Source organism: Grampus griseus (genome assembly GCF_964374135.1).
Source record: "Grampus griseus genome assembly, chromosome: 7".
In the NCBI taxonomy this organism is placed as follows: Eukaryota; Metazoa; Chordata; class Mammalia; order Artiodactyla; family Delphinidae; genus Grampus; species Grampus griseus.
Window position 1 is genome coordinate 15,674,760 of NC_139001.1, and position 144,179 is coordinate 15,818,938.

The 144,179-nt window shown below is 41.6% G+C and overlaps 1 protein-coding gene across 3 annotated transcripts; it reads left to right on the forward strand.

The window, feature by feature from the left end:
* Positions 1-6,427: 6,427 nt before the first annotated feature.
* PAX3 (paired box 3) lies at positions 6,428-101,112 on the forward strand (the record flags this gene model as incomplete). Of its 3 annotated transcripts, XM_082658989.1 has the most annotated exons (10): positions 6,428-6,512; positions 7,747-7,982; positions 9,351-9,480; positions 10,672-10,806; positions 70,691-70,896; positions 80,946-81,111; positions 81,990-82,204; positions 99,933-100,179; positions 100,674-100,704; positions 100,864-101,112. In XM_082658989.1, 10 exons carry the CDS (start codon positions 6,428-6,430, stop codon positions 100,928-100,930), a joined length of 1,518 nt encoding a protein of 505 aa, XP_082515115.1. The 3 variants fall into 3 exon arrangements, with proteins under 3 accessions (XP_082515115.1, XP_082515116.1, XP_082515117.1); XM_082658990.1 differs by lacking the exon at positions 100,864-101,112 and having other exon boundaries at positions 9,354-9,480; positions 100,674-100,782; XM_082658991.1 differs by lacking the exons at positions 99,933-100,179; positions 100,864-101,112 and having other exon boundaries at positions 100,674-100,712.
* Positions 101,113-144,179: the final 43,067 nt, after the last annotated feature.

Below are 144,179 nucleotides of genomic sequence, written 5' to 3' on the forward strand. Positions count from 1 at the left end.
AGAAGAAGAAAGGCTTTCTGAAGCTCATTCCTCTCGGGGCTACTTGTCTTAACTCTTGGCCGGGGCTGGGCGTTGGGGGTCTGGGACCAGCATGCCTCTCGTGGGGTTTTCTGGGGGGGGGGGGAAAGAAAGGCCACGAGGGTGACCTGCACCTGGGACCACCGAGGGGACCCGGGACAGCTTTCTGTGGCAGGGCTCTGGGCAGCCGGTTAGGGCCGGGTCTGCACTTCTGTCCAACGCTCGCTCCAGCTCAGACTTCTCCTGGCTGCCCCTTCCCATCACTTTGAGTTCGAGATGGTCAGTTTTCATCGTTTCAGGGTTTTCCCCATAGGGTTCTCCTTACTCTAAACTTCTAAATCAAAAGTTTTCTTCCACTCCTCGTCCGCAAACCCAAGGTTGGATTAAAGGTTCATCCCCCAAAAGAGAAACTTTGTTTAGATGAGGAAATAGGTGTTTTCCTGGGAGAAGGGAGATGGAGAAAAAGTTTAAGACCTAGGAAGGAACTTAGTGTAAGTCCTATCTAGAGACTGGAAGGGCTGAGGCAGCCTATTTTGGTTGTGGTGACTTCTTTTCTTCTTTCCTTTCTTTCTTTCCCTTCCTTCCTCCTTTCTTTCTTTCTTTCTTTCTTTCTTCCTTCCTTCCCTCCTTTCTTTCTTTCTTTCTTTCTTTCCCTTCCTTCCTTTCTTCCTTCCTTCCTTTCTTTCTCCCTCCTCCTTTCCTCCTCCCCTCCACCTTTGAAAGGGTGGAGGGGGTCAGGAAATGACGTATCCCAGGGCAAGGGACCCCTCCTCTCCTCGTACCAGGTGAGCTCCCAGGGGCCGCCCCGAAGTGGGTGGGCGTGGCCGGGAGGCGGACTGCGCACAACACTTCCTAATCATCTTCTTCCGTCCCTGCCAGTCCTCCTTAGGCTTTAGCCAAATCGCGCCCGGACTCCGCTCACGGAAACCTGGTCTCTTCCAGCTCCCCGCACCTGTTGCGTTTACTCCTCCGAGTTGGCTGTGCAGTCCCCGCTCCCGACCCGCTTTTAAAACCTGGGAACCGCAGGTCAGGGACTCACTCACAGCTCTGCCGCCTTAGGCTCCCGGGACCTCACTGTGGCTCAGCTAGATACCCTGAGTTTGAACAGCCTCCCAGATCTTTCTTGCTCCTTGTGTCACCCGCCTCCCGTTTCTCCCTCTAAAATCCACCTGGCAGAGAAACTTGCTGCGGGGGTTGAAGGGATTCAGGCCGAGAGGCGATGGCGGCTCATGGCGCTGGCTCCGTCACCGGGGCCGCGGCGGAGTCCGAGAGAGACCTGGCCCGATCAAAGGGAAAGGCCTGTCAGTCCACCCCCTCCACTGCTTCCCCTTCCTCCCCCTCCACGTCTCTCCCGCCCCACACCAGCGGAACACACAGTACGGGCACTTCGTGTCCAGAAGCGCCCCCAGGCACCCTGGGGCAGGAGTTCCTGGCGTGGTCACTTGCTCTTCGTTCTGCTCCAGACGTCAAGGAAACCCAGGAGACCTCCCGCTTCCCCAGCCCTCACATCCACGTCCGCAGCTCTGCTTCCACCCCACTTCAGATCTGGCCTGTGCACTTCCTATCCTCCTCAAGGCCCAGACAGCCCCCAATGCCAGCCAGCACCCCCTTTCCAAGACCCCTAAATCTTTACCTCCCCTCTCCCACCCCAGGATCCCTTCAAACGCGGCCCTGTGTGCTGGCATCTCATACACACACCAGCAGAGCAGTTACCAAATTTCTCTTGTAAACTTCAACACCCACCCCCCAGCACACACACACACACACACACACACACACACACACACAAACACACACACTCTTTCCGAGTTGGGCAAAACACTTTTTGAAGGTTAGAGAGTATGTATTCTATTTTTTATGAGACACCTCTCCCCCTTCTCCCAGATTCTGGCATCTTGTCTTCCTTATTTGCATAAAAATAATTTTTGCAGAACCAAATGAACATCTTGTAGGAGACAAGCTGCTGTGAGATTCATTCTCTCCCTCCCTCACTGCCTTTCAAAAAATATATTTTTACACCTCACTTCTTCCTCTCCCTTCTGTTTCCTTTCCTCTTTTTCCTTCTTCCTTCTTTTCTCACAAACCGTATGTTCTTTATTGAGAACCCACTCACACGTTCTGGGGCCGCTTCCCTAGCTACAGGGGCACCGCGGGGACAAAACCACTGCGGCTGGCCCACACCACGTTTCAGTGCGATGCGCACATCCCCATCCAGTCCCTAAATCCGACCCCATCCCGACTAATTTTCCAGTGGGGGAGAATAGCGGCGCCAAAGCTTTTGACAAACAACAGCTGGGGGCCTGATCACGGTCGCTGAGCCAGGCGCTGTGATGGGCCACGGGTTTAACCCCAGCAATCACCAATCTGGTATCCGGCCAAGAAGCGCGTGGTCAGGGTCTGGCGTTTTGATTTCCTCCTGGTGAACGCGGGAAAACCTTTCCGCAGAATTGAGGGTTTCCCGTCGCGTTTGCTGGAACCTCGGACTCCATCCTGAGTGATGCCTGCAACCCTGGGACGCATCCCCGCGAGGCTACACCCTCCAGATAAGGCACCCCCGCCTCCAGTTCAGGGACATTATTTTACACAGCTCATAATTTCCTCCTAAGGCCTGTGTCCGGCTAGAATGAAGTGGTCTCTCTCCTCTCGGAGGCCCAAGAAGTCCGTGGGCCATGAAACTCTTGTGGCCTGGGGTCCACAAGTGCGGGGCTGTGGGCTGAAGGGTGTCACTTGGCCCAAAGCAGATTCCACTCAACCTGACTGGACTGCAGATCCACGCATCCAAGCTGGCCGGGACGGAGGGACTTCTGGTGAACCGGGCATTCTCGCCACAGGCTTGGAGGGGCGGCCGCTATCTATTTCACCTGAAGTGCCTCTGTAACTGGGGGCAGAGGAAGCAGCTGCAAGTTATTTTCCTTTTGGGGTCGAATTATCCTACTATTGTCCTCAGGGCTCCAGTTTCATTTTGCACGTGCACGTGCGGGTGGACACTACAGTTCCTTCACAGAACGGTGCTGGAGACCCTCCTGGCTGCTCTCTGGGTAATTTGTCAGTCTGAGGAAATGATACTGCCTCCCAAACCTGGGCTCAGGGCTGCAGGGCCAGGCGCCTGCCTTCCAAACCCCACTGCAGGGTTACTCCTTTGCCCGCGAGTGGAATGGGGACTCGGGGGCCCACAGGTTCGCGGCAGGGGAGGTGCCCTGGTGGAGATCTCCTTCCTGCTCCGGGGAGTCAGGTGTGGGTGTAGCTTCGGCTTCCAGAGAGACTTTGGAAAGAAGTAAGGGGAGGCCCAAGCTTCCGAGATAGGGAAGGAGTGGCTGGAGTGTAGAATCGGGTGCTTTCTTTAGAAACCAGTCTGGGAAACCGGGAACTACCCCGCCCTCCGGTGACCTGTTGGTCACCCCGCCTCCCCTCCCCGCCCCGCCTCCCCCTCCCCTCCCCGCCTGGTCTGGCCTGACTACGAGTGGGCACCACCGGCCGGGGAGTCTCAGCCAGCATCGCTGTCCTGGCCCTCCCAAGTCAGACCTCGGGGATACCAACCTCAGGGAATTTGGGGAATTCGGAAGCGACCCCGCGGCCCGACCGGCCCAGCTGCCAGGAGCCTGAGGATGCCCTCCCACCCGTCTCTGGGTCTCCCGGGTCCTCCGGCTGCTGCCAGGCTGAGGAAGAGCTGAGTTAATCTTCTGGCTACATATGTACAGAGCGGTCTGGCAGGGGAGAGGCCAGCAAAGAGACTCCCGGGCTGCAGGCCGCCAGTCCCTCTTCCCCGCCCCCCACCCCGTCTCCATTTGTACATTTTTATAGCAAGTGGTGGTCGGTTTAGGGATGCGCCTACTGGACGGGCACCTATGGGCCCTCGAAAGAAATCCATTTCAACCTGCAGCACCTCCATTCAAAGGTCCTCCCGGCTCTACAACTGGGAGGACGCGAAACCCGGGAGAGCGAGTCTGCGGCAAGCGCATCCCTTCCGGGATCCGCGGGCTCTCGAGAGAGAGAGAGAGAGAACGCCCCGCGGGAGAGCCCCGGGTCCACGGCGAGGGCTCGAAGATGTAGCCCTCGGCTTCCAAACAAATGAGACCCAGTCCTGGACGTTCTTTAAGCCCTCGTTGCCGCGGGTCCCAGGGTTCCTTTGAACTGTGAGTTGAGTCTGCGTTTGCCCTCTGGAAACGCACTTTCGGGTCTCCCTCCTCCAACACGGACGGGTGACCCTAGAAAGTGCTCTGGCCGCTCCACTCAACCTTTGGAGACAGAAAACTTGGAAAAAGTCTAGCTCGAGAAGTAGCTTAGGAAACAGGACACAGGCTTTTGTGGCCCCCAAGTGTGCAAAAAGGAACTGAGAAAGTTGTTCCGTTGACAAATTGAATCATTTTATGTAAAACCAGGTTAAACAGGGCTGCATTCTAAGCAGCGTCCCTCCTGTGTACTATGAATGCACGTGGGGCCCTCCCCACTTGGGTGGCTGAGGGCATGTCCAGACTTTTTCTGGTGTCTCCAGAGGCTGGTCTCCCCTTGCTCAGAGGGTCAACCAAACCTTTTGACTTTGGGCAGAGCCGAAAGCTGCCTGCTCTTCCCACTTGCGAGTGGATTTTTGAAGAGCCCACTCGCAGTCGGTTGAGCAGCTATACTCCCCCGTCCATCTTGCCTTCTTAGTTTGCCTTAATTAGGGGGTGGGGAGTTGGGTTTGGGGGCCCGAGTTCATGTAAAAACTGTCAAGTGAGTTAAGGGAAAGGGGAAGGAGAGAGAGGGTGGAGAACTCCAGTGCAGAAAAAATTCAAAAATCGTAAAAGGAAAAGGGGGAACTTGAAGCCCAGAAGTCATTGTTTCCTTTATTTCAAAGGGAAAAACCTGCCTGATTCTCATCCTTTTGATTGATTAAGGCCCTGAATACCTCGCAGGCCCCGAGTGACAGTCCTTGAATAGACTTGAGCGAATAAAGCGCGGTGCTGAGCGCGGGGCTGGCACTCGGGGGTGTAAAGGAGGCGAGTTCGCTGGCACTTACCAAGTTATAAATAAAAGACTATGCACAATAGCACCTTCTCTAAGGACAGACAGTCTTTACAACACTCCTGGCGTCATATCCTGCTGGGGACACTTCAGCTCCTAGCCAAGACTTTGCTCCTTTTATTTTTCCAGCACTTTAGTCTGAATACCATAATAAATTCCTGAGAACAAATGCAGCAGCCGGGCAAAACTTTAACATATAGATGCATCTCTGCCAAAGCATTGGGGAATCTATGCCTCCAGACTTAGAGCTGGGGCTTCCTAGAGACGGTTTTTTAATCAAGAAGAGGAGACCTTTTTCTTTCTCCTCCCTTCCCCAGCCTTCAACCAACCAGTACTGGGGCCTCCAGCCACTACCTAAGCTTCACACTATCCCTGCCCCCAGACTGTGAAGACAAAAGAACTTATCAGCACCCTCTGGACTCTTCCTGAGAGGAACCCCATAGGGAAGACCCTCATAATAAGCCTATGCCAAGGGGCATGGACCAGAGGAAGGAAGACTAAAGATGTCTGGGGGCTCCAATGCCTTCTTATTGTAATTGCACCCCCTTCGTTGGCAAGGAAGCCAAGAAAAGTGGGCGCGAGGCAGAGCCGCAGGGAGAAGAACAGAGACATAGAGACACACAGAGAGACAGAATGAGAGGAAGAGTCAGAGACAGAGAAAGACACACAGAGATACACACCGAGAGATAAGGAGACGGAGAAATAGAAAGTCAAGGAGAGAGAAACACATAGAATGACAGACAGACAGACGCGGACCCCTCTCCAGTCTCAGCAGGGACTGTCTCTCCCTGTTTCCGTGGGTGTACCCTTCTATTCCCGGGGAAGAGGCGCAGCGCAGGTTCCTCTCCGGGCCTGCCGAGGCTTCGGCGCCGCCGGGGATGGGAAGAGAAAGTGGCCGCTGTCGCCCAATCAGCGCGTGTCTCCGCCACCCGGGACGGTCTCCCCGTCGGCCAATCGCAGCTCAGGGCTCCTGACCAAGCTTTGGGTGAAAGAACTAATAAATGCTCCCGAGCCCGGATCCCCGCACTCGGTGTCACGACGGGAGGAGACTCAGGCCGGCCGCGCACCGCCCCCGGCCCCCCCCTCGGCTCGTCGCGGCGCTCAGAGCCCCCTCCCCAGCGCTCCCAGCCGCGGGGCCGCTCGCCCAGCTTCGCACCAAACTTTTCCGCCCTGGGCTCGGGATCCTGGACTCTGGGCCCTCCCTGCCCGCCCCTTTCCCCGGTTCCACCTCGAGCCTCTCTTTGGACTAGGAGCGAGCAACCCCCTCCCCGTGTCCCTCCTCTCGCTCCAGTCTTTTTGGGGAGGGGCTCTCCACGTTCGGGGGAGTTGCCGAGGGTCACCAGCGCCTCTCTCGTCCTTCTATTTCGCCTTCACCTGGATATAATTTCCAAGCGGCGCTGTCCCCAGGATGACCACACTGGCCGGAGCTGTGCCCAGGATGATGCGGCCGGGCCCGGGGCAGAACTACCCGCGCAGCGGGTTCCCGCTGGAAGGTAAGAAAGGGCCTCAGCGCCGCCCAAAACCCCGGGGCCGCGGCGGGGCTGCTCCACCCAGCCCCGGGTCTCCACAGGCGCGTCCAGGAGCCCATTCCCGGGGTACCCCCGCCCCAGGAGGGAACAGTCGGGCGAGACCCCGACTCGATTTTCTCTGGGCAAACGAAGCGCCCTTCTCTCAAGTCCTCGCGGAGCTTGGCCGTCAGGCCTGCTCCTGGGCCGTTGCGCTTTCCTCTGTTGTTTTGGAAATGCCGTGGTGGGGAGAGGATCAGCCGGCTTCTGAGCACCAGAAAGCGACTTCTCAGCATTTTGTCCACCCGAAGGATCTCAAAACTGTCCCGGCTGCTCCCGTGTTTGCTAAACTTTTGTTAATTCCGGAAGGAATTTCTTGCCGCGGCAAAGTTTGGAAAATTTAGTATTAATTGATTTATTAATTAGAATTCCATTCATCTCCAGCGGCATCTCGAAGTTTCCACAACCTGTTTGGGGAACTGCCTTTCAGTTAGCCTGAAGGTTCTGGAATCCCAGGGAGGCAAGAGGATTTGCAAGCCCGAAACTTTCTAGGCAATTTGCGAGGTTGAGGCGCCCGAGCCGGGATGCTGACCGGGTGGTGCCTAGCCTTGGCCCTCAGTCCAGAGTAGGATGTAATATCCAGGGCACCAGCGGAGGCGAGGGGACCTGCGAGCAGACCCGTCTGTCGCCTCTGTCCCGAGGTGTAACAGGTGACACGCACTGACACCTGCGGCTTGCTTTCAGGACCCTCTTTGACCTTTGGCTGCGGCCCTCTTAGCCAGAAACCTGAAGGTCTGTCAGCTTCTCCAAGTGCCTTAGAAAGAAAGCTGCCTCAGTTAGATAGGGTTTCGTGTGACTTCGAGAAGGCCTGGGTGAACACCTTTCTGTCAGGAGGCTGCTCCAGCCTCAGAGTCTCCCCCCACAAGTTGTCCCCTTTCCTGGGCCCAAAGGGAAGACAGTTTCACTGGAGCGAGTTAGTTTGCCCTGGTTGTTCCCTTCACACAAGATTATGTACCCCTGAATTGCTTAATAATTTGAACAAGTGTAGTTGAAACAGGGTCTGGGGCTGGGAGCCTGAATGGAGCAGTTTCAGTGTTGAGGCTGTATGTAACATGGCGATGGGCCAGAGAAGTGAGAAATTAGGTGGGTTCATCTTTTGGGCTGCTCTCTGGTCTCCCGAAGTGACGTTCTGTGTGTCTCTCTCTTCGCCTTCTGCTCTCAGTGTCCACCCCCCTCGGCCAGGGCCGGGTCAACCAACTTGGCGGTGTATTTATCAACGGCAGGCCACTACCCAACCACATCCGTCACAAGATCGTGGAGATGGCCCACCACGGCATCCGGCCCTGTGTCATCTCCCGCCAGCTGCGTGTGTCCCACGGCTGCGTCTCTAAGATCCTGTGCAGATATCAGGAGACGGGCTCCATCCGTCCCGGCGCCATCGGTGGCAGCAAGCCCAAGGTGAGCGTGTGGTCCTGGCCCTGGAGGCCTCCTGCCTGCAGTGTCCCGAGTTAGGGAAGAATGGGCAGGGGGCAAGGACTGCCATCTGGGGCTTTCTGAGGAGTTTTTCCAAATCTGAGAAGGGGTGTGTGCGTGTGTGCGTGTGCGTGTGCGTGTGCGTGTGTGTGTGTGTGTATTGGGGGTTGAAGGGAAGTGGCTAGAGTGCTGTCTTAGCTGGCGCTCCTTGATGAATGCTAAGGAAAAACTCCAGCCTTTCTGCAAAGGTGATAAGGCATTTGTTTTTTATGCCTCAGTGTCCTGGAATCCCCATCAAATTATTTCAATAGGCAAACACCCAAAGTGTGCAAGCTGTATGTGCCCACCTGTTGCTGGTTTATTCCCCAAGTATCGTCCCAGCTCCCAGCCACTGCACTGCCTTTTCCAAAACTAATCCAAGGAGCCACTTTTGGCTTTTAATGGTTTCTCTCCCAGCTCCCATCCCCAGTCGCCTCCAGTCCAAATTGTCTTCAAGGAGTCAAAAGCCAGGGTGATTTGTTTTCTTTGTAATGAGCCAATGACTTGGCTTTTAAAAGGTACTTTGGTGCTATCCTCAAATTATTTTGGTTCTCCTTAAAAAAGGAAAGAGAATCACACTGGCTACGGCCGAGTGGGAGGGGATTGTATACGGTCTGCCTTTTCTTCTGGATGTGGGGAAAATCCAATATAATTTTCTAGTTGCCACAGGGCAAAACCCAAAGGAGGGTTCTGGTAAACTGAAGACTTCCAGACAACCGCCTCTCCTCCTGCCATGCCAGCCCCCTTTGCAACCTCTCTAAGAATCTCTGGAAACTCTTTTTATTGGGAAAAAAAGAGTCAGTCTCTAAAATTATCCATATTTGCTATCCTCTCTAATTTTTAAAAAACCTGGCTACTCACCTTTTGGATTTCATTTTGGTCTTCACCTTAGCTAAAATCTTGTGCTCCTTTGGAAAGGCCCAAGTCGCAGATCTAACTTGAGTTTTCTGCTACTCTTTCCAGCATTCCTTTTTTAGTTTCGTTTTCGTGTTGATTCAGTGTAAGGGGTTGCCTTTCTTTATTTCCATGGATCAGAAAGTACACCCCTTCCCATATGTCATACCTCTTCTTATTTTAAGCCGATTGAGGGGCTGAGCTGGGGAGAAGAGTACACAGGCTGCTTCCGGGTGGGATGGTTTCCTCTCTGCCCCTTTCTAAAGTACACAGCCTCAGAGAGCAAGGGTCCTTTTGCTAAGCAGAGGGACCTTCCCAGGGGGCGCAAGAAGGAGCGTCCCTCCAGGCCCGAGGCGGTGCGGTCGCCACGTCTGGCCCAGAGGACTGGGTACCAACACCTGCCTGCCTGTTCTCTTAAAGCAGGTGACAACGCCTGACGTGGAGAAGAAAATTGAGGAATACAAAAGAGAGAACCCAGGCATGTTCAGCTGGGAAATTCGAGACAAATTACTCAAGGACGCGGTCTGTGACCGAAACACCGTACCCTCAGGTACCAGGCTCATTAACGTCTTCCTGGGGCGAGGCGTCAGTCGCTATTATCCGGGCAGGCCATCTGAACCATCATCACCCCAATGATCGATCTGGGCGATCGGAAGACGGCCCCTCCCAGGGCTCTGAAATATTTACGAGCTAGAAGTTTTTGGCGTTTTATGGAGGGAGTGATGAGCTGCTTGTCCTGGGGTTGAGAGACCGCCGCTGAGGGCTCCCCAAAGAGGATTTCTGTCGAAGAGGCAGGGCAGGAAACGCGAGGCGGAGGCCAAGCGTTTATTAATATTGATGTTCCCTTTTAAAGAGAAACAAATGTTTTGGTAATCCTAACCGAAGGGAGATGGGGCCGCGCCAACCGAGACTTCACCGTGCGCGCCAAGGAGGGGAGGCTTCGGCAACGGCCGGGATTTTTTCCCGAGAGTCCCAGGGCCCATCCGGCGCCCCCGGCGGCCAGGGGGAGGTGGAGGGAGAAGAGGGGCGAGCGCAGGCGAGGGCGAGGGCGCGCGGGTTTGTTTTTAATTAAAAGGAAACTCCCTTTTCCCCCCTGCGAGAACGAGATATTTCGGAGCATGGATTTGTTTACCAGACTGGAATCTGGAAAAAATAAATGGGAGAGAGTGCATTTTCTTTTGACTTTTACAATAGGAAACGATCCTGCAGTTGAAATTTAAACCCTTTATGGCCTCAAAAAAAAAAAAAAAAAAAGAAAAGAAAAGAAAAAAGAAAAACGTTGAATTGCAGGGGACGGGTCCGCTCTGGTTCTTCCTGCCTTTACCGCGAACCGCGGGGCGCAATGCCTTCAGGTTGAGGCGGTGCAGTGTGGCTGGCGGGAGAAATCTCTTAGATTGGAGATCTAGAGACCCGTCTGTGGAGTCTAGGGAGGGAAACTTCCTACTGGGGAGAGCGGACCGAGACCGCGGTTCCCGGCCCTAACCTGGAGGTGCGAGCTTTCCAGGCTCCCGGCTCGCTGTTCCTAGAGGCCGATTATGCGATGGGGGGTATGAGTGGGAGGGTGAGAGGGGGTGTAGAAGGACGGGGATGCCCAAAGACGCTGGAGGAGGCAGAAGCAAGCTGTTTAGGGCAGGCCTTCGAGGCCCCCCCACCCATACCCCGACTGGGGGCCGGGGGGCCCCTTGCAGCGCGGCCCTGCGCGTCTCAGTCGTAAGCGCCCCCTTCCTCCTTCCGCCCCCAGTGAGTTCCATCAGCCGCATCCTGAGGAGTAAATTCGGGAAAGGCGAGGAGGAGGAGGCCGACCTGGAAAGGAAGGAGGCGGAGGAGAGTGAGAAGAAGGCGAAACACAGCATCGACGGCATCCTGAGCGAACGAGGTAAGCGGCGGCGCGCTGGGCGGCGCCCTGGGGGCCGGCGCCTCCCCGGACTCCGCGCTCTGACGTTGGGGTCCTGAGGGCGGCGCGGCCCCGCTCGTGTCAAGGCCCCTTCTCGCTCATATCCCCTGCACCCGGGTAAGAGCGTTCAAGTGAAAGACCAGAGACGCACTTACAGTGAACACAAAAATCTTTTCTTTTCTTTTTTTTTTCTTCTATTTTTAAACCTTTCCTCCACACCACTCGCAGCCCCACGGAAGGCAGAACTGCAAATTGCAGTCTGGGTGCGGGGCCACCCAGCTGCCCTCTGGGGTACGGGACTGGGCGTCTCTGAGCTGTTGTGAGGCAGGGGGCAGTCCGTGAGCCTCCGGAGGTTAAAGGAACTTTTTCCGCCCTTAGGAAAGGCCCGGGTCTCCAAAGGGGTTTCCACATCAGAGGAGGGGGGCGCAGAGAGGGAGAGAGGGAGAGGGACGGGAACGAGGACAAGAGAGAGAGAGACTCAAAACTCTTTAAGGCAGTGGGGTCCCACCACACTGATTGCCTTATAAATGTATATCTGTAAGTTGGCTGTTTTTTTGTTTGTTTTAAATCGGTTTTCAAATGCGGTAGGGTTTGAGCTGTGCGTGTCTGGGAAGTAAAACAAGCCTAAGCTCTGGGTTACAAACCGAGGGGGTCTGGGTTCTTGGGCCTGCAGTGCCGGCACCCTTTCTCCGCCCAGGGGTGCGGACCATTGTCTTCTTGTTGGCTGCGATCTGTCAGCCTCAAGAGGGAATCTCCCCCGCGGAGTCATAAGTGCAGCCGGCGGGTTGTCTTCAGACTCTAAAGGTACGCCCACTCCCACAAAAGAAAGCCAACCCCGTAGGAGTTGAACCTGGAAGGGTTTACGGCAGCAGGAGAGTCTCAGCCGTTTTGCGTCTCAGCACTTTTGGCCTTGGGGATGGTTGCACCTCCTCCAAAGCGCAAAGGGCCGAGAGTTGCCCGGTGCCCCCCTCCCCCATGCGTGGCCTTCCCTCGCCCGGGGCCGGGACTTCGTTGGGCTGAGTTGACTTTTGAGCTGCCCTAGAAGGGCAGACGGCTCTCCAGGTGGGCTTGGAGCGATCACCCACTTCGACCGGCTGGGTCTGAGCCCTCAGCCGGTAGCATCCAGGGTAGGACTGTGGGTCAGGAAAGTGGTCGCTTCTTTTACCTCCATTGCTCAACTCCGGGGCGGACCGCTGGCCCTCCGGAGCGGCAGCTTTCCAAATCAATGCAAACTCTGTACACAACCTCGAAGGGACCCAGATTTCAATGTTATGTATCCGAACCACAGATTTCAGCGATAAACAGGTGCCTAGATGCCCCGGCACACACAGACAATCAAGAAAAGACACCAAAACCCACGGCGGGTTGGGCAGGGGAGATACATGTGCTGTTGCTGCCCTCCTTCTAAAGCAGGGGCCTCACATGGACTCGGTTTAAGCCCTTCCTTTTGGAGGGGTGCGTTTCTGCCCTGGTCTCTGAGAAGAGACCGCAGCTTTTATTCTAGGTCCAGATGCATCACGGAGGTGCTGGGGAGGGAGGAAGGCGAGAAACCAGCCAACCCCAAACCTAACGGGCCCCTGCAGGCAGCGGGGCAATGAGCCCAGAGGGTAGGAGAGGCTTGGGAAGGGGGGTGAAGGGTGGCAAGGCTTTGCTACTTGTTGCTGGTGGCGTCTGCTCCGCAGCTCGACAGCTCCCTCGCAGCACCGGCAACCGAGGCCCAGGAGACAAAACGCCCCAAATGAGCTGGTCAAACATTTGTACAACTTTTCCAGCTTTTACAAAGAAGGCCTTCTCTACACAATCTACACTTGGAGATGAACTTGGGAGACAAAGCCTGGAGAGTCCATTGAAACTCACACTTTAGCTCGGCCCAGACAAAGCTCCGGCCCGCAGCAGCTTGATGTGAACAAAGGAAGGCAACCTTTTTATAATTCAAGGAGAAAAGAAGAGAAAACAGCCCCACAAAGGCCCGAGAATAGACATTATGGGCTTGCAATGAGGGATGAATTATTCAATGAGCCCCAATAGCTGCTGCGCCAGGAAGTTTTATGGACTTTCCAGCGTGGAGAAAGTGGCCATTTCACCTACAAAATGTTTCTAGTCTTTTGGGCTGTCTAGCTGGGCCCGCTGCCATTCAAGGGCAATTGCTACCATTTTCAAAATCAGAGTATTCTCCCCAGAGGGGGCTGAACCGTTGAAAACACACACATACACACACCTCGGGGGCTGAAGTCTAATTTAATTTGGGGCTGTCAGGGAAGATGCAGCGTCAGTCACTTCAGTGCCTCTAGCTCCCTTTCCAGATGAGCCCTGGAGGACAAGAGGGGCCCAGAGAAAGGACAGAGTGGAGTGGAGTTTGAAGGGAAGTTTAGAAACCTCAAAAAAATAAAATAAAATTCCCTCTATCCTTTGGGCTGCAAAAGTCCCAGGCTGCCCCGATTGGAAAATAGACTGAATGTTGATAAATGGCTCTGGAGCTCCCAGGCCGGGCAGGAGGAGCCCGGCTGAGGAGGGACGTGTAGGTGTCATGATCAGGGCGGCTCGCTCTCTCTGGAGGTTCCAGCTTCCTTTCCGGCCTGCCGGATGTTTCTGAGACTGGCTTTCCCGAGTACCTCTCTCTACTTGTCAGAGACTGGGACACAGGGAAAGAGGTACCCTGAAAGAGGTCAGAACGGCCCTCGTTTTTCTCTCCAGGGTCTTGTCCTTTCTTCTGGATGGCCTCTTTCACCTTCCCAACTTTGCCGTGTCCCTCGCCCAGTGCAAGAGCAGCGCTTCGGGTCGACGCGGGGCGCTCAGGCCCGTGCGCCCTAGGCGCGCAGTAGACGCTGTGCGCCACTTCTGGATCCTTGCTTCCAGCTCTTTTGCCAGGGTGGAAGGAGAGGGTAGGGCAGCCAGGAACATCCCCCAGCACCCTCCTCATCTCCCCACACCCCCACCCCCCTCCCCACACACCATTCCTCTCCCCAAGAGTCGAGCAGGCGCAGCGGTAGGAACCTAGCCCCGGTCGCAGCAACTGGGGCTGTGGGCACTGCCCGCGCTGCGGCCACTCAATAGGCGTCTCTGTTCCTCCCCCGGCGCTGCGGAGCTGGCCCGCGGGCGCCGCCACAATGGGCCGGCCCCCACTCCTGCGCCCTGCGCCAAAGCGCCGCGCCGCCCCCTCCCCTGAGCTCCGGCCGGCTCGAAGCTTAGCTCGCCGGGCTGCAGCCGACTCAATTGCCTCCTTTATGTCCTTCTCACTTTCATCTAGACACAGCCCGCCTCCCCCGCCCTCTTCTTCTCCTCTTTTTTCCCCCTTCCTTGCCTGAGGCTCACATTAGTGAAATTTCTGCAACCTCCCCCATTTTTTTTCTTATTTTAAAGAAAGCCCTTAACACAAAAGCAGTGACTAATCAATAGAAACTGCTCCTTCATCAACTCCTCCTCCAGCGGCAGCAGCAGCAGGGTGACGCTTTTCCTGTTTGTGAGTTTTGGGAAACATTTTTGCTTTGTGCCGTAATGGAATTAGAGCACAGATGAGGACTGTAAATGGACACGCGACTGCAAGACTCTCGCTTAAATATTTAGATGCAAAGTTACAATTACTGACTTGTTGCTGCGGCTTTGAAGTGGCAGCTCGGGAGTGCAGGGGGAGAGAGGCCAGATTGCCAAATTGATGTTTTGATTGGGGCTGGAGATACACTTTCATAGGACTTTACCCCTTTTAAGAATCACCAGTGAGCGTGGGAGCTTTGCAACAATTTCAAAGATTGAGCCAAGAGACCCCAAGCATAGGTAGGTCGGAGCTTACCCTCCTTTTTTTTTTTTTTTAACGCTCCCTTTCAATTTGATGTTTTTGAAAAACAGTGCTTTTTTTCTTTTTTTAATTTGAGAAAGTAAAGGTGACAAAAGTTTTGCATGAGTTTGTAAACTTAGGAGCTTTTCTAAAATTAACGAGGACGACATCAACTTTTCAGCGGGACATAAGATAAAGCAATTAAAAACGTACAGAAGTTTTAAAAGTCCTGGAACTATTTCGTTTCCAGTGGAATCATGAAAAGAACATTTTATCATTAACTGGAGTGCTACTGACATCGAGGGGAGCGGAAGGCCGTTTCTTCCCTCACCCGCCCTCCCCCCCGGACCCCCCCAGCCTTCAAGTTAGCAGGGAAGGACGTTTTGGCGCGAGGCAAAGGGCGGGGGGGGGGGCGGGGGGGGAACAGGCGGGGGCGGGGGAGGGAGGAACTTTCCCACAGATTAAAATCACGGGCTATAAGATCTTAGGTTTGTGACATCGGAACCTTTATTAAAGTGGACGGCCCACTCTCCGAGTCCATTTGTCAGAATCACGAATTTGACCCCAATGTCGTCTCTGGTCTTTGGGGTAAATTTCATGTTATCTGAAGCCCTTACAATACTCAACAAGGAAATATCACCCGTTTAGAAATGTATTGGAAATATCAAAACTTGAATTAAATTAAAACACCTCGCTGTGTTCTTTTCAAGGAGATAACGATAACGACTTTCCTGTTGGCCCGATTTGAAAGGAAAGACCCGAGTTCGGATCGTGGTTTTATTTTTCGAGGGTTTGTTCTGTTTGGTTGACTGCTGTGGGCTCACTTTCTAGCCTTATTGAAAACATGCAGATTTTCTAACTAATGCTTGAAATTGTATGTTTATTTTGAAGTTTGATTTGCTTGTTGATAGCACCGGAGCGGGGACGTAGGGGCTTCACGTGGGTAATAATTACTGAAGGGTCATTTAAGAGTCCCCAGGGCTGTGCAGTAAAAGCCAGCGGCGCGGTGAGGTGGAACCAGCAAGTGCGCGTCAGTTCAGGGAGTGGAATATGCGGAAATTAATCAGGTGAATACGAGCGTTGCCACCGAACTCAGGTTCAACATTCATGAATACATATATTTTAAGGGGAAAAAAATTCCTTCCTAACTATGAGGTTATATGCTCACATTGTACGTACATAAGTAGCCAATGAATATTAAAAGCCTCAACAGCAGCAATAAACGGTGAGAGAGTTTGGCCAGGGCTGGGGCAGAGAAGGTTGGTTCAGTTCGGTGGAGTCCTATGGCAGGTAACTTATTTATGTGGGTAAATAAAGATTAAAGAACCATTAAGAATGTACATATATAACTAACAAGACAGTAAAAGGCAATTAAGCAGTCAGTTTAATGCCTTATCTCACTGGCTGCTCTGGGGTTGTTTTACAACTAGGAATTAAAATCTGAAAAGGAAGTTTTCAGCAGCTCTGGCCAAATATTGATTAAGTAGCTGTTTGTTGATACCATTGTTACGCATTAAAAGGCCGGGATCCTGGCCTCTCAGTGGCCATCTTCCATTGTGAGGGATTCTTAACCACTGAGATCAAAGCGGGATCATTTCAACTTATCTGTCTTGGAAAATCCTTCTTTTCCTCTGAAACCTCTAAGGAGGATTGACTGAATTCTCTTTAAGAAATAGGAACCGAAACCAGTTACGTGTCCTAAGTTTGCAGAGAAGAGATTCATGGGGTGTTTTTAATTATCCTATGGTGATTTCTTGTTTAGAACTTAGGCTAAGATGGTGAACTTATCATCAAATAAGTTCTCGTTTGGGGGAGGTGACGAGAGGCATGGAAGCTAAGATCCTGAATGTCACTAAATTTCTAAATATGGAAGTTTTACTGAAGTTACCTGCCAAGCTGGAATGACGTAAAGGCACGATGTCAGAGTTTTGTGTAAAACTAGCTGGAGAACAATTAAATACACAGGAAACTGGGAGTTAGACTGACTGCATTTCTCTCCATATGTTTTCACAATTTTTGTGTTTATGGATGGTTAGATGAGTCCCGTGTATATTTTTAAACCTCCTACAATGTAGGAGCAGATATGTGTTTGTGTGTATAGTTAAAGTTTATTTATAAGTCGGTCACTATGAGTTATGTTGGCAGTAAACTATACCCAGTTGCACACACACACACACACACACACACACACACACAAGGATTTATTTCTCCTGTAGGTTACACTTTCTAGAGTCATGAGAATTTGAGGTAGCAGCACAGCTTACCAATTCATATTCAACACTGCTGTTGAATGCTAGGAAAAATATTTCTTTGAATAATTTTATGACTTTTTTGGCTGTTGATTTTTCGATGAACTGTTAGGCTTTTTTTGTTTTGTTTTGTTTAAGAGTTCAATATATTTGGATAGATTTTTCTTTTATTATGAGAGCTAAAATGCATGCAAAGACTCTTTTGGAAATACCATCTCTGTGCTTAATTTGCAAATTCCAACAAGTCACTCTGAGGTTGTGAAATTTATGCCAGATTCAGTTTTGAATATTCAACTGAGCATCATAGATCTGCCTGTGTGCGGGATTTTCTGAATCCCTTTCTCTGTGTTCATTTCACTACTAAATAACTGTGCTTAGGGTTTTATTTTTATTTCATTTATTTTATTTTACTCTTATTCACTCTTTTTTATATAAATTTATTTATTTTATCTATTTATTTTTGGCTACATTGGGTCTTCTCTGCTGTGCACGGGCTTTCTCTAGTTGCGGCGAGCGGGGGCTACTCTTCCTCGCGGTGCGCGGGCTTCTCACTGCCGTGGCTTCTCTTGTTGCAGAGCACGGGCTCTAGGCACGCGGGCTTCAGTAGTTGCGGCACGTGGGCTCAGTAGTTGTGGCTCGCGGGCTCTAGAGCGCAGGCTCAGTAGTTGTGGCGCACGGGCTTAGTTGCTCCGCGGCATGTGGGATCTTCCCGGACCAGGGTTTGAACCCGTGTCCCCTGCATTGGCAGGCGGATTCTTAACCCCTGCGCCACAAGGCAAGTCCTCTTATTCACTCTTGAACAAGATGAATCTTGACATACAGAGTCAGAATCATTAGTGGGTATTTTCTAACATTTTGTATTATAATCTCCCAATTAGTTAATAATCTATCTGTGCTCAAATGTCCTTTGAAATAGTCCCAGTAATTGCAGTGTGGGACAACTGCCTGAAACAGATTAAACTGGAAGTGTGAGTCAGTGCAGATCTATTATGACTACCTTGCCCTGGGTCCAGATGCAGTGCTAGAGAGTTCTTTGCTGCATTTTCCATGTATATGTATATTTCATGTTTCATTTACATGTGGAGTTAAAGTGACTTTCCCCCCTTAGATATCAGGCTATGTATTCATATACTGCCAGGGGGACAGCAGAGTCATACTCTGAGTGGGGTCTGATGTCAGTACCAAGGCAGAATTACTGACTCAATAACGGGCTATGTCAATTATATCTCAGTAAGGCTGGAAAAAATAAATACTTGGTATTATTGTTAAAAAAAAAAAAAAGCACTGGCTGCCTCAGTGGGGAACTGTGATCAGAGAAAGTGAAAAGGAGTTTCAGAAGTTGCCACTCTCTTGGAAGATGCACACCAAAGTGAGAACAGGGGACCATCCTCTGCTCCGCTGGGAAAGGTTTTCTCGCCCCGTTCATGCCAGTCTTGGGTAGAGAGTGGCACAGCTCAGCTTTCAGCTCTATCTTGCAGTGTTGGGACAAATGCTGAGCTCCAACAGTGTTGAACTTTTGCTGAAATTGGGACGTCTCTCCTTTTAGAAAGCTTCCCCCGCATTTCTGTGATGGTCTCAAAGGAATAGAATATATGTACTTTCCAGTTTGTAACTGGAAAATGAGCAGTTATCGAAATGGCCGTTAACGTTATAAAACGTTTATTTAAGAGAGATGAGTTAGAAGCTTCACCATTGTCAAAGGGAGCTATGAAAACCATGGAAAATAGTTGCTGAAGACACTTGAGCAGTAAAAGGCCTTATGAATTCATATTTTCAATGTCTGTTTTCCTTCCTTCCTGATAAAAACTGAGAAGAGACTAACAGATAATTTCTGCCCTGGAAATGGCCACTTTTCTTTAAAGGAGTAGTTGTATTTTAATAAAGAACAATGGTGTAACATTTCAAATTTGATTTGGTGCACATTTCTCCTGGAAAAAAAAATCCTGAGAAAGAGTTTTACCTTGCACATTGCATATAACAAAGTTCGTAGCATTTAAATTTTAGCTGCAGGATTTTAAGTTGAAAAAATCCCAAACAACAAAGAACCCCTTCTCTTTGCAGTGAAGCAACTCAATCAAAGTAAGTAGTCTGAGTTTTTATGTCCGCCTTCTTACTGCAGTGATTGGGAAATGAATCTTCCCCAGTAATACAAACTAGGACTCATGACAGGCAATAACAAACTAGCCATATATTTGTCTCCTTAAACCCATTTAGTGATTTGATTTTTATGTACTTTTATTTGGCCAGCTTTACTGTATCTACAATAGCATATTAATATAAACTCTTGATTCGAGGAGCAATTTCCCACTCATTCCGGATCCGATTCCATTGGATTCTATTTTAAAATAGCTGATCAAAATGCTTTGTGACAAGGATGGGAGACTCTTCTTGGCTGACTAACATAGGATTGAGGGAGAGGAAATACCACTGATTTTTCAGCATTAAAAATTTCCAGGATCATATTGAGAATTCAAATAGTATAGTTTTAAGGAGGCTTAAATGTAAATTTTAAAAAAATTTATAATCAGATGGTAGGCATATTTCTGGAAAGAACTACAGAATTAAATGTACTTGGCTTTATGTCATTACATGCAAACAATAAGTAAGTTAGGGTAGAATAGCTAAGAAAAGAAAGTTAATGGCTGTGTGCAATTTACCTAGCAACATGGAGTTGGTTTTTGTATACTTTCATAGTCAATACTTGTATGGTCACATACAAATTTACATTTTTAACAGAAAGCCTACATTTGTAGGCTTGTGATTTTTATAGGTACACAGATAAACTAAGAGTACAGCCACTATACCCCTCATATCTTTTATCTTTTTTTTTTTGGCAAACCCTAATATAGGCATTAACTTACTTCAGCATTGTCTGGGGGTATTAACATCATTTTTGTTTCCTTTATAGGGTCTATCTTCTTTTTGAAAAAAATCTTGTTTTTAAACAATTATAGACTCATAGAGTCTGTCTTCAAACACATATTTTAAAATTCTTCCAGTATTCAAACATATTATCAAGATTAAGAAAATCTTGGCCACAGGGTAGGTGTGTGTGTGTGTGTGTGTGTGTGTGTGTGTGTGTGTGTGTGTGTGTCTCCCAATTACCATGGTTGAGCTTAACCTGAACTAAAGAAAATTAATTGGTCCAATTCATTTTATTATAAGAAAAGCAACAGGTTCCTTCTTTATGAATCCCCACTTGGCTGGTTTCCTGACTGAAGTTCACTAATACAAATGAATGTTTCTTGTCTGACTTAAACACACCCCAAAGTCCTTTTTCATGTCTTTGCTTGCCTTATAAGAGCATAGCACCCAAGGTAAAAGTAGTCTGTCTTGCATCACTGATTTTGCTCTAAAATTGAGAACAGCACATTTTGGGTGTGAGCCCCTTGAGTTCTGATGTCTGGTAAGATGGGAGCACATGATACCAATTTCCCAGGGTGATATGAGAATAAAATGAGAAGATGCAAGTTATGTGCCAGTTACACCTATCTCACAGGAAAACTCAAAATCTTGTGCGGAAAAAAGCCCTCTGAACATGCAGAAAGTGACTAGCCTACTGGCAGATGGGCTCTGCCCAAGGGCAAATAAAAGCTTAATTCAGGCTTAGGAGCAACAATGAAGACCAACACACATACATGCACACACTAAAAAATTCACTTTCACTGATTCCAGAAAATTGAGTTTATGAGAAACTCTTTAATGTAATAGACTATATTGATTTAATAGTTTGAAAAATAATAAAATTTGAAAACCATTTGCCGAGATGTCAAAAGATATTTCTTAATTACTTTTTCTCCTGTTCTGTAGTTTACTTTTCTCTCTTAGACTAACTTGGCTGTTTAAAACTCTTCCAAATCAAACTTTGTTTTGTTTGTGTATTTGCACAAGATTTTTTTCCTCCACTGGACTGACAAATAAGTTGCTTTTTGAAAATGGATCTCACACATGCGTTCTTATTCCTGAAATCCTGGTGCAATCCTTCATTTTGTGGAATTGTGTTTGTGTAATTTCTCATTGCGTCCCTTCTCCAGCCTGCTTCCTTGTTCTTAAATGTCTTTATGGCTCCGCACGTGATATCGTGTGCATTCTTCTTTCTTTCTGCATGATTCTTCTTAATCCCTCTCCTTTAAAATTGGAGTTCAGAAATATTAAGGAAACTTTCCAAAATAGCGTTTGTTAAGCTGGAGGATACATTTCAATGACCTCTCTATTCAGTTTCCCTCTCTATCCAGCCCCCAAAGCTTGGGACTTCTGTATGAGTAGGGTGCAATGCGAGGGTAAAAAAAAAGTAGCCTGGCTTGTAAGACTCGCGGGGGGCTGGAGAGCTCCTGCCCTGTGGATCTCCTGCTGGAGTGCAGCCACTGGAGAGAAGGAAGGTTGTTTTCTTATCCCTGCATGCACTGGGCTGACCTGTCTCTGAAATAGGTCAGGCTGGGGCACCGCCAGTTTACGCAGCTGTCACGGCTTAGGCGTCTCAGCGGGCAGCCCGGCTCCTTGGCCGGTCGACCCCCAGTGAATTGATAAAAATTCGCTGGTGAGCCCTGGGCCTTCCTTCTGGACTGTGCTAGCCCCCTGAAGGCTTTTAGAGGCAAGGGGACTCCTGGATTATGGGGGCCAACTCTTAGCCTAAAAAATGAAAGCGTTCTTTTATTCCGAGGATTGCCCTCCTGTCCACCCCCTCTAGTGAAAAATACATGTGTTGTCAGATTGTATTTTTAAATCGTATTTATTTTTGACCAGGTAAAACCTACACTCTGTGCATAATTCAAAATATAGAAAAGAGCGTACAGTGACAAGTCTTCTTCCCACTCAGGACCCTCAGTATCTTGGCTGTCTTTCTAGAAAGTCTGCATAAACAAGCAATTGTATTTCTCTCTTAAAAATATTCTCTCCTCTTTGTTTGCACAAATGGTAGCCCACTGTAGAAACTGTTCTGTGCTTTTTTTTTTTTTTTTCCACCTTAGAATATATCTCTGCAATCACTCCTCATCAGACTGAGGGTCTCCTCAGCCTGTTTATATAGCTGCATAGTATTCCATCCTACTGGCAAGCGATGATTTACTTAACAGCATTTAGAGTGTTTCCAATCCAACAGCACCATTTGGCACATGTGTGACTTTATTTGTAAAATAATTCCTCTGTGGTAGAGACAAAGGGAACGGCATTTGTGATTTTGATAGCTTTGGGGGAATTTGGGTTCTGCATTGAGAACAAATGGTGAAGGAATGCTCCCTAAACATGGAGTGTGTGTGTGTTTGCCTGTGGCCACTTGTACAAGAAAAAAGAGACACTTCCTTCTACCACTGTACGTAGGTAGGAGCATAGGTTTTGAAATTTCTGCTTAGGAAATTCCTCCAATATTTTGATATTTCTCCAGATGTAACATTCTCTAAATCCAAGGAAAGCTTTTTGCTTTGACTTATTGGTTCCCCTTTTTATTCTCTTTTTCTTATCTACTATTTACTTCACTTCGCCTCCATCAAAAATGGTACACTTATGTTAAGCATTCTTATTTTTCTTTCTGCGCTGGAAAAATTATGGATAGTTTGTAGAACAATTCAGAGACAACTTATTCTGATTGTTTAGTTACAAAAGAGAAACTGTCTTTCAGGGTTACCAAATTAGGTTTGAACTAGTAAGAAAGCAGATTATGTCTAATAAAACATGGTCTTGTATTTCTGATATTTGAAAAGTGCTGGCCTGATTCTCTAGGGGTTTCTTGAGTTTGGTAAAGGTTAGTTTTTGATTTTACGAACTTTTAAGGGGTATGTATCCATTCCCTTCTAGGCACAGAAGACTTTTTATGTCTTTGCACGTAGCTTGCCTCCCTCAGATCATTTCAGCCCATTTTCCTTAAATCTGGTGCTCAGGAATTTAGTTGTTGATGCTGCTGAGTACCTGGCTTCCCTAAGCTGGAAGTTCAAGTCTGTGGAATGAACCAGAAAGAACTGGGCTCCAACTAGATGAGAAAACAACACTCTCCAAAGCCTCCTGAGAAAACTGGAGATGTGAACACCAATACACACACACACACACACACACACACACACACATACATACATACATACATACATACATACATACATATATATATATATATATATTTTTTTTTTTTTGCGGTACGCGGGCCTCTCACTGTTGTGGCCTCTTCCGTTGTGGAGCACAGGCTCCGGACATGCAGGCTCAGCGGCCATGGCTCACGGGCCCAGCCGCTCCGCAGCATGTGGGATCCTCCCAGATCAGGGCATGAACCCGTGTCCCCTGCATCGGCAGACGGACTCTCAACCACTGCACCACCAGGGCAGCCCACCAATACATATTTTAAAGTCAGTATTTCAAGTCATTCCTTCTTAGGACTGGGCCTTTTGGAAACAGGAGAACAAGTTAGGGGCTAGGGATTTATTTTTGAAAATCAAAATCTTGATTCTTTTTTTTCAAAATAACAGGAAAACAAAAACAAGTCTTCTTTCTTGACTGTTCCTGCAGCCAGCCCCACAGCATGTAGCACTATTCAGCCAGACACAAGGCAGGAAGGTGTGTTTTCCTAATGCTAGAAGTTTTGTCTGTGCTTCGATAGAAACAGCCAGCTGGGAACCCTGGTTCTCTTTCTGTTTCCCCTCTGACTGCCTTACGGAACTCCAGAGGAGTCAGTGGGGATGTAAACAGGCCTGGCATTTAGAGCATCTGCAAAGAGCTGAGAAGAATGAAAAGCAGCTTTTTTTTTCCCCTCTCCTGGCTCTGTGCATAATTTGGATTGAATCAGGCCCATAATTTGTGACATCTGATTACTACCTGCAAAAGTATGCAGCTCTCCACGTAGGAAGGAGGGTCTTGGGAGGATTAATTCCAATGAGGAAGATTGTGATTTGTCAGGTTGCTGTGAGGTTCTCAACAGAAATTTCGACCACATAAAATCAGTGGTTTTCAGGTCCACATCAGCAGAACAACCACTCTTTAGATTCTCAACACATCCTCACATTGTTCTCATCACACAGGTGAAGGAGGAAGCAGGCTGAGGCGTTCTCTGGGGAACTGGCTCAGCGTCAGGGAGCAGGGGTTCCGGTGGGAGAGCTGCCCCTTCTCTTCTGATTTTTAGATTTGTAACTTTTTAAAATAAAAAGAGACCCATGAATTCATCTGGGGAAACACTTCAACTTTCCGTTGTATGATTCCCAAGTGAATGGGATCTCAGTGTCTGGAATTATTGGTTATATGTTGGAAATTTTTAAGACATAAAATCCTCTCAGACCATTTCTAAAGGGGGCTGGGAGTCCATTTCAGGAGGTCGAGCGAATAAACTGGGTCTCCTCACAGAGCATCCAGGGAACCTGCAATATGCCAGGGCAGAATATGATTTGGGAAGCTCTCCAGGGTGGAAACTTTCCAGGTGGTCGATTTGCTTGACTTTTACGCAGATGGGACACATCGGCACTTGTACGCATGCAACACACTTTTATCAGAGGGCAGTAGAAAGGCAACTTCTATAGCTTCTTCCCAGAAGCCAATGTCTGCTTGTGGTCACTGGCCCTGCCAAGCTCTGAATACTGCTGAATTTTTGTCTGAAAGAAGAAGGCAAACGGAGCACTAAATTCCCATTTAGCAACAGGTTAGAAACTACAAGGAGCCTGGCTTAAGAGTGCAGGGGCAAGAGGGGTGCCTGGGTCGTGGAATGTCCCCCATTCTACAGGGAATCAGCTCCAGGTAGAAGGCCAGGGTGCAAACTCAAGGCCTGGCTTGTTTTGAATTAGCTTCCGGGCTTTTGTCAGGGAACTTTTTGGGCCTCAACTTCTGTCTGTCTTCTTCCTGCCTGTGGAAAGTGTCAGCTAGGGTTTCTCGGGGCGTCCTGAGTACAAAGCCAGCTGGGGGCTGGGAAGGCCACCTCATCTCGTTTTCATCAGAGGCTCAAGAAGTGGGTGTGGAGACAAACAGATCTTGTGCAGGTCAAGTACTCATTCCTTGGCACAGCTCTGTGTCAAGTGGTTTGTCCTTTTTAGACAAATTGAAACCAATGGCCACTATACAGGCTTGCTTTCCCGGTGGAGTACTAGCACATACCTGGGGCAGATAAGGAGAGCAACACTCTCCTTACTACAAAATACAAATGACATAGAGAGCCGAATTTGGTCTGAATCTTTGCTGGCTGGCGAACTTTCATCGTTTTATTGAATTACTATAATTTAATGTTACTTGTTTAAAGTAATGATTTTTTCCCCTGAAATGAATCCTTTTTACTTATTTATTTTTAAAATTGAAAGCTCAAATTAAATTCATTAGGGAAGACAATGATTATCTTTCACATCGATATTTCTGGTACTTGGAAAATCCTTTTGGAAAAACTTTAGGAGACGGTCACTCAGACTGTAGTAGTTTATAGGAAATGATGTTACCGGAACAAGTTTGGGTTTTGTACAGGGATGTTTGATCATCTCCCTGCCCCCAATCTTCCGTTCCCAAACCCTGTGAAAATGTTTCTCTCACTTTCTTTTCACAAAGGACTCTATGGGCTGACCTTGGGTGAAAAGAGGGCAGTCTCAGCTGCTGTTCTCTCTTCTTTCCTGTCTCCCCAACCCCGTCCTGCTTCTACCTGGCTTACCCTCCCCTTGTGCACTCCAGCTCCACACACACATACCATTGCTTCCACCGAGCTCTACCTCATTCACATTGACTCGACCAATTGCCCTTCCTAAGGACGCAGTTTCCAAAAGGGCCCTGGGAGCAATTGCCTGGCACGGAGGAATGACTCCCCAATGGCAGAATTCCAGGTACCCATGTAGGAAAGCTTTTTGGTTGGGGCAAGGTATAGGTTTCTGTTGCCCCGCAAATCGTACTCCAGCAGATCCCAACTTCGCTGTGAATGGGCAGGACTAGCTCTGCTATGAGGAAGCTCTTTGTTGGTGAGCACGGCCTTCCAGGGCGTGGTACCCCATTGAGCTATCTGGGGGAGGCAGAGGCAGGTAGGCACCAAGAGCATTTCTCCTGTAGGTGGATTTTCCACACTTCCTGGATGCCAGGGAAGGCACTTGGCTTGTGTCCTTTGGGTTTCTTGGCAAAAAGCAGGGCCAGAGGAAGGACATACAGCGTCTGTTCTGGCTTAGAGCCATAGACAGGGAGGGCACTTTGGGGCCCATCTTGCCTCTGATTCTCAGGAGCAGATATCTGATCTGAATTTTCATGCTTCTAATGGTGCCTGGACCATTGTCAGAAGTCAGAAGAAGTGAGGTTCTCCTCTTCAGAAAGAGTAGGGCCCAAGGGGCATCCATGATGGGTCTACTGGCTAGGAGAGCTTCTGGAAGGCCAGAGGCTCCTGGACTCTCAGCGCTAGGGTCCTGGAGAGCCTCAGAAACACATTGCTTTGGAGAATGTAAGCCACGAGGGTCCCAGAGGGACAGCTGGCATTTATCCCACCTGTGATATATGGGGTTCAGAAACAGCCCGCTGTGTTTGTGGACTCTCATGATCTTGAATTCCTGCTGAGCCCCCATAGTTGGCAGTTAGACTTGATTGATGTTTTGTAAGTATTAGGTAATGACAGTAGATACAAGCATCTAGAAACAGCCCACATCTCCCCCAGGCCCTCTCAAGTGGAGGATGAAAGAGGAGTCCTGGGCAGAGGTGGGTTTACCATAGAGCTGAGGAACCTTCAGTTCCAGGGCCCTTCACCTGTGTGTATCCCTTCCAGGGGACCCCTAAATGATAAAAGCTTCAGGTCCCACAGAAATGCATCTACCCTTGTCCTCATTCAGTTTAGGGTGGGGAAGGTAGAGGCTAAGACACATGGGCTCCCTGTGCATGGAGTATGGGCCTGGCACAGCTGTGTGTGAGAGCATAAGGATATAATAATAATACTGATACTCAGTTACCCTCCACTTGTATCTTGGACTTTAGAGTTTCTAGGATACCTCCTCGTTTCTTATGCCTTATCTTGTTTACTTATGGAGCCAAAGTCTGGGTCTGGCAATCCAGAGCTGCTGAGAATTTACCCACGTGACCCTCAGTCCTTGCAAGGAGCCCCTTAGAGGGATCATGGACCAACTCCTCACGAGAAGCTGAGGAACCTCCATCCACTTACTGATTACAGGCAGGTGGGTAAGACCCTAATTCTGGGGGGCCTTGGTCCCCTCAGCTGTAAAGGTTGTATTAGGCAATTTTTAGATGTTTCTTGTAGGTCTCTGAAACTATCATTGTGACCAGGTTGCTTTCCCTCTCCAGACCTCATTCTCTCTTCCTTTGAAAAATGGAAGCGTTGGCCAGGTGAAGGCAACAGTCTCTCCCAGCTCTGGCAGGTTGTGGCAGCTGCGGCCAAGTCCAGCTCTTGGTAGACATTGGGAAGCCCCAGGCAGCTGTTTGAGGAAACAGTGGGGCCTCCAGGCAGTTGGGGAATCGGGGCAAGAATGGAGAGGCCCCTGGTGGCCCCTCGATGTCTCAGGAGGTGAGCAACTCTTACTTGTCTTATCTCTGGGGGGAAGGATGCCCTTAGGTGCCGGAAGAGTGAGGGTGGGGACTTGCTGCGCCATTGAACAGGTAGGCACCCTGGCTTTTCCCCATCCACACAGGGGAAATGCATGCTTTTTTGTACCTCTTGTCATAGCTGTGGCTTCCAGATGAGGCTGGAAAGGCCTGGGGGTACTGGTTAGAGAACTTCTCCTTAAGTTGGAGTTGCTTAAGCAGGACGGTAACATTCCTTCTTTCAAATCATCTGTGCCTAGACATTTTTTCCTGTGCCCAGAGAGGAACACACGAGATTTCTGGCAACTGATGAAGTCAAAGCTAGGAACTGTCTGGGCTTGAGGAGAGAGAGAATCAGACAATGGTGCATTCACTTAATCGGATTCTGCTGTCATATCTTAAACTTAAATTAGCTCCCTCACTAGTAGTTCTCAGAAACCCAATTGGATAAACAAGATTTGCTTTTTTTTTGCCTCTGAGTTAAAATACATGCAATATACACTTACAAATAAAAAAATCATATTTGAATCAATCAAAAATTTCCACTCAAAACAGAGTTTGTGAGAAAACTTGTAAAGATTAAATGGGAGATATTTTCAAATCTGAAAACTTTTATTTTTTCAAGGAATTTTTATGAAGAATTTTAGAAACTTGAGGAGAATGTAAGAAATATTTTTCGTTACATTGGAAACAACTCAAAGCAAGATGTCGTAGCCTAACAAGGGAAGATTTTAATAAAGTTTTCCCCTCGCTTATTTAGTTTTGTGGCGGAAAATTATTTCAGAAGTCAACATCTACTACATATCAAGTTTTTAATATATATTCTGAGAATAGAGAATGGTTCAAATGCTACAGTCCTTAATTACAAAGACTAAACGATAAAATTAACAATGTAAAATGTATTGTGAAAAGTCATTTTTTGTTTGAGGAATTTTTAGAGCATCTAAAATACCCAATCTAATATATGCATGTATAATTTTTCTTATGTATCTGATATCTGTGGCTTAAATTTTGTTGTAGTTTTCTTTATCTTAAACAAACAGATTTTGTAAGCAAATTCTGAAAAAATATCTACCAATCTTTAAAAATAGAAGCAGAACATTATAAAATGAGAACATCAGGAAGAGAAACTATACCCCTTTATACATTCAGAATAATAAGTACTACTGTTTACCATATGAAAGAGTTTTTTCTATTTTTTTTAGTGATTATCCTGTACTCAGATCAAATGTATTGCAATTTTGAACTTTGAATGGCAAATTAAAATTTTTATTTGATAAGATTGAGACAGTCACTACTTGACCTATAGATTAAAGAAGAAATCTGATCTCAGCTGCTTTTGGTCAACATTAGAATTTTTGTTGAGTAACTCCACACAAATCAAAACAATTTAAGTTATTGACTCCCTTTCCGTATCCATAAGCAGACGTCTGACTTATACTCCACATAAATTGGGTTCCAACAGGTATGAAGAAGTCGAATTTGTGAGAGTTATGGCATTCATTTGTTTAATATAGTTTGAGTAGCAAGATAACAGTATAACTTTTTAAATGGCATTTATAACGCTTTGCCAAGTTTGGGGTGGTGAGCAGTAGTCGATCTGAGTATTTGATTTCCTTTGCTTATTTTTTTTTCATGTTTTCTTAGGGAAGTGCTAGTTGAGATTTGAAGAAGAGTTGTTATTCTGTTTAACTATATAAAAACATTAAAATATTTTAGGGAATGCAAAAATACATATGCTTCAGGTTAAAATAGTGAGACATCTTGGATATTTTAATAACATTTCCACTATAGAGTAGCAAAAGTAGACTTTTTAAAGCTTTATTCATGAGGTTACATTTGCTGATTAAAGTAATTTGAACACTTTGGAAGGGCACTAACTTTCTAGTGGTAAGACATTTACTGTTTTCCATGCTACTATTAAAAGAAGTGTTTTTTTATTTATAGGTAGAGTACCATTATGATTATTTTTGTAATTGTTCAATTACAAAACAGTTTTGTAATTGTTTCTAAAAAATCAGTGTTAATGTAAATTTATACAAATTAAAGAAAATGAAATCAACAAACGCTAAAACTAAACTGTAGAATGACATTCTATAATATAAAGTAAATATACATTCCACTAAAAGTATTTATATTAATAATACTTAAAGACTTTGTTGTACAATTCAGTTTGGATGTTTGAGATTAAAAATATCCCTTTAGAATCTGGAGAAATTGAAACTGTTGCTCTTTGCCAGGAGAGGAACCAGCAGAGCAGAACATGTTCTAGAGAGTACTTATTCCAAACATTCTTCAAACGCTAAGGATTCTGTATATTTTATTTCATAAGTCCTTTGTGACGTCTCTTTCTCACATTAAGATTACAAAGGTAATTTCCCTGGAAACCAAACCAAAGCAAACCCCACCAAACTCCAAATTCACTTGCAGAGCACATGGCAATTTAGACGTGCTTTTGTTAGAATGATGGGAATTTTCTAATGAAGGAAGTTGAACTGAGGAACAAATTCAAGAAATTACAGCACCTACTTTGTTATACTGTGGTTGAATTTTTATTCTATTATAGTCCCAAGAGCTGTCAAATTACCTAAAGGGAACAATGAGTTTCTGAACAGAAAAAAAAAAAAAGAAGAAAAAAGAAATTACCCAGAGATGCTGCAACTTACAAAACAATCTTTCCTGCTAGGCTTCGTGCAGTTTTAAATACAATTGAATGTTAATTCTATCAGACCTAGTTGATTTAAAAGCTAGGATGGATCAGTAGCTGATTTTTGGCATTCATTCATTTTTCCACTCTTTTGTTCACTTGACACACAGCTTTTATACACTGGCTTTGCAGGAACCACTGGCGTGATCTCTGAACAATCTGTTGGAGGAGGAAAGGGCTCCTCCAACCAGCAGCCAGGGATTTAATTAAATACTGTGCATCCTGTCTATCTCAAACAGCTGAAGAAATAGCTGTTGGCGTAAAGGTACCAATGAACTTATGTTCTCTGGTGTTAATAGGGCAAGGAACCTTCTTGGTGGTTAAAAAAAAAAAACCCTCCAAAATACCCCCAATCACGTGATTATTATTTTTTAAGTTAAGAAGAATCACATGGAAGCAACAGTCCCGTTCTGTGGAGCTAGACTCAGTATCATGTTGAAAGGGACATGCAGGTTGAAGAAATTATTTTGTTTATTAATTCAGGTTACATGTCCTGCCAGGCTGGCTGGAAGAGAAAGGAAAGAGAGGTGTAACTTTTAAGCACACACTGATTTGTTCTTATTACATAACAAAAGTCTATTTCTTTATCATGTTATCATTCAGTTAATAAAAATTAGCTACAATAACAGCATCAACTTAAAAACCCCTCAAAGTCCAGGGGATTTTCTTTCACAATGAACATGAATACTGTTCAGAAATACAAACAGTCAAAGGATAACTTTAGGTCTGAAAGAGAAACCTGGCAAGGGTAATTGAATAAGCCTGGGTCCCTTGACTGTGTCATGGTGAGGGCAGTCAACATGTCATAATTAGGTTTATTGAGGGCCATTCCAACAATCTGCTTCTATTCTTCCTGCCTTATTGTCCACAGCTAGGCAAATAGCCAAGGGACAAAAGGAATCAAGTGCTGACAAAACATGAAAGAGGAAAAAGATTTAGCTGCTTTTATCAAAGAAACTGAGAGGGACTTTGTGTAAATAAAATAAGTGACTGGCCATCCTGCATTTAGGCAATGCCGTTTTCATTAGAATTAATTCTTGACATATTGGAAGAGTTCCAAGGGAAGGATTTCTACTTCTGACAAGTTTAATTTGTAAATTAAAAACAGTTGGTTAAACATGGGCCTCCATCAACAAAACTTAACCAAAGCCACACACGGCAAAGGGCTGAGCAGGTGAAAAATAGAATTACTTTGAAAACAAAGTCTTCCCCCAAATTATGCAAATTCTTATTACTTCATAACAAATGTTTCCCATTGAAGCCTACAGCAGGATGTCTGCTCAGGGAGGTTTGTTTAGATCACATTTTCTTCCCCTTTAAGCCTCTTTAGTTGACATAACACTTACGCCGTGCTTGGGCACCGTGCTGGTTCTTGGGAGGAGTGGCAGCAAGAACAGAAGAGGTAGACTGACATTTTTAAAGAAGTCAAGCTATTACCGCTTTTGTAAGTCTACGAATTTCAGGACGGCTTGTTCTGCTTTTTTCTTCATGGAAGGTGAGAGATTCTTGCAAGTGTGCTTTCGATTCCTAACGGGGATAAACAGTGGAGGCTACTAGGCAGTGTTTCCTAAACTAAATAATCATCAGATCCCAGGTCAATGTTGTCTGCTTGAAGGGTTGCATGCAACGCCGGCTGCGTTGCTGGTTATGACTTGGTGACACAGAGAAAGTGAAAACCTACAGGAGAGAGATTTAGCCAGCATCTGGACAAAGCTTTCGTCTAAGTCTAGAAAGCCCCTTAATAAAACAGCTATTTGTAAAGTTGCAATACCTTTCCTGTTGCATGTTTTCAGCTTGCAAATTAAGCTTCAGATAGGGGTTTTTCACAGGGGCCTGAGTTTCAGAAGCTGCAAGTGAGAAGGTGTCTAGAAAAGAGAATGCTATCATGAAAGATTTGTCCCTTGGGAATACAAATTTTACTTGGGTATCAAGTGCCCCTTAGTTTCATTGAGAGTTACACAGGCAGTAAGAAACCTATTACTTGGGTAGCTTCAGCGACTAGCTGTTTAGATTTTAAAAATTCACATTGCTTTACTTCGCCTGGCATCAAGAATGTTAGAGACTTACATCACTGTATTCCTTGGCACTTGAAAATTAAAGTGAAAAAAATTCTTTTCTCATCTGAAGGAATCCTTTAATTCCATCGGTTAGTGGCTATGAAAAACACTCCGAGAAGAGTAACGCCCTAGAGAAATGCAAGATATAATCGTTAATCATCAGCAGTACCATTATCATCGGTACCAACACGATGGCTGTCTTTGAATGGAGCTTATCAATGGTTGTATTTATATGACTGTAGCATCCTGGGGAAGCGTTGAAATATATATGGTCCGAACAATTTTCTTGTGGCTCATTAAGCTGGATCTGCAGCATCTTGAAGTTTATTTCACTTGAGTATTTTGGTTAAAAACACCCAAAGAAACAAAACCAACCCCACAGCACGCTGGACTGCTGATCTAGCTCTGCACCAGATGTAACTGTGGACTTGGGAAGGGTGTTTTGGTGAAAAGATTTTGCTTTCGGTCCCAGTTCAATGTCTAGCTAGCTGTGTGATGAAGGGAAACTCACTAGCCGTGCTGAGCTGGATTCCTCCAAAGCGGGGGTGACAATAACACGCTCCACTATCTCAAAGGATTGTTGTGATGTGTTAGTGGCCCTGAACGCGTCTGAAGTTCTGAACGTGTATAAAGTATGATTTACTTATAATCTGCCCATTGCTTTTGTACTCAGTGAAATAAGATCTGGTAGCTGATTCGCCTTAGTGCTTTCCTAGAGTACAGTTTAACACGAATTAAGTGCGTCTTCCTGTGGTCAGCTCAGAATACCCTGAAATAATTCTGTATCCAGGACATATGGGACTTGGTTGCTGGAATAACATTGCTTTATTGCCGAGCGGCACAGTGGTGCACATCTAGTGGAAAAGTGGTTTGGGAGAAACTGCTTTTAAGGGTTTGGATTTGTGCAAAATAGGTCTTTTGATTTCCACATTGTTCCAATGCCTGTTGGCTCATGTCACAAAATTGGAAGGCCCAGCAGGCCAGGAAGGAGTTTCTCTGGAAGGAGTTGGAGATTTATGCAGATTGGCTGCCTCTCTGACATTTATTTGCTGCCCTTTTCTCACTCTGTTTTGGCAACTCTGAACCAGATGGACAAGCTCATGGAAAATAAGGCCAGTGAAGAGAAGATGCTTTTGATTTCTTCAAAGATAAGGGAGAACGCTTTCTTTCCCTCTTTCTTTTAACACAGCAGTGGCAATTGTTTTGTGCACGAATTCAAAACTGGCAAGTCACTTCTGGCGACTGATTAAAACATTTGAACAAGGACTTTCCTTGTTACGTCACTGAGAGTAACATAAACTCTGTTTACCAAGGCATCCACTGAAGAGAAATGTCCAGGCGCTGGTCCAAATATTATGTCTACCAGAAGCCAACCATCTACTTTGTAGCTGTGCACCAAGAATGCTGTCTGAGCTTTAGCTAAGATGATAATTCACCAGGACTGAAATCCTTCCCTAATCACCAACCTCTCGGAAAGGAGAATGATGCAGAGGGGAAGCACGGCTTACTGTTTCACTCTGCAATCATTTATGATTTGAGCTGTATTTTACCTTACAATGACCTCTGGTGCTGTTAGTGTATCACTCTATACTTGCAGCTACCACGAAGACATTGGGCACTAAATGGTGACTTCTCTGGGAGAAATGGAAAATATGGCTTTGGTAAATAAAAAGATACACAGACGTGTTTTACTGTTTTAGATTCAAACGACATTCTCTGTACTGAGAGAGCTAGTGAAGACAATAATTTAAGCACAAATGTTCATATCAAAAGTAATTATGTCCTGAGCACTGGGACATTTATTTTGCAAGTTCCATTTCTTTCCTGCATTTTAAAGTCATAATATTGTCTCTCGGTGTTACCCACGGTACAGAATTTCAGACTGAAAATACTTTATCTCAGGCGTGTTGCTGAACCCCATCCTTGGAATTTCCGTGTTGAAATATGGGATTAAAAATGGTGAATGAATTTGCTAATTAGGTGCAGCTTTTCTTTCTTTCCTTTTTTTTTTTTTAAAGGGAAGTATGTGGGGATGGGGATGTGCAGCTCCCGATTTTCGTCTTATTATTTATTGTACGTTGTCGCTGTCTGTAGACCTTTTCTTTTATTTGTTTACTCTTGTTTGTTTGAACTAATCACTACTTAAGGAAAAGTCCTCTCCGGGACGGCCCCCTCTTCCCGAAGCCTGTAGCCGAGGTGACCGTTCAGGCATAAAAACGTGCTTATCTGCAAATGAATGGTAGCTCTTTGCTTCATTAAAGCCCCTTTCTCTTTTGGCACTCGCATTGTGACCCTTTGATATTAATTCAAAGGGCAATTAAAGAATGCGGCCCATCTTTGAAGTAAGGCATTCAGGGCAAGGGTAGGGATGAACCTGGGCCTCTGATGGACTGTGTGTATTCAACAGGCCTTTTCAAGACAGTTTGAAGTGAGTCAAAGAAAATGGGCAGGAGAAGGTCAAAGAGAAAAAAAGGGCTAAAGAAACAGTCTGTATTTGTTCGGAGTATTAGCCAAGCAAACTGCAAATAGCAACAAAATGAAACAGTTAATAGAGCAGCCAGACAGAGCCATGTCAATCACTTAACTTGAACAGCATTAGGCTTGCGGAGCTCCCTCCACTGTGTTACCTAATTATCTTGGGAAAGGCAGTAACTGGAAGTAATGGTATTGTATTTCTTTCTGCTTACTGCCCAGAAAAAGGTGATAAATACTCACTGCTCCATAATTATGCAACATATATACATAAAGGAGTAGGAAGGGGTGGGAGGGAGCTGGATGGGGGCGGAGGCTGATGGAAGTTGCTGTTCCTGGTGAAAGGCCCAAATAGGGCACAAATACAGCATTTTCAAACATTACATGCTGGAGAATCACTTAACACGTTTCATCTGGAGCTGGCTGAAAGGTGCACGATTTCTCCTTTAACAGCCCTTAAAGACAAACACGTTTAGCCATCCAAGAAAGTTCTTTCTCAGGGAAAAAAAAAAATTAACCTGCAAAAGCTGTGCTCAAATAATATGACGGATTGGGCGAAGAGTCCCTGCTGCCTCCGTGGAGAATGAGTGAAGCCGGCACTCGGATCCTAGCTTTCCCCATCGCGCCCGGCTGTTGACACACCCTTGCGGGGAGGTGGCCAGAAAATCCTCAACAGCGAGGGAAGGAGGAAGGACTGGGAGACTGATGGGAGGCAGGATGGGCTTTTATTCTTGCGGTTTGGATTCCACTTTTATCGGTCATTATAAAAATACAAAAGAACAGCGTCAACCACACGCTTCTTTGAACGCCGAGCAAACTGATTTTAAAAAGATTTCTAACTGTCTCAGGGGTGTATGGGTAAAAGAGGAGGAAACCCCAAGCACCCGCTGGAATGTCTGCAGATAGGTCGAACTTGTCTGTGAATTGCAAAACGTGGCCGCCTTTTAAAGGGCTCCTGAGGACTCTATATAGATCATTTGCAACATGGGCTGTTGCAGATTGTTGTTTGATGTTGGGTTTGTGCATAATGGGTTTTGTTTGGAGGGACTGTAATGGATGTGAAGGATCTGTTATGCAGCTTTTGGATATACTGTTAGAATGTATCTATTAATTTAAAAGTTTTTGCCTTTGTAAAAAGTCCATTATTGAACTAAGTACTCAATTGCTCTGCATTTTAACACACCAATCATTCACTGGCACTTGAAAACTTCCTTCTTTAAAAAAAAACCCAAACCTGATTTGAGGGTCACCCAGGGTGAATTGTATACAAAGCTAGGAAAACAAATTATATGGTTAATTTTTTTTTTTTTTTTTGGTACGCGGGCCTCTCACTGTTGTGGCCTCTCCCGTTGCGTCGCACAGGCTCCAGACGCGCAGGCCCAGCGGCCATGGCTCACGGGCCCAGCCGCCCCGCGGCATGTGGGATCTTCCCCGGACTGGGGCACGAACCCGTGTCCCCTGCATCGGCAGGCGAACTCTCAACCACTGCGCCACCAGGGAAGCCCTATGGTTAATTTTTGAACATATAAATCGCTTCAGCTATTTAGTAGAGCCAACGCGTAAATTCTCTCCTGTCCTGTTTAATGCTACATATGACAGAACAATGTTTGAGGGACTAGGAGGCATTTCCACTTGGAAACAAAGTTAGCAGAGAGTAGTAGCTGCTTAAGGAACTGGAATTCAGTGAAATTTACAAATTTCCTTAGGTGTCCTGGGAGAAAAGTACCATGAAATACCCTAAATAATAATAAAAACATAGTTAAATAGTAATTGTCAAATAAGGGGAAACTCAGGTAATAGAAATAGAATAATCTAGGACATTTTCATCAATAATAACTATGGAAACTTTACCACTTTTAGAAAGAGGACTTTTTTTCAGACTATTTTTGAAAACTTGTTTTATTTTAGTTTTAAAATTACAGGGCTCATTTTTATGTTCTTTTTCAGGATGACTAAAAATCATAGTATCTGGAATTTTAGGAAATGTCCATGGTCTTAGAATACGGAAACATTGACATAACTTTCCGATCAAAATCAGCTCGAAGTCGAAAGAAAGACTGGGAGCATTTTCGTTATTCTTTGTGTTTTTCCTAATCCTGGGTGATTTTGCAAATTTCCACCAACTTTTACCTTTTTAGCCTCTTTTTCCCCACACAAACCCCTGATTTTTGCTGCCAGAAATGAAGGCTGTGGAACAGTGGAGGGGAAGAACAATTTGGGTTCCCTTTTGTCTCCTGTGTTAACTTTGCCCCCCTTCCTGAACTCAGAATCGTGTGCAATCTCTAGGGGAGACTGGTTCTGAAGTCAAGATACATTTTATCATTTGCTCTGCCTGTATGTTGGAGAATTTGAATCCAAATGGCTGAATCTAGAACAGTGTTGCAGTTATTACACTTGTAGCTCCTGCTATATTCAGGTTCAATGCCGTATCCTTTCATAGGCTTACAATGCAAAGGACCCCATTCTGTCATCCCCTCAGCTGCTTCTTAGAGGTACACAAAGAATTCCTGGAATCTGTATGATCTTTGGGATCTTACGATTTTAATGATTCCCCCAAATCAGAATGTATCCTTGGATCAACCATCAGTCCTTCAAGGGCCAGACAGATTACAACAAAGCAACAATATAATGTACTTCCTATTTTCTATCTAAGGATGCAGGAGTAACACAGCTTGTAAAGGCAGAGCTGGGCTTCGAATCCAGGTTTGTTGGATTCCAGAACATGCACTTGTAACTGCCACACTATGTAACTGGCTTGTGGCTTCTGGGAAGGCAAGTGACATTAAGAAAGTATTGAGAAGGGGGTCTGTTCTCAGGGACTGTGCCAGGCAACTCTGCAGCTAGTAGGTCTATGAAATGGGGCCAAAAATAGTATTTGCCTTATAAAATTGTAATAAAAATTATATGAGAGAATACACGGGGGCACAAGTGACCCTCAATAAACATCAAGTATTGTCTTTGTTAATCTTATTTTTGGGGCGAGACTCAGTGGTGGATTTCCCAGGAAGGTGATAAAGCTTCCACTTTAGGACTTGTTCATGCATGAACCCTTGGGAGTTTGCTGGGTGCTGTAGAGTGTTCTGGGTGGGCAGAGGAAATCAGGATGTGTTTCCGTGTACGAATTCCTACTAAATTGCCTTGAGAGATAAACACAAAAGTTAGCTCCAGTAACTTACTGTACTTTTTCCCCATTCTAAACAAATATTCACTTTGTACCTGGCTTTTGTAATTGTAAATTTATATTCTTCTTAAGAAGGTCCCCCCAAACCTGGACCAGCTACTGGCTGCTGCCACACTATTGGGTTGGCTCTGCTTTAAAACCCTTGGAGAGAGACCCTCTCCAGGCACTGGTGAGCCAGGTTCTGGCGTGAGGTAGGAGATGGTTGCTTTACTGATTGGTTAGTTGAGAGTCTGATTCATTCATAGGCATTAACTGAAAATTCTTTCTGATCCTTCAGATTCTATGTGCATGAACTAGAGAAGTCAAAACCACCATCCTATTCTGGTATTGTTTGAAATCCGGTTTGCTTAACGTTGTAATTGCCAGTAGCCTGAGAGGGTTGGAGGAAAAATCTTGCTCCAGGTATGAAGAATCCACAGGAGGCTAACTTAGAACAACTGGGAAAGTATACAACGTAGGGAATTATAATTCATTTTAAAACAAGGGTGACAGAACCTGTATGAATAAGGAGAGACCAGCACTTGCTCAGAAACCAATTCAGACTATTTTGTGAGAAACATACAACAACCAACAAATCAGCTACACTCATCAAATGCCTACTATATGCTAAGTTACTGGAGAGAATAATGATTAATAAGATGTCCCTCGCCTCTCCACGAGCCTATAGCCTGGAAGGGAAGACAGTCGCATGAGCAGATCATGCCAATCTAAGATGTCGAAGTGCTTTTAAAGTCCAGGGCACCGAAGGAATGCAGGGAAATTCGTCTGGCCATCTCCAGGTTCAGAGGTGCTTCCTGGAGGAGAAGATCTCAGAGCTAAGCGTTAGAGGGTGACTAGGAGTTGATCAGCACAAGAAGGGCTAGAGGAAAGGCATTACAGGTAGAGGGAAAAGCACGGGCAGCAAAGGCGTGGAACAATCAAACACATGTTGTATGTGGGGACTGCCAAGCAGCTGAGGACAACCAGGGGTCCTGTCACCTCAGTCTTTAAAGGAAGAATAAGCACTCCCTTTTCATCTTTCTTCTGTTGTAAATGAACAAGCGATATACTCTACAACATAATCATATTTTCAAAAGGCTAGGTAGGCTGCTTTCCCCCGCCCCCAGCTTTATTGAGATATAATTCCCATATAACATGATGTGAGTTTAAGGTGGTCAATGTGTTGATTTGATACACTTGTATATTGCAAAGTGATTACCACCAAAGCGTTAGCTAACACCTGCGTCACATCACATAATGAATATTTCTTTTTTGTGGTGAGAACATTGAAGATCTACTCTGTTGGCAACTTTCAAGTATATAATACAGTATTATTAACTATAATCACTGTGCTGTACATTAGACCTCCAGAACTTATTCTTATAAATGGAAGTTTGTACCCTTTGACCAAGATCTCCCCTTTCCCCCGCCCCCCTCCCGTACAGCTCCTGGTAACTACCATTTGGGTCTCTGTTTGTATGAGTTTGGCTTTTTTTAGATTCCACATATAAGGGAGATCATACAGTATTTGCTTTCTCTATCTCACTCAGCATAACCCTTTCAAGCCTCCATCCATGTCAAAATAGGTCTCTTTAATATTTGTTGTTAAGTAATTGTTGTTTGAAAAGAAATCGGATTCCATACACTTGAGTTCTTTTTTTAAATGGGACAAAAATTCTCCCACTATGAGTGACCATCTTGCAGGAGCATTTTGGGGAAGAACAGAGCCTCATACACGGAAGTGGGAAGCTCTTGGGAATGTAACAACCTAACTCTAACCCTTCCTTTATGCTGTGTTCAAGGAGGTGATCTGAGCATGCAGTTACAGACTCTTACTATTTTTTTCTAGATTCCTTCATTTTGTGACTTAAATTTGTATCTTGAAATTATCATATAGTAAAATAGACTTAATTTTTGTTTTGTGTATTGAGGTGCAGTTCGTACGAACCACTTTAAAGTGAACAATTCAGCGGCATTTAGTACATCCTCAAAGTGATGCAACCACCAGCTCTACCTAGTTCTAAGGTATTTAGAACTATTTCATTACCCTGAAAGGAAACCCTGTACCCACTAAGCAACCCCCAATCTGTGTTCTGTCTCTATAGATTTAAATATTCTGGTCATTTCATAGAAATAGAATCATACAATATGTGACCTTTTCTGTTTGTCTCTGTCACTTAGCATAATGTTTTAGAGGTTCATTCGCGTTGTAACATGTATCAGAGCTTCATTCCGTTTTACGACTGGATAATACTCCATTGTATACCCACTGTTTGTTTATCTGTTCATCCACTGGTGGACCTTTGGGTTGTTTCCACCTTTTGGCTATTACGAATAGTGCTGCTATGAACATGTGTGTACATACATTTGTTCTTTCTTGAAATTTTAACACGTGTATGGGTTCATGTAACGACCATCACGATCAGGATCCAGTATAGTTCCATCACCCCCCCCCAGATCTCTTCATGCTGCCCCTTTGAACGGACACCCTCCTCCCACTCCCAGCTCCTGGCAGCCACTGGTATGTTCTCCAGTTTTGTTCTTTTAAGAATATCGTATAGGGCTTTCCTGGTGGCGCAGTGGTTGAGAGTTCGCCTGCCGATGCAGGGGACTTGGGTTCGTGTCCTGGTCCGGGAAGATCCCACATGCCACGGAGCGGCTGGGCCCATGAGCCATGGCCGCTGAGCCTGCGCGTCTGGAGCCTGTGCTCCGCAAAGGGAGAGGCCACAACAGTGAGAGGCCTGCGTACCGCAAAAAAAAAAAAAGAATATCATATAAATTGAATCATACGGTATGTAACGCTTTGAGACTGGCTTCATTTACCCCATATAGTTACTCTGAGATTCGTCTGTGCCATTGAACGTGTCAATATTTCTTTCCTTTTTAAAAACTGGATGTATTTATTTATTTTAATTTAAATTTTATATTGGAGCATAGTTGATTAACAATGTTGTGTTAGTTTCAGGTGTACAGCAAAGTGATACAGTTATACCTGTATCTATTTTTTTCAAATTCTTTTCCCTTTTAGGTTATTACAGAATACTGAGCAGAGTTCCCTGTGCTATACAGTGGGTCCTTGTTGGTTATCTTTTTTTTTTTTTTTTTCCGGTACGCGGGCCTCTCACTGTTGTGGCCTCTCCCTTTGCGGAGCACAGGCTCCAGACATGCAGGCTCAGCGGCCATGGCTCATGGGCCCAGCCGCTCCGCGGCATGTGGGATCTTCCCAGACCGGGGCACAAACCCATGTCCCCTGCATCGGCAGGCGGACTCTCAACCACTGGCCCACCAGGGAAGCCCCGGTTATCTATTTTAAACATAGTAGTGTGTACACGTCAATCCCAAATTCCTAATCTATCCCTCCCCTCCCCTTCTCCCCTGGTAACTATAAGTTCGTCTGTTTATGTTTTATAAATAAGTTCACTTGTGTCGTTTTTTTAAGGGTCTGTGTAGAAGCAATATCATATGGTATTTGTCTTTCTCTGTGTGGCTTACTTCACCTAATGTGATAATCTCCAGGTTCATCCATGTTGCTGCAAATGGCATTATTTCATTCTTTTCTCATGGCTGAGTAATATTCCACTGTATAGATGTACCACATCTTCTTTACTCGTTCATCTGTCAATGGACATTTAGGTTGCTTCCATGTGTTGGCTCTCATAAACAGCGCTGCAGTGAACATTGGGGTGCATGTATCATTTCAAGCCATATTGATGAATACTGTTCTATCGAATGGATGTGCTACAGTTTGTATATTCATTCACCTTCTGAGGAACATTTAGGTTATATCTAGTTTTTGTTCATTGTGAATAGAGCTGGCATAGACATTTATGTAAAATTTTTGTTGCAACACAAAATTTCATTTCTCTAGAGTAAACGCCTGGGAGTGGGATTGCTAGGTCATATGTTAAATGTATGTTTAAGTTTATAAGAGACTGCCAAACTATTTTCCATAATGGCTATGCCATTCTGCATTCCACCAGCGATGGATGAGAGCTCTGGTTGCTCCGCATTGGTGCTAGCCTTGATATTGTCAGTGTTTTAAATTGTTTCCTATTCTTAATAGATGTGTAGAGATATCTAATCATGGTTTAATTCACATTTCCCTAATGACTAATGATATTGAACATCCTCTTATGTGTTTATTTATCATCCGTATATCCTCCACATATCCATGTATAACTGAAATATCTGTTCAGTTGTTTTGCTCATTTTAAAATTATTTATATTGTTTTCTTATTGTTGAATTTTGAGAGTTCTTTTTATCTTCTGGATTCAACTCCTTTGTCAAATATGTGATTTGCAAATATTTGCTCTCAATCATTAGCTTGTCTTTCCATTCTTCTAACAGTGTCTCTTGCAGAACAAAAGACTTTGATTTCAATGAAGTCCAATTTATTGATTTGTTATTTTATGGTTGTGCTTTTTAGTATCATGTCTAAGAACTTTGTGCATAGCCCCAGTCATGAGAATTTTCTCCTGTAAAAGATAGATTTTATTTTTTCACCATTTAAAAAATTTTATTATAGAAATTTTTAAAAAGAAAAAGAAAGGGAATAGTTTAATGAATCTCATGTGCCTCTCACCCACCCAGCTTCAACAGTTATCAACACTCTGCCATTCTTGCTTTAGGTATCCACCCTCATACTTCTTTTTTCCTAGAGTATTTTTAAAGCAGTTCCCCAATATTTTATCATTTCATCTATAAAACTAGTGTATAATATCCAATGGATAAAGCCTTAAAAAAGAATAACCATTGTACCATATGACACTCAATAAAGTTAGAAATATTTCTCTATTATCATCTAAAAGATAGATTTTACATTTAGGTCTGTGGTCCATTTTCAGTTAATTTTTGTACCTGGGTTTACGTTTAGGGCAAGGTTTATTTATTTTTGTGTATGGATGTCCAATTGTTTCAGCACCATTTGTTGAAAAGGTTATCCTTTCTCTGTTGAAAAACATTTGCACTTTTGTCAAAATCAACTGGTGGTGTTTGTGTGGGTCTGTTTCTGAACTCCCTATTCTGTTCCATTGATTTATAAGCCAATTCCTTTGCCAATACCACATCTCCATCACCATAGTTTTGTGGTAATTCTTAAAATCCAGTAATGTGATTCCTCCAAACTTCTTTTTCAAAATTGTTTTTGGCTATTCTAATGGTTTTCCACATACATTTTAGAATCAGCCTATATCTACAAAAATTCCTGCTGGGAACAGTTTATTTTCTGAAAGATGTTTTGTTTTGGTTTTGAAGAGTTTTGGAAATCAGAGAGTGATAATAAGATGAATTTATTTCTATTACATGCAAAATTAATGAAATCATCTACCAAACTGAGGATGCCATTCTATTACAAATTCTTCTTCTATATAAGTACTCGGTTTTAGTGAAATGGTTGGCAATAAGTCAGAGAGATTGAGCAAAGTCATGTCTACACCAGAGATAAAAACTTTGAATCACCACACGTGTTTAACCTGCTTTCTGAATTGGTCACACAGCACTCAAAATCAGTCTCCGAGAACAAGGAATGCATACATAAAATATTTAATGTATATTCATGAAAAACAGGTCAACCTGTCCTTGACTTGTGTATAATTTATTTAATTTATACAGATTTAGGCCTTTGGGTCCTTTCAGAAACATTTGCAAATGTGCCGTATTATAGGGTTTCCAGACCAATGTTCTGTGCCATGAATTAAAAACTAGAACATCAGGAACTCAGGGAGGAAAATAGAAAGTAGGAAGCTTTGCTTTCTTTTTCTGCTTTGAGGGAAGAAAGAAATTCATCCCCTGCTCTGCTTCAGAAGAGGATACTTAGAAAGATGTTACGATCTTCTTGGTACCTTCTTCTCTGAGCCTAAAATTTCATTGCAAAGTTCCAATGAACTTTGACTGCCATGTTCTAATGTTTTATACAAATTGACATGTATGCCAGGTATTTAGCGTGTTTTTCCTACCCATTTTCTAACATTTAGAATAGAATAAACATTTAATGCTTACAAAGTCAATGTGAGCATTATGAAAATGAGCTTAAGCTATAATTAAGGATGCAACAAGTAAATCTCAAATCTCGCAGAGGTTGCCTATGAAACTCTTGGTTTTTTGAAGGATGCTGTTAAAATTGGTCATCTTGGACCTCTTGGCACCTTGTTATGTGCATACCAGGTCTGCCAGAATAGTTCAGTTTGTTGATCTAAATTTTGGAAACTTTGGGTTAGATAAAGTCAGCTTATCTCAGGTTACTCTTTAAAAACTGTATATTGAGATGAATATCCAACGTTAACGTTTGTCAGTTAAGTAATTTTAGGAATTTTGCATTGAGACTGCACTGCATTGAAGGATGTGATGCTGAACGATTGTGGCTACTTGAATTCATTTTAATTATACGAAGTCTAGGTGGCCCTAGGTTCTATGGTTACAAGGAGAGCATTATTTTTAAAATTTTGTGTTTTCAGAAATACTTTTTTCATTCCTCAACCAAGACCTTATGGTGTTGAAACATAGCCACATGTAAATGAAAGTAAGTTGTCTGATTTCTTAGTTAAAGAACAGATACAAATATAGTCCAGTAAAACTAACAATTCAGTAAATGATAATTATAATGCTTTATTTTTCCATGGTTCTTTTATATGTAGTTTTTATTTGCTATTTCATGTTGTGATGTGCTGCAGATTGGCATGGCTTTCCTCACCTCAGAGATGAAAGCAAGCCTCAGAGAAGTTAAGTGGCCGATCCAAGGCCACTGAGCTGGTAATAAATAGCAGAATCAGCATGAGAACCTCATTCTCCTGAGAGCGTTTTACTTTTAGATAAAATAAATTCCTACCATATATCTGTGAAAAAAGGTAAAGGATGACTCCAGAGTACTGAATTTCAGATTCTATGGCAAAAGTTATTTGATATTTTTTGAGTTTTTCCATTAAAACAAAAAGAAAAAAGACAAAAATGCTGAATTCTGTAGCACCAGCTCTGGCTTTGAAATATTTCAAAAAACATAGGCGTTTGTATTTTTCTTTCTCTAAACACAATCAGTGTTATTTCCCAGAGTAATTTCTCTGTTTGGACTAGTAGTTATAAACCCTTGTATTTTGATGTTCTTAATAGATGCTGATTGGTATAATGCTATGCCTAGTCTTTATATTTGATATAGAGTACCTGCAAAGTGCTTATTTGCTTTGTACAATCTTTTGGTCTTACCTTTTGATCTAGATATAAAACAGGCAGAAGCAATGTGATTCCTGCCTTTAATGTAATATGGTTTCAGGAATTAGGAATTTCCATTTCAGAATGTATCAGGAAGCGGGGAGTGGGCTTATTCAGCAGTGATGTTCTGTTGGATACATTGTGTTCGGTTGCTTCAGTGTGTGTGTGTGTGTGTGTGTGTGTGTGTGTGTGCGCGCGCACATGTGCATGTTCATTGAAAAGCAGTAACAGTAGGTTTTTCGTCTCCCAACAAACCACTCTTGGAAGGTAGATCTCAGCAGCTGTAGATGAGGTAAAAGATAAAATAAATTTGGTTTAGGAAAATTTAAATTTTAAGATGATGATGATTATTATTTTTTTAAAAGGAAGCCACAGAGGTGGAAATCTGCAGGAGGAAGTTTTCTTATTCTGGTTCCCTGGTCAAGGCCATTTTAGCGGCTCACTTCACAGTATGCCTCAGGGTTTGAGATTTTTATAGTGTGTATAAAATCAGTGCCATGCAGTCAATCCCAGATGTGACCCAAGAGAATAAGACTCAGAGAAAAATAATCTCAGCATTATCAATAAGAATTCCTCCCTCTCTTTTTTTTTTTAAGAACTAAATTTCAGATCCACATTTTAGAAAGATAGAGTCAGCATCCAATAAAACTCAGATTAAAAAGAATCCTCCATCTGCCCCAAATATTCACTAATTGCAAACAATATGCAAGGGTTAGGAATCAAGTCCAAAGGTTAAAGGTTCTTGCTGGCAAGTGAAAGAGGGAGGAAAGAGGTATATTGATGCATGTCAGTTTCCAGATTCTGGGGTCAAGCTGTTGTGCCTAAAAGGAACAAGGCATCTTCAGAAAAAGTGTGATTATCAAACAACAGGTCAAAGTTTATCTCTAGGTCAATGAAAAGGGTGGGGGGAGGGTCATCATTCAAGTTCTGAATATAAGCTTTGTATTTAAATAAATTTGTGGCAAGATATTCAGTTTTTTAAAAAAAATTACCCTATTAGGTTTATTAAATATTACTTAATAATGAAATCAGAAAATTGTTCTCACTTATAATTAATATGAAATAATAATGATAATAAAGCCTCACATACAGTATATAATTTAATCCTTAAAACAATGCTGTGAGATATATATTATTATTATATATTATTATTCCCACTTTGCAGATGAAATAATTGAAGCTTAGATACACAGATGCCTTTTCTAAGTTCAGAGTAAGGGGCAGATAAATATACTGTTCTTTCCACCACTATAGTTCTCCCCTCGTCCTCCCCCGCCCCCACCCCCCCACCCCCGCCAACCGGCCCCGTCCCCCCGCAAATTGGATGGTGTGATAGGAATTAGTCCTAATTTGATTCAGCATGAAATAGAAATGTTCTTGAGAGCACTCCAGAAAATCACGCTGGTTTTAGGATGGAAGGTTGTCTCTCGAATATTCCTCTTCCTTGAAGCGGTTCTTCTTTTCTTCCCTTTTTCCCAGAAGGGTTTGCCGTCCATACCATTACAAAGCCCCTTCTGTCCCCCGCCTGGACGTTGCCCGGCCGGCCGTGGTGGTGGTGGTGCGGGGACTCCGAGCCAGGACCGGACGGGGACGCGGTCAGCAGCGGCGGTCGGGCGACGCGGGGAGACCCCGTGGACACAAAAGCCTCAGCAGGCCCCGAAGTCTGCGCTGCTCTCAGATGCTTACGGCCCTCCACTCTCCAGCATCCCTCGTTGTTTGTTTTAGGAAAATATTGCGGGAGGGCATTTGGACCAGTGACTGCAGGCATTCTGATCAGCATTCAAAAAGATGAACCGAGACAGGTAGTTAATATGATTATTTTTTCTACACAAATGGAAGGATGTTTTTGAAACAATGTCTGGAAAATAGGCAGTTTCCCAGGGGAAGTCGTTGAGAAGTCTCTATAATTAGGGTGATAAAACCTCCAATAATAATTTTAAAAAATTCACAAGCTGTGCTGGTTTTAATTTTTCTGGTACCTGCGGAAAAATACTTGTTCGAGCATATTGCTAATGCTTAAAACGTGAAAGTCTATTATTAATCGGCTGTTTAGCTGTATAAGTTAAAAGCAAAGGAAAACAATATACACCTTGAATTACCATGACGTCATAACTTCAATAGTCAGGCAAAGAGTGTGAGGAATTAGATACTATCTGAGGCCTAAAAGTGCTGAGCCCTTTAGTCAGCAAATATTTTTTGTGTCCTTGTTAATGGACGGCATGCGGAGACATTGAAGCAAAATGTAGGCAGTTTGGGTTTTTTTTTTTCCCCATTTAGTAGTTTTTCCTCACAAAAAAAGAGCCTATGGCATGGTGTGTCTGTGTGTGCCCATTCTGTGAATATTTTCCTGATTTTACCAGCAGGCTCTACAGCCTGTTATAACTATTAATAGTTATATTTACTGTCTCCAATTTGCCTTATTAAGCAAAACTGTCTCAGAATTGCAGGGTCCACTTCCCTGATGCAGGCTGAGCTGAAGTTTAATACCTTTAGAAGTAGTGTCGGTCTAGGGACAGCGTAAAATTTCAAAATGGAGAGGAGAACCAATACATCAAATTCGACGCCTGCTTTCCGAGATGGAGTCAGGTTACCGTTCCCTGAAACAAGTTGCGTAGTTGAGGCGTAACATTAAGGATACCGTATTGGTATTCACTTTCTGAATTTTTGGAAAAGGAAATTTAAAAGATGATTAGTTTAAACATCGCCGTTACATACAATATTTAATTTTGTATTCATGAGAAAATGAGACTTCCAGGCTACTAGTAAAGAAAAGCTAATTCCTTGCAGTAGAGAAATCAAAGCGCAGTTTCCGAGTCTCCCGGGCCGAGGGCCTGGAGGAGGTTAGGGGGTCTTTGTACCTGGGGGATTGTCTCGGTGGGAGCGGAGAGGGGGAGGTAAAGATCAGGAAGTGCCTGCCTCGGTGTGAGCCCGAGGGATCAAGGAGGGACCGCAGGGGGCTCTGAGAGGGAGGGATGGTATTAGCGGCCGAGAGGAGGTCCTGCTCGGATCAAGGCATCTTCCAGGCGATGGTGAGCACAGTCCTCGGGTCCTCGGGGCTGGTCGGAGGGAAAGAATGGTTTTCTGTGAGCAGAGAAAGTCCTTCGTGGAAACTCTGAAAACGCTTAAGAGCTCTGTCTCCACTCTGTTTGCCCCCCTGGAATGTGATTGATTACCGCACACTCCCGATCCAGGGAGAAAGAAAAGAGTCCAGGGCCTCTGAGGCTTCCAAGGACAGGGTCCGGCACAAGCCATAGGGAAGGAGCTCCTCATTCTGAAGGAAGGATCTCACAACTGCGAGTAAAGAATGCTACCGGGTTTGTCATTAGTGCTCAAGGGTGGACTTTCCCTTAAGGGCACTTGAGCGCCCCCTGGAAGATAGTGCGCCCTGCGTCAGCTCTCGGCGGAGAGTTCTAGTGCGCTTCTGTGGGGTACTTTATGTGTATAAGAAATGCCATCGTCACAACACCATGCAAAATAGGAATTATTATCCCTGTTTTGAACATGAGTTCCCTGGGGTTGGGGGAGGTTTAATAACCTGCCGGCAACCACACTGCTGGAAAAATGGCAGATCTAGGATTTGACTCCACGTGCATCTTACTCCGAAATCTAGCCCAGTGGTCCAACTTCACAGAACCTAGGAGTCATACATAGAGAATTAGTATGAATTAGTATGCAAAAAATTCTCAGAACTTTGACTGATATGGTAAGTGCTAGGTAAGTGTAGATATTACTACCATTAATTTCTGGGCTTCTTGCATAAGAGAATATTTCTGGGATCATCTTCAAGTGATTTCGACTTTGCAGATCTGGAGTGGAGCTCAGCAATCATCATTTTTTAACAAACACCGCAGGTGATTCTGATGTGGATGCTGGTAGGTGATTTGCATGACATCCCCGTGTAATAGTGGTGCTAACTTCACCACCTGATGAGGCCTCTCCAGCTAGGAGGTCCTGCTACTCCTCCCCCCATCTCCTCGAGACTGTGACCATATTTAGGCAGGGCAGACATTTCCTATCACAAAACCTCAAGAGTGGGACTGCCTCACTCATTTTCAGTATTAAAATCAGGTCCCACGACTCATGTTTTTGAAGACTACACTCTTTCCCCAGTGAAATCTGTAAATGAGTTTGGCTACTGAACAAAACAAAATCTCTATTTCTCTTCAGTTGGATGAGTTGCAACTCGTCCAACTGACTGAGTTGAGAATAGAAAGTTTAATAGTAAATCTTAAGTATATGAGGGTTTATGACAAATGCATGTTGTTATTAACTGAGATGTTTGACATGCTTGCACTGTAAAGTGATACGAAAATAATATGAACAAAAATCTCAGAGATCTTCAAGTGGTCTCAGACAGCGACGATACTTTCTTGCATCCTGGCCTTGATGGAGACATCAGTTTAGGGGCAGACCCTGAGATGGGTCTCAGAGATGACTTTGTGATAAAATAATACTCAGAGACTCTGGGAAACCCAGATTTCCAAAGGTTTTTCTGGGTATCTAAGAGACCCTGACTTTCAGACCTTCAGAGCAACCACATATGTCTGAAGCATCGGACAATGCTTATGGCAGGAGGAAGCATGTCAGAGCAGACAAACATATTTCAGTACAACAAAGACAATCTAAATGTAAGGTGAGAAAACACTGACAACATGTAAAGTGAAAAAAGACTATGACAGCTCCCCACCACTACCCGCCCCGCAGGCAAATAATATATCCACTGAACACAAAATGGGATTAGAAGTCCAACTATTATCTGGTAAACCATCTAATATGTCTGACTGAAAACTTAAAGTGAAACTATGCATTAAGAAAAAAAACCTTTGCAATTGGCATTTCCTGGAGACTGGATGTCAGATGTTTTTTTAATTTGATATTTGTTAAAGTGTGAGCTCTGTTCTGTTCACCCTTTTGCGTGTACTGCTTTGCACAGACCTGGACGTAGAGTAGGCACTAAAACATTTGGTGAAGAAATAAATGAGGAATTAGAGAAAAATTTTGTGATGAGGTTATTAAAAACTTTGATCCCTTTTTTTTTCCTGGAAAAAAAACGTATGTCTAAACATATGTATGGTACAGGTTATGTCCTGTTATCTGGACTCTGGTTATATCTTTGACAACTTGTTTTATTGCTATTTCTGGTGGTGCATCATCTAGGGTTACTCATATAAATAGGGTCTTGGCTGGCATGAAGTTTTAGATTCTGAGTCACACCCTAGAATGTCTTCAGTGTTTGAGAAAGTTAGCATACTAATGTCAAATGAGGATACATATTTTATACTTCAAAACTATAACTTACTTTTATTTTACCTTTCTGCAGTTCTCCACATTTTTCAAAGTCTATTCGTGCTCCTGTAAATCTGTTCCTTACCATCACCTATGGATTCTTTTTTTTTTTGCGGTACGCGGGCCTCTCACTGTTGTGGCCTCTCCCGTTGCGGAGCACAGGCTCCGGACGCGCAGGCTCAGCAGCCATGGCTCACGGGCCCAGCCGCCCCGCAGCATGTGGGATCTTCCCGGACCGGGGCACGAACCCGTGTCCCCTGCATCGGCAGGCGGACTCTCAACCACTGTGCCACCAGGGAAGCCCCGCCTATGGATACTTATTACTCCTTAACAGATGGTGAATACAATTTAGGCAACTGTTTGCCCAGCTGAAGGACTGGGTTGAGAATAGAATCCTGGGAGTAAAATACCAGTTCTTTTTTTTTGTGTGTGTGCTGCCTCTAGCTTCCTTGTTTACCAAATAGGTAAATTTGCTGCCCCGGTGGTGGCCACTTAGATAAAAAGGATGCCAGTTGTGTGTGGGGCATCGGGACATAGGAGTGGGGAGTCAGGTGACAACTATGGTTCTAGCATTTCTGTGGGTGTAGCTAGTGGCTTGCGTCAGAGGTCACTGAGTTCATGTGGAGATCCAAGACAATCCAGTAGTCTGAAGTCAAAGCCAAGGTCAACATTAAGCTAAAGTAACCATAGGTGCAAGACTTCAAACCATCTGGGAAAGTTGATCAATTAAAAGAGTTTCCTGGTTCTCTATCTGCTTGTGAACTGAGTAATAACTTTGGTTCTTGGGTGTGATTAATTCATGAATGAAGTTTGGCACTTGTTCTGTAAAGCTGAGTAACATTACAGGGACATGGGTCCTCACGGGAAAAAATCCCCCACAACTCTGGCTTCATTCATCCCTGGAGATAGGATAAGGCATCCCTCCATGCATACTGCAGAGGGATTGGGACTTGCATCATGCTAGGGAAAAATGAGAGTTTGTGTTTTGTATTTTGCCTACCCCTGGGTGATGCAAGTGGTGGTGGGCCTTGGGGGTGACAGGGAATGTGAGGATGAAATTTGGCACAGAATTCATAAACACAAGCATCTACCTGAGAAAGTTATGATGTCAAATCTACTTCCACTTCATACTAGTTAAGTAACTGTGCCTCAGTTTTTTCATCCATAAAATGGGGAATAGTGTTCATTTGCAGATTAGATGAACAGAAGCAAGTAAAAATGTTTGACATGGTACCTGATGCGTAATAAGTACCCATAAGATGTTGGTTATTGTATAGACCAGGTACGATCGTATAGACCTTTTTCTATAAAGGACTGTATAGTGAATATTTTTGGTTTTGTGGACCACTGGTCTCTGTCACAACTACTCCTTTGTAGCATGTGGCCATACATAAATGAGTAGGCATGGCTATGTTCCAATAAACTTTATTTATGGACACTAATATTTCATTTAGTTTTCATGAATTGATGTTTTTCTTCTTTTAAGTTTTTTCAACTCTTTAAGGATGTAAAAACCATCCTTAGGTCACAGGGCATGCAAAGACAGGTAAGGTAGTAGGTCGTGTTTGGCGGACCCCTGCTATAGACCATTACATCTCCAATTTGGAAGTATTATTTTATCTCCTATTGCCACATCTATGTTTGTGGAGATTCCCATTATTAGAGTTCTGTTGACAACATCTGGTTCTGTTGCAAAGCATGTGATGGGGTGTCAACAGTCCTTCCTCATTCATCCGAGACTGGTTATACCCTCAAAGTGGAACACTTCTAGTAGACAACTGAAGTCATGGGATAGGTGGTCCTTTAAATGCAAAGTGCATTTTCAATTTCGTGGAGTCTTGGCAAAATTTCATCTTTTTTTTTTTTTTTTTTTTTTTTTGCTGTATGCGGGCCTCTCACTGTTGTGGCCTCTCCCGTTGCGGAGCACAGGCTCCGGACGCGCAGGCTCAGCGGCCATGGCTCCCGGGCCCAGCCGCTCCGCGGCATGTGGGATCTTCCCGGACCGGGGCACGAACCCGTGTCCCCTGCATCGGCAGGCGGACTCTTAACCACTGCGCCACCAGGGAAGCCCGGCAAAATTTCATCTTTAAGAAATCTTTCTCAGATGGTAATGTATTAGAACTACTGAGGTCAGTGAAAATTAGTGCTTGATCTAAAGTGAAGAAATATAAAGAAATTTAGTCTTGAATGAGTTATTTGGGGTAAAACTGTGAGGTCCTATAACATATTCAGAATTCAGAAACCTCAGGTGAGAATGAAGCCATATCTTCAGATGCAATTAAAGAAGAAATGCAAGGTAATATTTAAGTGAAATTATAAGGCACTTGTGCCTGAAACAGCCAACCGGTTTTTTTCCTTGTAACTTTGTAATAGCCCCATTTCTTCCACTTCAATTTCTAGGGTATTATATCTGGCCTAAATCTGGTGCAAGTACCTCTTTCTTTTTTTAAAAAAAATTTTAATTTTTTCTATTTTTGGACCGCACCGTGCAGCATGTGGGATCTTAGTTCCCCAAGCAGGGATCAGACCCACACCCCCTGCAGTGGAAGCGTGTAGTCTTAACCACTGAACCAGCAGGGAAGTCCTCCCTCTTCCTTATCATAATAATTTTTTCCAGTTTCTGTGGTGCCAACGTTTCCCATGCAAGATGTGACCATATTAATTAACATGCATATAATTTTTAATTGTGTTTATGATTATTTTTCTGATTTTTTTCAAGTTTAAGAGGGTGCTAGTAGTGTCACCTTTTAGGTACCAAAAGATTTCACGTGCTGGTTAAAGTATTGAATTGACTGAAGGTTGTTTGCAAATTCTCATAAAAATACCCAAGTGTTTTTGGGTTACCTCTCAATACTGGAACTATCTCCATTACTATAAAAGTAACACATATTCATTGCAGAAAAAATATTTAAATAATAATTCACAAGTCATTTGAATTGTATTCCCTTTGAGGCTAATGAGTGTAAGGAATAAGCACATGGAAGAACCACACTCATGGTGGTGATTTCATGAGGGTGTCAGCAGCCTCATGAGATCCCTACCCAGGACATGCCCCGGATTCCCAAGACGTTTCCTTAAGGTTTGAAAACAAAGCAAAATGGCTTTCTGTACTTATCATGAGGTTCTCTGTATTATCCATGACTGTATGGCTCTGTTATAGTTTATGGAATGGGCTTTGCTCACAGGCTGATGAAGTGGCTGCCCCTGAAGGCTGATTTCACTGGAATTGAGGAAGAAACCCCATGTTCCCGTGAAAGAAGTTTACAATCAGGAGTATTGATTGACTTGTCTGTCCCTGCTATTTGGGGGGTAAACTGGGCTTCATTGCTGTTGTTTAGGGATGTTTACACTATGTTCATGGCAAGAAGTGTGGATGTAGAAAAAGTGTCCTTCTCTTGTGCATTGCACTTAGGGCCTCTCTACTTTTACCAGAGGTTTATGAGCAAAAGTGGATTTACAGTGAAGCTAACTTCAGAGCCCTTACTGGCAAGGAGTCCTTCCAAATCCTCGCAAAGGGCCCTCAAAATGTGTCCCATGGTCATGTGATTTTGTAAAATAGGCAAAAATAAGCTAGTTTTGTGGGTTATTTTTAAAGAACTCTGTCCCCCCAAATTGTAAAAGCTTCAGACCCCACAAAGCCTGGATCTGTTTCTGGCTCTGTATTTGCAGGCTGGGACTTACTTAAACCTTTTCGGAAGGGGAAAAGAAAAACACCTTTGTTGGGAGATATGTAGAATTCTGGGATTTGAGAGTAAATCTTCCCTAAGGCCTAAGACTGAAGAAGACATTGTGAAAGGAAAGATTTTTCTCAGGGAAAGGGGCATGAAGCTGAGACAGGAATGACATTGCGGTTGTCTTCCTGTATTAAAAAAAATCAGGATATTTGAGAAATCTTGAAGGGCAGATATCGTAAGCTATCAGAAAAGAACCTCATACACTCATATTTTTTATTTTCTGTAGAAAGTGAAAGGCTTAATATAATGCCTCTTTAATTTAATATTGGCTAATAAAGTTTGGTGCTGCGTTATCTGTTACAATAATAACGATGATATGGTGGTAATGACGAAGACAAAAATACATATGTTACAGTTTACAAAACACTTTCATATACTTTCTCTCACTGGTAACCACTGAAGCCAAGAAAGAGTCTCTTTATTTCTGGCCTTTGGATGCCTCCAAAATGAACTGGAATTCTGTGAAAAATGAGATAGAGTGGTCTCCATGCTTCTCTTAATTATTCTTTCCTTATTTTGTGATAAAGCCATGACACCATCTGTCAATTTCTCTTCTTCTGTGAATTCCTCAGCATCAGAGCAGTCTAAATAACCATTGAACTTTGACACACAAAGCAGTTTCCCTTCAAATGGCCTCTCATTTTTCGCTTGCACAACTACTCAACTGGCAAGCAAAGGACCAAGTTCCCTCAAAACCTGCTCTTCGTAAGGCGGTGTTTGCATTGGTTAGATTTGTCGTATAAACTTACTAGTTGGTTTGCTGACCTCTGACTGCTTGACCCTTTAAATGAAAAGGCACCACTGGGACATACAACTAAATTTATACACATTCGAGGAAGTGGTCAGAGAAATGTGTGGTTGCAAAAGAGTTGACCTGAAAGTTTAGTCGATAGTTCAGTTAGGAAGGAAAAGTGTCGATGGAATGGAAAAGATGAAGTGCTCCTGCAGTACAGAGAAAGGAGGGGTATTTAGGATGGGGAGGTTCAGGGAAGGTTTTGTGGAACTGGGTTTTGAGACCTGACATTGTGTAAAGATGGGCAGAAAGGTGGTAGAACACACAGTGGGTTAAGGTGGCAAAGTCAAGATATGGCCAATCCTTGGTCCATTTTGGTAAGCACAAGGGATTCTGGGAAGTAGATTTGTTTCAGTCCAATGAAAACTTTAAACTCCACTTGGTGAACTCTTTGTAGATATTCGTGTACATGTTCATTAATAGTTTTCTACATTTTGAAGCTGATTTATTCAGGAATATATTAGTCATTATTTCTTGTAAAAATTGGTTATTAGTGCTTGGTATTTGAATATACATGTTACTTGAGCAAAGAAATTTGTGAATGATACTAAGAAATAGATGATCTAGAAATCATTCCTATGCATTTTAGAGTGAAGATTGGTGATTATCTCCTTAATTCTGGAAACTTATTGGCTTGCTGAGACTTTGGGCAAGTCCTTTTAAACCCTCTGAGTATCAGCTTCATTTGGAAAACAAGGATACTAATTTCTAACTCACAGAATTGTTACAAAGATATAATGAGGTAAAGAACTTTAATAATCAGAAAAAAACAGAATCATATAATGGTTAAATGTACATATAATGGTTGAGATGCTAGATATTTTTTTCCATCTGAGCCCAATTTGAGCCCAAAGTGCTTCATCTCATTTCATTAATTTTTGGATTCAGTGCATCTGGGAGAAGTTTTCTACCTACCATAGTTGATCAGAAAATAGAAGTCACTTCACCCACAGATCCACAGAAAATTATGAGTTGATAGTTGATACAGAGAAAAGAACCAGAATTTAGAATTTGAAGACCTAGGTCTGAGATTTAACTCTGTCACTAACAAGCCAGATGATGATAGAGGAACCATTTCATTCATTTGAGACTCAGTTATTATTTTTTTATCAGTAAGGTAAATCATGATGATTTTAAAGTAATTTCCAGTTTTTAAAATTCTGTGCTAGGCAGCGCATTTAATACAAAACATGAACATCTCTAGCAAATAGTGGAAAAAAATATTTTAAACAATATTCCTAATTTTTCCCCTGTAATTTACATTGTTAGTTACCTGGAACGTCATCTTCCTGTTTCAGTTGGTTTTCTCCTGTTGGTTTTCTTTTCTAGCCACTGTCTCTCTTTATGCCCATCTTATGCTCAGACATTCACATACTGATCCTGCTCTGGCTTCTTCTACCAGGAAGAAGAAAGCATTTTAAGGGCCCCCTCTTACTCAGTTGCATCATGGTTGGAAATGGGGATGAGGATTTGAGAGGCGTGGTCAGTAAGGACAACCACCTCTGATGACTCAGGCCTTTGACAAGCTTTCTTAAAACTGTGGCTTATTTACTGTGAGAGTGGAGAGAGAGATGTATGACAGTGGCTTCAGTGCTTGTTTGAATGAATTGCATAACTGCATTCACATGTGAACGCAGTGTGAATACACGTCATTTATCTCGGTCCTCATGGGCAAATGCTTATATTTGTACATTCAAATGTATCTACAAGTTTCGATGAGCAAATTGGAAGCACCCTACATAACCTCAGAACTCAAGTGAAATTTTTACATATCAACAATACTACCAACCAAACAATTTTGTTGTTATTCTGAAACAACAAATTCATTTGAATACTTGCTGGAGGAAAAAAATTTATTTACTTTTTAATTGTGTAGCTAATCAAGAGAGGGTATTTTTTTTTTTTGCGGTACGCGGGCCTCTCACTGTTGTGGCCTCTCCCGTTGCGGAGCACAGGCTCCGGACACGCAGGTTCAGCGGCCATGGCTCACGGGCCCAGCCGCTCTGCGGCACGTGGGATCTTCCCGGACCGGGGCACGAACCCGTGTCCCCTGCATCGGCAGGTGGACTCTAAACCACTGCGCCACCAGGGAAGCCCAAGAGAGGGTTTTTATTAAAAACTTATATTTCGTTAATAATATACATGGAACAAAAGAATGGAAAGAAATACGGTAAAGGAGATTGGCCAATCTATATCTCTCTCTTGATCCATCTACACATTCATGCATCCATCTATCCATCCGTCTATGCATCCGTCCACCCATCCATTTACACAATCTGATCTCTAATTTTAGACACTGCTCAAATTTTATTTTATAATGTAATTTACCTTTATAATGTAAAGTCAAAAATCCACAACAAAATAAGAAATGTATTTTGTCCAAGAAACTCTTCTTAGGAATAAACTTACAATTGGGTGACGAAGAGTAGGGCTTCACTTTGAACTAAATTGGCAACATAGTCTTTAAATGCTGGCATTATCCTTACATATTGATGGGGTGATTTCCAGTTAAAATTACTGGCTGGTGTGGGTGGGAAGGATGAGTAGGACTACATTTGGTCAGCATCCAGGAGGGTCCTTAATTTATTCAAAGCTGCTGAAGATCAGGACACATTTTCAGACCCTTACCCTCTGCCCGCCCCATTCTATCCGAGCAGGCATTCCTAACTCAACAAGACTTGTCATCAGAGCCTTTTGGAGAAAGGAGTGCCTGGGGTCAACCCACTAACTCTGAAATCACTTATTGTGTTATTACTCTTCTTCATGAGGAAGGAAAGTTGACCCTCTTCTCTTCTGTTCTTTCCTCTTCTGTCCTCCCCTCCCTTACTCTCTCCTACCTAAAACTTCCTTATTCATTTCCTTCCAGCTCTGCAAGATAGTTCCTGGAAAGCTAATGTGGAGAGGAAAGGCAATTGCCCAACAATTCACATAGAAGCCTGCTTTTGAAAGAGTTCTTGATTTTTTTTTTTTCTTTTCTAGAGTTGGGTACCTGACCTATTCACATTGCTTGTGGCCACTAATCAAAATGAGAAGATAGTGAATTGGTCAAAACTATGCTTCATTTTGCCTATATAGATTCATATCAGTAGACAAAATTGAAGATGAGAATTTGCCTCCAAGCAAACATACTCAAAGTTCTTCCCCATGGAAATCGAAATGAATGTTGGCATAAAGGAGAGGTCAATTTCTTGTAGGCTGTTTGCCTGACTTTTGTTAAGCTCAGCCTTCTCGTTTAAGTCTTGAGGTATTTGGGAGCACAGGATTTATTTACTTTCATAGCTACCATAACCATTGATCCCACAGCACAGACACATGCCCTGGGCCAGGAGGAGTAGAGTATCCTGGGCTACGTTTTAGATTTTTAAGGGAATTGGAAATGGAGCAAGAACTGAATATCCTTTGTAAGTGGATATGTATATACTGGCTGATTATGGGCAGGATCTTCAGAAGAGGAAGCAGATGAGAGACAGGATAATGCTCTTATTTCACAAAATCCGGAAATGCTACATACATCTTCAAAGTTTTGTTGATTGTTTTTCTCTCTGAGTCTTAGAACTTAGAGAGCATTTTTATCATGGTATTTTTTTTTTTTTAATGCCCGGTGGGGTTGGATAATATGAAGGTGAAGGGATGCAGAGGGCCACATTTTCGGAGGATATATTGTACATCAGGAGCTGTTCTGTGCTTCACAAACTCTTCTTTCCTTAAAACCAGTCTTTGAAGCATATGTTTTAAACCACATTTTACTAATGAGAGAACCGAGTCAGAGGGTTAAGCAGCTTGCCCCAAATCAGAGGGGAAGTGGCCAGGTGGGCATTTGAAGTAGATTGGCTTGTCTCTAGAGCCGGGGGTCTTCTACCATGGCTTACTGCTTTGTTTGTGCAAACCTTTGGTATCATCTCTTCCGAATTCAACGATGACTGTTGCTTATATGCAAAGAGAAGAAAACAAAATTTCAAAAATCAGCCATCCCTATCTGACTAAGGACAGTGATGTATCATTTACCATTATCTGCTTAGTCATCTCGACTGGTTTGCCAGTTCCTCCTGGGGTTCTCTGGTGGGATATGACACTAATTTGGAAGCCAACCTTCCAAGTCTGAGCATCATACCTCTGCAGGATGGAGAGAAATCCCACTCTCTTCTTCATTATCCCTTTCCTCCTGGCCTCTATCAAAGTACTATTTGCACAGTAGGTCTCCCATGAGTGATTTCTGATGATGACCTTGATGTTGCTACTAATGTGTTTGCCAGGGAGAATTAAGCTCAGCCTTCTCTTTTGCCTCCAGGAAAAGTTTTCTCTTTCATTTATGTTCAGTTATTACCTCTTTCTATCTTCCAACAAGCAATAATTGACCCAGATAAGATTTGGATTTTCAAAACAAGCTTCCCATACTGCCTCTTTTCTTCCTTTTGGAACCCAAGAGAAAACGAAAAGCAAAGAAACAATCTTGAAATACCATATGGGAGGTGTCAGTTAAAGCATTTATGTATTAATTTGATCTCTGTATTAAAGATCACAGGCGCACAGAATCTATGGCTCTGTTATTTAGTAAATAATGTATCTAGGTTTTTCAGCCTTGAGAGACCACTTAATCTTCCTGTTGCTGCAGGGCATGGCTGGATTATCTTCCGTATATAGTGATACTTTACTTTGATTCACTGGAAAGAGCACTGGAGAGGGAGTTAGGTGATTTGAGTTTTACTTTCTTAGTTTAAGCGCCATACATTATTCATATTTGCATGCCTGGTGCCAAGGACAATACCAGCCAAATCTTAGGCACTCAGTAAATGTTTACTGAAAGATGTGTGATTCGGGGCAACCCTACTTGCTCTTTCTGACCTTCAACTGCAAAATGAAGGGACTGGCCAAAAGTTGCTTCCTTTGATTCTGAAATTCTGTAAATGTTTTGCTTTGGTATTTCAGGTCTCTTAGTCATTTTTCTTCTTAACTCCTTTGGTTGGTTTCTGGCACAAAAAGTGTAGTATTTAACTTTCTTCTTTAATCTGCCTTTCTTCTCCTTTCCAAACATCTCCCAGTCATGCTAATCCTGACAAAGTTTAGTTGTTTAGGTTTTGTGTGTCTTGGGTTATCTTGTCTTCATAGGGGTGGCAAAAGCATTCTTTTGTTTTCTACCTGCTGAAAGGCTCTTTGTGTAACTGGTCACCTCTTTTATATATTCAGCCTTAGTTTATTTGTTGACTTTTAAATGACTGATGCACACAATAGCAAAAATATTCGGTAGTGGAAAATAAAGGCAGGGTGGTTCTTTGTCAACTGTGTCTTATTTAAAGCTCTGTAAATATAGTTAAGGTTTGGGTTTCATAGCCAGAATTCTTTCTTAGTAACTGTATATAACATAATTTCACATACACCAACCACCATGGAAAATATCACTCACCTTTTATGGTCATGTTTTCGCAACGGATTTATAGGGTTGACTGTGACTTGGAAGAAAATGTGACGATACTGGCCTTTTTTTTTCAACCCACATCAGTGGTTTAACCGACCTGTTCCTCAAATAACAATGTTACTCATTGATCTTATATTTGGGTAGCCTCTCTTAGTTCTCATTGATCAGGTAGGTTACATTACTCTTGAGACCTCATTTTTTTCTCATCTGTAAAATGGGGATGACAATACTCCAATAGGGTTTTGGTAACGATGAAAGAAAATGCACATCAAGAACGCTGGAAGCAGTGGTTGGCTATAGTAAGCTGTCAGTAAATCAGTGAATAGCAGCTTTTCTTATATCATTATTACTGTTATGGAGGTGATTTTGCCAGAATGTTGAAGGAACCATCACAAGAAGGGCTTTGAGAGATCCATGTTCTGCCTCTAGTTAACCAGTTTACATAAAAATGATTTCAGAATTAAGTTGTTCTACATGGCAGTGGATGAACACTTGGACCAAAAAATATGGTATCAATTCAAATGCAGTAACAAAAACATAAGCTAAATCTCCTCATAAAGTGGGTGTTTTGCAACATGGTTTTTCTTTCCCTATTAGAGAAATATTTTCCCAAAGGAGGAAAAGAAGGTATGTTTGGGAAAGTAAAATGGCTAGCCACAATTATTTCTTAAACTGATATCATTGGTGATATTAGTGGTAAGCCACCCAGAACAAGAGCATTTCCAATATTCTACAGTTGTGCATAAATAAGGTGTAAATGGAAGAGATACATAATTACTGTATGGAACATGATCTTATGTTCTATTTCATGCATTTATTTTTTTCATTCATAACATTTTAGAAATGCATATTTAATCCTGAGAGATTAAAAATGCCTATTGTTCTTTCAACTTGTTTGCTGTGTCCTGATTTTCTTTCCTGACTCAATTCCATTGAATATCTATGAGTTGTCACACTTTTAGTAAGTAATAACTGTGTCAAGCTGTGCTGACAAAATATCCCAGCATAACTGTTAATAAGCATTGTCATTTTCATTGTCATGAAACAGTTTAGCTGATGATTTATCTCTTATAATGCAGCACTTGGGGCAGATGTATGACTTGTCTCTTTAGCAAGTCAAGTAATTTCTCTAACAAAATGTTAAGCACAGATGGGCCATAAGCTGTCAGTTAACTATTATTGTGTCTGCATCTGCTTGCTCTCAATGCACTGTTTTATGTATTCAGTCAGTTACTTAGCTGCAGCTCCCTGAAAAGCTGAACCTACTCTGATTGGCAAATAAAATGTTCATTTGTCTCTTCTTCCTATTGTTTTGTTTTGGTAACACATGTCAGCAGCTCAATTACCCAGTTCATTAACAGCTCCCAAAGGACATGATGGCCAGCCCGTGATAAGAGGGCAATTGTGGCACATATGGTCAATAATGGCCTCTCTCTTGGCAATTGTAAATAAAAGTCACTTGGCCCTTTTCCTTTCACAAGAACTACTGTTTTCCTGTTCCCCTTCAGTGTGCAAATTACCTTTCTTTGCTCCCTGCAATCCAGTCCCAGTAAACCAAAACCTAGCTTACTGCTTTTAGAGACACGGAGACTTCAGCACGGAGAGAGCTCTGGCTCTTAATTTTAATTATGACTGACTTTTAAGCTCTTGAGGGAGGAAAGTTCTTATCAGGGGAGACTATTCTTAGAATGCTGTTAGCTGACTAATTAGTTAACTAATCGGTTTTCCTAATTGAATAGCAACACATTTTCTTTTTTTCTCTTTGAAACACGCTGGTGGTGGTTACCACGAAGTTTCAAAAAGCCATTGAAAACAAATATTTGCGAGTAGAAATCATTTGCCGGGGTCGGGTAGGGAAGTGTGGCTTCATCTTTGCTCGATGAGAGAGATTCATTTCGTTAAAAGGATTCTTGTTACACACACGTAAGTCTCAAAATAAAGGGTTTAAGAAGCCACTGGGTTAATCTGGGTCACTGTCAGGGTCCCCAAAAGTAGTAACGATTCCTTCTTCACTTTATGCCTTTGGAAGGAGGTGCTGAAACAGCAGTTTGGTTGGGATTTTGTGGCTCCTTTAAGCAACATGTTGCTTGTGTCGGGGAAAAGAAAGGGCACAAACATGTTTTTACTTAAACACATCAACGAATACAGCTACTAAAAATAATCACTAGCGGGGCTGCAATAAGTGAAGGAGAAATAGCCTCTTTCTAGCTGTGTTGTTACGAAGGAGGCCTTTTAAGTGACTAATGGTCAGGTAGTGGCTGTTAGGAGGGAACTCCACCGGATTACATTTCCTCAGTGTAACGTGGATTGAGATCCAACACACACCTGAAATTCAATGTTATTAGAACCTCAGGATCCGGGGTCTTTAGGGCCACGCAGCTCATTGCCTCGGAGGCAGCTTGGCCGTTCAGCCAGCCTCTGCTTGTCAGCCCTTATCTTAAATAAACACCCAATGGTCCATGTTGTGCATTTCAAGTCACTCTCGGGCCCGGAGCACACGCGGCCCTCCTGGACTGCCCCCGCGGCCGGCCATATTCATAACCAATCTGTACTCTCCTCCCAGGGCAGCAGGGACTCGGGGAGTTGTTGAGTGTCAGGGTTTATTTGCGCTATTTTGATTAGCACCAACCTGGCAGGAGCTTATTTTCCTTCTAATGACCCCGTGCTGTGAGAAGGCGGCTTCCGAGGGAAGGGCTTGGGTCAGAGGGGAGGGGACCGGCGTTACATTTCTGCAGCCCCCAGATGGGGACTGCTGGGCGGGAACGAGAGTAGGTGAATGGCTGGAGGGTCTTAATTAGATTTAGAGTTCTTAAAAGAACCTTTCCGAGAGAGAGCCCAGAATATTCTTGCCATACACTGTCCTGCTTTTTTTTTTTTTTTTTTGCACTTGCTAAAGATTTTTGGACTGGCAAATTGGGGGAGAAGTTGTAGAGGCAATAAAAGCAAAACAAGACCCCCTGACCCCCGCCCCCCCGCCACCCGCCAAGAGGCCACTGATCAGGTTATAAACTATCTCTCCTAGTTTATCAACGATCATGGTCACAATTACTCAAATCCTAGTTCTGAGTTAGGAATTCTGGAAAGTTCCTTAGATAGCTTGAGTTTGTTAGGTCACACCCGCTTTCTAGATCTACTTTAGGGTTTTGTTGTAAATCTTTGGTTTGTTCCTTTCAGCGGGGTCTCTTCTTGTTTCCTTCTCTTGACGTATATACAATTTAAAAACATTAAAAGAAATAATGTTGCCGATTACTTCTTAGCTTGTGAATTAATGTGGCAGAGAAGCTTCCAGGTGCTGAAGTCTCTCAACTGGCTTGGATTAACCCCTACTGTGCTTCCATTTCAACCTCCCCCTCCTCCCTCCTCTGGAAAAAAAAAAAACACCCAACCTCCCCTTTCTCATCCACTCCGGCTTTCTTTGTGTCTGCTGCTCCCTGCCAGGCAGGTGTCAGAGCCCTGAATGAGGGTAAACGCTCCATTGATGGATTCCACAGATGGAGCGTGGAAATCGGTAGAATAGGCCTCGGCCACAGGCCATTTCTTGGGATCCAACAAAAGCCTCCAAATAAGTCAACAAAAATCCCAAAGATCACAAAGGGAAAGTGTCATTTGTCATTTACTCTGGGTCTGTGAGGGAATATCAGACTCTTCCTGATTTTCACCCGAGTAAACACGAGAGAGGTCATTCACATCTCTCTCAGTGTAAAAGGGCTATTTCAGATCAGAAAACAGTTAGTTGTCCCATTGTCCCCTTGGTGTTGAATGGTAAAACTCACAAACACAGGAGACATTCTACAATTAGCCAAGTAAGTACATCCAACTTCAAGTTGACCCGTTAAAGACCTCATGGGATATACTTCTGAAATACCTTCATGCTGTCTGACACAGGGTGAAACCACCTTGTGGGGCTCTTAGGCACGATTTTTATCTGTATCTTGTTCTTTCATCGGTGAAACATAGCTTCGAGTGCCGACGCTGACAGGTTTTGCTTGGAAAGGTTAGTACAGATGGGACGACCATCTGATTTGGTCTGAGGCTGTCTTAGAATAAATGACAGTTGACCAAGGAAGTTCAGCCTCAAAACCTGCAGAGAGAGATTCCCCCCACCTCCTCCCGTGTCTGTAAATTGCATTGTGTTATATCTGGGGAAAACATAGAGTTTAAATGGTTGTCATGTTTTGATTCTTTAATTATTCAGATGAAAAGTCTTGCTGAGAAGAAAGACGGCGTGCCAAGTGCATGCTTGTGAATGATTTTGGCTCTCCATTTTTTGCCTGTCTCCCATCTCTGAATTATACTGGTCTGGAAACCAATAATTATAGAATTCCACGTGACTAAATCCCTATAAAATTGAGGTAAGATCTCATGTATAATAGCATTAACTAGGATGAAATATTTCCTGAGGCTATAGAAGAGGTCACAAGGGGTTAACGGACAAAGACATACTCTCTAATTCTGTAATTCCTTCTTTAATTAAACTTCATGGTTGGTCCGCTGGTGGTAATACTTCTGCCTTCTCCTCCCAGTTTGATTTGTTTCCGAAAGAAGAATTTGTAATCCTATGGGGTATGATTGTTGCCTATGCTTGATCTTTTTTTTTTTTTCTTTAAGCAGAAAATGTCCATTTTCCCAAGGTTGATTTGGGGAGTTAATGTGAGATGATTGGGATAACTAAAAATTTTGCTCCTAAGACCTAGAATTAGCTTAACATAGAAAAAGAAGAAATGAGCCTCTTTTAAAATTAAGAATAAAGCACAGAGTTGAAACACTCAGGCACCTGGGTGAGAGGTGACATTTTCCTGGTGATCACGCTGAGGTTTCTGCTGAATAACTTGTGAATATCCCAACAGATTTCAAGTTTTTATTCCTACACTTTTGCCTAAAAAGAATTTGAGGTTACTTTACAGCTCTTGATATCCTTTCACTAAGGTGCCTTTAATATCAAAAAAGAAGACTTTAATAAAGATATAAACAGAGTGATCAGTTCAACTGCTTGTGAACAGTAGTATTTTCCCTATTGACCCTGGATCTTAGAACTAAGCGTCTGTGATGATTATTAATGGAGACTGCACATGGTCAGACTGACTGCTTTAATTTCTTAAATTCATTCAATATCTTGGAAAATTGATCCATTTCTTAGTGCTTTATTGTCGTTAAACATCTATACTTTGAATATATAAAGAATTCAATAAATATTTGTTGAATTAAATTCAATTGGGAAATTGATTTGGCATATATTATTGATTAAACTGTTGTATTTCTGTCAATTTCATTTGGTTCTAAGAAGTTTTGAAAATTTGGGACAAATAAGAATAGTAGTGGCAATCAGCTAAATGATTTACATTGGGATTCCTGTTTTGGTGTGTTTCCGGTATTCCTCTTCAAAAGGGGACTGTTTGTGTGTGTGTGTGTGTGTGTGTGTGTGTGTGTGTGTGATAAAGAAACTCAACACCTATTTAGAACACTCCAGGCTAGATGAGAGAGAGTTCTCCGAAGTCCCATAAACCTGGGTCAAATCCCAGTTTCCAAGTTGTGTGACCTGAATAACCTCTCTGAATCTTTCCTTTTTCTGGGGTGAGTATTTACTTCACGGGTTTTTGTGTAGTTACGTAAGGAAAGGAGAGAAATTCTCCACCTCTTGGGAAGGTTTGCTTCAGGTTCATTGGTGACATTGAGTTAAACAAATGTATAAGTCAGAGAATGGATTGTGAAGGGGTTTTGGTAATAGAGTCAAAACTTTCAAAGTCTGATAAGAATATGGATTAGGATAAAATCTGAGAATTTTTATGCAATTAAAACAATAAAATCTCCACTTAAAGGACCATGTATTATGTATTGATATGGATTTTCTTATGAGAACTATTCTGGAATTTCAAATTAGGGGACAATATCTCTAAAGAACAGTAAAGCAAACTTTGTGAAGGCAGGTGTAGAATGTGACTGAGCAACTTAAATGTATGAAAGTCTCCCTTTAATATTAAGGCCAGGGCTTCCCTGATGGCGCAGTGGTTGAGAGTCCGCCTGCCGATGCAGGAGACACGGGTTCGTGCCCCGGTCCGGGAAGATCCCACATGCCGCGGAGCGACTGGGCCCGTGAGCCATGGCCGCTGAGCCTGTGCGTCCGGGGCCTGTGCTCCACAGCGGGAGAGGCCCGCGTACCGAAAAAAAAAAAAAAAAATTAAGGCCAGACAGTATAAATAGACTGAAGAAATTATATTTAATCTAGTTGCTATATCCTGGCAATTTATTAGCATTTAGATAACTGTCTTGCTAACACTGCTTGTAGTTTTCAAGTCATAGCTTAAATACTATTCACAGAAAAAAAATAATTTTTTTCTGTCAAGCTGTCTGAAAGAAAGGCCTTGTTTTTACTTTGCTGAAATATTTAGCAAGATTAGATACTTGGTATCTAGTATCGAATTTGTTCCAGTATCTTGAGTAAAGTTAAATATGTAAAATAGAACTTCAACGGATTGATTTAATTTGTGCTGTTAAAATGGGATTTAAGTTTTAGACTTGTTTTTGGTAAAAACTGAATGATTCAAATTTAGGACATTATTGTGAACCATGTTCTGTGTAAATAATACATTTTAGGGCTTCCCTGGTGGTGCAGTGGTTAAGAATCCACCTGCCAATGCAGGGAACACGGGTTCAAGCCCTGGTCCAGGAAGATCCCACATGCCGCGGAGCAACTAAGCCCGTGCGCCACAACTACTGAGCCTGCGCTCTAGAGCCCGTGAGCCACAACTACTGAAGGCCACCTGCCTAGAGCACGTGCTCCGCAACAAGAGAAGCCACCGCAATGAGAAGCCTGTGCACTGCAATGAAGAGTAGACCCTGCTCACCGCAACTAGGGAAAGCCTGCTCGCGGCAATGAAGACCCAGCGCAGCCAAAAATAAAATAAATTTAAAAAAAAACACAAAAAACATTTTAATTCTATTGAGTAGTATAAGAAATGGTAGTGTTTCCATCTTTAGAAAGAGCTAGTATTTCCTAGCTGGTAGATTAATCTAGGGTTGCTGACTGAACATTTTTTAAAGCCTACATCCTTTTGGAGTTTACAGATGGGGAAAAGTTAGAATTAACTTGTAAGGTTGTGGCTTCATCGTGTCAAAAATGATCAGCTGGTTCAGATAATTTTCTAGCAGAAAAATCAGGCAAATCGTTTCCTCAGTGTCTTTAAAATGATGCTATTTGGAGTTTTTCCTAGTTAGATGGAACCTTTGGATTGCTTTTGAATTAACAGTCTAGGAATAAAAGTAGTAATTTGCTAGCTTGTTAAAGAAAAATTTATTTTTGGTGGTAAAGGCTGTGCTATTGAACTCAGATAGTCTTGAGTCTTGTTTATCACTGACTGTTGGTGGTTCTTCATCTTTTTTTAAAAACCACAATCCTCTTTGAAAAAATTGGTAATTATTTCCTAGAAAAATTCAGGCATGCAAGTACTTGCAAGAATTTCCAAGTAATTTTCAAGGACTCACAACCCCCGCCCCAAAGCTCATCTATAAGTGGTAGTTGGGTGACTCAAAAGAGCAGAATTTCCATTTTAAAGATGTAAAATTGTGACAGAAAAGTGAGTTTTGGTTCAAAACTTAATTTTTCTCCTGTACTTCTAGTCATTCAGCATGTATTTATTGAGCACCTATTATGTTCCAGCAGTAATTCTAGCAATGAACAAGGCAAAGGAAGGGTCTTGAGCTCATAGAGCTTCTATTCTGGGGGATGTTAATTGTTACGGTGAAACAGTGGTCTTGACCCTCAGAATTAACTCTGGTTGGTTGGTACTTGTACATCTAAGCAGCCCTCTTTCTCCAGAAACCAGCGATGATTTTGATTAATTGACCTGACAGTGCATGGCACATCATATTTACTTGGGAGGATTTACTAGCCCCAGAGACTCCCAAAGGAAACATGAAAATTTCCACATAGTATTATCCTAATGGGATCATAGTAAGAGAAAGTGCAAGCAAAGATTTAAGGTTCTCACAGGCAGAGGAGAGATTTTGGTCAGTTCTTAAATGCTGTTGAGTTTTTCACCTGAATTCACTTTAGACAGAAAAGTCAGGGCAACAGAAACTGGAAGCATGGAAGGAAAACATTTTATAAAAATTTATTTTCTTCTTAGGGGAATGAGTAATCTGTTTCTTGGGGAGTATATTATTTATAACGGAAAAAAATACAGGTGGGAGCAATTTTTTGGATAAATTGTGGCAGAAAATATTTTATATACTTGGGAATTTTGAGGGGGAAGTGAATAATTAATCTGAAATGTTCTGCAGAGCGTTCTCAAAGTGTCTGTCCAGGATCAGTAACATCAGCGTCAATCGCCAGGGAATGTGTTAAAAATGTGAATTCTCAGAGCCCACCCCAGACGTATGGAATAAGAAGAGGGGACAGCCATCTGGTTTTTAATAGGTTCTTCCAGGGATTCTGATGCTCCAGAGGTTTGAGAACCGCTGCCCTACAATTAGGCACAAATTATTGTTCTTTTAATTTGGTTCACGTTTATTAAAGGTATACACATGTAAGTTGTATTGACTGCTTTTGAAGTTTATAATGCAATGAATGACATATTTCTTAGCATGTTAATACTCCTGTAAAGTGTTAGCATACTTAAAGTCTATTTTTCTTTCTTTCAGTTAATACTAACATTTCCTAAAATAAGATTTATATTAAATTAGACCATTTTACATTAAATTAGATAACAATTGAAAAACCAAGCTTAATGGCTAACATACAGTAGAGCATTACATATTATAATTCCCTTTTGCTTTTATGTGCCAGTATCGGTTTTCTTTGATTTGTCATATATATTATTAATTTACTCTCTTAATTTCACAGTATTTGAATGTGAATAAAATGTAGAAGGACTAAAATATTAGAAAACTTAAAATTATATTTGTGGGTTATTTTGGATGTGTACCTTTTGGGGCAGCTTATAATTTATACTGAAGTAAAATGAAATTTTAAATTTCTATAGGGCAGAACTAAGTTTGAGCTTAAGAGAAAAGAGAATTAGTAGTATAGGAGATACTTCATTTTAGGATCGCTTCTTGCACTTCCGGCATTTCCCCAGGTTCTACCAGCCTGGGGGGCGGAGATGAGTTACCTTGACGTTGACATTAGTCATCTACAATTTTCTGGCTTTCTCTCCTCATTTGCTGACAGCACACCTCAGCCTCTTCCCCAGAGGATCCTCCAGTTATTTGGGAAGTTTTGAGAGCATTTGCATGTGTTCAGGGGCAAGGCTGCTCTGGCTCCCACGCTACACTCAAGAGTCTGTGGCCTGGTAGCCCTCTGACACCCTCTGCCACTGTCCTGAGGGCCAGGCCTCTGGGAGGGGGCTGCTCTCCTACCGAGAGCCCTATGTCTGGTGCATCTTCAAGCTGAAGAACCTGCTGTTGGCCAACAAGTGCTCTACTGTCACAACTCACAGACGCTAAATTGCATTATTAATGCAAATTTCGACAATTTCCCAACTCCTCCTCCGGTTTCTTGGGCGCCTGCATACTAAAACTGGAAGGTCTCCTTCCTGATGCGTGCTCATCCAGGCGAATTCAAGCTTTGGTGAGGAGGGGGCCTGTAGCAAGGCTGACTTCAGGGACGTGTGGCCTATGCAGTCGCTCAGGGCCCCATGTGCAGAAGGCCCCGTGCTTAGTTTTATGCTCTGTAGTTGCCATCTTGAAATTCGTGATAACTTGTGAACACGGGGGTCCTGCGTTTTTATTTTGCACTGCGTTCCTCAAACTAGGCAGCGGTCCTAAGCAGCTGCCTCTCAGACCCAGACTCTGAACTTCTGTTTAGAAACAGTTTCGTAGACGATGCCTGCTTCTTCCTGAGTCTGTTCTTGAGATTTGCATTAACAATGTCTAAACTCTCCTTAAAGCATTTCCTAATATCTGGCAATGAGAGAGTAAATTTAACACGGTGTTTCTTATAGGAGCGGTACAGTCTACAAATTTATAGGAATCCTGCACTAGTTTACGATTATTGCCTTTTTAGATACGAAGTCAGTTTTGGAATATTAATTTAAAAAATCACTTTTTAACAAATTTTTTCCTGGTCTAAAGGCTGGTGAAGATTGATCAGGAACCAGATTAAATGTGATTCATTTATTAGACAAGAACGGAGTGCCCATTAAAGGCTAAGGACATGGGCCAGAAACATGGAGTAAGGCCTGTCTCTGCTTTCTAAGAGTTCATAATGGGCTTAGAATGACAGGTGCAGAGAGCCATTATTTCTGCCTGGGGGCCTTGGAGATGGGATAGGGGAAGAGATTAAATACCATTTAATAATGTAATACTGCAAGGAGGGGCTTTGTGTCAGTGGGAGGACATTGGGAATGTACTTTAGACTAGGATTTGAATCATTATAGCTTGGTCAGACTTTTTTTTTTTTTTTTTTTTTCATATTTTGCCACTCCAAGAAGCTTGTGGGATCTCAGTTCCTTGACCAGGTATCGAACCCGGGCCATGGCAGTGACAGTGCTGAATCCTCACTGCTCAGCTACCAGTGAACTCCCCAGACTTGTTTTCTGATTCACATTTGATCACTTTCTTTCTCCTGTGCTTTTAGCCTCGGCACCCCAATCAGATGAAGGCTCTGACATCGACTCTGAACCAGATTTACCGCTCAAGAGGAAACAGCGCAGGAGCCGAACCACTTTCACAGCAGAGCAGCTTGAAGAACTGGAACGGGCTTTTGAAAGAACTCACTATCCTGATATTTACACTAGGGAGGAACTGGCCCAGAGGGCAAAGCTCACCGAGGCCCGAGTACAGGTACTGACATCCAAACATCCCCTTCCTGCTTAAACCCACACAGGAAACAAGAGTGTCTTCTCCTCTAAAGCATGTTTCAGACCAAGAAAGTAAATATATCAGGAATGGTCCTTCCTTGTGCATGGCAGCCTCTCACATTATAAAGTTCTTCCTTTCTCTCTCATTTCTTTCCTTCATATTTCGCCGTGTCGTGATAACGACGTCATGACCTCCGTTTCCATTTTATGGCATGTGCTTGGTCCAAGCACCTCCTGCCAACACCCCCCCCTCGCCCCCTGCCCCGCCATCTCCCCCAAGGTATGTCTGTGGTATACAGCAACATATTACTTTGCTAACCAGTCAGAAAGTTTTCCTTTTCCTCTTAATAGGGTGATAAATCCAATTAAATTTATTGATGTGATGGCTATATTTGCTTCTTTTCTATCACATTATTTGATACAAGTATTTTATATATATAGATTTAAAACTGTGATCCATTTAATTAGCTTTCTTTGTATTCTTAGTATTTTTTTTGTATTTATGAAAGTAGACATTCTTATTTTAGACTTTGGTTGTCATTATGAGGAGAATGTAATTATATCAGATGTATCACAGAGAAGGGTGTCAATTCACATTATTTATTCACCATTTCAGGAATCCTTGTTATGTACCAAGCACTGTATAGACTTTGGGGGTGGTACATAGATAATAGCAAAATTTTGAGTGGTTACTCTGTGCCAGGCACTGTTCTAAATGCTTTATAAGAATCAGTTCATTTACTCACCGTTAAAACCCTAGGTTGGTGCTATTAATATCCCCAATTTATAGATGAGGAAGCTGAGACTCAGACTATTTAAGTAGCTACCCAAAGTCATGTAGCTAGTAAGTGATGGAGGTAATTGGATTCCATACACTTCCTCCCTATGGCCTTTCAATTATGAAGATGTGCAAAGTTATATAAGGTAAAATCCCTTCCTTTAAGTCTAGAAGCTTTGCAAGTAACTGTATTATTTAAAGAACATTTTAAATTATCTTTTCAACTCAGAAGTGTTCTGAACCCTCTGGAAAGGCTACTTTGGTGTAATATGTTTCTATTGAGTGATAGAATGATGTTTCATTGTGAGTAATGAACTTTCTTCTCAAGGCAGTAAAGCATGGTTGGAAAGATTACAAATGCCTCAGGGTATCCTGGAACCCCTTACTGCCCCAGGAGTGAAGTTACCTTGTCTGGAAACGTCATGTTATTGCCAGATACTTGACGTTCATAGTTAGAGTGAGGCTGGGGACTCAGCAGCGAACTAGGCAGTTGATGTGGTCTCCAGATTGATCGACGCTTTCCCATAAGCATCTAACTACCTCTCCTATCACAGACTATTTTGGAATAGCCTCTCGTAGCCTGCAGAGCCAAGTCAGAGGGATTGTTTTCTTCAACTTGACTTTCTTTCTGATCATCACAGTGCTAGGAAGGCCAAGGAACACTAAGATGAATTAAGGCAAATTTCTCAAGGAACTAGTATTTAATGGGTAATAAAGTAAACGCATGAATAATTTAAAAACAAAGCCGAGATGATAAGTGTGTTAGAGAGAGCTGAAGTGCAGTGAGAGTCGAGAAGAGGAAAGGGTCAGATTTTATTGGAGCAAACAAGAGGGGATCATGAAGAAGGGAGGGTTCAGATGGCCTTTTGAGTTTAGATAGATATTCATTGGACAGGGAGGTTGGGAGAGTATTTTGGTAATACAGAATAATGAGCAAAAGCACAGAGTCGGAAGCACATGAGTTGCATATCAGATGACCTTTCATTTTTCACTCTAGTCGTGTTGAGAACACAGTGAATAGTTCAATTTGGTTAAGGGTAGGGAGTGCTAGGGTGGCAGGAAGGAATATGATTGCTTGAAAATCTATTTGCTCTCTTTGTATTCTTAGTGTTTATTTTTTGGTACTTATGAAAATGTTCATTCTTAACTTTGGTTATCATTATGGGGAGAATATGATTATGTCAGATATAACATACAAAAGTGTGTCAACTCAGGTTATTCACTCGTCATTTCAGGAATCCTTGTTATGTACCAGGCACTCTGTGGAGTTTAGGGGTGGTACATGGACAACGGCAAACTTTTCAGTGGTTTCTGAAGTAGGTCAGTGGCAGTGAGGATGGAAAGGAGAGAACTGCCTTGAAAGGTGGAAGGTAGGCAGCTGATCGTGTGAGCTGGAGGTGGGTGCAAAGGTGAGTGTAGGGAAGAGTCACAGATATGCTGGGGTTTGCAACACAAATGTTTTACAGCTGGAGCTATTCGATCCCTCTGCCTATTACATTGTGATATAGCGCTCCTTCCCAGAAATGTCCACCGCTGACCACAAATCATGATGATATTTATAGACGTATATATAAATATCACATTATTTTATGGTAATATATACAGCGTATGTATTATAATATATATAATAATGCTACAAATATTACATATATCAAATCTATTTGTTTTTATTATAGTTATGTGATCACCTGGTTTAAATGGAAAGTGAGGTCCATTCATTCTTCCATTCTTTTGGCAAACCTTTACTGACTGCCCGCTATATTCCAGGATCTGGTCCTTATGCTCTCTGGCTGGCCAAGCCCACATACTGGGTCTGTCCTTAAGATAGATCGAAGATCAGTTCTGAACTCAGAGTCAAAAAATAAACATTGGCTGTAAAGAAATCAAACAAAGAGAGTGACGGAAAATTGAAAAGAGCGTGCTGTGTTGCTCTCCCTCGTTCATTGTTGCTTTTGCCAAAGACAAAGATGGGGGGACAGAGTTAATCTCAACCGCATGCAGCTTGTACAGTGCCCGGCACTCGCATCTGGCTCAGTGAACGTCAAAGGAGAATAAGAATGGCCCATTAACTTCCAGAGGACATGGGATCAAACCAATAAAGAGTGGTTCATATTTTTCTATACAGTGACCTCCTCTCCGAAGCGGGGCCCTCATTAACCTAACAGCTGTCCTAATGTGGCTTTAACCCGGTGACTCTTTGCATTCCTTATGGCTTCATTAGTTCCCTTGAGACACATCACGTCTTGCACCACAGCTATGATCTACAGCCTAACAAATTCCCTACAACACCCGGCATATGGATCTTTTACTTAACCCAGCAGGAAAAAGAAGGGAGTAGTTAATCACTGATTAAAATGCCAGAACAAAATCCTTTAGTTTTTAGAAGGATCTGGGAAAGCAGTAGCAAAGTCAACTCAGTTTGAGTGATAGCCAGAGAGTGTGAGTTATTTTAATTTGGGGCACCTGGGAAAACCCAACACCAAACACCGCACCCCCCCCCCACAAAAAACCCAAATGTGTCTACATTCCTTTTTTTTTCCTCCCAGAGGGGGGAAAAAAAAACACCTTCTAAACCCTTCTGGATAAAAATGAGACTAAAGCTTTAATAAATTAGACCTATGTCAGTATTCCATAAAAATTTGTTTAGACAGTAGCTATGTTATATTTATCAGAGTCAAATCTGAGTACACAATCTAAGAATGATTGTACAGCAAAGACTAATTTGCCTAATTCACCTCCTGGGTAGCTGTTACTATGCAAATAAGGGCGAGCTCTAAAGTTTTGTAAGGAAGGGTGACTTGCAGACATTTATGATGTGTAAACGTTTTAGTAAATATTCCATCTAAAACTCCAAGAAGTAGCCAAGCATTGTTCTCTTACCACCCAGGTAATGGAAGACAGGAAAGGAAGCTGCTTGTGGAAAAGCATTTAACTAGGAGTCTCAGAAGATGTGGGTTTTGGTTTCAGCTTTGCCAAAAATGTTTTGTTGGGCAAGTCGCAATTTTGCTGTAATCCTGCTGGACTTCAGGTTTTTCAAAATTTAAATACAAATTTGAAAATATGGGGTTTAGATCAGATGATCTTAGTCTGGGTCCATGGATGACCAGGATAATCATGGATGGACTTCAGGAGATCTGGGAAACTTGAGATTTGTGCACAAATGTTGTGCCTTTGCCTGTGTGTGTGTGTGTGTGTGTGTGTGTGTGTGTGTGTACACAAGTGTTAAATAGGGAGAGGGCCCCTAGCTCTCATCATATTCCCAAAAATCACCACCTCCTGTTCTTTCTTTCTTTCTTTTTTTTTTTTTGGCAGCACCACACAGCTTATGGGATTTTAGTTCCCCGACCAGGGATTGAACCCAGTCCCTCAGCGGTGAGAGCGTGAAGTCCTAACCACTGGACTGCCAGGGAAATCCCCCCCTGTTCTTTCCTTTAATTAAAACCCCCTAGGATGCATGATCTCTCAGGACCCTTATAGCATCAGTAATTTGTGATCCTCAGGGAAGCCCAATGGTGGTTTAAAGCCATCTAACAGATCTGTATAGTTTATTTTTATTTTATTTTTTGCGGTATGCGGGCCTCTCACTGTCGTGGCCTCTCCCATTGCGGAGCACAGGCTCCGGACGCGCAGGCTCAGTGGCCATGGCTCACGGACGCAGCCGCTCCACGGCATGTGGGATCTTCCCGGACCGGGGCACGAACCCGCGTCCCCTGCATTGGCAGGCGGACTCTCAACCACTGCGCCACCAGGGAAACCCCAGATCTGTATAGTTTAAAGATAGGTACAGAATATTGGTCCTGAACTCCATAATAAAGCAAAAATGTGGTCATCCTACAATTCTCTGCAGGAGTTTGCCCTTGGGATACATAAAGATGCAGTTAAGTACACTTTCATGTGTGTCGTGATCCTCTGACATTCACAGGAGCGTGGCATTTCTCCTCATCAGCCTTGCTCATCCTTTCCCCAACCTGCTCTCCATACAGTGGTCAAGGCTGGGTAGCAGCAATGGGAAGAGGGCTGGGCGTGTGAGATATGGGAGAGAGGGAGTGGAGTGAGTGGGAAGGTCCAGGGAACAAGCAGCTTGTCCTGAATTTACCTACTTGGAAAGTACTGTAATTGGCACTTTAGTTTCAGCTCTAGTATTTTTTTTAAATCATTTTTTTTTTAGATGTTGGGGGTAGGAGTTTATTAATTAATTAATTAATTATTGCTGTGTTGGGTCTTCGTTTCTACGCGAGGGATTTCTCTAGTTGTGGCAAGCGGGGGCCACTCTTCATCGCAGTGCGCGGGCCTTTCACTATCGCAGCCTCTCTTGTTGTGGAGCACAGGCTCCAGACGCGCAGGCTCAGTAGTTGTGGCTCACGGGCCTAGTTGCTTCGCGGCATGTGGGATCCTCCCAGACCAGGGCTCGAACCCGTGTCCCCTGCATTAGCAGGCAGATTCTCAACCACTGCGCCAGCAGGGAAGCCCCTCAGCTCTAGTATTTAATGAAACATTTTATAATCTTGTTGAGAATTCTCTTTCTAAGGATTAATGATTACATTCTCTTCCCATTTTTTAAATGGCATTTGAAATAACCCATCTGGAACAATGTAGGTTAGCTTGCCTTTGAGGACCACGCCAAAAATGTGAACCAGTAATTTATTGACGGGCAAAATTAGGCTTACACCATGGGACAATTAACACTAATCCATGAACCTTGGAAGCAATTTGGACCTAAGTCTCCATTCAAGCCAAACTGGCGTTCAATTATTTGAGGTGTTATTTGGGTACTTTCCTGTTTGCTCAGGGGCACAAAAGGCTTTGGCTGTAGACCAGAGAGCTTAGAAAAAAAAGCAAGTCTCTTAATTCTTGGATTTCTCAGTGTGGTTTGTATTTAATAACTAACATTTACTGAACACAGTATCTCTTAGGTGTTTTGCAAGCTTTGATTGTATTGTCTCATTTAATTGATTATATTGTCTCACTTAATCTTGTGAGGGAGCTTTTTTTTTTTTTTTGTGGTACGTGGGCCTCTCACTGTTGTGGCTTCTCCTGTTGCGGAGCACAGGCTCCGGACGCGCAGGCTCAGCGGCCATGGCTCAGGGGCCCAGCCGCTCCGCGGCATGTGGGATCTTCCCGGACCGGGGCACGAACCCGTGTCCCCTGCATCGGCAGGTGGACTCTTAACCACTGCGCCACCAGGGAAGCCCTGAAGGAGTTTTTTATTTCTCCCATTTAGCAGATGAGAAAACAGAGACCCACAGATATTATGCAAATTGTTCAAGATCACAGAGGTAGTGAGGGGTGGGGAAAGGTGGGATTCAACTATTGCCTGGTCTGCACTGCTTCCATGTGAATGAAAAGTATTACCGTATTTCTTAAAATATTAAGTTTTTTTACAACTTTCATTGTTGAGAACAAATTGGTACTTTTTTTACTCGTGAAGAGAAAAATTTATAAAGACCTGTTCTTTTGTGATTCATTACCTTTTATCCCTAGTTATTATGATGTTATATTTTAAATTTTGTTTCAAAAAATCATTTGATATTATATTACTCCAGAATGGATCTAAATATCATGTCCAAAAGCGTGAATATGACTTTGTAGAAGGGCTCTGAAGAGAGACGTACAAGTAGGGAAAGATCCAGGAGCAGATGAAAATGAACCAGGCTGCAGTTCATCAAATGAAATAAAAACTTGGTGCGAGGGAAGGTTCTGCTGTAGTGTGATATTATACAGGCAATTGTAAGCAATTACCCACGCCTGGGAGTAGTTATCCACCAATGTATGTCTCCCGCCCCACTTTCTTACCATGCTAAGTGTGATGTGTAAGGCCAGGTAATGCTGCGTGGGGAGAGTGAAATCACATTGAATTAGAGACCGTAGAATGACATTTAATAGGTAGATAGCTTAGTAAAACTTGTTCTTCCTGCCCTTCTGGCTAAGAAATTGGTGGAACACTCATATTGTCCTCCAGAACATCAAAGGCCAGTTTGTCTCTGTTGCAATTGCTACTCTTTTCAAAACAAAGTTTCTCGTGATAGTAACAACTGAATCATAGATGCCTTCCACCCATTTTAGATGAACATATTCAGTATTCTGCACTTATACAAGCCATTCAGTAGATTATTCCTTGATTGTCTGTTAGGAATTAGACAGACAATATTGGAAGAGTTGGGTAGGACTTCTGAGGGCAAGGGAATGTCTTTCAGTCAAAGATGGGCTAATAACAGTACCCCAGGATCACTGTGCATAGCCAGTTTGGGTGCTTAAAATGAAGGTGATTTCAAGGGCATTTTTTTTTCTATTAAAAATAGATGTTTATGAATTTCAAAGCATAAAGAAGGCAAGGGCTGTTTCCCATTTTGCAACTTCAGTATATTTTTCCTTTAGTGCTTCTGTTGGCAGTGTCAGCTGGTTCTAGGAGATGCAGAGGCTGGCAGGGGCAAGATGATAGAAAAATCTGGTTAAGGGCTTCCCTGGTGGCGCAGTGGTTGAGAGTCCGCCTGCCGATGCAAGGGACATGGGTTCGTGCCCCGGTCTGGGAAGATCCCACATGCCGCGGAGCGGCTGGGCCCGTGAGCCATGGCTGCTGAGCCTGCGCGTCCGGAGCCTGTGCTCTGCAGCGGGAGAGGCCACAACAGTGAGAGGCCCGCGTACCGCAAAAAAAAAAAAAGAAAAAAAAGAAAATTCTGGTTAAATGGCCAGAGACAGGCAGCTCAGTCTTCAGTAAGCCCTGCTTCCCTCAGGAATAGCCCTCTAGATTTATTTAGCCTAAATTTAAACATTTAAATTCCTTCCTTTGGGAAACTCTGAAACCTCCTGTTGAAGGTTTGTTTTTCAGTAAAGATTTGCTTCCCAACTATTTCTCTTCATCTTATATTGTAGTTATAATATATGCTGTATTGTAACTATAAGAATTTTTATTCAACTCCTGGTAGGTTTATTCCATGTCATCAATATTTACTTGTATCATTTTGGAAAAATGGAAATAAAACCCCCAAAACTTTACCCCTAGCCTTTTGGATTTAATGTTTTGAAGGGATTTGTAGTTATGATGTTTCTTCTAATTTATTATCTGAGCAAAGACATTTTTGATTTAAAAAATTGGATTATGGAGGCGTTAGCATGAATGTAGATCAAAAGTAGGTTAAGACTGATCAACTAACCAGGCAGAGCCCACCCACTGGAAAAATCACATTTGGTTTGCTTATCTAAAAGTTACAGCAGGAAGTTGGCACAGAGAGATTGGCAACATGCTCTGATAATGTCAGAAGTGGCAAGCTTCTGAGTTCTTCATAAGGGATCTCACCAGTAGATTTGAAGACAGTAAGTCTGAATGAGTGAAGTCACATCAGAACTTTTGGAAATTCAACTCTCCTCCCAGCCTAGTACATTAACCTGAAGGTGCACTGCCCATGGGCTGGTCTAGATAAGTGTGGGGAGGAAAAAAAAAAACAACCCATCACCTGAGCCAGGTGTGCCTCATTAATCTGGAGGTTTTATACTATAAAATATGACACAGTGCGTGGTATGGGACAGTGCATTCAGGCAAGAAAACAACCCTAATTTCTCACCCCCAGCCTCCTCAGGCTAACCAGCTTGTTCCAAGCACTTCCCTGAAAACAGTTTCCTTACCCTGATGCCTTTGGGAGTCCCGGTAACAGACGCTTAGACTTGCGCTGAGAAAACACAATTGACGCAGACCTGAAATTGAGTGCTGTCAATGGTTCTGTTATCCCAGGTGGCAATTTCTTAAGTTAAGTAAAACTCTAATTCAATTATGTATCAACATGGGAAAATATTGACTTCCCTTCTTTTCCTGTTGGAAACTTAAGGAGTATTCAATGTTAGTGTTCTGAGGAAGTTCAAATAGCTTTCTTTACAACTGTCTTGCATCATGGTTAGAGATGACCAAACTCTTTTCCAGATAAATGCTTGGGTGATTGGCAAAAGTTTAAGCAGATACCTTGGCAAAGTATCTGTTAAACTGGGCTTTCTTGCTACAGAAGGGAGACATTCCTCTCTCCACTCTTTTAAAAATTTTAGGGCTTCCCTGGTGGCGCAGTGGTTGAGAGTCCGCCTGCCGATGCAGGGGACACGGGTTTGTGCCCCGGTCCGGGAAGATCCCACATGCCACGGAGCGGCTGGGCCCGTGAGCCATGGCCGCTGAGCCTGCACGTCCGGAGCCTGTGCTCCGCAACAGGAGAGGCCACAACAGTGAGAGGCCCGCATACCGCAAAAAATAAAAATAAAAAAAAGTTTTGTGACTTGAAATTTACATTTAAGTTGTATAATTGTTAACTTTGTTCTATAAGGAAATCAAGTCTCAACTTTTCTTAGACATGCTGGTCTCTTGTATCTCTTCCAACTGGCGTGACCACTTTTCGAAATCATATCCAAGTTTTAAAAGGAGTTGAAACTTTGTCTCCACTCTAAACTTCTCCTAATTTCTCGGCATTTTCACACATGGAGTTTCTACCTCCTGTGAGCAGTTATTTTGGTGACCTTGATTACTCTGTGAGTTCCTAGAGGAGGAGACAGTAAGCTACTGGAGCGCAGGGATCCTATCTTATCCACCCCTTTAGCTCTCTGTCGAAAAGATAGGTGCTTACAGCTGCTGTTGAAAGAAATAATAAATAAACCCACTATTTAAAAGAGCTTCATAGATAAAAGGCTTTCATTTCTTGAAATACTTACCTCTTCAGCATCTATTTCCATGAAGACCAGCACAATGTCTCACACTTTGGAAGGGATGGTAGCATAGCTCCATTTATCCTTCTGGTTAATTTATATGACTTTCCAGGAATTGTGCACATAATGTCCATAGAAATACAAACACATTGATAAGACTATAAAAAACAAGGGTTAGTGTGATAGGTAAGACCAAATTAGGACACGTGTCACGCGGGGGCCAAACAGACTCCTGGATCCTCCCCGCTATGCTGCGGTACATGAAGGTGGGAGGGTGCTTATGGTGATGGCAGGGAGTTCCCGTTGTTCCCATCCCTGCTTAGCCATCCCTTCCCATGGTCACCCCCCGGGCTCGTGGGGGCTCTACAGGACCATTGAAGGCCCTCGAAGTCCCTCTACTGACCCCTGACATCTAACTCTCCTTTCTTCCCTGACAATACAACCCAGAAGGTGGAGGGCTCTTGTGTCTATTTGCCCTGTCAGTAAGGGGCCTTTAATCTGTTTTAGCATGAAAAATTCATTAAGACTGTACTATTATTTCATCAGTGAAATCCTCAAATTTTAAATTAAATCCATAGGTCTGGTTTAGCAACCGCCGTGCAAGATGGAGGAAGCAGGCTGGGGCCAATCAACTGATGGCTTTCAACCATCTCATTCCGGGGGGATTCCCTCCCACGGCCATGCCGACTCTGCCAACATACCAGCTGTCCGAGACCTCTTACCAGCCCACAGCTATTCCACAAGGTATGGAGGAATGGAGTCGGGGGTTAAGATGCAACGCCCAATCTTGTTCCTTGCTGCTTAATTTATGCAGTGAAATTTTCTGCGGTGTCCTTGTGGCTGTTTGTATGCTCATTACATTACATCAGGTTGTCCTGAAAGTACTGATACCTGTCCCATTTCAGAAACATAGTTTGTCCTGTGACCTGTCTGAACCTCTCTAGATAAACTGTGTTGTGATATAATACTGTTTCAGTATTTTAAAACAAAACAAAACAGCATCCCTAAATAAGCACGCAATTTGCTTTTCCTTTGTTAAAACTTTACATTTATACTCCAGTCTGCCATTAACTGAAGTTCTGTGACGGCTCCTAACTGCAGTAGGAATAGAGGGAAGGTAAGCTTTGATAAAAAGTCCCTCTGTCTTAGTGCATAGAGGTGAATGGGATAAATGATAAAACTAAATTAGTTTGCATTATGAAAGATAGCCTTGCAGGCATTCGAAACTATACTGTGACACTAACGTTCAGGTGCGTTGGAAGTAAATTTGATAAGAAGCTTGAGACTTGCAATTCTTACATGGGTTAATCCTCGTGTTGATGAATAGCATTCACTACCAAAATAGGTTTGTTCGCACTGTCGATGTGGTTTCTGAATTTCTGTTCTGGGCGAGTGTGCGTTGAAACTATGTAGATAAATTATGTACTTGCACATACGTGCAGAGATGTGGCTGTATTTGTTACGAGTGGTTCTAGACCTGAGTGTCAAGAAGGACAGTTTGAAATTTACATGTGGCTGACCAGGATATACTGCTGATGGCTTGGTGACTGTGAACTTTTGTACTGAACTTTCTCTGCTGGCCTCCAAAGGAGATTTATGGCTGATGACCTTCTTCCTTGCAGCCGTGTCGGATCCCAGCAGCACGGTCCACAGACCTCAGCCGCTTCCTCCAAGCACTGTACACCAAAGCACTATTCCTTCCACCCCGGACAGCAGCTCTGCCTACTGCCTCTCCAGCACCAGGCATGGATTTTCCAGCTATACAGACAGCTTTGTGCCTCCGTCCGGGCCCTCCAACCCCATGAACCCCGCCATTGGCAATGGCCTTTCACCTCAGGTCAGTCCCGTGTTTCCAGACAGACGATTTGCTGTATACCAGAACCAAATAGTCAATTCCCCGAGGCAGTCATATAATGAATTGCCAAATTTAAACCATAATGTATTCTTTATACAAGCCACATGATTTCAGTTTTCTGGTTTCCTTTCTCTCCACCCTTCCTACGGGCTGTATCAAAAGTTGTAGCTTAGACTTAAAATCCAAGTGACTTTTAATGTAATCACAGAGATTGTATGTTATACTTAGCTGTCAAGGCATTCATCTTCTGCACTCCTTGTTCAGGGTTTTGGGTAAGAGGTTCACACACATTTCTTTTTTTAATGGTATTTGGTCAGCTGATAGGGTTGTGAGCAAAAACACTTAATTAGAAAACACCAAAGCTTTTATACAGTATTTGGAGAGGAGGTTCACAAGTTGTGTGGAGAGAGACCCAGCTGATGACTACAGAACTCTAGGATAAATGAGTTATAAACGCACAAATTAGGAGAATTACTGCTCTTTGGGAATATATAGATATTTGAATGTTGTAATTGTTTTTCTAATTTGCATTGAACTATGAGCTTTTCTTGAGAGATTATATTAATAAATTGCCTTGATAATTGCATGTCAGAGGGTTGGTTAAATTTCCTACATGTGGCATCTGTCTGAGGTTGACATTATTAGCAGTTGTTTAAATACAGATCACTTGATTTTATTAGAGAGCACTTGGCCCAGGTGGCGAGGAGAGCTGCCCGCTGAATTTGGAGAAATGTCACGAAGGGGTTGCAATCTATAATTGCAATCGAGAATCTCTTCAGGGCCGAGAGTGAGAGTTTTAACAGCTTTATCTTTTCTTAACCCCCTTTTTCCTCTTGGTGGTTAGAAAAACAGAGAGAAGCTCAGAATGACATAAATGAAAAGTGAAAAGACAATTATACTCAATTACACACTAATCACTGACTATCACTGCTGCCTAAACACCAAGAGGGCATTCTAATAGGCAGAAAATGAGATTTTAATGGCACAAAGGGTGGCCAAAATAACGACTCATATATCTTTGCCTTCTTCGTTTTCTTCAACTTGTGGTCTGCATCTTGGGAGTGGAGTTCCTGGGCTCTGCACAACGGTGATAACTCCGAGCAGCTGAAAAGTTCAAAGCCGTTGGAGTTGAAAAGAATGAATAGCAAAGGCAATGAAATAAACATTTCTGCCTAAAGGCAAAAGTTCATAAATCCTTTTTTGTAACAGTGAATGTAATTAAGTTTCATAGATTCCTATAGCACATCCTGGGATAAAAAATAAGAGGTGGCTTTAAGCCTCAGCTGAAAAATAACAACATGAAAACAATGGACATGCTTCCTACAGGACTTTAATACATTTAATTTCCAAGTGCTCGCCTCTGTGAATGTGATTTTGCATGAAAATCATGGATTTATATTAATAGATTCATCTTTAAATGTCTGGATCTATAGCATAGAAGCTTCTTCCACAGTTTAGAAGTAACATCAGAAGTAGTTATCTCTGCAGTTTTATAAGTCATTTGGGGCCATAGAAGAGCTTTTTATGAACATGATTTAGTTGAAAGTTTGCATAAAAGTAAACTTCAACTCGAACCACTTCTGTAAGGTGAGACCCAGGATTCTTTTGGCATTTCTTAGTGTTCGAGCATAATAAAAATAATGACACGAACATGTATTCTCTAAGTGAAGCTCCTAGTTTCTTGTATTATAGATGTCTGCTCTTGTATGTTATAGGAAGTATAAGTGTATTATACTGTGTTATATAAATGGAGGTACTAGCACTTGACCTTGAAACTGTTAATCCTTGATTTCAAGAAGCCTGGCTGTGATTCCAGAGTTGGCGGTAGGGTGGGAATCATTCCAATATCAAGCCATGGAAAATTCCACAGGCAACTTCTCCTGTATTTCTTTACTATGCTCTTACACATTATGTTAACTCCTCACTTATTAAATTGCAAATATCCAGGACATCTTGCATTTCTACCATATATTTCCTCCTCAACCCACGACTAGGAGCCCATGTTGTCTTAGTTCTCGTAGCATCTCCAGTGAGTTAGAAAAGAAATGAAGAATATGAAGCTCGTCCTTGTTTCCTTAGGCAAAGTTGGAGGAAAAAAGGCTGAGTGAATCAATATCTTGCCAGACATATTTACAGAAAGATGGAATAGGGACATTAGGAGAGTTGGGAATTAAAACAGATTTCTATAGCCTTTCAGATTTACCATTTCTCAGGAATGCCTCTATTTAAGCAAGGTGGGGAGGTGTGCACTACCCTGTTTGTGACTGTTTGGCTTTATTAAAAATATTGTAAAGAAAATTTGAAGAAAAGAGTCCACGTCTAACAGCTGGTTTACCTGTTAACGAAAGAAGAGAGTAAAGAAAGTGTGGTCATGGCTTAGTCTTTTTCCTTGCTATAGAGAAGTGCTTATTAATATACTGGATCATATTACATTAAAAACAGAACTAAACCTGCGACTGCCATTTCTCCTCTTCTCCTCCAACTTTTCCATTTCCTCTGTCTCTATCTGGACGTCTAATATACAGACAAATCAACTGCGGCTCGGAGAGCTTGTGGTCACAGCGCTGAGTGAGAGAGCTGGGGCTGGACAGAGGATTCCCAGCTCCTCCTCTCGAATCTCATTCATGATAGCACCCAGTTGGGTGAAGAGGAGACAGGTTTCATAAAAAATAGAGGTGGGGGTCTTATTCATATTTTAAAATCATTTTATAGAAACTAGTTTTCTAAACTTTGGATTTGGGTTAATTAACACTCTTTTTGCTAATGCACTCTTTACATGCTTTTTAAAAAAATTTTATAAATTTATTTATTTATTTTTGGCTACATTGGGTCTTCGTTGCTGCTCGCGGGCTTTCTCTAGTTGTGGCGAGCAGGGGCTACTCTTGATTGTGGTGCGCAGGCTTCTCATTGCGGTGGCTTCTCTTGCTGCGGAGCAAGGGCTCTAGACACTCGGGCTTCCGTAGTTGTGGTACGTGGGCTCTAGAGCACAGGCTCTGTAGTTGTGGCACACAGGCTTAGTTGCTCCGCGGCATGTGGGATCTTCCCGGACCAGGGCTCGAACCTGTTTTCCCCTGCGTTGGCAGGCAGGTTCTTAACCACTGCGCCACTAGGGAAGCCCTACATGCTTTTTTGCTTTACACATTTTTCTTATCAATCTTTTAACTTCCCCCAATAATAAAAAGTACTTCATGGTTATTGTAGAAAATGGAAAAAAAATTTAAAAAGGTATCTCTAGAGTAGGAAAAAAATTCCCCTGGGGAGTCACTATTAATATTCTTGCATATTGCCTTTCAGCTCTTTTTGGGTCTTATGCTTAAAAAAAAATATATACACACACACACACACACACACACACACACACACACACACATAATTGAGATAGTATGCATGTTCTACGTTATATAATATGTAACTTTGCATCTTACCTATTCCCTGCCTTTACTCTTCATCATAGGTCTTTACCTACCTATTCATTTAAATTGATTTGGAGCTAAAGTTTTTTGAGTCATTATGATCAATTCATTGTAAATCTCTTTAGTGGATGCTATTTTATTTGTGCATTTTATTTGATTCTTTTCTTAGTGTCATCGAAATTGATGTATTGTTTGCCATTCAGACTTGGAAATCATGAGTTAGAAAGTATGTGAACCATTGTGAAATCGGCTTTCTAGTTTCTTGTCAAAGAATTAATAGACACCATTATGATAAGCAAATTGTTTCTCTGTTGGTGTGAGGGATGTAGTTGATTTTCCTTTGGGGTCTCTAACATATCTGCTCCCTTGAGCAAAGATTCTTTTAAAGCTTGGAATCAGGGACTTCCTTGGTGGTCCAGTGGGCAAGACTCCGTGCTTCACTGCCCGGGCCGCGGGTTCAGGAAACTAAGATCTCTCATGACCTGCGGCCTAAAAAAAAAAAAAAAAAAAAAAATGCTTGGAATCAGAGCCATTAGTCAAATGGCGTTTCTTAGATTCCCTCAGTGCTTTTCCCAGAGAAATTCTCAGCTTCGGGAGGGATGGGTGTGAAGCAGTGAATCAGGAAAAGGTTCCACTGTCCAGCTGGTGGGATTAGAGTAGTAGTAGACTGACAGGCATCTATGACATTCCAAATCTCAGAATCCTGATGAAAACTTTTAGAAGCTTTGGTCGTATCCTTCCTCAAGTTGCTAAAAGTGTCTGTGTGTTACTGAATCATTGGAAAAGTGTATCTTGTTCTGAGGGAATCCATAACTGTATCTGGGGAATATTCCCATTTTATTTATGCAAAAGCTGAGGCCAGTGCAACACAGTTTTCCATGGGCTCCAGCACTGATATTCAACTCGATTTTCCTGCAGGAACCGTCAAAAGCCTTCACAGATGGAGGGCTGGGCTTCACACTCCCTCAAAAGCTGGATTTGTCAGGGAACTTGAGATTCTCAGGGATGGGTGGGTTGGGAATAGGCTAATTCCCTTGAAATTTTCTACTGTCTCTGAATTTCTAGGACCATTTGAACTATATAACCCTTTCAGGAGATGAGGCTTTTATAATGAATGACAAAACACGATCTGAGAAGGAAACCATTCAACTCCCTCTACCCTGCAGTAGCACCCTCTTTTGAAAAGTTGTGTTTTCTTGGTGTGGGAACACCACAGAAAGAGCAAAGGGAAATAGAGACCACGTATTTCCCCTCCAAACCTAGCTGGTGTGTTCCCAGCACCTTCCTGCATGTGCAGGAGAAAAAAAGGAATGCCGACTTGGAATACGGAGTGCCAAGGAAATACTACCATATTCTCATGCTCAAGATGTGAGACTAATTAACGTTTGGCCCATGTTCTTCTAATTAACTTTCCTTTGCAAGAAACATTACCCTCACTGCTCCCCCCACCTCCAAAACACGCAGAGCCAAACCCCCAAAACAAGGCCAATTAAATGAACACACTTATATCGTTTCAGCACCCCCCTACTCCTACAAACGCCACGGTTTCTGGTGACAGCTTCTAATGATTTCTTGAGTGAAATACAGTATCAGTGGGTTACACTAGGAAGTTATCTAGGAAGCTTTTTTTTATTGTTATGTAGTATACAAAAATGGGCCAAGTTGGCTGCATTTAGGGTTCATCAACCATTGCAAATGATTCTTTGAATGTTTTGGGTTTGGTAAAACCTAAAACACATTTTGCCAAGCACTTTTCCTCCTTAATTTTTCAAACTGTGTATTTTAGGGAAAATTTGATCCATATGGTTTTGATTCATTTACTCTTATATCATTGACATTTTTTTTTTCCTACGGAGCCATTTGATATCCAAGAAGCTTTCTGAGCCTTTCCTACGTTCATTTTAAGCATTTTCCTCCTTAAAAAGAGGAAGTCCTCTTTGTAACCTCAGAGGCTATAAATTTTGAGTACTCTCTCAATTCAGCAATACTTAAAAATACATTTGGTATAAATCTGGATTATTATGAACACATTTTATGTTTAGAACAGATGGGCCGATTTTCGTTTCTGGTTTATGAGTGAAACCAATGATAAAATAAGAAAATCGGCTTAAATTACAAAAAAAAGTTTTGTTATAGACAACTTTTAACTGTTATTAATAAATCCCCACAGTAAGATCTATGCCCAGAGCCCTCATTTCAAATTTTGGCCAGGTTTGTGTAAGATGTAATTGAATAACCAGTACACCTGTCCTATTTCATGGATAATGTACTGAGGAAAGAAAAAATTCTCATAAAGATTTGTGTACCAGGCTTAAACATGCTTGAATGTTTGCTCACCACTCAGCACCTCAGGAACAAAGAGTAGGTCTGCAGATCTCATCAAGTTTATCGACCATTCATCTGTTAAGTCTGGTTGAATCATCACAGCTCTGTGGGGATGAGATACTGCCTCTGAAACGGACCCAAGAAAGAGCAGATATATCTTTACACTAAGGAGGTTGTGGTTAATGGTGGAAGACGTCAGGATACACTTTTGTTCTTATTCACATTTTATAAAAGAAAAATTTTAACTCCACCAGCCATCCAGTTACTTTTAAAGAATAATATTAAAATTGAGATTATCAGTGTGTAATGTATGTAAATTGCATATTTGGTGTCAGCTACGCTTATTAGGCAGCTTCTCCATTTCATGCATATATGTATTAGACTGTCGTGGTTCCATTTCAAATCAGATTTCAATTGCTCAGCACCGTTTCTTTTGACAAACATTTGTTACTCCTGAAACTTACTAGGGAGAAGCATTTAAGCATGAATATGTGTACACAGAACTCAAGACTGCTTTTGATTTTGCTTGTCATTTCCTGGACCACAGTGCTCACAAGTATCTCAAATTCCTTAGCTGCAAGGCAAGATGAAGGATTTTTGTCCATCGAAGGTGTGCGATTTACTACACATCAGTTTGTTATGCGAATGGGGTATAGTCATTCAGAATGGTTGTGATGGGTACTTTTCTGTTTCGTATAGAGAGAATATCCTTTTCACTGTGGTATAGCAATTCCTTGGTCTTCTTTAGTACCGTTGATACACGTAAAAGCAGTAAGATTTACCGTGATGGCGGGGCCAGCTCCTGTTTCAGGAGAGCTCTTTTTCTGGACATTTTGGGCACACATCCAGAAACTGCTGGATGCCAGGCCATTTGTTTTGTCCATTTCACACACAGGTTGCAGATCCTGTGCCCTCAACCTACCTTTATCATCGTGAAGAACCAGACAAACAGGTGGCCTGCCACCAACTCATTTCCAAACAAAGGCACTCCCTTCTTACAATTTCCAGAAATTCATCTGTGGAAGAAAAAGGAGTGCTTTTGATTAAAGAGATTGATTGGGTGTCAAACAAAGCTTGGACAGAGAGACATTCTGTGCAAGAGTGGCAGCCTCTCCGAAGATTCAGCCTCTTTCTGTTTCATTTCTAAAGCAACTCATGAGCTCACAGCCAGGGCTGCAGAAGCCTTTTACATGTTTATGAAGGCTCAAGGATGTTTACGATCATAACTAAGCCCATTTCAGCTACACCAGAGTAACCACTGGCCATTTGCATGTTTCCATTCCGCCATATTAGGTTTTCAAGATATTCCGCTTCGTGGTGAAAACGTTGTTGCTAATCCATTTGTTGAATCAATGCAGCCTGTAACTGACCTGGTGCCTTTGGTCTTTCTCCGAAGGCTGTGGTTGCTACCCTTAAAGAGCGCGAGGAGAGCCCTGGTTTATGTCAGCTCTAGCCACAGCCTCTCGAGTTAGTTGGAGAATTGTGAGAGAAGCAAGTACCTGGCCAAAATCTCCTTTTAAAAGAAAGGAAGGGAGCAGCAGCCACCAGTGACTGAATCTTATGTCATGTCACTGAAATGAGCCACAAGAAAACCTTTCTTGCTGAAATAAAATTTTTTTGTGAATTCAATTGATTTATGTAGAAATTCCATCAGCTACTTTCTCTTGTACATTGGACAAAAAATGTAACAACCCCAAGGTATTTAGGCCCATTTGAATTCCTTTAGCCATTGAAGAGAAAAAATTGAGTGTGATCGCTTGGTCCATAACTAAGCTACTGGAATAAAAAGGTTTTCTTTTTCGTCAGTAAAACATAGGAAAGCCGTGCTGAATTCTAGTGTGAGGCCAATGGTCTGAATCAACCCTTTATATGTGGTTGGAATGCAATGTAAAGCTTTTAATTTATTACTGCATTTGCAAAATGGCAATATCTATAGAAATCTCAATACTTGCATATTTATTCAATTAGAGGCTGAATGTGTGCTTTGTACTGCAGACACAGAAGACTGGATTCAGTCATTCGTTGTATACTATTTTTTTTTTTTTTAAAGAATCTGTCTCTGCAAAACAGTCTGGGTTTCATCAGAGGTGTATATTTTTCAATGTATAGTGTCATATTTAAAAATTCCTCTCGACGTTTAGCTAGAGTTCAGTAAACTAGAGTTTCTGAGATTAGTGATTGTATTGTCTCCACTGATCAATGGAAAAGATGGTAAATCGGGAGACCCTTTGAGATAGTGCATTTTGTGGAATCAAAGGGTTGTGTTTCTACCTTGCGGGGAATATTTTGGAGCTGTGAGATGACTGGGCAGGCTGTCCTCAGCACTGAACTAATGAAGGATGCAGGCATTATTTAAAGAAATAACCATCTTTTCCCTCCACAAAATGCTGATGTCTCATTCTGGGTAGCTTGCATTACAAAAGCTAATTAAACAGTTGTCGATTCAAAAAGCCTTTATACCACTTCTCGGCCTTTGGGCTAAGATCAAGTGTAAAAACCCTCTAAAGAGCCGCCCCTCTATATATAAGATTCCAAGGGAAAATTTCTAGTTCAGTATGAACCCTTCTGTGACACTTGTAGGCAGAATTTCTTACTTTAGTCTCCGTTGATGCTACATTAGTGTGTTTATACCTTGTTAAAATACATACCACACTGTATTATAACATATCCATCCCCCTTTGGACCATGAGCTTCTAGAAGCATGATACTAGGTCATAATCATCTTTGAACACCCAGAAACCAAACAATGTCTCATAATAAAGGCTTGTTCCCCAAAGTGGGCTCTTTGAAATAGTGGTTTGGGGAAAAAGGATTTTGAGCCAACGATTTGGTAAATATTTCAAATTATATCCCTTTACCTTTCAGAGTGCCAGTGCACATTAGCCTACTAAAGGCTCTGACGAGCCTTGCAGTATAGAAACATGTTTGTTTAACTCAGTGTTCTCTAATTTAACTGGGGATCCCTTTTGTTGAGTATCAGACTACCAAGTTTTGAGGAACATTTCCTAGGAAGTGCTGAATGAAAAAAATGGGTAGAGACCCAACTCATGATTTGTCCATTTCTAGAACTGTTCTTTAATTTTTTTTCACTAGTGAATGTTTCTTCTATTTAATGTCTGATGTTATCTCCTGCTTCAATACATTGTCACCCTCTGCAAGTGACCTTAGCAGGAAAAAGAGTAATTTTAAAGAAGAAGCTATTAACTGCTTAATAATGTTAAGATAGGCAGAAAAAGGGAGGAAAAACAGAGAGAATTCCTGTTTAGTGAACTGTCGGCCGTGTGGGTATAACTCATTGATCTAAGCAGGAGCCCCAAAGTCAAAAGCACTAGATTCCAGTACTTAACAGCCACTCACTAGCTGTGTGTCTTCAGGCAAGTTGCTTAAACTATCTCAGCTTCTGTTTCATCCTCCTGTTAAACTTGGGAGATATTGAAAAAGAGTCACCCTATACAGCTACGCTGAGAAACACAGTACTTAAAAGGATTAAATGCATTTTGATAAAGTGATAATACTGTTTGTTGCAACAGAGCTCTCATTATTGTTTGCTGAAAAATATCACGCAGGCCTCTGACAAAAAGACATACTTTTCTTTGTCCCCGATGAATAAGACAAATGTGGAAGCTGACTACCATCGAAGGAAAAGCAGTTTCTTGGTGGACTGGAGTATTTTAAGGTATTCTACACAGACATTTTAAAGACCTAAGGACACATATTGGTGTCCATTCAGAATGCAGTCATTGTAATGCTACTGGGATATGATACTCCCCAGAAATACAATGTACAAAAATTGGTTTTGTTTGAGTAATTCAGATCACAATAACATGAGAACCCACTACAATGAAAAGAAGAGGCAACCATCCTTCATTCCATGGGGCTAAGAGTAGGGAGGGGACAGGGTTGTCCTATTGTTTCCTATTCTTATTTTGATTTATTGACATGTAATTTTAAAAAATTATTTATTTATTTATTTTTGGCTACCTTGGGTCTTCGTTGCTGCACACGGGCTTTCTCTAGTTGTGGTGAGCGGGGGGCTACTCTTCGTTGCGGTGCGTGGGTTTCTCACTGCAGTGGCTTCTCTTGTTGCAGAGCACGGGCTCTAGGTGCACGGGCTTCAGCAGTGTGGCGCACAGGCTTCAGTACTGTGGCACACAGGCTTCAGTAGTTGTGGCTCACGGGCTTAGTTGCTCCACGGCATGTGGGATCTTCCCGGACTAGGGCTCAAACCCACGTCCCCTGCATTGGCAGGCAGATTCTTAATCAGTGTACCACCAGGGAAGCCCCTTGAAATATAATATCGACATGAACTCATTTTTAAAAAATCTACAGTCTAGCTTTTATGATACTAGATACCTCAAAGGCAGGAGAATCTTATGAACGCTATACTTCTCTCTCACCAGCAAAAGAGAAAGGTAGCTAAAACAACAGGTGCAAGGTTTTAGAAAGTAAGGGGCAATCTAAGTAATTTTGATTTAACTGATTGGGGAGTATTCCTTTTATCACTAAATTACAAAGACCCTATTTTGTCAAGATCTGTAGGAGCAGATTTAATTTCTGTTAGGTCAAAGAACTATGTATATGGCCTCACTGTGGGTCCTGGATGTTGCCAGCTACTTCATGTTGCCTGGGAATAGGAGACATAGCCACTGCCCAATTTACGATCAAGAACACAAGTAAGTTTTCAGGTAGAAAAGCACTGCAACATCTTTATTGGTCCAGTGTCCCTGGAGTCAGGAAGGTGGGGAATTAAAGTAGGTAGGACTTTAGCTTACCGCAATAGTAGCATCTGGTCCTTAGAAGACTGTATTCTCAGATGTTGTCCCATATGTATAGAGCTGTTACACATTTCCATGCATCTTAAATGAAAGCTTATTCTGCCTTAACACAAAACCTGTGAAACAGGGCAGAAAACACTTCCCGAACGGTAAGTTCATTCTCAGACTTTTGCAAGGCTGTGCACTGATTTCCCATAGTTAATAGAAACAACTTTCCTGATATCTACTCATTAAATCAGTATCACTTGATCTTTTCAGTTGGCTCTTTGTCCTAAGGACTTATCTTCCTTCACATGAACAGAAGTGTAGGGAAGTTTCTCTTCTGTAATCTTCAGGCGTTTAGTAGATGGAGTCTTATGACACGGACTTTGGGCAGCCACAGAAACATTTGCCTGTATCACACATGATCTGGAAGAGAGAAGAAATTTCACTGTTGAGCGGGGCAAATTTTTTCCTCCCTCAGTAGGCTGGAATGTCTGCCCTACACACAGTTGTAGTATTGGGTGGAAGGGGAAGTTTTTGGGGAGTGAAGATACAGTGTAGCCCAGCACCCCTATGCTTCAGAGGGGCAGTGTGGAGGTCCTTCTTTCGAAAAGGTAATGTGGACACCTAGGTTATTGTAAAGTTCTGTGTGAATCTCAGACAGAACTGGGCAGTTAAGATTCAGCAAGGTGTGCTTTTAGGAATGGTTATTAGGTGAATCAGCCCTGCATTTTCTTGAATGCAGGCTTAGCTTATGGGCAATTAGAGGTAAAGTTTTAAGCACCATCTCACTGAAGTAGTGGGATGCCCAAGTGTAGAGCTTTTCCCTTTCTGTATTTGGAATCCTAGGTCTCAAGAGGTCAATTAATATTTAGCAAACGTGTCCAGAAGTAGTCATAAAATTAAACCAAGATATATGCTTAATTGTCTACAGTCATGTTTTTGAAATGGTGAAGTCTTTAGAAGGCTGCTGTTGTTTCCTGAAATGAGAAGAGTTAACAGCAGGTAATGTCATTCCTCTCAGAAAGAGTTTGAGACTCTCTGTGTTAAGTGATGAATGAGGGTATCTGACCCACATCTGTTTTACATTAGAATGGAACATTGCCCTGACATCCTTAGGAGCATTTGTCAAGATTCCCTGGACAGAGCTTCTGTAAATTACATGCTGCAAATGTGTCAGGGTCAGATAAGAGGATATCATTAACTCCCCCAAGTTTACTCAGGGCTCTGTCAGTCCATCTTAATATGCTAACAGCCAACAATTTTCCTTGAGCCGTTTTGCTATATTTTTCATTCATAGAAGAAAAAATATGTATGCTACACCCTACCCCCCCAATATCACACATGTTCTTTTCTCATAAATCATATTAATTGTAGACATGGTCACAAAGCATATTAAATGCAGGCATGCGTAAATGAATTAAAACATATGAGAATTTTATTACAGCCCATGGTGGGTCTAACATAGTCAGATACCAACTGTATGAACCATACTTTTTCATTTAGGTGAAATGAGCTTTTTCTTAATGGGCTTTATTTTATTGAGAATAGATGGACACGATATGATTGTTCATCATTGTCTAGAAGTAAACTCTGTATGTGTATATGTGTCTCTTGCAAGCCATTTCTATGCTAATTTTTTTGCCTAGGTTTATATTTTAGTCATCAGTCTCTAAAGAATAGTGCTACCCATTTGACAGCTTAGGTCTATTGAGAAAGAGGTATTCTAAAGAATCAATAAAGTAAAATTCATTCTGTAACTTGTCACAGAGCTGGAGATTAAAGCACATATAACAGAGTTTAACTGAGAAGGTACTCACTGTGATCTTTACAAATAAAACTTGGAAATATACGCACCATATGAACCACACTTGTCTGACACGCATACTTTTGCATCATGTGTGAAACATAGCTACTTTAAAATGTTAGCTAAGGATTAAAGTAAAAAATAAGTGTGTATTTAGCTGGACATTTTACATGCACTGGTTTTCTGTCTGGTTAGGTAAAGGTCAGCCATGCCCTTCCCGTAACTCTGGGTGGGTGAGAAGGTCACCATCCTTACCTTGCTAGAAACTTCTGCCTTCGGGCAACTTCCCTCTTACAGCTTTCAAACAGACAGAGCCAAAAAATCTAATTATTTAGATGCTAATCAACTGCAGGATAATTCCCAAGGCATTTGAATCTGAAGACAACATTTTCAGGGAAATCTCCGCTGTTCAACTTTAGGGTTAGTTACAGCCTCAAAGATACAGTCACTGATATTTAAGCATAACATAACTCCAGTAGTACCCGTATCGGCAAAAAAACACGTGCATAAACATTTGAATTTTTTGTTTGGCTGTGGGAATAAATTATATCCAAATTTTAAAAGTTTATCATCATTAGCCTTTTGAGAAAAGTGCAGAAGCTATAAAAAAAAAACCCCTTTATGTCCTACAAAGCTGTAATTCACAGTGGTTTTCTAAAATGCAACTAAATGTGTATTATTAAATGTTAAATCAGAAAAGCATCTGATTACTTAAGAGCAAAAATGTAAATAAAGACATGAACCAGGATTCCTGCTAAGGAAAAAAAGAAGCGCCTAGACGTACACCATAATTTGCTAAATCATTTTAGATTTCTGATAAGCTCTGAGCACTTTCAACTGATGGCAACATCATAACACTTAAGCCAAGACGGATATTTTCCAGACACATTGTTTTCAATGTAAATCTTAGCTTGACTCATAGTTTTTTATCTTTTATATTTAATCTTACAATAGGAAAATTAATTCAAGAGAAATATGGCATGAAGCAATTGTAAAGAGTTAGTTTTTCCTGAACCATATAATCTTCCAATCAAGATATAAACAACTTCTTTGGAATTCTGAAACTTGAGAATGAGCTTAAAAAGATCTTCAACCAAGTCTCTAATAAAGGGAATGACTGAGGAACCAGCAGAAGTCCCAGTTCAAGATTCTAAGGCTTGAATTTGTTTTTAAAGGTTAGCCATAAAACAATTTAGAAACGGTGTCTGGGAAGTGTTTCGGAGGTAACAATTTACTGGTATACTTAATAGATTTTTTTCCAGATGTCTCACCTAAGAGTTGTACTCAACTAAAAGTTAAAAAAAATAAAAAATAAAAAAATCCTCCTCCCACCTCCATTCCCAAGGAGACAGAACAGAGATCTTTATAAAAGGAAAACTTTTCCTGTTCATTGCAGTTCCTGGACTCATCTGACATTTAATAAGAATGTGATTGATGTTCAGTAGACAGAACTGATTAGCCCTGAGTCTATTTCTTTTCCTGTGAAATTGTTTGTGAAAACCAGGCAATTGTGTTTCTCTTACCTCAAATTAAAAAATAAAATAAAATCAGGCAAAAATGCCATCCCTGTAATAGAAATAGCTTATTAATGGCTTATGAGGAAAAGTCCCCCACTTGGCAACCAATGGAGATTTTATTTTAGACTTTGAATTACAAATTGCTGTAGGAAAAGCTTATATGAAAGAGATCCTGACAATATTCTTAAAAAGAAAATATGACTGGAAGACATTCCATGACCATATTGGGGGAGTTCTAAGAAGTCTGTTTACCAACTTTGTGCAACAGAAAGAAATTTCCATAGCTTCCCTTGAACCACATTAAATAGCAAAATTGCTTTTAAAGAAATGTACATAAAAATGTAATGGGACCCTTCCATAGAGATTTGAGGTTTTAAATTATGTTAGGGGAGAGTAATGCATTTTGTATTGATATAGTTATTTTTCTTCTCCAACACAGATTTCCTTTTTAATTTTTAAATAAGAAGCTGTTACAACGATGTACATTTCTCAAGTTTTCTCAGTGTGAAATATTGAAATAAATTGCGTTAGTTGTCGTTATTCATTAATTTCCATTTCAGAGCAAATGTAGGAAAGTATTAGTGCTCCTTTTCCCATCCTCATCCAATTCTTGAGAAAGAAGTCATGATTACAATGTGTGACCATCACAGTGGAAAGAAAAACTCGTGGGAGAATATCTGTCTCTAAGCAAGATAACGGGTCTCTGGTCCTCTTTATTTTCTCACATTAGCTTCCGCAGGTATTGGGCTGCTGAGCTAAGGGCAGTTGCTAAAGCAGGAGCTGTCACGAGCTTCCGGTGTGTGACAGTCATAACAGTGACACGAAGATCTATCAAGCATCCCTCTTATTCCATTCACACAGCAGCCATCCCTCCTGACTGGACCATGAGCTGGGATGTCTTTAGGACACTGTGCCCTGGCACCTTTAAGGAGCTGTCTTTCTCTTGCCCTAGAATATAGCCTTGGCAGATGGTACTGTATGTTCTCCATCCTCCAACAGATATATTTCAAGGTCTTCCTGTCCTAAGGTATTTTCTAATTCAACAGCTGCAAAAAGTTGCTACGTGAACATCATCAGCTGAATTTTGCTTCTAGGAAGGACTCATTTCTTCTCTTTTAGGATCTTCATGTTTTTTTCCTCCCGTGTTCAGAATTATTGCGGCCTTCAAAGTTATGCAAACAAGAAATATATGGCAGAGGATTAAAAAAAGTTTATCACAAAAATGTACATATAGCTCATGGGAGAGTGTGCATGTTTTGAATAAAATTCTTCTATTGCTCTTCAACTGTGACTGTGTATAGAGTATTCCATTTCTTCCTTAAAGAGGTATACCATTAACAGAATTTCAAGTAAGTATCTTCATGAAGGACGCTACTAAAAATATATTTCCTTTTTATCCAGTACCACTGCCTATTTTTCTTTGAATTTATACAGTTACAAAGTTGATTTTTCTAAGTGCTTTTTAAAAAAACTTAGCACAGATTATTTACACAGTAAACTATTTGTGCCCTGTGCCATAATCCCCCTTTCATTAAAAATATCACATTTTTAATATTTTAATTTTCCTTGTCCATTCTTGCCCATTAGACCAGTACACAGAGAGGTACTCCTGATTTGAAAGGAGTGTGTTTGGCACTGAACGACCTCTACTTTAAAGACTTCTCTTCTAATAGACGTTCGTAATTTGGGCTGAAAGAAGATATTTAATAAATTAGTGTATCAATTGACATTTATGAATTTTCCAAGTATATACTGCAAAATCATCTACATGAACTCAAAGAAAGGCAAAAAAGAAAAAAATATATATAGATGGAAGAACATTCAGGAAATAAATGCATTTGGGCTATGTTCAAGTGTTTTAAATGAGAAAATGAAGTAATTAACTTACTGTAATCAGCAGTGTCTGAGAGCCCCATGTTCTGGTGACTTTTCATTCTCCTTTAGCTGTGACTCTTATTCTTACTTTACTCTGTGACTCTCACCTTCCCCTAATGCCCAATAAAACAAAAGTATGCTCTGAAACATATGATTTTTTTTGAATATAAGTAATTTTTAGAGGTTTTGAAAAATCTCAAGCTCAAGAAAATTTTGATCCCTTGGCATGTCTTTAAAAATTTCGGTAAGACTGTGTTGCTTTCCTCACACCAGCCCGCCTTCCCCTCTGCTCACACATAGAAGAACTCAAGTGAAAGGGAGACAAGGAAATGGAGAGTAGAGACTTGCCGGGGTGGGATGGTGAGGAGAATCATGGCTTGTTAAAATGGAGGGAGAAAGGGTGACCCATAGACGGTGGAACAGATTCTGTTTTGTTTTCTCTTTTTCTTTTCTTTTTTTTGTCTTTTGGGGCTAATTGAAGATGGATCCGTTTAAAGCTTTATTTCAAGAAGATTTTGTTTAGCTATGAGGATTATGCAAACCCTTCCCAAAGGGGATTGTGGCCTCACTGGTTTTGGAATCTAATTTAGGAAGCTTTCTGGAATGCGAGATTCATCCCTCCCTCCTGCCTTGCTGGTACCCCTCCATCCAGGATCCTGTGGCCTGAATTACCTTGGTGGATAACCCAAGACCTACAATCAGGGTTGAGTTTCATTACTGCCCTCTCATCTCGCTCTTATTTGTACACTTTAATCTCCATATGCTTCCAACGTCTTAAAATACAACAGGACTAGGATGGAAATACTGTGCAGTCGTGGGTCCCTGCATTGCAGTACTTTGTAAGCAGGTGATATTTTCTGGAAGCTCTTCACTCAGCAGTCGATTTCTTCTGCGATTGCTTTTTGAGTCCTGCCACTGACTTGCATGAAGTTGAGAAAAATCACTTCCTCTCCTGGGTGGCAGTTTTCCAGATGCAAAATTAATTATCTACTTGCTTCCATCACGAGGTGTTGTAAGGGTCATCGAGCCTGTGTTTGTGAAACTTGTCACCGTGCTAATCGGAAAGTTGTTCTGTTATCACAGTTTTGTTTTTCTAAAAGTTCGCTTGCTCTCCAGGGTTATTTAAAAAACCGAGCAGACTTTTTATAACATGTTTGCTCTTCAGGCATTTTTTTTAAGTGCTTCTTATGAAAATGTTAGTTTAGAGAAGAAATGAAAGGATTAGGTAATAGGGGCAGTTATTTCCAGAATCATTTACCATTCATTCATTCAGTACCTAATATGTGCCCGCCCTCTGTTAGGTGCTGAGGATATGAAACTCGGTAGATTACTCCCCTCAGAGCTCTCATAATTCAAAGTAGGTGACCAAGTACTAATTACACAGTAAGAGGGCTGAGGAAAACGCAAGGGAATATCAGGGAGGGTGTACTAATTTCTAATTACTGAAGGATGGCCAGAACGGAGAGTGGAGTTTTCGTGAGAGGGAACTCTATGAAAAAAGACATAGAGATCTCAAAATACACAAAAAGAATCTGATTTGGATTCAACTTAAAAAAATATATAAGCAAATGCCTGTTTAAAATGACATGTGAGACTCCCAGCTGTAAATACATGGTTAAACATGATTCGATACGAACAGATATAATTTCTTCCTCCTTCCAACCTTCTGTCCCTGTGTCCCTCCTTCTTTGAATTTCCAGTATGATTTTATCACTAGGGGCACGGTGTCGTCTCTCTCCCACCCTCTCTCCTTCCTTCTTTTTCTTTTCCCTTCTTCCCCTACTCTCCTTCCCCTTTCCCCCTCTCCTTCTTTCTGAAACTGCAGTCAGATGCTATCACTGGGCATGATGGAATATCTCTGCCACTTTGAATGGAGGTCACCGTCTTCGGGACAGCTCTTTAACAGCAGATTTCCAAAGAAGTGAAACGGCCCTTTTCAGTTATCCTTTCAGCTGCAGGCTAGGGTCTGGTCCTCCCTGCATTCTCACTTCTTCCTAATCTGCCTGTTTATTTTAGGTAATGGGACTCCTGACCAACCACGGTGGGGTACCCCATCAGCCCCAGACCGACTATGCGCTCTCGCCTCTCACTGGGGGCCTGGAACCTACCACGACGGTGTCGGCCAGCTGCAGTCAGAGACTAGACCATATGAAGAGCTTGGACAGTCTGCCAACCTCTCAATCTTATTGTCCACCCACCTATAGCACCACGGGCTACAGTATGGACCCTGTCACAGGCTACCAATATGGGCAGTATGGACAAAGTAAGCCTTGGACTTTCTAGGGGGTAATTACTCCTGTAAGGGTGGAACACTTTAACTCTTCGTTGAGAAAGGGGAGCTGCCAGCATGATTAAGCCTTCCATCCTGGTATCAATTTTGTGGCAAAGCCAGCTGGTTTTTCCAGCAAGGGCTTCCCAGTATAATTATTTTCTTAACCAATGTCAGCAACATCTTGCGGTTATTAATTGCTGAGACGTGAAAGCTGATTGCCACTAGGTAAAACACAAGGGTTGGCCAAAATGAAATAACCTCTGGCATTAGAAACACATGTTCTTAATGAGGTCAGCTCAAGGATCATATGGGGTATAATCCCAAGGACACAGAGTTCTGTCAAACTTGTCTTAGGAATAAAAATATTCGTCTCGATCCTTTGATACCTCGGTATTAAATATGACATTGTCAGCCTGTAGCTGATTTTGCCCCTTGCTGTGAATTGTCCCAGCCTGACCTGAAAAGCTGCATGTGTTTCCTTACAGGTGCCTTTCATTATCTCAAGCCAGATATCGCATAAGTGAACTGTCCACTTGGAGCTTAAACTGGCCCTGTTTCCGGTCTCCACAGCCTAGACGTGAAGAATCTTCTCAGAAAAAAAAAAAAAAATCACCCTCTTGGGGGGCAGTCTCGACAGGAGACAAAGGAGAATGATTGATTTTCTTTCTCCAGTAGTTGGTTTCAAATTCTTTTGAACGTGTTGGACAAAAGCAGTGGAGAAAAGGAAGATCCGGAACAATAAAAGACAAATGCAACATTTTAAGGCAATGATTTAACATGGCTACATATCAAATGTCCCAACTCTTTAGTGCTGATGATCAAGGAGCTAAAACATTCCATTTGTGTGCGTGTGCGTGTGCGTGTGTGCGTGTGTGTGTGTGATTTATCTTGACTGGTTTGGGCAAGCAGAATGTTCTGAAAATATAGTCGGAGAATAAAGTATAACAAGTTTGATGTCCAATGCTGACACTTCTACAACCTTAAAACTGCTCGCTCCATGAAGCAGGAACGGAGGAATCCTTGACTTTTACACACTGGAAATGGATATAAAAATAAATGCCACCATTTTTAGGAAGTTAAGACTAGATGTAAAGGACCTCCCAAATAAATTATTTGTTATCTTATCCTCATCTGTAATTCAGTTGTCAATACATGTCCTGGATGGACACGTCTTGCTAACAGGATATGGGGGAACCAGAAGAAAAGCTTGTTTTCTTTCTCAGTGTGGGAGAGGTGTGTGACATCTGCCCAATGTAGTTTCATTTGGAAGCCAACCTGGGCGGGGGCAGGGCATGGTGGAGAAGTGACGTGCATTCCCACAGCTGCTTATCAGTGTGCAATACTGTGTACCTCATGGATGCCTTGGCATTGGCCAGGGCCATAGAAACAGAATCAGAACTATATTTTTGCAGGTGCTTTATTTTCGCAGCCCATGATTCATTGTGGTAGAATGCAGTGATGTTTGCCATTTGCTGGACAACCAATACCCGGCTCGCTCCTTTTGATTAGAGACCATGTTTGAGAATAATGCTTTTAAAATGACTTAGTTTACATTCTTCTCTTTTCTATGAAAGGCAGGGCAACACCAGAAATGTCCATGTGGCTGTCATGTACTTTTAAATTATACAATAATACCTGAAATTGAAAGATGATAGGAAACTGAGGTTTACATACGTTTGTGTGGTGACATTTTAGAATGTCAATAAATTTGTTTTTTGAGATGTTAAGAGGAACAGGAAGGTGGAATGCAGTGTTATTTATTTCTTTCTATTCTTGGAACCATGAACGAGGTAGGCACAAGTACATTCCTTTTAGAGTTAGGAACTATGACGTAGTGAGTTAGTGAGACTAGACATAGTACTGAGTTTAGTTCCTACGTTGGTCTTAGGGGTGGTGGATCAAGAGAAGCGTTACCTTCGTGTTGCAGCCTCAGCCAACAACAATGTGTTGTAAAAATGTCTTTCCTGTAAAAAGTGCAGTAAATATTTACTATTTATAATGAATAAACAGTTATGAAAACTTGCCCAACACTGCTTTTTTGGGGGAACTGGTGAACGCAGTATTAATAAAAACTTGGAAATGGGGAACCAACAAAGCATATACTTCACTTCTAATCTAATGCCTTTTATTTATTTATTTTTTTTAAACTAATTTATTTTTTGCGGTATGCGGGCCTCTCACTGTTGTGGCCTCTCCTGTTGCAGAGCACAGGCTCCGGACGCGCAGGCTCAGCGGCCATGGCTCACGGGCCCAGCCGCTCCGCGGCACGTGGGATCTTCCCGGACCGGGGCACGAACCTGCATCCCCTGCATCGGCAGGCGGACTCTCAACCACTGCACCACCAGGGAAGCCCTGTTTTTTTAACTTATTTTTTTAAATATTAAATTTCTTTTATTTCTTTACCTAGAAATAATTCTCCATCAAATATTGGTATATACTTTATCATTATCACAAAAGGTTATTCTGGAATAAGAAGGAAAGACAATCTCAAAATTCATCCACCAATTATCAGGATGTTCCAATGACCAAATCAACCTCATGTTCACCTTGTTCATCTGCATAACTCAGTAATATTAATATAACAAAATTTGCCTCACAACTATATATACATATTTTTAAAATTAATTTTTATTGGCCTTTTAGATTAGACTGTCCCATGGATGAATAAGGTTACACAACCCACACTTGTGTTCTCATGAAGAAGCTTGGTTGAACGTACATTTAAGGATTGAAGCTTGTGTTTTCATAGATGTGGAATCTAGAAAAGCCCCTCAAGCCCACCTTCCTCTCTCCCGGTTCTCTCAGAGCTGTCAGCTCTCTTCACTGTCCCTGGGAAGCGTGTTTTCCCTCAGAGTACTCACTTCCATCTTCAGCGCCGACAGTCATACCCACTGAGGTTTTTATTGAAAGCTCTCATATTTTGTTATTTTGTTTTAGAAGCTTTCTTTACGCTTCATGAAAAGGCATTCCTGCCTATTTTATTCATTCTCCTTCCGCCTCTCCCTTCCTCCTTTTCTCCCGTCCTCTCTCCTCCCTTTCCTCTTCTTTTCCCTCCCTGTGTTCCTTCAACACTTACTTAATGAGAGTCTAAATGTGCCAGGCGTGGGGCTTGGCCCTGGCGTTACAGCGGTGATTCTAATGTCGTGGGTAAGACAGAGAAGCACATATATGGCTACAGTAAAGCAAGAGGACACTTGATTGGGGAAATGATCGTGATACTCTTTGAAGGTCTTACTTGCATTACCTCGTTTATTCCTCCCAACATCTTACATGAGGCAGGTGATGTCGTTAGCATACTTCTTTTACGAGAGGTCACCCAACGGCAGAGCTGGGATTTGAACCCAGGGGGTCCAATTTCAGAGCCTGTGAGCTTAAACTCTCTCTGCTTTCCCAGACTGGTATGAGAGAACCTTATAATAAAGGAGTTCCATCTAATTTGTAGCAACTAGTCATGTATGGCTACTTAAATAAGTTATTGAAAGTAAATAAAATTTAAAAGTCAGATCCTAGTTGCACTAGCCACATCCCCAGTGTGCAAAGGTCACATGTGGCCAGAAGCTACCATATTGGGCAGTGATAGAGAACATTCCCATCATCATGGAAAGTTCTATTGTTCAGCACTGATCTAAAGCACCTGAGCTCTTTTTTTTTTTTTTTTTTTTTTTTTTGCGGTACGCGGGCCTCTCACTGTTGTAGCCTCTCCCGTTGCGGAGCACAGGCTCCGGACGCACAGGCTCAGCGGCCACGGCTCACGGGCCCAGCCACTTTGCGGCATGTGGGATCTTCCTGGACCGGGGCACGAACCCGCGTCCCCTGCATCGGCAGGCGGACTCTCAACCACTGTGCCACCAGGGAAGCCCCAAGCTCATCTTTTAAAAACTCCAAGGACTCGAAGTGCAGTAGATAAAAATGTCCAAATTCTTTCAATGCCTTAAGGTCTTTTTAGCAATACACTCATCCTTCTAGTCAAATATGTTGCCCCTTTTCTGACAATTATCTATTCCAAAAATAAGAAGAGGAAAGGAAGGTAATCCTTACTGAGTTTTTACTCTTGTTATCTTGCTTAATCTTCACAAAATCCTGTGAGCTGGACATTATTAGCCCCAATTTACAGATAAATAGACTGAGGTCCAGAGTTGTTCATTAGTTTGGGCAAGGTCACACCCTGTCAGAAATAGCAGAAGCAGGCTTTGACTTCTGTTCAGCCTGACGGTGGAGCTCATTACTTTACCTCTGCAAATCCTCTTTGTGGTACTCACTTCATTATGTCAACCTGTCCTCACGCCAAACTCAAGTTGAAAGCAGGCATTTAAAAGAAAAATCATTCACTCTCAACACATGAGAGAAATGCTACCAGGATGTGGGATTACTCAGTAGAAACTGATCTTACATATCACTTTCCCTCCCCTCCTGATCTCAGAACTTGCCATGTGTGGCTCATACCTCTTTTTGATATACTTCTTTATACCCTTCTCTTATTTCTACCTGTCTCTGAGATCTGTTGCTCTGATCATATTTCTTACGTTGAAACTCTCTGTAGATCATTTTTTCGCCTGACTTTCTTTTGGGTATCTAATCCATCTCCAGGGAAGTGGGGATCTGACTTCCCCAGTCCTAACCCTAGTCAGGGTCCCTACTCTAATCCCCTGGAACAGGCAGCCCTCAGGGCTTTGAACTCTTTGGCATTCAACTGTGTTCAAACCTGATTGTGTGTGAAGGGGTTCCCTTTTGTTCGTGTACGTATAGAATTTAATTTGAAAACTTTAAACGTAAAAACTGAAAATGAGAGCTTAAAATTATTAAATAGTGGATGTACGAATGTCAGCTGCTGAGTCATACCTTGACAGCAATTTTCCTAGAAATAGGTATATTTTACATCTGTGATGGAAACAAACATATTGATTTAGGATTTTAACTAGCCCAGTTTGGAAATGCGTTTTCACACACACTTGGATACTTGGGGAGCTGTTCCATGTTAGGAGGGATCTTCATTAGCACTGGCAAATGGAACCAGTGTAATGGACCAGGTCCCTGGCTTATGGTTGTGAGTTTAGAAAGAGACTTAAATGGGGGAGGGATGGATTAATTAATGCCCTTTGTGTGGACATGCCATGGAAGAATCCCTCCTCAAACTACATAATTGCCACATGGAACCAGAACCGAGATCTCTATAGAAGGAAATCTATTTGGGGGGTGAAGAGTAGGGCCTCAACCTTTCTGAGTAAATGATGTTTTGGTGTTTAATCACTTATGGGTAAGGAGAGCTGGTGTCAAACATCAAGAAGGAGAACAAGTGACAAGTGGCAGTATTTATGCAAAGAGATCCAGAGACGAGCCTCAGCCCTGGACAAGGACTCGTGGATTTGGAATCAGTGTTAGATGATACATGAGACTATGGGAATAAAGGACGCAATTTAGGGTTGTTGCCAAATGCCAGTGATAGACGTTAGTTCTGTCTTTTTCATAGACCTACTCTTTGGTATTGCTGACCATTGCAACCCAAGTATCTAGTCCCACGTGTGACCCAAAATGAGTACTCAGTGCCTGCCTGTTGAATGAGTAAATGAGTGAAGAGTGACTCAAACTGTCCTAACGTGCTCTTCTGAAGAAGGAACTCAACCTGAAGGGTGTGTGAATTGTAGTTGGAAGGGAATAAGATGAAGCAAGTATTTGGGGGGACTGGCTTTATCCAGGAAAATGAGCAGCTTTTAAAACGTTTTCTATGTAAGTAAGGGAAGTAAGGAAGAACACAGACATACGTATTGGCAGGTGGGTGAGGAGGCCATGAAGTTGCACGAGGCCACCTCTGCTGCCTCTGTTTTCTCTGGAGCTGAGCGCAACGGAAGGGGACAAGCATTTAAAATGGCCTCAGGGGAGCAGTGAGGGATTTGTCTTGGCACACGGAGAGGCTGTGGAGCAGCCTTGAGCACCCGGGAGAGGGCAGGAAGACTTCTTGTAGCTGTGCTTCGTGGCTCACGCAAAGGGATTGAGTGGACTGGAGACTGCATTGATTCTTTAGGGGGGATTTGCAGCATCACCAGCTAGGTGCGAGTGGTGGAAAGGCTACTGGAGGGGATGGAAGGGGCTGAGTCTTGCAGGACCTTGAAGGCCATTGTAAGAGTTTCCTCCTAAGAACCTATGAGGCTGCTAGACTAAGGTTTTAAAGGAGGGAGAAACACAACCTGACACACACTGTTGGAAAGATCATTTTGGAGAGCTGCAGTTTGGTGCTGGGGACAAGAACCGAGGTAGGATTCACTGCACACCAGCAAAGAGATGACATCATCTCTGCCTAGGGATTCAAGAGAGATGTTGAAAATGGACCCCAAGCTCCCGGACTTGACAGAGTTACAAAGTGTAGGGGACATTCTTCTGAGACAACCCTCTTCCCACGACTTTACATCGTCACATCCTTAAGAATGACGTATTGCTCTGAAAGTAATTTTCTGAAGGCAGTGTAGCCTAATGCTATAGATTTTAAGGACTCTAGACCTAGGTTTTAAATTCTCCATGGGCAGTTTAAAAATTTGTACTACCTGATAAGTCATCTAATTTCTCTAAACTAATTTGAAATACTGTAAAGAAAGAAAAATGGTGATGGTTTCCTTATTGGACTCTCTTGAGGGTTAAATGTTATCTTGCATATGCCTGGGTAAAGGTGGGCAATCAATAAATTTTAGCTATTAATATTATTATTTAATCACATTGGTCATAACGTGCAGACTGTAAAACGTACTCCTGGGCTTTTAAACTTGCACATTAACCTATCCCAGTTACTAAAATAATGGAGGAATTATTTTTAATGACCTTGAATGGAGAAGTCAAAAAATAGCTCTTCTATGTGAATATAATTTATTGAGCAGATGTATTCATAGTTTCTTTTTTTCTTTGCCATACATAGTCATAGTTTTTAAATGATTCTCTCTTACCCCGGAGAGTTCCCAAAATAATGGGATTGAAGTCACAAACAAAATAATAACCTGACCTCTGCTCCAAAGAATCCTTACTGATGATGGCTTGTTTATCAAGGCAACTTTTGTCATGGAAACAGGTACGTTTCTAAGACGCAAAGGAAGTACAGTAAGGGTCAGTCTGAGGCAGTGGTCTCCAACACCCCACCCCCTGTGCTGACACACAGAGGAATGTCTCACTGCGAGACCGATTCCTAACAGTGTATGACGGCACTGGGGGAGCAGTTACTGGGGATATCAGGAACTTTTTGGAGAGGACCACTTCTAGTTCTCTTTGGTTTGGATTTTATAGGAATGTGTATTTGTAGGGGGAGAAAGTGTGAGTAGATTTTTGCAGGCACAAGTCCGGGGGCTTTTAACCTCATGGTCCAGGGCAGGAGGTGGTCTAGTGTTTGACTACCTAAATGGTGATTCCTATATGTCTTCTTTGCTGAAAGAGGCCCAACTTCGTTCAGTTTTCTTGCAGTCATGTCCTCGGATCAGTTGAAACCAGTGAAATCCAGGGTGTAGATGGGGAGGGAAGGAAGAACTGTGTTCCAGCACCCTCTTGAAGATGAGAGTGAGGCAGATACTCAATATTATGCTAACAATTAGAATGTGAATTGGGAGTCATTGAGAACTGAGTTCCAACCCTTTTATTCATTTATTTGGTAAACACCTTTTTGAGAATCTTCTGCTAGCCAGAAATTGTTTTAGTGTCTTTGATGTTTTGTTCAACAAATAGACTTGGTTCCTGACTTTGGACGCTCATGTAGGGAAGATAGATCTACATGAGTAAAGAAGCAAACGTATAATTAGAAATAGTGCTGAATGTTGGAAAGGAACAGAATGAGATGCAAAGAGAGATTCATGGGACCTACCTAGATTGAGTCTTTAAGGAAGGTCTGACAGGGAATGAGAAAAAATGAGTCTTGGGAAGTGAACAGAGAAGTTTTCTAAGCAGAAGGAGTAGAATGTGTGATGGCCTGGATCTGAGAAAGAGCTTTGCTTGTTTGAGGTACTGAAATTACGTCCTTGCATCTGTTTTGCAGAGGCGGACTGTGGCATAAGATGAGGCTGGCCTGGGCTGGGTCATGCCCGGCCCCCTGTAGGCCACAGTAAGGAGCTTGGATTTGATTCTCTATGCAAGGGGAAGTGACTGAGGACTTTCAAGCAGAGGAGGGACATTATCTAATTTCCTTCCTCCGTGAAGGTTGTGTTGGAGGGAGACAGGAGTGGAAATCCTGGGCAGTAACTTGATGAGACTTGACCTGCATGTGTCTTCCTGGAGGGAGGATGGCTGTGGAATCACTCAGATGTGGATCCTCATTCAATCTCCTATGATTATTTACTTATGCTCTCCAGGCAGTGCTTTCTCTGAGCTGCCATTTTCAAAATTAAGTGAGTAATAATTCATAGGGTGGTGAGATTAACTGAGTTAATTTTATGTGTCTTAACACAGGTTTGGCGCATATTGTGAACTTCAAGAAACATTCATTTTTCTTTCCCTCCCCACTGGGAGTAGATAAAGGACCTGATACTCTCCTTCTTTTTTTAAATTAAAAAAAATATTATTTATTTATTTTTGGCTGTGCTGGGTCTTCATTGTTGCGCACGGGCTCTGTCTAGTTGCCACGAGCGGGGGCTACTCTTCGTTGTGGTGCGCAGGCTTCTCATTGCGGTGTCTTCTCTTGTTGCGCAGCACAGGCTCTAGGCGCGCAGGCTTCAGTAGTTGTGGTGCACGGGCTCAGTAGCTGTGGCTTGTGGGCTCTAGAGTGCAGGCTCAGTAGCTGTGGTGCATGTAATGGGTTAGTTGCTGCGCGGCATGTGGGATCTTCCCGGACCAGGGCTCGAACCCGTGGCCCCTGCATTGGCAGGTGGATTCTTAACCACTGTGCCACCAGGGAAACACTGATCTCTACTTCTTAATGAAGACGTGTGTGCTGCATAGAGGCCAATGGGTTGGTGAAAGTAAGACAGACAAGAGATGTTAATCCTTGCCCTATGGGGTCTATTATAAGGGTAGTGATGTCTGTTAGTATTTACTTCACAACATTAAAAATTCTGTTTTCATTGTAAAAATACTAAACGTCCATTAAAGAAAAATTAGAAACCATAGAAAACTAGAAAGATTAAAACAAACAAACAAAAACTCATCTAAAGAGACACAACCCAAACATAACCACGGTTAATAGTTTGGTTTTCTTAGCCTCTTTGCACCGAGGATAACACAGCAGACAATGTCTACTTGTTAGCGGTGCTGAAAGAAAGACGAGCTATTCGTGAAAAGTTTAAAAAATTTTGGACAAAGGATACTATATAAATATAGTGCACTGTTGTTTCATTGTCACTTTCAAAATGATTGTAAAGATTTAAATATTGGGCTTCCCTGGTGGCGCAGTGGTTGAGAGGCTGCCTGCCAATGCAGGGGACACGGGTTTGTGACCCGGTTCAGGAAGATCCCACATGCTGCGGAGCGGCTGGGCCCGTGAGCCATGGCCGCTGAGCCTGTGCGTCCGGAGCCTGTGCTCCGCAACGGGAGAGGCCACAGCAGTGAGAGGCCCGCGTACCGCAAAAAAAAAGTTTTAAATATTGGGGTCCTCTTTTGGACTGATCAGCGTTTCAGGGCCTCAAGCATTTCCCCAATATTAGGGAAAAGAAGACATCTTGAGGGAGGTAACTTTGGTATCTCATAAATTATTATCCTAGCAGCTAAATGGATCTTATGCCTTGTAAGTAATTTATTACATTTAAGAAAACGTGTTGACTATGGCAACCTGAGGATATGATGCCCTATTGCTGAAGAGATGAATTGGAATTAATTCATTATTCTAATGATAAGCAATTAAATTGTATTTCTGACAGCTGGTAACTGGAAGATTTTCACGCACAAAAAAGGAATTGGCTGAGTTACTACACACACACAGCATCATATAAATCCCCATTGTCTAAGTGACCAATCTCACGCCACAGGAAATCAGCACTTGGGCATAAATGTCTTTCAGTCTTTGGAAATACACTGTATATTATCCAGTTACTCAGTCTGTGTCATGAAATATGAAAATAGTTCAGGAAAGACACATCCCCCTTGACCTTTGCAGAATGATTTAATAAAGTTAGCTTGATACAAAAATATGAAGGCGTAATTGCTGATAAAAGCAGAATTGTGGCTTCCTTCTTTCAGATCCTCCTTTCTTTGGAAACACTTCACGGGCTTTATTAACTCTTTAACGTTTTTGTAATTGGTGGCATTTGTCCCTGAGGCCATGTTACTAGCCCTGGAGTTGGGTACCATCGGAGCAGGGATTCTGCATCTCCTAGGTTTTCATCCCCTTTCAGCACTCGTCTTGATATCTTTGTCTGTATAATTAGGCAGATATGTTTTCAATTCATCCCTTTTACTGCTATCTTGATTGATGTTTTATGGGATAAATTTTCAGTTGGTGGCCTCCTCCACTTACAGAGGTGCCAACATTGGCTTCTGCATCCACTTAGGACTCTATCAGTTCCATCTGCAGGTGTAACTGAATATGGTCCTTCACTTTCCCAAGGAAGGCTGGACTTCCTGGGTTTTCTAACTGAAGGCTCTATCACCCCATCCTTTTATTCACTGTTGTTTATTTATTTTATGGTGTTATTCTGATTTGAAATGAAATATAGAAAAAATGTGGAGACTACAAAGACGTTTAAAAGAAAACTTCCTTGTGGTTTTAGAACTATCATCACAATGGCAGCCATCAGCTGACGTGATTTCTTCCCAGAGGCCTCTCCGACCTCTCGAACTAGTCACCCGTTCCCTCTCAATAACGTTATGCAGCTTATTTTCATCAGAGGGCACGTCATTACCTGATATTTTCTTGCTCACTTATTGTGTTAATTGTGACAGTAGGGATCTTGTCTGTCCTACTTAATGGTACTTCTCCTGCGCCTATAATGGCCTGGCATATATTTGGTCCTCAATAAATATTTGCCTAATTTAATGAATGAACTGACTTATATTTTAAAACACATCTTTTTTTTTCCCTCTTAAACATCTAAAAATACTAAAAAGTTCTATCGTAATTACTAGGTTTATGTTTTTCTTTACATCAGCACTTCTTCTGATATTGTGTCAGCCAGGACAACACTGCCATAACAAACAGCCTCCAATCTTAGTGGCTTAAGACAATGAAGATTTACTTCTAACTTTCTCTACATGTCCAATGAGCTCTGCTCATCGTGGTCACTCAGGAACCCTGGCTGATGGAGGTTTTATCTTTGCACATGCTTTCAGCAAGGCTGGGACAGCAGAAGGGAATAGATGAGTTGAACATTGGCTCTTAAAACTTCTGCCCAGGCAAGACACATTTTATATCTGTTCACATTTTATTGACCAAAGCAAGCCACACAGCCTAACGTCCAAAAAGGTGGAAGATATGCATTCCCACCTTGTGCTTAGAAAGAGATCTAGAATTATTCTGACTAGAGCTCTTGTGATGACTATGTGGGTTAATAGCACACTTGGTAAATGATGAAAAGTAATTCTGTTTCTTAACCTAGATTCCCAGTCCTTCTCTCCAGCCTCTCCACTACTAACATGCTCTGGAAATTCATGCTCAAAATTTTCTCTTCATATGAAAATATATGTGGTGTGTATATGGATGTATGCATACATCCCTTTTTTGGTACTCAAATAAGAATATTCAATAACACTCTTCTGTCTTTTATTCTTGATTGTTGGATTATTTCTACATAATATATTTTAAAAAAAACCTTTCTCTATATACCATATAGCTCTCCTGCATTAGTGGCCATTATGTACCACTAATACATATGGCTGTATGTACCATACTTTACTTAACCACTTCCTTTTTGATGGTAGGGTGTTTCCAACCTCCTCCTTTGACAGCAATGCTAACAGCACACTTCGATGAAGCTGCTGTGGTGTAGTGTAATAAGAACCAACCTGGCTTGGCTTCGGAAAGATCTAGTTTGTAATCCTAAATCCCCCTGATTAGCTGAATAGGCAACTCATCCAAGCCTCATAAGTCTTGGTTTTCTCAGCTATGAAATGGAGATATTAACACATCCCTTACGGCACTGTCATGAGAAATAAATGGGGTAATTTTCCTGTAACCTAATGGCCTTTCAATAAAAATTTGTGGGCGAGTGTTCCAAGTCACTGAGCTTGAACTGAAGGGATTATTCGTACTGAATCCTACTATAATAGTAGGTAACAGTTAGTGAGCACTCCAATGGATAGATGCCGTGGAGATTCTCTCATTTTTTCTCTATTCTATTGTATAAAACCTGAATTTTTAAGAACAGAAAGGAAACTGCGATTTATTAATTTTAAGATCTTAAATTTCCAAGACACACAAGTACAAATAGAGGTTCGGACATTAACATGCAAAATGACACCATCCTCAAGATCCTTGAGTACACACAGAAATAACCATGGAAGGGGTGGTCGTGACTGGGCCCTTCAGTCCTTTTAATATTATGTATCTCATATAATTTATAAATTGCTATAAAGAAAGAGAACAAGGCAGAAAAGGGTCAGTGAGGGAAAGTCTAGCATTAGGTTATGACCTCAGGATTTTTCTCTACTGACTTCCTATGTCCTAACTGAAAATAGGTACAATGTTAACTATCCTGTTATGGTAAATCATTACCTACTGGAAAGTTAAATGAGATGCAGGTGAGCAAAAGATAAAACACTGCTTTCTGATACAAGCATTCATTACATTTTTCTTACAAACTGTCTCTCTTACACGGCTCATCACAATAGCTACAGTTTTTTGCCAAGTGTACATGTGGTGTCCTTTGATCTATTCTATCATAGCCTATGTGGTTCGATTCAGCTCTATCTTGTTTTATCCTGTCCTGTCCTATTCGATTAATTTCATTTTATTCCAGTTCATGAAAATCATTCTGGTCTTGATCCCTACATTAATTTCATGGCCAAGATTAACAGTCTGAAAAATCCTGCCCTCAAAATCTTCCTTTTGTTTCGTTTTGTTTCCTAGCTAGCCGTCTAGATCTAGATCGTGACGCCACCCAAATTTACATATTCAACAGAGTGACGCACTTCCCTTCTGCTCATATTTCATTAGCCAAAGCAAACCACATGGTCCTTCTCACTTCAAACTTAACGTATGCCAAGTAGAACCCCTCATTCCCCTTCTGTCACAGTCTGATTCAATCATGCTGCCCCTCATCTCAGTAAGTTGCATCACTATTCACCCAGTTGATCATGCCCCCAAATTGGGAGTCATTTTGACTCTTCTTTTTCTTTCATGCTGCACATCCAAATTATCGGCACATTGTAGTAGCTTTAAAAATATACCTCGGGCTTCCCTGGTGGCGCAGTGGTTGAGAGTCCGCCTGCTGATGCAGGGGACACGGGTTCGTGTCCCGGTCCGGGAAGATCCCACATGCCGCGGAGTGGCTGGACCCGTGAGCCATGGCCGCTGAGCCTGCGCGTCTGGAGCCTGTGCTCCGCAACAGGAGAGGCCACAACAGTGAGAGGCCTGCGTACCGCAAAGAAAAAAAAAAAAAAATATATATATATATCTCATATCCAATCACCTCTTAATATTTCTGTTGCTAACAGTTTAATGTAGTCATTGCTCTTTCTCAATACCTAGACCACCACCTCAGTACTCTCCAAATGTGATCTTTGTTTCCACTCTTACCGCCCCACCAAGTCTGTTTTCCATGCAGCAGCCACAGTGATTATTTTAAACGTAGATCAAATCTTCTAGTGATGTTTTCTCACACCTAGAATAAAATTCAATCAATGTTTTTCAATTGTGGTTTGTGATCTGTCTGTCTCTGTGTGCGTACATGTATGCAACCATGTGCTGGTTTGTGATGCAAAAGTGTTTTTCTTACTTTGAGTTGCAGCAAAAAAAAAATCGCAAACCTATTTTATAATCTGGCTCCTGGATCCCTTTACAGCTTCCTTTGTTGTAATCCTGTTTATCCAGCCCTAACCACACTGGCTTCCTTGCTGTTTCTTAGCACTCCAAGCACCCATTACCTCAGGATCTCTGCATTTCATATTTATTCGTGCTGAAACATTGATCATCCAGATATTCTGCAACTTCAGTTTGCTTTACCTACTTAGACACCCTCTCCCCATTTTCTTTGTCACTTTCAGAGGCCTAAAGGTTGGTTCAAAAAATCAGATTCAAGGGCAAAGGATCCAAAGAAAATGGATGCGGGGCAAAACCCATGTATTTTTTCTCCTTAAGATCCTTTATTAGTATATGTATATAAAATTCTATACTTTTTATAACCAAACTAGAATGAGGCACTTGTATAAAAAGTTAAGAATCCGTGTAGCTCCCTCCAACTCCCCAAATTAACAGTATCTCTCCACTTATTCTTTATGCTTATACAAATATATAAACCTATATTGGCATGCATGGAGTTGTTTTTATTTTGATTTTTGCACTTTATTGTGCTTTATTTTTTTGTGTTGCTACATAATGGTGCAGAGGGTGGATCTGTCTTAATTCATTACACCATTTTCTGATGGAAGGACCAACATTCAGATTTTTCCTGCTAGTAAATATGCTGGGGTAAATTTATTTATAGATCTCTATCTCTGTCCCTGTGTCTGTCTCTATCTCTCTATTTGTATCTCTTTCCATGTTGGCACTTTTGCTTCTACAGGATGGATTTCCAGAAGTGGGACTGCTGTGGTAAGCTATTTCATTTTCAGTCAACTTCCCAGCCCTTCAGCAACCTAGCGCCCTTCTTGCCTTAGCTCACTCATGACGCCCACCCCCAACCATCCCACCAAAGTGCACACAAGATGGCGACCACGGGAGGTAAATTAGCTGTTGTGGCTCCCGACCTAAGTTGTTTGTTTATAGTGACCCCCACCTCAGAAGCAGGCAGTCTGCTCCTTTTGACCACTGACAAAGAGAGTAATTAATATAAAATTCATGCCCTTTTCTGGATTGTATTCTCTACTACCTGCCTTTAAGGGGACTTTGAATGAAGCTAAACACATCGGGGAGTTTGGAAAAATTTTACATAGTTCATAAAAGAGGAGGGGATAATGATGCTGCTATTCAAAGTCCCATTTAATGTGTTGCTGGTATATACACCCCTGAGAGTTTAAGAAAGACTATATTAACCGTATCATTAGAGTACCTAATGCAATAGACAGTTTTTTAGATAAATTCACCACATGGTTTAGAATTTAAATCTGTTTTTTTTTTTTTTTTTTTTTTTTTTTGCGGTACGCGGGCCTCTCACTGTTGTGGACTCTCCCGTTGCGGAGCACAGGCTCCAGACGCGCAGGCTCAGCGGCCATGGCTCACGGACCCAGCCGCTCCGCGGCATGTGAGATCTTCCCGGACCGGGGCACGAACCCGTGTCCCCTGCATCGGCAGGCAGACTCTCAACCACTGCGCCACCAGCGAAGCCCTAAATCTGTATTTTTATTAGAATTCATTTGTCATTAGTGTAATAGAACAGGTTTTTGATTTTTTTCTCTTCATTCTAGCTTCTTTTTCATGATTTCCTAGTTCTCTGCTTTATCTTTTAGAGCTTCTTATTTATTTTTTTGTATTTTTCAAGCCATTAATATTTGACAATTAAAAGAATTTGTGGTTAAAAAAGCCCTTTAGTTTTAGGTTAACTGAAGTAAAGGCAACAACAACCACCAAAAAAGCCAAACCCAAAAGAAGTATGTGAACCGGAAAAAACATAATGCAAAAAGTGCTGTAAATTCACCAGGACTAAAATAAACGAAATAGTCTGACACACACACATATTCAATGGTGAAGTAAATACTGCTTTTTAAGATGTTCCAATTAATTTTATCGAGTTGATTAATATATACATCCTGAAACACTTTCTATATTTTAAAGTGAATTTAAAGGATTAATTCCTGATATCAAAATGATGTCATAAAAAAGCGAAAAGGTCGTCATCTACAAAGACCATTATTAAATGATGGTGCATGGCAGCGTTGGCTAGCTGGTTTCACTACATCAGAGATCTCAACTCAGAGCCTAGGACACTGATCAAATAAACATCAAGAAATGAAAAGGGATTTCATGACTTCATTATTGTTGACTATGTTCTCTTAGCCTGAGGTTTTTGTTTTTTTTAAATGAAAAAACGGAGAATTTGAATCTAGGAGGCAGTGGGGCTGTGGCACAGAACATGCAACTACAGCGCTATCGCTTCTATTCTGATCTGGCTCAAGTTCATCAGGGAAAATTGACCTTGGCAGCTTATTCAGTGACTAAATCTTGATATTTTTCTGGCTTAATTCATAACATAACTGTAAGCTATTGCTCCGTGTTTATATTTCCCATCCATTTCTCACATTTCCAAAGCATGCTGATATGTGATCCGGGCAGTTTAGCTACCATAATTGGCATTTTTCTTGGGCCAAAAGGAAACAAATTCCTTATCCTCCATACTTTTTTAATTTCTGAAAAACAACAAGTAACATGGTTAATCCTCTTTTTGATCTTTTTTCCTTTTGAATTTTCCTTATATTCTTTCTCTCTTTTAATCTTTTACTCTTTTTAATCTTCTCATTTTGCCCCACCCCTTTTATTTGACTTCTCGTTATGTATTCCTTTCAAAGAATTGGTCCAGTCTATGGAAATGGGTCTTTAAAGGGTGTTCAAAGAGCCATTATCCACAGTTAGAGGCCCGACTATTTCTCTAAAGAATTTCATTGCAGCACTTGCCAAGCTGTCCCAACAGACAATCTTTCACAGTATTTATAGCACATACATCTTGTGGACAAAATGATGCTCAGTGAAATTATTTTGTGTGACAAAAAGTTAAAATGCTTTAGATTTTTCATCTTCTGTATATACATGTAAGACAAAAGGTTATCCTAACAGCTCAGAAAAATTGGTAATTGATTTAACGAGCCACTTAGCTTTTTCAATCAGGAGCACCTATATACATTTTTAATTTCTGTTAGACTACGTTGGCGACAACGATGGTAGCAGAAAGGCAGTTTAGTTTCAGATGCAAGCACTGTTGAACGAATCTTTACTTTCTTACGCAATTTTGAAACTCACAGAGCGGTGAAGTTGTTCATGTATAAGGTATACTTTTAACAGTAGCCAATAGTTTGGAAAGAAAGGAATGAAGGTTTGGGAAGTTACAAATAAAAATATACAGGCCTTCTACCTAACTTGAAAGACTTATTTAAAATGAGTTGCCTATTTCTCTTATAAGTCACATTTTCAAAACACACTCATAAGATGTTTGGCTGCTGGTCTAATATTACACCTTTCTCTTTCATCTTTCTTTTCACTACAAACCCTTAATGACAAACGCAGGCAGGCCAGTGATACTGATATACCGCGAGCTTAGCATGTGAATTAGTCATCAGACAATCAGTTCAGGGGTCAGGCTTAGAGAAACAGTGCAAAGTTTGCAAAATGCAGGTCGGCAGAGGTGCTCTCCACTTCAAAGGGGGCGTGCTTGGCCACGAGAATTTAGATCCCAGGCAGAAACAGCTGGGATTGTCGTTTGTCCAGAGATGGAAGGTTTGTGTGTGTTTGAGCATGTTTGTAGCTGAGATTGGGTTTCACTACTTTGTAAAACAACAATTTACTTTAGGTGGCTGTGCTGGCGAAACACAATAGGAAGTTAGTGTCCACAGAAGCCCAGGTCACTAATATCAAGCAAGGGGACTTGATCTAGGACAAACCACACCAAAAAGACATCTGAAACATCCCCGTGCAGTTGCCTTGCTCAGGACAGTTAAGGATTTCATTTTCTTAGAAATTTATGAAAGCATTTCCTTTTCTTGGGAGTGAAGTTAGAACATGGTTTTGTTTGTACAGGAACTGAAGTGAAAATATTAAATTTTGAGTCTATCCTGAAGATTTTAGAATTTGCTTTTTCTATCTCTTATTTTTTTCAAGGGCAAATGTATGAAATAAAAAGTATGACTCAGATTTTTGTTTGAAAGAACTATATAGAAAACCGATGTGTCCTTTTCCACTTCAATTTATTTTTCTTGGGAAAAAAAGGGAAGTCAAGTCTGCATGTTACCCTAACGGTAAAACTTGTTTTAATTAAAGTTGCAATGAATATTTACATTTGTATTCAGTCTGTAAGTGCATTTTAGTTTCAATTTTAAAACCGAGATTTCTTTTCAGTGTACTTAGGGTTTTAGGGCAAGTCATCGACAGTCAATCAGCCAGAGTTCAGCAAGTAGGGAAGTTGCTACCTTCCAAGGAGTAAACGTACAGGATACTAGTTTGATCTCAAGTTGATGTTACCATTTTTCATTTTTGAGAAAAGCTACAGCATGAATCAAGAGAACTGGATTCTTGCATCTCTCAGTGTTTTTCAACTACTGGAAAGAACACTGGAAAGCGAAGTAAAAAATGCTACATAAGAGAAAAAAATCCAAAATCCAAACCATATGACAATGCCTATTTCTTCATTTTCTTTGTCATGTTGTTTTACTCTTTCCTGGCGTTAACTGTCTTTTTGGGTTATAGTTGCTCCAAGAAAGCCATTTCAAAGAAAGATCTTTACCAGGAGTTCAATGAGAGTGAGCATTGAAACAAGAATGTGACCCTTCCATGGCGGAGAAGTATTACTTTGAAGACGAAAGTCTTCTTTGAACACTGAAACAAGGATAGTGTGCTAAATACTTGTAGAAGGCTCCTATCGCAGGGGGAACGTAGACACCTTATGCAGCTAATTCCAGCCTGAAAAGCCAAATTATTGCCTAAATGCAGAAAAAAGACCGACTTTCTAAAAAGCTGATTTATTTGCAAAAGAATTTTCAAGAAGCAGCATAACTTATAATGGCTTTCTCTCTTTTTATAAGTCACTAGTAACATGCCACTAATTCATCATGGGGCATCTGTAATGGAATGTTTTGGGTTGTGTTCTTTTAAGTTATGGACAGAAAAAGAAGAAAAAACGTTCAAATCAGGTATGGTGAATAGTTTGAAGGAATTTGGCACTTATTATATTTCTGGCTATAAAGACCATGGGTTTCTGCTTTCATTGGGAATTAACTCTGGGAGTACAGGCAGTGTAGCAGAACATGCTTTACACTTCTTTATGAACTAATACCACTGAATATGGGAATATATCAATTCCCTCCTTGCCCCCTGCCCCCCAGCACCCAGTTGAGTTAATATGCAACGGGAAACTTACTAGCACAACATCTGCGGAACATAATTACACTGCTGTTTTATATCCTTTCACTGGAAAGCTAGGAGCTGAAAGCTGACGTTTTTCCTTTTCATGACTTGAAAACATTCATAAATCTTACGAGTGCTTCTCTGATTTTCATTGGTGGCCATTAATGGTCATTTATTTCCACAGGCTATTCCCATGAATGTAAAAAATAAAGTATATTTTTAATACTGATTAAGTTGATGTAAAAACACAGTATATCTAACATGTATTTATTTTCAACGTATCAGGTTGTCTAACTCTTTTGCTCAATAATTTCTTTGATATTTTAGATTGATTTAGAAACCCTTTGTGTTTGTTTTGAACACCAGAAATTTCAGTGGCACTTTTGAAAGTGTTTTAAGAATAATAACAACATCATCTATATAACAAACATTATATTGCAAACATCATAAGTAAATAAGGATGGTTCCCAACTGTCTACAAAACATCACAGTGATTGTGTTGTGACCAGCTTTCGCCGCTGTGGTATAAATTCATTAACTGAGTGTCTACTATGTGACAGACACATGTTTAGGAGTTGGGGATGTAGAGAGGTGCAAAACAAAATGCTTACCTTCACGGAGATTACATTCTAGGAGGGGAGACAGACAGTAAATAAATGCGAGGTCAGGTTGTAATAGTAAGGAGAAAAATAAAGCAAGATAAGACATTAGGTTTGGGGGAGCTGTTTTAGGTAGGGGTTAGACCCAGTGTGTCTGGGGTTAGACCCAGTGTTCAAAGAAGACTTTCATCTTCAAAGTAATACTTCCCCGCCATGGAAGGGTCACATTCTTGTTTCAATGCTCACTCTCATTGAACTCCTGGTAGAAGACCCAGGTGATATTTGAGGAGATTTGAATGACAGGAAAGAACTAGTTATGCGATGAGCTGGGAGAAGAAGATTCTAGACAAAGGGTCAGAAAGTGTGAAGTCAATGTAAAGGGGAAGAGTTGGTGTGTTGGAGGATAAACTCATCTGGGAAAAAGTGAAAGAGGAGAGGGAAGGGGACAAGTGTCTGGGAGAATTGGAAAGATCCGGATCATGGGAGGCCTTGCTGGTCCCAGTAGGAATATTGAATTCTACTCTAAGCATGAAGGGAAGACACTGAGGTTTTAATTGCTGTTTTTAAAAGATTTATCTGGCTGTTGTTTGAATAGACTCGAGGGAGGCAAGCGTGGAGGCAGGAGGCTACTGAAATGGCCCAGGAGAGAAATGAGGTATCTTGGACCCATGGCTGCCCATATAGCTGTGCAGGTTGTGCAAAAGCTAGAATTACCAAACAGAGTTCTACTCCAGCATTTCTATGTGGATCAGTTCTGTTCACGTGTTCATGATTCAAAATTCAGTTTTGTTCAATCTTAGTGCAAACGTCAGCCATACACAATTAAGATGTGAAATCATCCACATTAATATCAGTTCAGATCATGAAATTATCATGTATGATTTTAGCACAATAAGCTATAATGGATTGCATCTTTGGCATATTATAATTTAAATATTCATTTTTCAGATGGGATAAACAGATTTAGGGGAGAAAGAAATAAAATAGATGGATAAAATTAAGATTGGAAGTGAGGGATAAATAGACAAATACAAATTTAGGAGAAAAATTCCCAATACATTTATTAAATCATTGCTGGTGCTGTAAAAAAAAAATCCCCAAAAGTTCAGGTAGTGATCTGTGAAGGGGTGGTTATACTTTGAAATAGCAGCATGATGATTTTTTTTTTATCTTTATTGGAGTATAATTGCTTTACAATGGTGTGTTAGTTTCTGCTTTATAACAAAGTGAATCAGTTATACATATGTTCCCATATCCCCTCCCTCTTGCATCTCCCTCCCTCCCACCCTCCCTATCCCACCCCTCTAGGTGGTCACAAAACACCGAGCTGATCTCCCTGTGCTATGTGGCTGCTTCCCACTAGCTATCTATTTTATGTTTGGTAGTGTATATATGTCCATGTCACTCTCTCACTTTGTCACAGCTTACCCTTCCCCCACCCCATATCCTCAAGTCCATTCTCTAGTAGGTCTGTGTCTTTATTCCTGTATTACCCCTAGGTTCTTCATGACATTTTTCTTTTTCTTGGATTCCATATATATGTGTTAGCATACGGTATTTGTCTTTTTCTTTCTGACTTACTTCACTCTGTATGACAGACTCTAGGTCCATCCCCCTCACTACAAATAACTCAATTTCATTTCTTTTTATGGCTGAGTAATATTCCACTGTATATATGTGCCACATCTTCTTTATCCATTCATCCGATGATGGACACTTAGGTTGTTTCCATCTCCGGGCTATTGTAAATAGAGCTGCAATGAATATTTTGGTACATGACTATTTTTGAATTATGGTTTTCTCAGGGTATATACCCAATAGTGGGATTGCTGGGTCATATGGTAGTTCTATTTGTAGTTTTTTAAGGAACCTCCATACTGTTCTCCATAGTGGCTGTACCAATTCACATTCCCACCAGCAGTGCAAGAGTGTTCTCTTTTCTCCACACCCTCTCCAGCATTTATTGTTTCTAGATTTTTTGATGATGGCCATTCTGACTGGTGTGAGATGATATCTCATTGTAGTTTTGATTTGCATTTCTCTAATGATTAATGATGTTGCGCATTCTTTCATGTATTTGTTAGCAGTCTGTATATCTTCTTTGGAGAAATGTCTATTTAGGTCTTCTGCCCATTTTCGGATTGGGTTGTTTGTTTTTTTGTTATTGAGGTGCATGAGCTGCTTATAAATTTTGGAGATTAATCCTTTGTCAGTTGCTTCATTTGCAAATATTTTCTTCCATTCTGAGGGATGTCTTTTGGTCTTGTTTATGGTTTCCTTTGCTGTGCAAAAGCTTTGAAGTTTCATTAGGTCCCATTTGTTTATTTTTGTTTTTATTTCCATGTCTCTAGGAGGTGGGTCAAAAAGGATCTTGCTGTGATTTACAGCATGATGATTTTATTAGCACAAATCAAATTCCTGGAAAAAGTGATAATGAAAACTAACTTTTATCAAATGGAAATTTTGGTAAGCATGTCACTTGCTTTATTTTATTTAATTATCACAACAATTCCAGGAGGAGATACTATCATCTCTAATTGTAAGAAATTTGTTCAGTGTCTTGATACAATATATAAAATACCCTAACGACTCCACCAAAAAACTATTAGAACTAAGAAATGAATTCAATAAAGTTGCAGGATACACGACTAGTATACAGTAATCCGTTGCATTTCTCTACACTAATAACAAACTATTAGAAAGAGAAATGAATAAAAATCTCATTTACAATTGCATAAAAAATACCTAGAAATAAATTTAATCAAGGAGATGAAAGACCTGTACACCAAAAACTATGACGCTGATGAAAGAAATTGAAGATAACACAAATAAAAGGAAAGATACACAGTGCTCTTGGATTGGAAGAATTAATTTTGTTAAAATGTCCATAGTACCTAAAGCAATCTGCTGATTAGATGCAAATACCAATGGCGTTTTTCACTGAACTAGAACAAATAACCCTAAAATTTGTATGGAACCAAAAAGGACTGCAAAGAGCCAAAGCAATCTTGATAAAGAAGAGCAAAGCAGGATGTATAAACACCTTGATACAAATTATACTACAAAGCTATATTAATCAAAATAGTATGGTACTGGCACAAAAACAGACATGTAGATCAATGGAACAGAATAGAGAGCCTAGAAATAAACTCATGCTTTTATGATCAATTAATCTATGACCAAAATGGCAAGAATATAAAATGGGGAAAAGAAACTCTTTTCAATATATAGTGTTCGGAAAACTGAGCAGTTATATGCAAAATAGTGAAACTGAACCACTTTCTTATACCATATACCAAAACAAACTCAAAATGGATTAAAGACTTAAATGTATGACCTGAAACCATAAAACTCTTACATAGGCAGTAAGCATTTTGACACTGGTCTTAGCATATTTTTTTGGATATGTCTCTTCAGTCAAGGGAAACAAATGGGACTACATCAAACTTATAAACCTTTCCACAACAAAGGAAACCATTGACGAAATGGAAAAGGCAACCAACTGAATGGGAGATGTTTGCAAACAATATATTCAATAGGGGGTTGATAACTAAAATATATAAAGAACTCATAAAACTCAACATCAAAAAAAAAAAAAACACCTAATCAAAAATGGGCATAGGACCTGAATAGACATTTTTCCAAAGAAGATGTACAGATGATCAACAGGCACAAGAAAAGATACTCAACATCACTAATCATCAAGGAAATTCAAATTAAAACCACAGTGAGATATCACCTCACACCTATCAGGATGGTTATTATCAAAAAGTCAAGAAATAACAAATGTTGGCAAGAATGTGGAGAAAAAAACCCTGTGCACTGTTTGTAGAATTGTAAATTGGTGCAACCACTACAAAAAACAGCATGGAGTTTTCTCAAAAAATTAAAAAATAGAACTAACATATGTTCCACAATTCCACTTCTAGATATTTATCTGAAGGAAACAAAAACATTAATTTGAAAAGATATATGCACCCCTGTGCTTGTTGCACTATTATTTACAATAGCCAAGATATAGAAGCAACCTAATGCCCATCAATAGGCGAATGGATAAAAAGATGTAGTTTATATATACAATGGAATATTACTCAGCCATAAAAAAGAATGCAGTCTTGCTATTTGCAACAACATGGATGGACCTGAATGGTATTATGTTAAGTGAAATAAGTCAGACAGAGAAAGACAAATGCTGCATGATTTCACTTATATGTGGAATCTAAAAAACAAAACAAATGGACAAACAAAAGAGAAACAGGCTCATAGATACAGAGACCAAACTTGTGGCTGTGGAGGATGGGAGAAATAGGTGAAATGAATTAAGAGGTACAAGCTTCCAGTTATAAAATAAATAAGTCACCAGCTGGTAATGTACACATAGGGAATATAGTCAATAATATTGTAGTAACCTTGTATGTTGACAGATGGCAACTAGACTTATTGTGGTGATCATTTCATAATGTATAAGAGTACTGAATCACTATGTTATACAGCTGAAACTAATATAATATTTATGGTAATTATAATTCAGCAAAAAAAAAAGAAATTTGTGCAATGTTACACAGATGGTAAGTAAAGGTCATCTATATTTTGAACCCATATTTGTTTGACTCCAAAGCTCATAATTTTTACCATTAGCAGAAAGGCCTTATGCCTGGCTCCTTAGGACTTACTGAAGAAAGGAAGTTTCTGAGAGTTCAGAGAATGGCAGATGAATATCAGGGCTGACTAAACTTGGGCATTGTGTTATGGTCCTTAAATTCTCCCTGATTACTGGAAAGAGACATTCCAGGGGCTGAGGCAGGGATGGACATATGGGAAGAGATGGGAATGATGGGGGGAGGGATCTGCTGACCCGATTGTGGATGAAGGAAGGCTCTAAAGACAGGGACCTTATAGGGAGTTAGTAAAACATTTACTTTTTTTCCCTACATGTCTGCTAAGGTTTTGTGGCCAGTAATTGAGCCTTTTAAGGAACGAAGCTCACAGATGGAGGATTTATTTATGTGGTGCACTTGCTGGTTGCTTGTTAGTTACACTGTTAATGCCGCCTCAGCATCCTTTTCCTCCTTCCTTCCTAATAGAACTGTGATATTATTTGGGTATTTAGTCAACCCCGTACAGCTGTGTGGTCAGGAAATGTTGATCCCTCCCCCCTACCAGCTCCAGGGTGGGTGTGATTGGTCTAGAGGGAATCTAATGCCCCTTGATGATGATTTATTTAAAACTAATCATGTGACTCAGCGAAAGGGAGTCTATCAGCTGGTTTCCAAGGAAAGTTTTGCCTCCCAAGAAAAAGTCAAAGGAAGAGACAGACACATCTTCTTCCTCCTGACATTGTTTCATGGTGTGATGTTTGTTTGGTGCTAATTTGGCCATTTTGATCCAGCTTTGGGAGGCATCAGATATGGGCAGAAGAGAGGAGAGGAAAGAACCTGGATTCCTCTTGATATCATCGGTCTGCTGAATCAACCAACACTGAAGCTTTATTCAGCTTCAGACATTCTGTTATGTGGGATTAAAGTTCTTTTTTGTTTAAGCCAGTTTGAGATCGGTTATAGCCAAATAACATTCTCAGTGGTATAACCTCTTATTACCATGGTACTGAAAAATTTTGACACAGCTTTATTCCATCATCCACATGGCTGCTTGGGTAATATTAGGAAATATCCACGTTTTTGACCTCAATTACTCTAAATGAACAGGGCTTCTAAGTTGGAAGTGATACCATTGGACACCACTTTCTTCATCTTGCCTCTACCAAAAATAAAATGTTTGGAGTTGTAAGAGGTCCTGCTCATTTTTTCTTGCTCACTCATCCTTTATTGAAATTGGCCATTTGCTATAGCCCTGCTAAAAGGGGTGGGCTTGGGTGCTCATGTTTTTAAAGGATCTTGTTACATTCTTTAGCTACCACTTGACTCAAGAGAGTGGACAATTGTATCAACTGGATTAATCAAATTTATATCCAAGGATTTTTTTCCCTTAACCTTTCAGTTTTGTTTTTGTTTTTTTTTAGTGAATGAATGAATGAATTTTTGGCTGCATTGGGTCTTTGTTGCTGTGTGCGGGCTTTCTCTAATTGCGTTGAGTGGGGTCTACTCTTCACTGCGGTGAGCCGGCTTCTCATTGCGGTAGCTTCTCTTGTGTGGAGCATGGGCTCTAGGTGTGCAGGCTTCAGTAGTTGTGGCACGTGGGCTCAGCAGTTGTGGCGCATAGGCTTAGTTGCTCTGCAGCATGTGGGATCTTCCTGGACCCGGGCTCGAACCCATGTCCCCTGCATTGACAGGCGAGTTCTTAACCACTGCGCCACCAGGGAAGTCCCCCTTAACCTTTACGTTTTAAAATAAAATACAGATACCAAAAAAAAAAAAAAACACAAATGCATAGCTTAATGAATTATAATCAGGCAAATACCTTTATAACTACCCTCCAGATCATGTCATAGAACTTTGTCAGCCAACTCTGAAGCCCCTTCATTTGTCCAATCCCAATAACTATCCTGACTTTTACATTTAACACTTTCTTGAGCTTCTTTCTTCTTTTATTACTAAACTGTGCATTCTAGACCCTGTGGTTTAGTCTTGCTCATTAAAACAAAGCAAAACCAAACCAAACCAAAAAACTTAGAAGCCTCTCAGATCTAGAAGTCTCTTCTTATCTACAGTTTGCTCCTTAAAATAGATACTGTGGTGGCCCCTCCATTCCTTACTCAGGACTGAGGCACTCATACCTCCAGCTGCCAGGGGCACTGTGGGTGCTTGCGTCCATGCCTTCGTATAATTCTGTCCCCTTCAGTGGACACCTATGACTTGCTTCGAACGCATAGAATATGGCAACGGTGATGGAGTGTCACTTCTGTGATTGTTACATTATAGAAGACTGTTTTGTTAGCAGATTCATTGTAGAGATTCTCCTTTCTGGTTTGCTGAAGTAAGTGACCCTACTGGGGAAGCTCATGTGGAAAGAAACTCTGCCTGCCTGGTTTGGTCCTCTTCTGTCAATTTGAATAACTGTGAAGGGCCACCTAGCTCCTGTGCTCTGCTGTGGCATCAGCTGTGTGTCTGTTATGACTAACCCGTAGCTCAACTTCCCCCTCTGCCAGATGCTGCTTCCCTCACCTCCTTACAGATATTGTTCCTTAGTTCACTCCCCAATGAACCCTTCTGCATGCAAGTCTCTGTCTCAGAGTCTGTTTACAGGTAATCCCTTAAACTCTTTCTTTTGCTTGTAATTTATCTTTTGAAGAACCCAGGGTGTTTAACCTGTAGGCTTTTTCCTCCATCTGAATTTTGCTGATTGCATGTTCATCAGTCCTCTGTCTTTTCAGAAAAATAGCAGCAGGATGCAGGTGCTAGATTAGACTCAGGTTCCTTCCCTTTGAAAACAGCATAAGTGCTGGTGTTTCACTTACAAAAAAGGGCTATCTTATTTATTTTGCTTTTTTGATTTAGGAGCTATTGATATGCAATGCCTAGTTGCATTAATTCACTGAGGATTGGAAAATCGTGGTAACTCTAATTTTATTATTTTATTTTCATTTAGTAGCTAGAATAATTTTATGAAGAGATGCTTGCTTGCCCTCCTCTATCCAGGGGTACAGTTCGTATAGAAAAGACAAGAAAAATATGTGATTCTTTCCTTTTATTTACTCAGTTTTTAAAATAAATTTATTTATTTATTTTTGGCTGCATTGGATTTCCATTGCTGCACGTGGGCTTTCTCTAGTTGCGGCGAGCAGGGGCTACTCCTCCTTACGGTGCGTGGGCTTCTTACTGCGGTGGCTTCTCTTGTTGCGGAGCATGAGCTCTAGGCGGGCAAGCTTTAGCAGTTGTGGCACACAGGCTGAGTAGTTGTGGCTCGCGGGCTCTAGAGCGCAGGTTCAGTAACTGCGGCACGTGGGCTCTGTTGCTCAGTGGCATGTGAGTTCTTCCCAGGCCAGGGCTCAAACCCATGTCCTCTGCATTGGCAGGCAGATTCTTAATCACTGTGCCACCAGGGAAGTCCTATTTACTCAGTTTTTTTAAGACAATGGATTTGATTCCTGTCATCTCAGATGACTAATTATTAATATGATTTTAAACATTATAATCTCATGGATTTAGACATATTTGATAGACTTCAAACCATTGTAGTTCTTATTTTTGTTGAAGTTAAAGTTGGCCTGTCTCTTCAAATTGGCTTCTGATTCCCTTTAATGTGACCCTAATAGTCTCTGATACCATTTTGACTCTCTGGTACATCCCTGGCTCATCCTATATATTTGTTTCTTCAGACCAATAATAAGCCATTTCTCCAAGAAGTTCTGGTTTCTTTTAGTGTGAAATATTTCAAGACAGCAATATGGGTACTGGGGTGCCCTCACTGATTTTCGGTAGGTCATTGTTCTGGGTCTTTTCAGTGTCCAGAACTAAAGGAGAGAAAAATAATAACACACACACACACACATACATAATATGTACACACACACATAAACACACACACATACACACATATACATAGATATACACGTATACCTGTATACACACACACACACATATACACACAGGTAAATACACACATATACATACACATGTGTAAGCACACACATGTGTACATACATAACATACACATAGATACACACAGAGATATACACACAGATTCACACATATAAGTGTGCACACATACATACACAGATATAAACACACACATATGTACATAGACATATACACATACATCTAACCTTGTAAATTCATACTGAAATTTCCAATTCAAATTTAGGAATACAGGGTCTTTACTTCTCCTATATTAATTCTTTATCTTCCTTTTTTTTTCTAAGACGTGGAGTAACTTTATTACTTTTTAAAGATTTATTTATTTATTTATTATTTATTTATTTAATTTATTTTTGGCTGCATCAGGTCTTAGTTGTGGCACGTGGGATCTTTGTTGAGACATGCGGGATCTTTTGTTGTGGTGCGTGGGCTTCTCTCTAGTTGTGGCATGTGGGTTTTCTCTTCTCTAGTTGTGGTGCACAGGATCCAGGGTGCATAGGCTCTGTAGTTGTGGCACACGGGTTCCAGAGTGCATGGGATCTGTAGTTTGTGGCACGTGGGCTCCAGGTGAGGCGCACAAGCTCAGTAGTTGTGGCACGCAGGCTTAGTTGCCCCACGGCATGTGGGATCTTAGTGCCCTGACGAGGGATTGAACCTGCGTCCCCTGCATTGTAAGGCAGATTCTTTACCACTGAACCACCAGGGAAGTCCTCTTCTTTCTTTTTCTTAAGGGCACAGGGGATGTAGAATTAGAATTCTACATTAACTTTATCCTACATTATTCATGTAATGTAATCTCAGAATAACAACGCCAATGATACTTTCACCATCCTGATTACTGAAAACAGTTATTGCTAGCTTTATTTAGTACATGCTGTCCTCACTCTCCCACTTTTTTATGGCTGCACTATATCGTCATTATCAGATATATAGCCATTTACTCCTTAGACTTTTTCCCTTTGAATGCTCATTTAGTCTGTGTTCTATAAGTTATTCTATGTTTGCTCACTAGTAGTCCTCATGTTTATGTCTTTTTTGTCGTTTTGGCTGTCTCAAGCTTGTTTTTAGTAGATTCCACAGGAAGGGCTCATGGGAACAGTACTCCCTGAAATGTTGATAATAGTTGTTGTGTGCCTTTTGTACTTGAAAACAGCTTTGCAGGATACAAAATCCTTAGCTCACATTTTCTTTTCTTGGGAAGCTTAAATATATTAGTCTATTTTCTTCTCCCATAAAATGTTGCTGTTAAAAACTCTGAAGATAATCTGATTTTTTTCTCTTATAAATCATGTGCTCTTTTTTTTGCCTAGATATTCCTCAAATTTTTTCTTTTTCTTTAAAGCCTAATAATTTTACTAGAATACATTTTAGTGTCAGTTGTTCTGGTCCAATGTTCTCATGAACTTGAGAATTATACTTTTTTTTGCGTTACGCGGGCCTCTCACTATTGTGGCCTCCTCCGTTGCGGAGCACAGGCTCCGGACGCGCAGGCCCAGCGGCCATGACCCACGGGCCCAGCCGCTCCGCGGCACATGGGATCCTCCCAGACCAGGGCACGAACCCGCGTCCCCTGCATTGGCAGGCGGACTCTCAACCACTGCGCCACCAGGGAAGCCCGAGAATTATACATTTTTTAAATTTCAGGAAAATTTTCTAGAAATAAAGTTTCTAAGTATTCTATTCCTTTATTTATTTATTTTTAAAGGAAATTTCTATATCTGTAAATTGGACTTTGCCTGTCTTCAATATCTGTCATGTTCTCTTCAATCTTTTTCTCTCTTACTTCACTTACCTTTAATTTAAAATATTTTCTATGGGGTGGGTGAGAGTAAGCAAAATGAGTGAAGAAAACCCCTCCCAAAACCAAAACACAAATCAAAAGACTAAAAAAGTTAAAAAATATTTTCTCCTTTTCACCTTCTAGTTCTCATAAGGCATTAGTTATTATGTGTATTGTCTCTTGTATTCATCCAGTTTAGTCTTCATGTTTAAAGTGATTTTTTTCCTTTTATTTCCAATTCTTTCTTGAATTCTGCCACATAACTTTTGAGTTTTTCTAATGCTGATTTATGTCTTGGTTGTTTTCATAATATCTTCCAGCCCATTTTGAAACAGTCCATTACAGTTTTGATCTGGTTTTTGAGCACATATTTCTGTCATGCTGGATGTTACTGTTCTCCCATTCTCTTTTTTCTTGTGGCACTTTTGTAGATTTGACCTTAATATTTTCAGTGACTCATTTTTACATGAATTTAGTTTTCCTGAAATTTAGACAAACACTGAGCTCAGAAAGCTTTTCAACTTCACAACACTCCTTCTCATTTCTTTTTTCACATGTTCAATAAAATGGAGGCTTGTTTTCTGAGATTTCCAGGCTGTTGTTCCTCTTGCACCTTTTTATCTGAACCATCTCTTTCCTTCATCTCTGTTGCTCCTGTTCTGTTTAGTTTTGTTTTTCTTCTAGTAGTTTCTCTTCAGGCTGGACCTCTGTTCTGGAAGGTAGCCTGGGGGCCAGCTGTGAGAGTTCACAGGGGCTATACTGCCCCAGCCTCTTCAGGACTCCTTGGACGGCTCCTTGTTTGCATCCACTGCTGGAGTAGGCATGACCCCTTCCAGCTGTGGATTTCAAATGGACCCTTCACATTTCCCAGGGAAATCTGTCTACTTTTGTGATAGTTTCCTCTTCTCAGGTTTGTCAGATGCCCTATTGCTTCCCTTTGTTTTCATTTATTCAGACACCAATAACTTACAGATCTAGAGGCTGTTGGCAATTTGGCCCTATCCACTTATATTTTGACGTGTAGGACTGCCTCGTCACATAGTTTTGTTTTTTTCTTTTCTTTTAAAAAAATATTTATTTATTTTAGTGCTTTGGCTGGGAATGTTTTGTTTCTAATTGAGGTGAAATCCATATAACATAAAATTAACCACTTTAAAGTGTACAGTCCAGTGTCATTTAGTATACTCACCATGTTGGGAAACCAGCACTGCTATCTACTTCCAAGACGTTTTCATCACTCCAAAAGAAAATCCCATAGCCATTAAGCAATCTTTCCCTATTCTCCTTGGACTTCAGCCTCTAGAGGCAGCTACCAGTTTGCCTTCTATCTCTACAAATTTGCCTATTTTGGACATTTCATGTGAATGGAATCATACACTGTATGACCTTTTGTGTCTGGCTTCTTTCACCTAGTGTAATGTTTTCAAGTTCATCTACTCTGCAGCGTGTATCCTTACTTCATTTCTTTTTATGGCTGAGTAATATTCCATTGTAAATACATATCATGATTTGTTTATTCATTCATTCTGTCACTTAGTTTTATTGTAAATGTCCATGGGCTTTTAGTTTTGCTTTCCAGTTGCTCTGTTAGTTTCTGTGTAGGGATTCAGGAAGATCCCCAAACTGCCGCTGCCACTTCAGCCATCTTCCTAGAATTCTGTGGGGTTTTACTTGAGACGTTAAATGCCTGAGTTTTATTATTAAAAATGAAAGGAACACCATCTGTTCCTTTCATCTGTTCAGGTGGTGCATGAAAGGGAAGGTCCACAAAATCCTGCTGAGGTCCTAGTGCTCTCCTTTTCCTTATTCTTTTTGAGGTTGATTAAAAAGCTTTTCTTTGGATTTCATAAATCTGTATCTTCATTTCCACCACCACCACTTCCATTAATTTTAACCAGCTTGGGTGTGTTTCTGTCCTTTGCAGCCCAGCATGTCATGACACCACCCCTCCCCCAAATCTAGCACTTGTGTTTCCTCTACAATTCCATCCTAGGTCCAATTCCCTCTCGGGAAGAACAGCAGAATACCTCTCAGTGGTATTCCTGAGTTGACAGGAATACCAGTTCCTGTCAATTAAGTTGACATGTTCTTTAGTAAACTCCCAAAGTAACAGATGACTTTGTATGTATGAACTCATATCCTTTCTTCTGATTTTATATTTGGTCATTTCCTCTGCTGCTCCCTGGCTTTGATTGAATTCCTTAGATGCCAAACCAGAGACAGGAATTCTCGAGCAACAGATTTATTGAAGCAGTTCTCTCAAGTGGACACTGGCAGGGAGTAAGTGTCGCAGACTGAGACAGAAGCCAGGCAAAATGTGGCGTTAGCTGAAGCCCAGCCTCAGTCTGATCCCACATGGAACTCTGGAGTATGAAAGACACCAAGAGTTGTCCTACCTTGAGGACGTGGTGCAGACCCTTTGTCTGGGACTCTAACAGCCTAACATCTTTGGGCAATGCCTCTCCTCTAGCTTGGGGTACTTTGATGGGGAAGGGTACAGCCCTGAACTATTAGCCCTCATCTCAACCAGGGTTTGGGAGCACCAGTTCAGTAACAAGTACCTTGGTGGGGCACCAACTGTGCCTACTACATTTTCTATCTGGTTTCACACGTCAAGAATTTTTCTTCCCTATACATATGTTTATCTGTATCTATAAATTTCATGTGCATATAACACACATAAAGGTATACCTATGAACCTTTGTACGTATGCATATGTATATGTTGTGCATTTGTATGTTTATAAACACATGCCTTTTAACTTTGGTGATTTTCCCATCCTACTTTTGTTTTATTTAGACAAAGTTGGGGGCTTGAAGAAGGAGTGAGGCAGAGGTTTGTCTACTGGGAGTAGAGTCGGGGACTCCAGTGACTTCTCCTAGGAAGATGCTCCCATGAGAATTGGTACATTAATGGCAGGGGCTGGGTTGTGGGATGGGGGGCTCTGCCCAGCAAGGGTGAGGGGGCTGAGGGGTTCCTTAAGAGGGTTTAGCTTTGCTACTTGTGAGTGTGGAATCAAAAGGGGCAGGAAGTGGCCATTTATACATATGTAGGTCACTTGCAAGTCAAATTTTCTGTAAGAGGCAATTGCTCGTGTTGGGAATTTGTGGTATCTCATATTTTGAGGCTTAAAAGGAAAACTATCCTTTGGGCTGTGGTGTGGGGTAAAGGTGGAGGCGGCAGGAGCCGCTGAGGGAGGGAGGAATTAATGTCTCAAGGTCAATTTCATCTTTACCACTTGCGGTTCTGTGGTTCCTCTTTGATTTTGTTTCTTTCTGTAGTAAAACTCGTTACAGAGGTGATAGAGTTATGTGGAGCCTTCTATGAGAGCTTCAAGTCAGTGAAAGGCACCATTAAAGGCCTTTTGACAGTTTACAATATTTAGTTCAAATGTGTATTTTGAATCTTTGTGGTGAGAAATTATACATATTTGCCTTTTTAAAGAGATGTTGTATGAGTGCTTGTGACATGTTAAGCCCCCAAAACTGTTTAAACACTTGGATGTATTAATAAATTATCTGTAACTATCTACGTGTAGAATCCGATGTTCCCTGTCCAAATGGGTGAAAAGAAAAAAAAAATTCGCAAAGACATTGCTTCTTTCTTTTTCTACTTTTTAAGAATTGTCAGAACCTCTTTGTTTCTTTTCCCAGCGTGGACCCTGCGGGCAGAAGCGGAGGGTAATTTTAGGAATGGATGATACATAAGGAGGCCAAAACCCAGGAGGTCATGACCTGTGGCTTCTATAAGTGAAGAGTTTCTATTTTGGGAGAGCAGTGCTTGCGATGTTCCCTTATTATCTGCAGATCCGACAGCTTGGGGTGTCACAATTGGCCTCCAACCTCATTTTCCTACTGACTTTCTAGAGACAAAACACAAGCAAGACCCATCTGGTACTGCCTTTCTCTTTCTGCACTTCTGCATTCCTGTTTCTCTCATATTCTGAAATGTTTTAGGATATTTTGTTAATATGCATATATGTATACATATACACATATATACATATCTATCTATCATCTATCTATCTATCATCTGTGCCACTTCACTGGAAACTGCTAAAAATTTCTAGCTCATTTTGGTGGTGGGTTTTTTTTTTTCACATTTGGCATAGATCCTGATTTTTGAGTTTCCAGGAAGAACCTCGTTTGAATCATAAGAATCTTGATAAAGGACTTTGTCTCTGTAATTTCTCTTTCCTTCAGGCTCCAGAGCTCCAAAAATTTAACTTTGTGTCTATTGGGCAAGAGCTGTCTTCCCTCACAGAGAATCAGCTCATGTTTTTCTTTAATAGACTTTCAATGTTTGAAGCTGGTTGAAATTAAGAGCTTTCATCATTTAAGAACTGTCAACAGCCAAAACGTCTTAATCCAGCATGAAACTGAAGTAGAGTGTACTTTTAAGTGCTCTTGGGAAAAGGTGACATTTTAAATAAATAAGTGAAATAAATTAGAAGATGATAGCTTCCTGAACCTCAATAGAGGTTCCTGGAAGCCAACTTTTAACCATGTGATATGAGTTAACTTCTTCCCAAAGAATGGGTCCATTTAGGCAACAAGGCGACCCTGTTTCCCACGATCATAAAACACTACGCAATGTTTCTGATCACATGGCTTTATAAATATATTTCACGCCTAAGTGCGTGGGACTGGAATTGGATGGGTAAAGTTTCCTTAGTTTAAAACTGCCACGGCATAGAACTTGTTTTCTCCTGTGGTTTAAGAAGTGTTCTGAGACCCCAATATACTCCCCCTTTGCAAAGCGGATGTGCTGTCAGCAAGGAGCTTGTAGTTCACGGTAACCAGCTGTTGGGAACAAAAAGTCACAAGACAGATTCTCTGACAGCAAAGTTTTTCTTGTGAAGGGTCAGAGAATAAACATTTTAGGTTTTGCTAGCTAACAGGCAAAATTAAGGATATTATGTAGGTACTCATGTCAAAAGAGAGAAAACATTTTCCACAGATTTTTAATTGACAAGATTAAAAATATAATAATCACCACAGTCATTGTGTATAATCTTTGTCATGCAGATCTACTAATGAGAAGAATGAGGGTTTTTTTGGGGAGTAACATTTTATTTAATTGGGCTTCAAAGTTAGCTGGCCATCATCAAATCATTTGTAAACGTTCATCTGTCAGAGCCATTCTTGACTGGGGGTGTGCATATGCAAACAGGTGGCAGGCTGGATTTGGCCGTCGGGCCATTTGCTAAGAGAACCCATCCTAGGCACTCTCTCTAAGTGCTGCGTTTGGATTTATTTCTGCTGTCTGAGGAGGCATAACAATAGTAGAGAAGGACATATGTTTAAAATGTGTATGTATGAAGGAAAATAGTAGTTCTTTTCCAATTTTTTTTTTTTTTTTTAATTCAAGAAATATGGTGCTCTCTGCATTTGCTCACAGTGATAGATTCTAGCTCCCTTTTTTTCCAGTGTTAATCCCAGTCCACCCTCCTGCTAGGCATGGCCTTTGGTTGCAGATAATACTAAATCCCTTTCTCAATGTTTTCAACGGCCTGACACATGTCAGGTGGTGGAGATACAGTGGTGAGAAGGGGTGACAGGGCCTACTCTTAGGAACTTGCGTTTGAGTGGACAGCTGGACAGCCAACATTTGCTAGACATCTACCAGTGAGCCATGACTAGGCTAAACACTCCACTCTCAACATCATACTTAGTTCCCACAATAATTCCTTGATGTCCTACTTTTATTCTCATTTTATAGACCGAAAGTAGAATGTCAGAGTAATGGTTAATGGAAACTGGGTACTTAGTCTGTGCAAGACTTGGATCTAAGTGCCAAACATACATTTTCTCATTTAAACCCAACCCTTATGTGGTTGGTACTATTATCCTCATTTTGTAGATGTGAAAACTGAGGTAAAAAGAAGTAAGGAGCTGCCCAGGGTTGCTCAGCTGGTAAAAGGCAGAGCTGGGATTCAAACCCAGGCAGTCTGTGCTCTAGCATCTAAGCTCTTAACATTCTGCTTTTTCAATATTAGAAAGATTTTGTTTCTTGCCCAGGATCACACAGGTAGTAAATGGCAAAACTGAGATTTGAACTTCGGGAGTCTGACTCCAGAACGTTTTTCCATCATTTCCTGTACCCAACAGTTCCCATTTTCTGGTTTGTCACTGGGATTGAGCCCTCATTCATGAATGAGTTGGTTGCAAGGTAAAGGGAGGAGGTGGGTGTAGTTCACCACCAGATAAACACAGGAAAGGAGGATGATAGAGCCCTGTTCCTACGTTTCCTGATCAACAGAGGAGAGGGAGAACCACACAGGGTGGGTGTGCCCCATGGATCCTGAGACTGAGTCAGGGAAGCTTAGCTGACCTGATTATTTTTTTGTTGTTGATCTTGGACAAATCAGTTAACCTCTCTAATCCTCAATTTCTTTATCTGTACAATGCAGCTAATAAAACCTTCTTGGAAGGGAATTTAATGAGAAGTGTTTAAAACATTCTTATCTTCTATGATGCTTAGTTTTCTGTGTTCTATGTCAGCTTAGCTAGGCTATGGGACCCTGAGATTTAATCAAACATTAATCAAGGTGTTGGTGTGAATATATTTTCTAGAGATTGTCAACATCTGCAATCAGTTGACCTTAGGTGAAGGAGACCACCCTTGATAATGTAAGCGGGTTCCTTCCAATCAGTTGAAGGTCTTAAGAACAAAAGGTGAGGTTTCCTGGAGAAGAAGCAATTCTCGTTTAACAGCATTGACTCCTGCCTGAATTTCTAGCCTGCCCATCTGCCCTACCAAGTAGGTTCTGGAGAATTCTCACTGATATATCCTCTCACACGTACCTCGTACATGGTCACTAGATAACTGCAGCTATCGACGTCCTAAGGCCTGTAGAAAATCTCTGAATCTTGGTGATACAAATGATTGAAGTATCCATATTTTACTTTCGTGTATTGACACATTTCAGGTCTGTAAAATAAAAACACCCCTACCTTTGCATTTCGTTCCAATTACAACTTGTATGCACAACACAATTTTCTTTGAGTTGTACTGCTGTGGCAAAAATACAGATACGCTTCCATCATCATAAAGCCTGGCTGATGTGCTGATTAAAGGAAAATGGCATGGTGAATTGAAAGATGCTGTAACTACTATATCTAATTACAAAGAAGAACATGTTACTTACCAAAATCCGAATGTGTTCTATAATAAAAAACAAGGGCAATTAACAATCAAACAGGCAACTGCTTTCTTGACAGGCAGATGACACAGAACAGGACTAAGTACATGCAGAAAGTTTTTGCTTGACGAGGAAAGCTGAGATGTGCCTTCGAATTGTAAGGTAAGATCCCCAAAGCACATGACTTTGTGGTTATAAGGCCAAAGAGGGACTCAGGAAGCACCAGAACTGTTATGCTTGGTTCTGTATTACTGAAGCAAAGTCCTATTTATTTTTAAAATGGAGGAAAATATGTATTTACAAGATGTTCACTATTTTTGCCATAAAATACACTTTATTTCTTTGTAATTTTACTTGGAGATAAACTACTATTGTTTTAAATGCCTATTTTAGTATGTACATTTCTTTACTGTATTATCCTTTAGATTTTTTTATTTTATTTTGTTTTATGTTCAGAATCTCACAGTCTTGTCTTCTGACTAGCCCATAGGAATCTGTATGGTTGAAGAAGTTAACATCCATAAATTAACATGAGCTCTAGAGACGAAAAGTTTTAGAAAAGTTAAAAATTTCCTAATAAACTCAGTTCTTTTCTCTTTCAGGCAGGTATGTGTGATGCATTCTCTTTCTCCTGGACATATAGCTGCTACTTTCCCCGACAATTATTCTTAGTAAACCTGAGAATGGGCTAATGGGCTTATCATTGTCAACCAAGGGGATGGATCCTTTATACTCAACCTTTGGTCTCTGGGCACAGGGAATGTATATAATAGCTTAGAGTCAGGCATGATTTTCTTGTCCAGAGGCCCTGGTTTGCAAACTGTAGCATGCACAAGAACACTAAACTGCACCTCTAGAGATTATGAATCAGTAGTTCTGGGGTGAAATTCAGGAATTTTTATTTTTAACAAACACCCTAGGTGACCCAGAGGCGGGTAGCTCATGGACCACATTTTAAGAAATACTCACTGGAATGGAGTTCTCTACCTCTCTCTCTCTCTTTTTTTTTTAACCTAAACCCCTAGTAGTAATAAATATATTTATTTATAAATTACCTAAAGTTACCTACTGCTTTAATTTTTTATGCATGTACTTTCTGTGCATCATAAAACATATATAAGAATGGAAGTTAAACGTTTCAGGATGCTCTCAAGAAGGTTTTTGGCCTCACAGCCAAAAAACCAAAACATAAAACAGAAGCACTATTGTAACAAACTCAGTAAAGACTTTAAAAATCGTTCACATCAAAAAAATCTTAAGAAAAAGTTTTTATACATCTGTCAAAATAGATCATTTAATTTCTCTTAGGAAATATTTCAAAATCAGTCTTGGTTATATAGTTAGTATCTTCATCGTTGGCAAAGCTAAAGTTCATCCTTAATTTAATATGTGAATCAAGTGGTGACTTCCTAGACCTGGAAGGAAGCAATCACAAGCTACATGATGGCTTTCAGAAGGATGCTATGTAGTATTTTTATCTGGGGATCTCTATATCAGAACACATTTAGTTAGATATTCCAAATCCAAGTGTGAAAAGTTTTTTCCATCCTCTGAGCCATGAGCTTTTATTAATAAGATCTTTAGGGCTACAGGAGTCTCACGAAGAGGATGTGTCTTTTTCTCCTTCAAAAGTCTGCCATTCATTCCAGGTTTCCTCAATATAAATAGTTTTTATTTTGGAAAACAAGAACCTTAGGTCTTTTCTCTACTATTCCCCACCTCCTCAAAATGTGAAATCATCTGCAAGCTTGAAGAGCGTTGTTGTGGAAATTACTCAGCCTCGGAGAATTTCATGGCCATGACCACAGGCCACACACATTCCAGATAAATTAAGTGTGCATGAATTACTGGAACTCTGATGCTCCACTCATTCTGCACCTTCCATCGTCGCTCCGTGTCATTAGCATATCAGATGTCACAATCTTCCTAATCCGGTGACACACACCTCCACCCAGGTCTTGATGATTTCAAGGCAAACCCAATTTTTTGTTTTTAGATGAAACACTAAGGCATAAAAACAATCTCATAATCTCTCCAGTAGGTTCTGTAGGGTTTAAAAATGGAAATTAACTGGTTTTTATTGTGTACATGTGTTTGAAAGCATGAAGGAGATACCCAAACTGGTATCATCCATGTATCTTGAGAACTTAAGTTGTCTGAACTATCCTTAATTTTCATACTGGATCTCTTGTGAGGGTACATAGGATCAAAAAGCATGTAAGTTGGGCTTCCCTGGTGGCGCAGTGGTTGAGAGTCCGCCTGCCGGTGCAGGGGACACGGGTTAGTGCCCCGGTCCGGGAAGATCCCACATGCCGCAGAGCGGCTGGGCCCGTGAGCCATGGCCGCTGAGCCTGCGCGTCCGAAGCCTGTGCTCCACAACGGGAGAGGCCACAACAGTGAGAGGCCCGCGTACGGCAAAAAAAAAAAAAAAAAGCATGTAAGTTGAGGCAAAGTATAGTTCTTTGAAAATGAAATAAATTTATCTAATTATAGATATGAAACTGTGTGAGCCATAAAAATGAATCTCACTGGAGCAACTGCTGCAAGAACGTGTCTTCTGTGAAATTTGCTCATGGCTGAAACCATTCTCATTTACTTTAAAGAATAAGTACTTGAGGACTTCCCTGGTGGCGCAGTGGTTAAGAATCCACCTGCCAGGGCAGGGGACACAGGTTCGATCCCTGGTCTGGGAGTATCCCACATGCCGTGGAGCAACAAAGCCGTGCGCCACAACTACTGAGCCCACGCACCACAACTACTTAAGCCTGCATACTCTAGGGCCTGTGCTCCGCAACAAGAGAAGCCACCGCTATGAGAAGCCCACGTACCGCAAGGAAGAGGAGCTAGAGAAAAAAAAGCCCGCATGCAGCAACGAAGACCCAGTGCAGCCAAAAAAGGAAAAAAAAGAGTTAAGAGTTAAGTACTGTTTCCCTATGTTGATTCATATGACTTCTCACATGGAAAACAAAATGGATAGAGATGAGTTTTATTGGGGACCCCCATTTCCCCAATTATTCCATAAAAACATGTTTCCAGATGGCTAGAGGAACAAATCGATATACACAGAAATGCTTAAATTATTACTTGGAATTCCATGGGAATTAGCAGACTGTAGACCAAGATTCTGGCCAAAAATGTCATGGTTGGACCATGACTTCCTATGGGTCTGCCATTCATGGCCCGTTTCTTGTTTTTCTTTCTTCAGTGTGAACATATGCCCAGAAGCTGTTTGTAATGGGAGAATTTTAAGAAATTCATAAATTTAAAACACCCCACACATACAAAATTCTTTCTGAATGTGTCATCCTAAAATTCTTCTCCCAAATCCACATAAAATAAAGCAGCATAAGAGCTATCTCTTTGTAATATTGTATCTTATGCTTAATTTTTATTGATCTTGACTTATAATACTAGGTAACATCATGAATGGAGCCATATAAGTTCACCATCTGAGTTTAAATGGCAAAAAAGATCACCTTTTCATGTTTATTTCTTGGAAATAAAAGCACCTCACATTTAATTTCAGAGCTATCAAACCTAGTCTAAAGTAATAATGCAAATTTGTATGACAGGGTTTTAACATAAAAAATATTTATATAATATGAATTAACTTGCTCTGTATATAAAAGAAATATAAACTCTTCAAACAGCAAGCATCTGATCCTTAAGAACAGAGTTCATTGAGGTTAAATTGTGCTCAGAGAGTTTAAGGGAAAAAAGAAAGAAGAAAGAGATTATACCTCTTCTTATGGCAGGAAAAAGCTCATTTCCAGGGTAGAAACTCCTGAAATCCATAAAATATGTTCCAGATCCAAGTCTTGGTGAGCTCATGCACCCTATCTGGACACTTCTGCTATAGAAAGGCTTGGGACCGATTTCCTTTCATATTGATTAGGGATAAAAATGTCCAAAGTATATGTGAAAGACAAGTTTAAAAATTAAAGTAACTAAAATTCTGTTCTATTTAACCCTAATGATCTCCTTTTATACATCCAATCTATGAAATATTGAAAACCCAAAGCTGCAATGTGGGACAGACCCAGAAACACAGAACACTGATGAATATCTGCTAAGCCAGTAGCAAAACATTCATTAATACGCAAGAAGGAAGTAAAATACCTGAACCAGGGGTTCTTAAGCTCTTTCATGCCATGGACACTTTGACAGTCAGGTAAATGGTCCCTTTCTCAGGATATTGTTTCTAAACGCATGAAACAAAATACATAGGATTACAAAAAAGATCAATTATGTTGAAATAAAGTGTTGATAAAAATATGTAAAAAAAATGCCAAATTTGTGACATTGTAATATTTGTGTGTTTTTTGTGTTCTGTATGTGAAATTTTTTTTTAATTGAGGTATAGTTGATGTACAATATTATGTAAGTTCTGGTTGTACAACATAGAGATTCACAACTTTTAAAAGTTATATTCCATTTATAGTTATTATAAAATGTTGGCTATATTCACTGTGTTGTATAATATATCCTTGTAGCTTATTTATTTTATATGTAGTAGTTTGTGCTTCTTAATCTCCTATGCCTGTATTGCCCCTCCTCCCTCCATCTCCTCACTGGTAACCACTAGTTTGTTCTCTATACCTGTGAGTGTATTTCTTTTTTGTTATATTCACTAGTTTGTTTTATTTTTTAGATTCCACATAGTGATATCATATAGTATTTGTCTTTGTCTGACTTATTTCACTTAGCATAATAACCTCCAAATCCATCCATGTTGTTGCAAATAACAAAATTTCATTCTTTTTTATGGCTGAGTAATGTCCTATTGTGTATATACACCACATGTTCTTCATCCATTCATCTGTTGGTGGACACTTAGGTTGCTTCTATATCTTGGCAATTGTAAACAATACTGCTATGAACATTGGGGTGAATGTATCCTTTCCAATTACTGTTTTCATTTTGTTCAGATGTATACCCAGGAGTGGAATTGCTGGTTCATATGGTAGTTCTATTTTTAGTTTTTTGAGAAATCTCCATACTGTTTTACACAATGGCTGCACAAATTTACATTTTCACCAACGGTGTATAAGGGTTCCTTTTTCTTTCCATCCTTGCCAACACTTGTTATTTGTTGTCTTCTAGATAATAACCATTCTTACAGGTGTGAGGTAACATCTTATCATGGTTTTGATTTGTGTTTCCTTGATGATTAGCGATATTGAGCATCTTTTCATCTCAAGATGAAAGATGGCCATCTGTGTGTCTTCTTCGGAAAAATGTCTATTTGGGCCTTCTGCCCGTTTTATAAATTTTTTTTTTTTTTTGATGTTGAGTTGTGTGAACTGTTTATATATTTTGGATATTAACCCGTTATCAGTCACATCATTTGCAAATATTTTCTCCCATTCAGTAATTGTCTTTTCATTTTGCTGATGGTTTCTTTGCTGAGCAAGAGTTTTTAGGTTTAACTAGGCCCCATTTGTTTATTTTTGCTTTTATTTACTTTAAGAGATGGATTCAAAGAAATATTGCTGTGATTTATGTCAAAGAGTTTTCTACCTATGTTTTCTTCTAGGAGTTTTACAGTATTTGGTCTTACATTTAGATCTTTAATCCATTTTGAGTTTATTTTTTATATGGTGTTAAAAAATGTTCTAATTTCTATTTTTTTTTTACATCTTTATTGGAGTATAATTGCTTTACAATGGTGTGTTAGTTTCTGCTTTATAACAAAGTGAATCAGTTATACATATATATATGTTCCCATATCTCTTCCCTCTTGTGTCTCCCTCCCTCCCACCCTCCCTATTCCATCCCTCCAGGCGGTCACAAAGCACCGAGCTGATCTCCTTGTGCTATGCGGCTGCTTCCCACTAGCTATCTACCTTACATTTGGTAGTAGTGTACATATGTCCATGCCTCTCTCGCTTTGTCACAGCTCACACTTCCCCCTCCCCGTATCCTCAAGTCCGTTCTCTAGTAGGTCTGTGTCTTTATTCCTCTCTTACCCCTAGGTTCTTCATGACATTTTTTTCCCTTAAATTCCATATATATGTGTTAGCATACGGTACTTGTCTTTCTCTTTCTGACTTACTTCACTCTGTATGACAGACTCTAGGTCTATCCACCTTATTACAAATAGCTCAATTCCGTTTCTTTATATGGCTGAGTAATACTCCATTGTATATATGTGCCACATCTTCTTTATCCATTCATCCGATGATGGGCACTTAGGTTGTTTCCATCTCTGGGCTATTGTAAATAGAGCTGCAATGAACATTTTGGTACATGACTCTTTTTGAATTATGGTTTTCTCAGGGTATATGCCCAATAGTGGGATTGCTGGGTCATATGGTAGTTCTATTTGTACTGTTTTAAGGAACCTCCATACTGTTCTCCATAGTGGCTGAACCAATTCACATTCCCACCAGCAGTGCAAGAGTGTTCCCTTTTCTCCACACCCTCTCCAGCATTTATTGTTTGTAGATTTTTTGATGATGGCCATTCTGACTGGTGTGTGATGATATGTCATTGTAGTTTTGATTTGCATTTCTCTAATAATGAATGATGTTGAGCATTCTTTCATGTGTTTGTTGGCAGTCTGTATATCTTCTTTGGAGAAATGTCTATTTAGGTCTTCTGCCCATTTTTGGATTGGGTTGTTTGTTTTTCTGTTATTGAGCTGCATGAGCTGCTTATAAATTTTGAAGATTAATCCTTTGTCTGTTGCTTCATTTGCAACTATATTCTCCCATTCTGAGGGTTGTCTTTTGGTCTTGTTTATGGTTTCCTTTGCTGTACAAAAGCTTTGAAGTTTCATTTGGTCCCATTTCTTTATTTTTGTTTGTATTTCCATTTCCCTAGGAGATGGGTCAGA